We start from the raw sequence: 144179 nt of genomic DNA, 5'->3' as shown, positions 1-144179 counted from the left end.
CGTGAAAAGTGAAAGTCGTTTGTACACATTATTTTTTAAATAAAAAAGTGAACTAACATCTACATACCGGACGCATTAAAAATCCAGACAACACACAGTGCTAATACGAGGAGTCCTCGATATTCCATATAAAATGTAACCATGAATGAAGACTAAACGTTATATGAAATTTTATTTAAGACTTTGTCCTTGTATATCACTCAGTTACAAAGGGTCGAGTGTTGTGATCAGCGACGCAACTAGATGAGTCAGAAACTACTGCGAAGTTGGTGACAGAACAATAAGGTTAAACTGCATGCTAGCTACCACAGAAGGAAGAAAAGTATCTATAGTACTTGAAACATTATTTATCTTTATTCGCTACATGGAAATAATGTCGCATCAATTCACATCAAACTTCTCAGAAAGATCAACCAAACAAAGAAGTCTCGGAGTCTTCTTCAGTGGTCATATATTGGATGATTTTAAACAAGTTGGTTGCAACCGAATCATAGTTGACACAAGTAGAAGCGTGAAAAATATAAGCGTCCTTGAGCTGTTGGCTGTTGGCTGTCGGAGGACTTCATATTAATATGAAATCCGCTAATGATTTTATTTTACGGATTTAAAATGTTTTCAGTGAATTAAGCCTTATTTATGTATAAATGTTAATACATAATTATGAATGTTTTCAATCGAACCTTACGAGGACAATGTATTATTTACTGATGGCCTTATTTGTTTTATCAAACGGTACTAATTTATTATTAAAATGATAATTTAACAAAGTAATCTAACTAAATAAGCTTAGTCGAAAGAATTGACGCATTTAGTCATTTACAATCCGATAAGTATTAGACTGTTTTAAAAGAACAGAAATGTTTAATCTTGGAGTAGTGCAGCCTTTATTCTCAAGAAATAAAGAAAACCCAAGCGTCATTGTGTTCATAAACGGTCGATATCAAATGCACTGTTTCAATAAACGATTTTAAATACAAACAATAGTTTTTTCAATAGAAAATGGCGTAAATGACAACACGTTGTTACGATAATATCTTTACTTCGATTGCTTTAGAACTGGCACAATTAAGTACATTAGTTCTGTTTTACAGTTACGTCAAAATCTGAATTTGTTGACGTTTTATTGAGAAACAATCGAGTGCAAAACAGCGGATTTCCAATTTTATTCTCACCTAAGTGTCTTGAAAGAAATTTTACATCAAACACATTGTATATACGCGTACAGCTTTTGGACTCCAAATGTTGGAAATATTTCCATTATTGAAACGGCTAAGGTGATCGCGAAAACCTTGAAATGAAACCAAATTAGAGGATCGCAAAATAATCAATTTAGGTGACACAATAACAAAGTGTTATATAAAGTTATTACACAAACTACCCTACAATTTCCATTACAGAACATCCATTAAGGACCATGTTCATGTGTATGTAACAAAAACATAAACAAAGCAGACAGGTAAAAGAAATAACTGGCATAGTAGAACAATTCTAGAGAATGTACAGTAGCATGAAACCTGCCTTCAATGAGCTCTTTCAGTTATAAAGTATGAATACACCTACGCTATAGAAGAAGTCCCTCGTCATCTTCAGGAGGTGATGAATATGCTCATCCTTCAACTCACTGATCTGAAATGGGCCTTACATATGAGTCCACTTAGTTCCATACCAGCCTGGCATATTACACATGCCTGTTCAGATTCTACGCTCTCCGATATTAGTTAGTTACGTCATCCAAGCTTTTGTGTTCTCTCTAGTGGACGCGGAGGCACAGGCTGGTCTTGAGCTACTCTATCAGCATATGGCCATTTTCCCAAACGTGGATATATGATTCTTTAAGGTGAGTGCTTAAGTATGACCAAATGTTCCTGTGACAAAATACAAGTGCTTGATTATCTTGATGACGTATGTATCTCTAAGCAGTTCAAATAAAACCCTAAATATAAAGGATGATTGATAAACTTGACATTTATGGTAATGCTCTTAAACTAAAATATAGCAATTATAGGATCGACATTGTGGCATTCTTGAAGGTAGGGATGTAAATAAAAATTCTGATTATTAGATTTGTGTAGGTCATTGTCTGCAGGGGTTGAGTCAACTTTAGGTTTGTGGTTTCTCACATGAAACCGGTATAAATAATCGCAAAAACGCTCCGAATATATGGAATAAATGTGCATTCACGGTTAATAAGTGGGGCTCTAATAACACAATATTGAATCCCATTCTGCTGTCCAACAATTCTTTCAAATTAAGACATGTGTCTATAAGTCACGGATGCCTCTAAATTTCAATCTTATTTCAAAACCAACCAAAAACTCATTTTTGGTCAAAAACAGTAACAGTTTCACTTAAGACAGGCTGTTTAATGGCCAAAGTTGACATGTGAACTATAAAAATGACCTTGACCTTTGAGGTAGGGAGACAAGTGTAGCCAGTCTCTATAGTGTCTTTTGATTGTTTGCAGTTGAGCCAAATCGATCAATATATTATTGCAAAGTTGTAAATGACGGACACAGAAATTGTAGAACTGTTTCATAGCCAATTTTGATTTATAATGATTAAGTGCCAGGTTGGATTTAATTGCTTATTAAACTTGGCCTTCATTTTATTGTTATTAACTTTTTTATAAAGTTTGGTGACAATTAGATGAAAACTGTTAAAGTCAGAGAGCTTATACTAAAAAGTGCCAAGGACTGACAGACAGTGAGTAAACTGCCTACACTCAGTATATATTCCACTCCCACTAAAATTGTTTCACCCTAGGCATAATTCAATGTAATTCTTCCACAGGATATATTTCTCAGTGCAAAATAAATGTCGTTTTCTTTGATAATAACAAACAAGCATATTTAGCCTATATTGGATTATGTTCAGGGGACAGGTGCTTAAAAAGGATCAAATATGGTATGTACAAACGTTCGCACTAATTAAGCTTTGTATGTGAACTTTGGAACGTTTAAAGCGAGCGTTTATTTACCATATTAATTACCTTTGAGGATGGTCTAATACCACTGTCGAACAAGGCCTGAAAACAGAACATAAACAGATTATAAAAGGGTCTTCAACTTTTCAGCCAATCAATAAATTATGAACCATATTCAATTGTTTACTGCAGTTATTAAAACCTAACAACCCATAATTGGACAAGTTTCCACAAGTCAACCAATCAACACTTAAAATCATGGTCAAGTAAACATTTACTACATTTGCAATATTATACAATATGAGATATAGGCAGACTGGTGAATGCAGGATTTCACTTAAGATATTTGTTGGAATAAGGCCCCTGAACTATAATTATTCTTGCTTCATGCCATAACGGAAAGCTTTAATGGGATGTATTCTTGTTAAGTTGATCTGGGAGTGTAACGGGAAGAAAACGTATTGGCACTTAGCAGCCGATCAAAAGTCTCTTCAGCCACGTTCACCAAGAGGATTCATAGAAGTAATACTTAATACATGTAACTGAAAGTCAGACTGCAAAAATCCCCATTTGTGATTTCAAGGTACAGTGTTAATAAAAGATAAATGTTGGTTCTGGAGCATTTTCGTTTCACAAACGCTTTTCGAAACCAGCACTGACAGCAATCATGTATTCATGTTTTGATTTGGTATCAACGACCACGACTCAATACACAGTTGAAATCCTTGTATTAATTATGATGTCAAAGTGGTGATCCTATCAAAACTTAAGTTCAATCATGGCAATCTCAATTAAAATCATAAATCAATATTAATTGGTTTGAAATGCTTACAATAACATAATTGACTGCAATCAATTTTCCATCAGGATAATGATATCAGATTGAATCGGACTGTAACAAATAGTACCAAATAGGAAAATATTGTATTTGTAAATTGTGATTAAGGCCTTAAAATAAATATTACAACCAGATGCTTCATTTAATTTGTAGTCACATGGAAGACAAGTGCAATAATATCTGTATTTAAATTGAACCTATTTTAACTTGAAGGGTAAGCTTGATCTTCAAAATTAGGATCATTTGTCTTTTGTGACAACATCAAAATATACATTTTCCTCTTTATGTTTGATTTATTATTAAACGATGTCATATAAACATATGCATCTTCATGACTGATAATTTATCAAAGCATTTCCGTTAAACACTTGTTCTTGTTCTTCTTCCTTATCACAGCTAAGTTGCACAATTATTAAACTCTCAACCAAACATTCATCAAGACTGATTCATTAGGATCATACTTTTTGATTTGTCTTAGTTAGCGACAGCCAGCTTTAGTCTTCAGATTTATCAGTCAAAATAATTTTTCCAAATGGATGTCATGATAAAATAAATCATAATTTATTATAAATTGGAAATATATTATTTATTTAAATTGCATTTAATTTAAAAATAATAATTAATGCTTCACTATCAAAAATTATTTAAAGCATGCTAAAAAACATCAGTTCACATCAAAGAAAACAATGTTTATTTAACAGTTTAATAATTTTCGGTTCTTGTTGACAGGGGCTTTCATGAACTATTTATTGCAATATTCTGTCAAACCATTATTATTCGTTAAGCATTAATTTTGTATATTGTGTATATTGTCATGGAGCGATTGACGAATCAAAGTTCGCAACAAATAATTATGTACCATTACCAAAAATAGACTGAATTACTGTAAGCATGAATTACATCCTGTGTCTGTTTAGCGATCTTGGTAAATCATGCTACTAATAATTATTACAAAATGGGGAGTAAATTATACTGTGCACTTAACTGACACATGACATTTCATGTAAAATGCTTATGAAGTAAAGCTGTATCGTTAACGTTTATTTTCGTTAAGATAGTATCGTAAGGGTTAGCGCTAATTGTTAATTAATTTATTACCATCTGTTTGAATTGTGTTTTTGGGGATGTTGCAGATTTAAAGATTATAATTTTCTTACACTTATTATTACCCATAATGCTCCCGCCTTCTCTAATTGGCGCTGATAAACAAAAGATTCCTGACAGCTTTGCCTCGTTAACGGTCATTCAGCCCCACCATTCCGATAATCATAACAATATAATAATAATGGACAAGTTAGTGGCGTGTGATTAACAGGGTCCACTTCGTTACTCGCAAGTAACACCTATCCCCACTGCAAATTATAGCGTACACGTATTGAAAACAAATCGGAAAATGACCAACTCAAATTCATTTTATTTTCCAAATCAGCGAATTAAGTCATTTTTGAAAAAACTATGACATTTCATAATGACAAAAATGAAAGATTTCACAGCAATCATTTTCAGCTAAAGGTAACCCAGCTGCTTAAGAACTTTATAGAAGTCAGAACCTCATGTATGGTCAAAATTGAATGTTTTCTGATACCCATAGGAAACAATTTATTAATTACTCAACTCAAATAATAAATGGGTAAAAAGTTCATATACTAAAAAATAAAAAATAACCGCACTTGATTGAAATTCATTAATAAAACAAACCTCTTATTGTGACCTTGACCTGTGAGCTAGGGAGCAGAGCTCTCGCTGGATTCAAATTTCCGTTCGCCATTTTAATTATTTTTTCGTCGCTAAAAAAACTGAGCCATTTTGTAAGCATTTTTAAATCATAGTCTTCAATGCAACACAATGCATTTATTATTTGTTGTAAATTTAAAGCCTGTTGTTACACTAGTCCTTAATTGAATTTCTAGTTGTAATGTGTGGTCTGTCATGATACAATAAACGTCCTCTAATATATGCAAAAACCTGCAATATTATAACAGACCGCATTTAAAAGTGCAATTCTTATATATTGCCATGTTTTTTTATAGCGTCATTTGCCAAACCCTCTTTATACACATGGTCACAATTTCCTATCATCATTAATATGAAACAACTCGCATTTGGCAATTTAAGGGAAAAATAAACTTTTATAAAAACACACACTTAAGTGATGATGTTGTGTTATTGGTGTAAATAACTGAGTTAAATAAATATATTTAACTCGTAACCTTCTATCTATGTAATCTCTGAAATGCTTCATTACTGCTAAATTAATTTCTTTAATAGAGGCTAAAATGTGTGGTCGATTTCAACAGGCTGCATTTCAATTATTATAAGACATCAGCAAATACATATATTTTTCTTATTTTTCATTGATTGTAGATTATGACGATACTTTAAACAATCTTGTTTTTTCACATGCACGGTTGAATTTGCTTATAAAAAGTGTGATTCAACCAGTAATGTTTAGCGTCTGTTTACGTCCTTCTTAATTTAAAGCAATTAAAATTGAATTAAATATGCCATGTATTTTGTTACAACTATTTGTTTTTATTTAAAACAAAAAGATTTCAAATCTAATTTAACAGCACAGATTCCAAATCTGACCTGTAAACGAGACATATATTTATTTGCCAGTGCCAGGAAAATCTTTATTTTAGAGAGATTATCTCTTCTCATTTTCTCATAGTTTATTGTTGGTTTGATTGGCAATTAAACTTTGAAGAAGCATAGTTAAATAGCACTAGGCAATTAACCAAGGCATCATTTATGAACAATTTCAAGAAGTTTTAAGGCCTCTGACCGTCCATATCAACATTATTATTTGCATGACATTTAAATGTGGCTGCTAATGACAGAGACTCCTATATTAAACAGCCTTTCTGAACATTGTTTTTAATCGCCACTTTTTTTTTGCAAATTGAAAGATTTTATCGCCACCTCTCTAAAACTTTCGCTTTTGGAAACAATTGCGAATGGCAACGGGAGCCCTGATGGAGACAGTTAAACACATGATATGACGTTTCCTCATCGTAAATATTTTGTGTATATTATTTTAAATCCCCTGACGTTTCCACAGTAAGAACCTCATCAATCTAGCTACATGTAATACACGTTTTGAGCTATCGCAGGATGCGGATTTTAGTTTCATTGGCAAACAAAACGCTAAATACATGGCAATTTAAAAAATGTAAACAGCTTTTCAACATTTAAATTCTTAAATTTAATTTAAATAATTGTGCTATACCAAACTAGGTCTGCAGCTGCTTGTAAGCTACCAACACACACTATTTCAAAAATAAATCCCTCAAATGAACATTTTATTATAAACAGTGACATTGATCTTGACCCAATCGGTCTAAAATAGAATCCCACCTAGGTATACATGTAAGCAATCTTCACAAAACTTTTGAGCACATTATCTCAACCCATATTCAAGTTATGCAGAAATTGCAATTTCTCTTTTTTAGTGAGTGTGACATCGACCTTCACCGGCCTGGCCACAAATGAACACCCATGCAGGGTCTCCATTATTATAAGTAACCTTATGTGACAAAAAGTTTAATATGTCTGCTGCAAAGTACAGAGGGTGATCCTATCAGCATGTAGAAGCTTCAAATGATATTCAAAAGATACTTCAAAACTGCACTTGGTAACAATCTACAAAACTAACTCTCGTAGAGGACTTTTATTACTTCTAATGATGCGAGTGCTATCTTCATCCTGAAAATTCAGGAAAATTTGGAAAACTGGGCTTTATGCATGTGCACAATGTGTTGTCACAGTCAGGAATTGGCTTATTGGGGACAACACTTTCCACTTCTTTGGAATTTGTCATTCATAGGAAGTCTCATCTAAACTAAAATCCAGTTAAGCCGGAAAGTGGCTTCCATGATTACATGTAGATTGTGTGGACTGTACAGGCTAATCTATGACGCCCATTTACACACATGCATTAAGACAAGTTTTCACAGAATGAGGCTCATATAAATTTGTGTATCCATTCATGGATATTCACTATGTTGACCATTCTTATTATCCAATCAAAACATGTTAAAACACTTCACACCTGTATATCTGAACAAATTAATTTTACACTGCATTTGTCAATTTCCCTAAATACTGGTTTCCTATCTTTTATGCAATGGATGACAAAATAAACCTATGTTTTTTTTGTTATTTGCTGTTCCAAACAGAACATTTGTTAAAAAGTAAACACCCTTTAAGAGGTATGTTTATATTCTTTTCATGTTAAAAAATGCAACGAAATTGCCATTTCCATTTACATAATTTATTTTCGAGACTATTTACTTGCCATACAATTAAATTCATTAAGTAATGAACGACAGGAAATAGGAAGCCAACCCACAAATCCATGATAACCATAAATCATTCCATCAGGGTTAAATTTTAATGGTACATGTAGTCCACTTGTCCATGATTAACACAATATAAGTGGTGAAAAAAGTGGCTAGTTGGACGGGACAAGTGAATTAACAAGCAAAATTCCAGTAATTTGGCTTGTGTTTATAAACAAAACTTGATGTAGAAATTAAAATGATCAAGCATAACGCATTAAGATACAAACTATATTGCACTGTAAACAAGGCAGAAAAATCGCATAAATCAATGCACAACACTTTTCTTTTAGTTCCCTTAGATTCTATTTCACAACATCATTCTTGATTGTGGTTTATTTCAGTCATATTGTGTCAAGGAAAACTTTCAATCAAGTTTCATCAAAGATTGAGCCATTAATGTGGCGTATACAGTGGTTACAATGTTTCCTAAGATTTGACCTGATGACCTTCTTTTGGAACACACTTTCCTAATATTCAAGCTCATTCTAGATATTATACAAATAAACATTCAGCATTTCATCAAGATTAGTACAGTAATACATGTTGCAACTAGAAAAGCAAACAAGTATTTGATCATATGATCTTGAATTTTTAAGTCATCCTATTTTACTTTAGCAATGACTGAAATAATGCCGATATTTTGACAATTTTGTGATTTGCACATGTATTATTCTCTAATGAGATTAACCGGGAGATGATACTTACTAGCTCAATCTTCAAAATCTGAAAGATAAAATAAAACAGAAATTAACTCATTACACACATTACACATGAGATGACAGAAAGAATAAGCATTGACGTACATACATGTAAACATTATTTTAGAATCGAAAAACGAAACAGATGTCTATGATAATTGTTAGTCCATAAAAATAAGCCATGCTCTGGTAAAAACAGGGTTAAATGAATGTGTGTAACGTGTTGGTCTTCACAAGCCTATCAGGGATGACAAATTCCGGCTGTACTGGATTTTTGTTAAGGAGAGACTTCTTTCATTGAAAAATTCAATGAAAGCGGAAAGTGGCATCTATTAGTTGGTGCACACTTTAAGCACCTGCAATAAACCATGTTTTCCCTGAGCAAAGGCTCAAATACAATTTTCGACTTTTCAAAGGATTCTTTTTGATAAGCTGTGTTTTTGTTGGATTAGATGTGTTGCTGTCTTTTTCTATTCTATTCAGAGTATTTGCACAAAAACGTCTGATAATCTACGCAATAATGTATCTTAAATTGAGTACTTTATTATTCATAAAGGGTTAGGAATAGATTACATACACTGGTATTGATCATCGTACCGTTCTTGGTGACCTTTTTCAGATTGTGTGTGGTAAAGGACAGCCAGATTGATGGAAGAAGTTAAGAATAGAGAGACGTGAAAAATAGAAAACCTCTACTCCAGTGTTTATCCCAGACCTACATCCAAACATGGCTTTCATTTTGTCAAGATAAAGTTTCATCAATAATGGGTCATAAATGTGGCATCTAGAATGGTAACAAGTTCATTTATGACTTGACTGTGGTAAAAATTAACATTTCGGCCAAGTTTCATCACGCTTGAGTTATAAATGAGGCTTCTGGAGAGGTAACAAGGCTTTTCAAAGCTTTGATGTTAAGACCTAGTTCCTGGATGCACAGGACCCATATTTAAGCTTGTTCTGGATAATGTAAATATTAACATTCTGACCATGTTTTATCAGGATTTACTCATTTATGTGGCTTCTGAAGTGTTACATGGGTTTTCAAAAGATTTTACCTCATGATTTTGTTGACGCTCCGTATTCAAATCAATCGTTTATGTTGTCAAAATAAACATTCTGACCAAGTTTCATCAAGATTGAGTCATAAGTGTGGCCTCTAAAGTGGTAACACAATTTTTCTACGATTTGGTAAATAAAACAAGTGTTTTATTACTCCTAAATTGGATCTAGAGTACACTTTTAATACATTTGTATCAATAAGCTATTAGTAGAAACACATTATAATTTGTATTCATCGTTAACTCGCAAGTATAAAGCATACAATATGTAAACGAGTTGATAAAAATAATGCCACAGAAAAGCTTAAAGGAACTTACTGACGACCTTCGTTGCTTAGACTGGTTCGTCATTCAATCATCATGTCAATAAACCAAACTGAAACAAGAGATGTTTTAAAAAATTAAAACATTTAGATTTAAATTGTTTCAGAAACAGGAAAAACGCTGTTCAGAACGATTCAGCTCCTTTTGGTCTCTGGACTTAGGTGGGCAACATAGAGCCTCTAGTCTTAAATATTTAATTGGATTTACTTAAAACATGATCTTGGTATGTATTATTTAAGAATACAGTGCAGGATTCGCGGGGCTACAACTTTTAATTAAATGCTAGAAATGCACATTTGCAGGTGTTTTTTTGACAAGTTATATACTAAGGACTCGAAATTAGTACTCCCACACTTCCAAAATGCAAGCTACATTAAATTTTGCAAGAACTGTTTGTTGCTCGTCAAAAATTGCTAGTAAAAATTACATCAAAATAGTGCATACAGATTAAAAAGCGTAATTTACATATACTACAATCTTCCTGTATATTCTGTTGGTAATAGAAAACGGTACCATTCCCAATATAATTTTCAGGCCATTTTGCCAAATTTATTATTAAAAGTTATTAGAAAAAAACGTATGATTCTCAAAATGATAGTGCCTAGCCAATATAAACGGACTCCCAGAGCCTTTTATAATTTTTGCTATGACGGCTCTCGGAGTCCATAAGTAGCCTTTCATAAATGGAGACAAACTTTTTTCTTTAATTTGTTTTTATATATTTGTGTTAATAAAATTGAGCTATACAGTTCAGATTTTCATATCAAGCCATTAATTGCATCATGAAGGCGTTTACTAATGCTAAATACTAAAAATGCAACAAACTGTGAATACGTACCGTTTAAATATCTTTAAAACTGTTTATATGTTGGATAATATTATAAATGACATATTTTTAAAATACACATACATGTAGCATAAACACATAGCAAATATAATAATTGTATATTCTCTATATTCCAGTTACCCATAAATCATTTCGGCATTGGTGATTTCCTGTTAAATGTAAACATCGATTCTTCTTGTGCAATAACGAACATTATCAACTTCGGTGGATAAGCATGTATAAAAATGTTTTGAATCAGATTCTGTAGTATGTTTCACCTAAATCATTTGATGTTATGTATATTTAAATGCAAGTAATTGTCTTTAATTGGGTCCTCAGCCGATTTTGATGTTTAACTAGTGCCGTAGTTACTAGATACGCGTAGTGGGTGGGGTTATATAACAAACTTGCATGCTACATTTCATTAGTATTTTAAAATTTCGACACAACAATTGATCCATAAATGTGTTGTTTCAGATTCCATTGTATTTTGGTATCCGTCAAATATGCCCAATTGAATTGGCAGATTAGCATAATGATGATGGTCCTGTTAACTCTGTGTGCATGAAAAAGATACATGTCCAAGGCCAGTGTATACTAAAACTACATTAAGCATTTAATCTGAACACATTATTGTAAAAATCTCGAACATATGATTCAGTACGTACTGACTAAATATCAAATTAACCCAATGTTAAATGATGGAATACTGAATTAATTGTGTAGATCTATTGTTAAAACAAATTATGTTTAACTGAACATATATTTGAAATAAAACACACTGTAGACGTTTTATCCAATCAATTGTCTTTTTTTAACAAACATGCTATGTTCAAATATATTATTTCTTTCTATTCACTTATTGTCTTTTTAAAAATATCATTATTGATTTTTTTGCTTCGTTATTTGTCCAATTTTGTTATATAAATTAATGACACAGAAAGTAAAAGCACTTACTTTAAATGGGTTTTACTTCTGTTGCTTTTCAGACTTGACAAGGATTAGTCGAAGGATTTGTAACAGTATTAAACTGTGTAAAAATTACATGAACACCATAAAACCACACGGAATGTGTTATGCTTAAAGTTAATTATCAAAACCAGAGACAGACAGGGACCCAGCTTCATTCTGTGGTGTCTATGGAAAGCTATAATAGCTTCCCCTGGCTAAACAATTTTCTTTAGACAAATTCGCCTATAGCGGAAAAATTCTTCTATGTTTGGCTATATTTAGGTTTTTATGAAGAAAAAGTTGTAGCCATATAGAATTTTATTTAGCCAAATAGATTAATTTGTAGCCGTTGGCTACTTTGGCGGCGAATTGAAGAGTAAGCCCTGCCTATTTCAACTAACTATGTAACAAACCATTAAATATTTTACTTTCCATATTCAAAACAAAGTGCATGTATTGATGTTAGTGTATATTAATAGTTTTTGTATCTATGTTATTACTGATATTGACTTGGTTCTGATTCATATGAAATCTGAGTATAAATGTTTAAAAAAAACCAGTTGTTTCATAACAAATAACAATATAAAGCCAATGATGCTTGTGTGTGGTCAAATAAGTTTATTTAGTTCCCAATATCAGCCCCATATGAATATCTTATGTATATAACAATAAGCAATTCATCAATAATAACATTACTTTATAATAAGCATGCACATCCTACAATAGTAATTCAGCATCAAATTAATAAAGAAGTACAGCAGTATTTACAAAGTAATTTTAATCCGTCACTTTATAAATTTGCAAATCTTGCTTTATAAACATATGAAAGCTCAAATTAGCACTTAAAAATGATCATCGTCAAAATGTCTTGACTTGTAATAATACTTTATGACCTCAATTTCAAATGAAATCTGACTAACTGAAAATACATGTACTATGCTTAATGAAAATACTCATTTGCTCCGGTCAAAGAGTTAAAAGAACATTACTCCATGAAACTTTTGAACATTAATTTTACTTTATATGACAACTGTTCATTGATCAAAATATCACTAAGTCTCTAGAAAGTTCCTCCAAAAATAATTTTACATCCCTGAAAAGAACAAAATACATAATTAAATCTACATTAAAACATTAAAAAAAATATGAGTAAATACACATTTCACAACACATTAATACTGACAACCAATCAAATCATTGTTATATTAAGAATTCAATTCAATTCAATGTTTTATTAAATTTATGTATATTATTAACAACCATACAATTATTAAATGGTAAATTAAGCAAATTAACTCATTTTGAGTTTGCATGACTTGAATTATATGTCTATTTTTAATTGTTTGCTTGTTGCACAAATAATTTGCATAATCATATATATTCAAATTCAATTTGTTACAAAAGTTATAATTATGATATACATAAGTGTATGTAAACATACAAATAGAGAATATGAGTAAGTACTGCAAACAAAATATGCTGAGCAGCCTCATAAACTAAGCTTTGGAAGGAACGGCACACTCTTAATAGACCCTTTCAGTTATTGCCGGTTTTTAATTATCTCCCTTGTGTGACGTCATGCGAGGATTATCGAGTGTATCGATTGTAAATGAAAACAGAGATCTTGTTTGAAAATGTTTTTTTTTCAACGATGTAAATGGACTAAACATATAAACGAAAAGGTTTGTTTTTACCTAATTGTTAATAATGTATTATATCTAATGCAATTTTGATATTCGGTTTATACTGCTGATAAACAAAGACGTATAATACCTTATGTAGGTCTTTGTGATAAGCAGCGGTATTGTTCATCAGAGAACGTGATCGGAAGACTAAATACTGAAAATCCCACAAAACAAAACAACTAAATAAGCCGAATTCTTTCTTATAGTAAGACATTTATAAATGAGGTTTCCAAAATAATGAAACATATATTTATTTGATCACAATTATAAGTGGTGTCGATATTGTTGTTGTTCATCAGCGAATGTGAATGTCCGATAATGTCTTCATTTTTTTAAATGTTAAAATATTTTATTGAAGCAACTGTTCAGTATTTTGGCTTTAAAAGTTGGCTAAAATGACTGCTTAAAAATATACCAAGGGGGGGAATGACATGGGGGTATCATAAATTGTGTTTAATTACCAGACACTAGGCTGCAACATGTGGCTTATGCAAGGACCCAAGTATAGGTCCCTAGGTTTATGACACCTTGTTTTCCTTGTGTCAACATTGGTGTGAACAAATAAAACGGCCACCGGAAAAACTTTGCGAAACCGAAATTTCGCAAACTTAAGTACCCTTTTTCTTGAAGATTTGCTTCTTTGTGATAAAGTATAAGATAAAAGTCTTACTTTGGATTAATAATTGGTTATTTTTGCTTAAAAATGCGTTTTCTTCACTATAAACTTAATTTGCAAAGTTGGGGTTCCCATTAGATTTTTGCATTTTCCCATGGGTTTTTCATTCTCCCATGGGAATTTTTGTTTTTTTCCATGGGATTTTTCTCCAGCTTTTTATGGGAGAAAAAATTCCATGGGATTTTCAAAAATAAATAAAACACGTTCGTTTATGCTTAGCGATCGATTTTAAGCTTTGTAAAAGCATTTGTGCTTATTTTCGTTCAATTTTCTTTGATAGAAAAAAATCCATTTTTTGAATGGGAGAAAAAATTATAATGGGATTTTTTTCTGATTTTTATAGATTTATTCATGTAACGTTTAGAAACACTACATTTTAACAAATGATGAACTATTCTCGTGATTTTAATGCGTTAAATCGTGTTTGAAAAAATATCCCATGGGATATTTTTTCCCATGGAATTTTTCCAGTGGGATTTTTTGACCCATGGGATTATTTTTTCCAATGGAATTTTTTATTAATTCGGTTATAAGTTTCTAAAAGCTATAATAATAAATAATAATAATAATAATAATAATAATAATAATAATAATAATAATAATTACAACGATAATAAGCGAGCTCAATATGATTAATTTGTACTTTTTGACATTTTTATTCTAGCCGATCGAGTCTGGTTGGAGACTATGACATGAATTTACCAGTACAAATGAATCGCACTTGTGTAGAGAACGCTACCGTACTATACAAGTAATCTTGATAACATATCATTTCTCGACAGAAAATGAAAACAGTATGGATACTGATGTCAGAAATGTCCTCTGCTATGATTAATATTGACAAAGTAAAACTGCTTGACACTAATTCCGTGTCGAATACGTTTTTGATTATAGCAATCAAATTCATATAAACATTGATAGGATAATATGCGAAAATGGGTCTAATGTCACAAACGGCCAGCGTAGCTCCAGTCTGTAATGCGTATTCGCTATGTCCGGTATGAAGTCACGCCAAGTTTCGTGGTCGAATTATAGCATAATAATCCACACGTAATTCACAGTTGCAGTATTTCATTGTCTAGTGAATGCAATTTTTCCTCTCAATATTTAAATCACATATGCTGTCGATTTGATTTCAGCAGAATAAGCCAGCGAACACTCAGATAAAACCTGAAAACAGTGCAAATAATCCACCAAACTAGAATATGATTCATTTAAAATCATGCGAAAAATCTAACGCGAGGAAATCTATGTAGAGCTGCTCTCAGAGAATGTTTAAACAAAATTGTGTACACTCTTAAAGAAATCTAACTGAGTAAGATAATTATAAAATCATGACATTTTATGCATATGCTTTTGACACCCATTTTGCACTGTACGACCATAAATCGTCTTCTATAAAAGCGACTGCTTATAAAGACGGCACTGAAGATGGAACGTGGTGGGTCAACCCAGAGACAAACTCACTGTGGAAGAATTTCTGAACTTGTGTACAGAAACAGGTGATTTTTAGATATATATTTATGCATTGTAGTATTATATTTTTTTATAAAATAATCCAAGTATAAACAAGCATTACTATTTGAAATTACCGTCGTGAAGGATATAACGACATACATGTTTTGTAATCACAACGCAATTCATAATTTGGATTAAATTACATGCTATATCGACGGAGCAGTAATCCCGTTTGATTTTCGACTTTATCGAAATGTGTCCGTTATTAACTTAACGTGTAGCCATTTAAATACCTTCGTCTTACCGTTTACGTCTGAAACGGCCACCGGAAAAACTTAACAAAACCAAAATTTAGGAAAAATTAATTACCCTTTTTAAAGTTTTGCTTTTTTTGTGACAAAGTATGCGATAATAACCGTAACATAATGACCGCTTGGTCGGGTAAAGTATTTATAAATGGGGATCTAAACAGTAGAGTAGGCAACAGACGTGATTATATTGTATACGACTGTATGAATACTTTTTATGATGATATAGATTATTGCCCTGATCAAGTTTCTATTAGCGCCTCGGTTGATAATGTACATAATAGTCATGGTTGTAAATTGCTTGATTTGTGTAAATTAACATGCACACGTATTGTTAATGGTAGAATAGGTGACAGTAGTAAACATACAGTTTATGGCTATAACGGGACATCTATGATTGATTACTTCTCAGCTAGTGAACGAAATTTCTCTTACTCATAGTTATGAGTAAATTTATTATTCTCTATTCTCACAATACTATTAAATTCTCGGCATCTTTATCAACCATATTTCATCATCCTTTCAACATTATTATCATTATCATACAAATAATAACCCAAAGACAAATAGGAGTAAGTGCTTGTATTTGACAGGATTTTCGACATATAAATGCAAAAAAACAATTCTTCTGACGCCCGTTTGTGTTCCATGAGCAACGGAAATCGACCTCAATGGCACCCACTGTGAATGAACAAAAACTGTCACGTGACCACAAAAGTCAACGTCAGTAGTCATTTTATGACAACAAACAGCCGCGCAAGGTAGGTTTTTTTCCAATATCTTTGCTGATCATCCTCTGACTTTCATACGACCTTGTGCGGGCAATATGGCATGCATATAGCTTTCGATCGGTATATCACGCGTTTTGTGTGTTGCTCTGGTTTTCGAGAACACTTCGGCGCAAATTTCCATTTAAGAAGCAAACGTCAGTAGTAAAATTACAAAGAGTCAGTGTTCTCGAAAATTAACGATCACAGAACTGTCTATGCTTTACCGGACGAACATATATTACATATGTCTATGCATAAACAAACAAAAATATTTACCAGATATTAAATTAACGTTCAAAGAGTGAAAACAAATATGGCAAACGTCAGTAGTATGTTTAGGAATGGCAAACGTAAGTAGCAAAATTATGCAAACGGCAGTAGCCGAATAAATGCAAGCGTTTAATTTAATGAAAAACATGTGAAACAATATAATTTATGCTAATTAAGATTTAAATTAGATATAACAAGTTAAGATTGATGTCATAAATTAATGCACGACATATATAAATTCTGCCACAACAAACATGAACTAATGTTTAATTGATATTATGTGCATCTAACAGTTTATAGGTGTCTATCGCAACCGTTGTTTATTTTTGGTGTTTTGACTTGATATTCACGTATATTCGTTAATGCAGCATCAACATGTTGAAAAAAATATCCCGGAGAGAGAAATATAATGCTTTTGAATATCAACCGTACTTTCGTTTTGACAACTGACGACAGGAATGATTCGATTTACAATGTGAATCTAAATTGAGTTTTATGCAGATTCGTTCATACGACACAAAGACACTTATTCTGTTTCACGGATCATTTCGTAATGTTCAAACAAGTACAATTGTATAAGTCACAAATCAATAAGATTGCATATTATTTTATTAAAGTGATATTATGAATTGAGCTGAAAAAATTAGCAGGTCAAAAGAGTTAGTTAAAATGTGGTTAATGACCAATTATCTGCAACGCATCTTGCTACCAGTTGTTTATCAAAAATATATATTATATTCGATATTTTACGTGACTGGTGAGTCCTCTTAGTCGAAATGATCCGTAAAACAAAATAGTGTCTTTGTGTCGTATGAACGAATCTGCAAAAAACTCAATTTAGATTCACATTGTAAATCGAATCATTCCTGTCGTCAGTTGTCAAAACGAAAGTACGGTTGATATTCAAAAGCATTATATTTCTCTTTCCGGGATATTTTTTCAATATGTTAATGCTGCATTAACGAATATACGTGTATATGAAGTGAAAACACCAAAAATAAACAACGGTTGCGATAGACACCTATAAACTGTTAGATGCACATAATATCAATTAAACATTACTTCATTTTTGTTGTTGCAGAATTTATATATATGTCGTGCATTAATTTATGACATCAATCTTAACTTGTTATATCTAATTTAAATCTAAATTAGCATAAATTATATTGTTACACATGTTTTTCATTAAATTAAACGCTTGCATTTATTCGGCTACTGCCGTGTGCATATTTTTGCTACTGACGTTTGCCATTCCTAAACGTACTACTGACGTTTGCCATATTTGTTTTCACTCTTTAAACGTTTATTTAATATCTGGTAAATATTTTTGTTTGTTTATGCATAGACATATGTAATATATGTTCGTCCGGTAAAGCATAGACAGTTCTTCGATCGTTAATTTCCGAGAACACTGACTCTTTGTAATTTTACTACTGACGTTTGCTTCTTAAATGGAAATTTGCGCCGAAGTGTTCTCGAAAACCAGAGCAACACACAAAACGCGTGATATACCGATCGAAAGCTATTTGCATGCCATATTGCCCGCACTAGGTCGTATGAAAGTCAGAGGATGATCAGCTAGATATCGGAAAAAAACCTACCTTGTGCGGCTGTTTTTTGTCATAAAATGACTACTGACGTTGACTTTTGTGGTCACGTGACAGTTTTTGTTCATTCACAGTGGGCACCGCTCAGTTGATGAGTCTCGAGACGACTGTAAACGGTGTAACATCCTTGTTCAGATGTGTAAAGAACTGAAACGATACTATTTAAATGATGTAGGGCATATCATTATGAATACTTAACATGCACATGTGTGGCATGTGAAAAGTGCAAATTTATTCATGACAATTCGACGGCAAGTATATACCTAAAATCAAGAGTTACGGTTTGAATAAACTGATCCCCGCCAATGCTCAAAGTGCAGACAGGACGCCCCCAACGCCCATCAATCACGTTAAGTTGCTTAAATATTATAAATTTACAAATGTGAAACATTAATTTGTTCAAAGAAGCTGCTAATATCTGCAAGATTCATCCACCACCCCCAATCAAGAGAAGTGTACATGACTTAACGTACACCCCATACAATAATCGGTAGTTATAAACGATTCAGGTAAAACCGCGAGCGGGATACGCAACCCTACTGCTCATTTTTCTTTTCTGTCTTTTTTTTTTAAATGGCAGGGGGACGTATGAGGACCCATGGCTCAAGACCGGTGTCTAGGTGCCTTCATCACCTCCCAAAACCTCTAATTTAAGAGAAATCTACAAATAAGCAGCTATTATAATACTGTAAAAAATAAGTATTCTTTAGCAAAACATGTAAATAAAATATTAACAATCTCATTGTGCAAATAAACAGAACAAACAAACATTAAAAGCATCCCGTACACACCCCGGACATCAACAAGAAACAATCAAATAACTAAAACCATAAAATCCATAAAATAATACTTAAAAAGAATGTTGATAAATCATATGTTTTCCGAGTAATATATATATGCATAACATCTGTACTAAACCGACGTCTTCATCTTACCAGTCACACAAAAACGATAAAATTAAGTAATCGTTACAATAAGAATACATTTTAAAATGAAACGTTCATTACGTAAGAAAACAAAAAATGATAACACTGACATTTAAACATACCAAGATTTCAATAACTATGCAGGAAGTACTATCTCCAGGAAGTGAGAGTCTCAAATATGAAACACATAACTTAAAAATTCACATTAAAAACACAAACGATGAAACAAACTAATCAAGACAACTTAGCTGCTTCAGACTTAAAAGTAATGACACCCATCGACTTTATCGGTAAAGGAATCTGTTCGTGTTTAGATACCATCTCACATGGACTAAAAAACGAATTGAAAATAAACTTAATATCGACTTTATTATTGAAAAATTATAAACGTAAAATTAACGTAACCAATAATTTAGACATACATATGTTCATTTAGGGCGGGCGGGCGGTGTTATCACCCCTTCGTTTTCCTTTTCCATTACTTGTGCCTGTCAAATACACCCTCGAATGGCGACTCAATAGATTTGCAAATCATATATACCCCAAAACGAAAAACGCGTGCGCTTTCGCGCTAAAACTTGCACACAAACCCCGTGCATTATTCGCGCTAAATCATTACCATAATCTCTCTTCTAAATAACATGTATAAAAACATGCTATACCGTATTTATCTAACGGTCCTGCCCCGCGGTTCACAATTAAAATGAATCCGATGTATATGCGAGTTGTGCTCGAGCTGGACTCATTTTTTAACATACAATATTGCTCTCTTTTAAATTAAAAAAGACAAAAATCTACTTTTCTACTTAATATAATTCTTTGAGATCCACACCATATGTATAATATCGTATTACATAAAAACTGTCATCTTCTCGGTCGATGTCAAAACTTTTCTACACAACCCCAGTAATTTATATATTATTACATGTAAAGTGTCGTCGCTTGTTGTTTAATACTGAATGTTTCGGTGGCTTTAACAGATGGTTTAAAAATTGTATCAATAAATTTAATCGAAGTCAAAACCATAATAACTGTGACTTTTTATATCTACCATGAGAGGCTTCATCAGCATCATCATTGTGGTCATGGTCGACGTCGGCGTCGTCGAAGCCGTCGTCATAATCATTAATATCATCGTCGTCGACCTCGTTCGTCCTCGTCCTGCTCCTCCGCCTCCACCTCCTCCTTCTCATCCTTCTCCACCTCATCGTAATTATCATCATCATCATCACATACATACATCATCATCATTAGAAACAGCAGCATCATCAACATCATCGTTATTTTCATCAACATCATCGTTTTAATCGTTTTAATCGTTATCATCGTTATCATCGTTATTATCATCATCATCATTCTCGTCCTCGTCCTCGCCCTCGTCCTGCTCCTCCGCCTCCACCACATCCTCCTCGTCCTCCTCCACCTCCTCATCATCATCATCAGCAGCAGCATCGTCATCATCATCGGCAATAACAGCAGCATTATCGTCACTATCATCAACAACATCGTTATCGTCGTCATCGTCGTGATCATCATCATCAGCGTCATCATCATCATCGTCATTGTCATCGTAGTCGTCATCGTCATCATCGTCATCATCGTCGTCATCGTCATCATCGTCGTCATCGTCATCATCGTTATCATCACGAACAATTTCAACAATCGTAAAACCTATCGCTAAGCTTATTTTTGCAGTGAATTCGGATGATTCTCTTTTTAATTATGACTTATATCAAATCTTATTGATTAATAGAGTTTGCTGCTTAATGTATTAATAGCTAAATAATAATGAATTGATAACATTGAAAATAAATAGATTCAATTTTATTTATCTGTCTAAGATGCAGTATTTGACCAATTCAATTTGTCGCTAAAAGTATTAATTACACATTCAATCCAAAAAAGCGTAACGAGTTGCTATGGAAACTGTATCGATTTTATAATCGCATTCCGATAAGAATGGTGTCTGTATTAGGGCTTGTTTAATTTCTACGCTTTATTGCAATTCATAAAAATATTGATAAGGGTACCGGTATATGTACTCTAGACAAACTCTGTTATCCAAACAATCCTTGTGATCATAAACAAATAAACAATGAAATATAAGTAAAATTAAATGATAAAAATGGTATTTTCCTTTGTTGCTGTTGCTAGTTATCAACAGAGCATTAAAACATTTACATATAAATTTAAATTATATTCAATTCATAGCACGCTTAAAGTTTTGAAGTTTATCTGAACCTATAAGCAAAAACAAATTTATGTTTGTTCTAGATCTTTAGAAAGCAGCAAAAATACAAAGCTGTAGCAGTTTTCTGATTGCGCTTGAATAGATGTGCTTGTTGTTGTTGCATTAATAGCATCATTAGTTTGTATTTCCACATTAGGCATTCCAGTCTCACAAAATATTGGCATACCATACATTATGTTTTTAAACAGATGACGTATAAGTGGCATTGCAATATTTCAATAACGAGTAATCAACACAATGGACTTTATGTATTTTAATTGTTTATCCATATTATCATGACTGTATAGTTTAGGGAAAAATAAGCTGTGTCATTTTGGTTTAAACAACACTGCTTTTACTATATACCGTAATTATTCAAGTTTCCGGTCACTTAAAGATATTGTTTTTCGTGTTCGAAAATGTAAATACGAAAAATATTTAGAGACAAGTGTGTTATGTTCGTTTGTCAATTATTTAATTGAAGTAGAAATAATACATCAATGTACAATAATTTTATTGTGTTGTACTCTTATTTCTGTGCTTTAAAAATACAACTTAACATCTTTGCAATCACCTGAAATAATATATAAAAAGTAAAAACAATAAACATTTGGCTTTCTTAATACACGGATTAACAGTTTCGCAATGCGCATGCGCAAAACCAACTTGCCTTGAAGAGTTACTCCGCCTGAATTGCGAGTAAAAATATTGTCGGATATCGTTATGGCTTTAACATGTTGCGTTCAAAACTGCTCTAAAGGAGCATACTGGTTAAATAAATGGAAGAAACAACTGTGTGACGTCTGTGGATGTTTGCACAAAGAGAGAGACTGTAAATGCGATCCGCCATTCAGGTAATAAACGATTAAGAGCTGATGTGTCGTTTTCAGAAAATGTGGGTGGGGTAAGATTTCTACGATTTTTTCAGGCATATTATAGAATAGGCAGTCATTAAATTAAGTGCATTAATCTCACATGTTTTACAATATAGCAAAAGCAAGTTCATTTAACAGCAGAAGTATGACTATCTCGCCATTTTACAGGGTGATACTCGTACGTTTACAGTTGATAAATGATGACTTGACCAAAGGTAGTTGTACTATACATACAGACTGTGTTATGAGGAATGCACTCATTTGAATCCATGCAGATCCTGAATGTATTGAAACGCATAAAAATAGGTCTGTTGCTGGCAGGCCAACTATTAAAATTGTCTGTGCCTATTAGTTAAATTTATATTAAATTTAATTTCAGACTATTCACTTTCCCAACAAAGAAAAAGAATCCAGAGCAAAGGGAAAAATGGAAACAGCTGGTAGGAAGACGTCAGGGCAGTGGACAACTCTGGTCACCAGGCAAAGACAGTCGAGTTTGTTCGGATCATTTCACAGATGGAGAACCAACCAAAAACAATCCATTGCCCACTGTCAGCATGGGATATGACGAAGCAGAGAAACGAGCGAAGAGAATGATACAGTTTGAGGCGACTAGCACAAAACATACGAAAAGGCGTAGAAAAATGTGTTCAAAAGACAATGATCATGTGTCTTGGGAAAATCTTGATGCAACACCTATTTATGATGACCCAGAGGTTGAATTACTTTCCCACACTTACAAACTTCCATGGTCTGTTAATTTTCTGGCTGTGTTTGTAGCTCTGTGTTTACAAATTAGTGAACAGAACAAGCAGATTGCTAAGTTGAAAGCTGAGGTGTGCATACAGAGACAAAAAATAGACAGGCTGAAGAACACTGTGTACAGTGAGGAAATACTTAAGACCGATGATGATGTTCAGTTTTACACTGGTTTAGCAAACAAGTCTCTGTTTAACAAATTACATGGGTTTATTTCACCATTTGTTACAAGAAGGTGGACTGGTGTTATGTCTATGGCCAAAAATGTCAGAAAATTCAAATCCACATTGTCAGCCCATCAAAAGGTGAGTTCTTGATGGTATTAATGAAATTACGACTTGGGCTGCTAAACAAGGACCTAGCAAAGAGATTTGATATTTCTGAAACTCTATGTTCAAGGATATTTTTCGCTTGGCTTCGGTGTGCAAGTTCTATATTGAAGTCAATGATCTTCATGCCTGATGAAGAGGAACTGATCGGCTCAAAACCCCAACGCTTCCGGAAATATCCTGACCTACATTCAATCATTGACTATACAGAGTTGTTTATTGAGACACCAAAAGATTTGTTTCTGCAATCTAATTCATGGTCTGATTATAAACATCACAATACAGTGAAATTGTTAGTTGCTTGTGCACCAAACAGTACAATTATATTTGTCTCAAAGGCATACATGGGGAGAATTTCAGACAAAGCCATCACATTAGACAGTGGATTTTTGAACTTGGTGCCAATGAACAAAATGATAATGGCAGATAAAGGTTTTAACATTAGCAATGAGTGTGCCGATAGAAGTATATCACTACATGTTCTCCCTGGAAGAAGGGGAAAGTCACAAATGTCCAGTGCATGTGTTGCAAAAACTAAGCATATTGCGAATCATCGAATTCTCATTGAACAAGTTATCAGAAGAATGAAGACTTTTAAAATCCTAGCCAATGAAATTCCAATTTCTTTACTGTCACATGTTGATGATATTGTGACAGTATGTGTGGCCTTGTGCAACCTCAAAGAACCCATCTATAAAAGTTAAAATGTTAAGAGACAGAAAATGAGATATTGTATGTGTAAATTACAATAGTGAAGTTGTAAATGTATAGTTGTGCAACAATTGTCTACTTTTAATTTTGATGAACTACTATGTCAGTATCTTATAGCATTGTCTTTATAAAAGCGTAAAAGACTGAACATACAGCGTTGTTTTTTTGCTTACATCTTTATTCGTAGCTCAACACACCTTGCGAAAATTGATAATGAAATAATCTTCAGCACTTAGGCGTATAAAAAAAGTTGTTTGTTTCCTGTAACCCGACCCTACCTAGTTTTTCCTTCCCACCCTAAACCCCTGTTAAAAAAATTAAAAGGCTACAATCTTGTATCAAGAAAAAATTATGCCAACCTATCCTACTTATTTTTTTTAATCAAACAATTTATTTTAACGCATTATCTACATGTGTGAGGATGTGAAAACCGAATCAACTCAGTTCAATGACACTTGAAATAACTTTATTTTTAAAAAAACAATAAACATCAAGCACAAATACTGATAAAAATCGAACAAGTTATGACAGTTTGAATTACTGTGCTATTCAGTAAATGTACTTACAAGCACTGTAGTTACTATGAATATCAATAAAAACAAGTAACAGCTCAAACGAATAGACATTCTACAATATACATGTATGAGTCGTGTTCTGAGAAAACTGGGCATACTGCATGTGCGTAAAGTGTCGTCCCAGATTAGCCTGTGCAGTTCGCACAGGATAATCAGGGACGACAATTTCCTCCTAAACTTGATTTTCGGTAAAGATGGACTCCCTTGAAACTAAATAAACCATGAAAGCAGAAAGTGTCGTCCCTGATTAGAATAGCCTGTGCGTACTGCACAGGCTAATCTGGGACAACACTTAACGCACATGCAGTATGCCCAGTTTTCTCAGAACGCGGCTCATATTATCAGCATATTTGACTAGACATTCTATTATCGGCATCTTTGACTAGAAAATCTGTTATCAACATCTTTAAGTCAAAAACAACTATCAGCATCTTCGACTAGACAATATAAGATCATAATCTTTAATTAGACAAATCTAAATGTATTTTTAGAATCTTTGACTAGACATCAATATTCTATTATCTGCATCTTTGACTTAATGTAATCAATTCATCATCTTTGACTAAAAAACTGCTATCAGCATCTTGGACTAGACAATCTACATGTATGATCAGTATCTTTAAGCTTCTTACAAAAATTATCAATATCTTTGACGAGACATAAATATTATATGATCACCATCTTTAAATTGAAATGTGTTATTAGTATATAACTGGACAATCTATTAACAGCATCTTTTACTACACAATTATTATCAATATCTATAACTGAACAGGTATTAAAACAGTCTCTTTCATACACTTATCATCTTCAATCTAGCTCTGGGGTTGTATTCCAGAAGCATCTCAAGTTAAATTTTATTCTTATCCTTAAATAGGGAAAATTTCTTAAGTCTTTCATTTCATATTGCAATAGTTTGGCATCAAGATTTACATGAAAATAACATCATTTTTTATATTAAAAAAACATGTGTTTCCTTATTTAGTAAAGAAATACACAACATTGTAATTTTGACTTGACGTTATTTAAGATATGACTTAGATGTTTATGGAATACCACTCCAGAACGCGTTACATTTCACTTGTCATCAATAACTAGTACTGGCCATCATTATTTTGAGCATTTTCCACATGACCACAAATCAACAGTTTCAAGATGGGTGTCAGTAACCTGTGCACAAATATAGTGCACCCAAACTCCACAAACATCACAAATGACTGACTTGTCTGCTTCAGATATCATTTCAAACGCTGTTGGAAGGAACCATTGCTTATTACAGGTTTACAAGCTAATTTACCCAATTACGCAAATGTAATGGCCGATTGCCCTTAGGCATGATTATGCCAAGTTTTATTACTTTAATCCGGTTGGAAAAATGCATGATCGAAGGGTCACCAGATAAGCAAAAACAGGGCCAATAATCTGATAAAATAGCGCTGTTTAACTGACTGTACGAAAATCCGTATGTCCGAAAATTTAGAATCATGAAAAATAAATATTTTGGCTTAAAAAGGAAATGTAAGAAAATTTAGAATGTAAGAGAAAATACGGTGGTTTTGATGGTGCTTAAACACATAAACAACATACATGAACGTGAAAACTTGTACATAACATTACAGAATCATGCAATAATTATCAGTTTTAAAATGCCCTATGATTCAAGTGGGGTACGGACATTAGCCCTCTAGGACATTAGCCCCTAGGACATTAGCCCCTTCAAATAAGTGCACGCTAGCACATTAGCCCCCATATGTTTTCACGAATCAATAGTTTTACGATTGAAGATCTTAACGTATATAGCGACCATACACCAATTACTTTTTCGATACATGCCAATTTTGATTATCCGGAAGGGATAAGTGAAAATTATGTGAAAATACAATGGGATGTTTCTAAACGGGATAAATTTAGAAGTGCAATTATTAGTCGACTAACCGAACTTAATAACTTGACATGTAGTCATAATAGTAATCTACAAAACAGGGAGTCTATAAATACCCTGCTTAACTCTTTTACATCAATTATGCGTGAAGTAGCCGATCCGTTGTTTTTAAACCATTCCTCGCATAAGAATGTTTCTTATAATGATGCAGCACATGTTAAGCATGCTGACTGGTTCGATAATGAATGTGTTCAAGCTAAAAATATATATTTACAAGCGCTGCGAAATTTTAATTTCTGCAAAACAACAGAGAGTAGGCATTTACTTTGCGCACAAAAAGCAAATTATAAATCTTTAATAAATAAAAAGAAACGGTTGTTTGAAAATAATAAGCTTTGCGAGTTAGAGAAATTAAAGCACGCTAAACCTCGAGAGTTTTGGAAGCATTTTAAAAACAATAAGAGTAGAAAGAGTAACAACATTTCTAATGATGATTTCTTTAAATATTTCTCTACACTAAGTAATGATATTTCGCAATGCTCAAATGACGAGGCTGAGCAATTTTGCCGCACAAATGATTTTAATAACTGTGATGTCCCGTTTCCGGAACTTGATAAACCAATCACCACTGACGAAATTGTAAATGCCGTTATGTTTTTGAAATCGCGCAAAGCATGTGGATATGATAATCTGCTTAACGAGTATTTCATGGAAAGCGTTGATATCATAGGATCACATTTGTGTGATATATTTAATGCTATTTTAAACTCTGGGTATTTTCCCGATAAGTGGACCGAGGGGGTAATTGTACCTATACATAAAACGGGGGATACGGAAAATGCTAGTAACTACCGAGGTGTAACACTTGTAAGCTGTTTGGCTAAATTATTTACAACTGTAATAAACAAGCGCGTTGAATCTTTTTGTAACGAAAATAATAGTATTTCGGACGCTCAGTTCGGATTTCGGAAGGGAAGATCAACTGTTGATGCCGTTTTTATACTCTTGTCGGCCATTCAAAAATATCTTAACCAAAATAAACGTCTTTATGTTATTTTTGTCGATATGTTTAAATGCTTTGACTCAATTTACCGGAATGCCGTTTGGTTAAAAATGTACAAATCCGGAATTCAAGGTAAATTGTTAAGAATCATACGAGATATGTATCAGAAAGTAAAATCTTGTGTAAAATCATGTAGCACCTTTTCCGATTTTTTTGAATATGCAGTTGGCCTGAGGCAAGGTGAGGTACTCTCGCCGATTTTGTTTTCATTCTTTGTTAATGACCTTGAACTTTATTTACAAAAAAAACCTAATTCTGGTTTATTTATAGACGATATTGTGTTAATGCTTTTACTTTTTGCAGATGATATGGCAATTTTTGCGAAATCGCCTGAGGAATTACAAACCAATATAAATCTTTTGCACTCATATTGTAAAACATGGGGACTTATTGTAAACACAGACAAAACAAATATTATGGTTTTCAGAAAGAGGGGCAGACTGTTAGCAAATGAAAAATGGAGCTTCGATGGGAAAGAATTGATGGTTGTAGACGATTTTAATTATCTTGGTACTGTTTTCAACTACACTGGGAATTTTAAGCTGAATCAAGAATATCTAGCAGGTAAAGCTATTAAGGCATTGAATATACTACTGCAACATTGTAAAAAGTACGAACTGAAGCCAAGGATATTGTGCCAACTCTTCGATTCATTTGTTGGTTCTATTCTTAACTATTCAGCAGAGGTATGGGGATTTAAACAATCAAAAGAACTAGAGAGAATTCACCTTAAATTTTGCAAACGTATTTTAAAACTTAAAACTAATACATCTAATGCGGGCGTATATGGGGAATTAGGTCGGTACCCTCTGTTTATTTCTAGGTATCTAAAAATTATTAAATACTGGAGTAAAATTATACATACGGATAATATTATTATTAAAAAGGTTTATGAGCAAGCCAAGGAAGATTGTAACAATGGTTTTACAAATTGGGTTTCTAATGTAAAGTTATTGCTGAATAATTATGGTTTCTCTTATATCTTCGAAGATGCTGACAATGTCGATTTTAAATCTTTTATCATCATTTTCAAACAACGTGTCATAGACAATTTCATTCAGGAATGGTCCCAGAACATGCAGACAAACCATGTTCTTACTAATTATGTCCTCTTTAAAAACATTTTCAACTACGAATCATACCTAGATTTACTACCAAGCAGCCTTAGAATGTTCTTTTGTAGACTAAGACTGTCGGTCCACCCCCTAAGAATACAAACAGGTAGATAGGGTAGAAATAGAATTGATAGGGATCAGCGTTACTGTTTATTTTGTAATTCACAAGATATTGAAGATGAATATCATTTCATGCTTATATGTCCATTCTTAGATGAGATTCGCAAAAAATATGTACCAAAGTACTATTACCAACGCCCATCGATGTTTAAATTTTTGGAAATGTTGGGCATTGATAACAAGACCAAATTAATTAAAATTTCTATTTTTATTAAATACGCACTGAATAAAAGAAACACATTGTTAAATGTAAGTTCATCCTCTTAAATAATGAAACTTAAAAATTCTGAACTAACACAATTTATTTGATTAAAATATTCAAATGTTATATTTTTATAGTAAAGACCAGGTATACCGTATGTACTTTGCTACACACCGTATGTGCTGAAATAATATATTATAGGAAGTAATGTACTTTATTGTATACCGTATGTACTAAAACTATGTATTATATGAGTAACGTGACATGAATCTAAATCATGATTTGTTTTTTGTTATACTGACGATGTACATTGTGCAAGTCAAAATAAAACATATGTTCTGTTCTGTTCTGTTATAAAACGTTCATAACTTTTTTCAAGTAAACCGAACATCTTATTTACTGCATGTGTTAGATTTAAGCAGGATAATTGCTTTCAATTAAACATTTCACGTGTTCCTCTTAATTGGGTCGTAACCGCGATAAACACCTTTTGTTTAGCGGTGATAGTTAAAAAATTTGTTGTTATGAAACACGACTAAGATGATACACGACTAAGTCAATTATATTGAACAGTCAATTTATTTGAATTTTTATTGTTTTAGTATTGAGTCTGATATCAATGTAAAGCTGTTGATGATTAACAAAAACATTCTTTACGAACATATACTTTGATTAGAAATACTAGTAGCCACATCCAAAGACATTATTAAAGAAGTCAGGTCTTGAGCTTGTGTTGTCAAATTATAGACCGGTCAGTAATCTTTCATTTATCTCAAAGCTTATAGAGAAAGCAGCCTTGAAAAGACTTAATCAGCAGAGTAATGAATTCGGACTACTTCCAAAATATCAGTCTGCGTATCGCCCCGATCACTCATGTGAATCTGCTTTGTTGCGGGTCGTAAATGACATTTTAGCAGGAATGGAACGACAGGAAGTGACGGCCCTCATAGCCATCGACCTGAGTGCCGCGTTCGATACTGTGGACCATGATGTACTTCTGGAGGTCCTGCGTTGCCAGTACGGTGTTTCAGGTACAGCCCTTGACTGGGTGGGCTCGTACCTAAGACCGCGTGGCTGTAGAGTGAGCATCAACGGTACGCTGTCGTCATGCCGTGCTCTAGATTGTAGTGTTCCTCAGGGAAGTTGTTTAGGCCCATGGATGTACCTCGCTTACGCCGGCACATTGTTCGATGTTATCCCCCCGTCCATAGCTTTATATGGATTCGCAGACGATCACATCGCTAGCAAGTGTTTTCGCCCTTCTAGCTCCAACGAAGCCGATACAATCCGAGAAGTCGAACACTCGGCAATAGTAATAAATGACTGGATGAACAAAAACAAATTAAAAATGAATACGTCTAAAACCGAGTTTATAATGTTTGGAAGCAGAAAACAGTTAAACAAATGTGCAACACAAACCATAGATATTGCTGGTGACACGGTACACAAAGTTCCTTGTATAAGATACTTAGGTGCTTTCTTAGATGAAACACTCAATTTTAATGAACATGTTACACGCAAATGTAAAACTGCAATGATAAACTTTCTTCGCATTAAACGCATTCGTCAATATCTCACCAAGCAAGCTACTGAAATCTTAGTTCTTTCACTTGTCATTTCGCATCTGGATTACTGCAACGCTATCCTATATGGTATTGCAGATCGTGAACTCACAAAGTTACAACGTATTCAACATATGTGTGCAAAGATGGTTCTACAACGGAGGAAATTCGACAGTTCCAAACAGGCGTTATTTGACTTGCACTGGCTACCGATTAAATACAGAATTAACTTCAAAATTTTGTGTTATATGTATAACTGCCATACTTCAAGAGCACCGGAGTACTTAAAAGAACTCCTGACACCGTATACATCCAGTCGCACAGGCATGAGGTCCGCTGACAGACTGGATGGGTGTTATGTAGTCCCGTTCAACAAACGAAAGACATTTTGTGACAGAAGTTTCTCTACAATTGGTCCAAAGTTGTGGAACGTTTTACCACCGTACATTCGTAAATCTGACAATATTAACGCCTTTAAGAAGAATCTTAAAACATACTTTTTTAGTGATTTTAACTTAATGTTTCTGTAACCTTCGCATTACTTACTTCGAGTATGCATGCATGATTATGTTCACTACCACATAAATATACTTTTATTCTTCGCGTGTTTTAGTAAAATATTTATGTTAATTTATATAGTATTAATTTATAATAGTTTACTTTTTTACACTTTTATTTATTCGACGAATGATTTATATATCTTAATCATAATTACGTTGTTTATATGTTCATTTTTTTTTTTTAAATGCTTGATTATTGCAATTTTTTATTTGTAAACTGATTGTGATTTTATGCTCTGTACGTGTTTATTATGTTTTTCAGTGTATTGTAAAACGCCACTGAATATGCACTTGTGTATAGATATAGGCGTTTAATTAAATAAAACACATTTAACATTTAACATTTATTTATTATCTCAAGTGTGATTTTCAAAAGATTTTATATGAATGTAAACACATGGTAAAACTAATCTATTAAAATGCAATAATTAACTTGATTCGTTCTCATGTGTTAATTTCAATAATTATTAAACATAAGTATTTGTGAAAACTTTTTGTTATACAATATTAAAATGAAGACAAATACTGAAAATACAATCATTAGCTTAACGGTCAAATTGGTTTTGATTAAGATTGTAATAGTGTTTATTTAATTATTATAAATCTTATGAGGATAATGTTGATAGTATGACACAGTATATCTGAAGAAGATATAAACATATACACATATGTTGTTGTTGTTGTTGTTGTTTCAATATCTTTATAAGTAGCATACATTCAATGACGAATAGCTATTAATTTGTCATATAAACACCATAATTATTATTGTATTGCGGAAATTAAACAAATCGATTCCCTAGTAACTGATATAGCTTATAAATATTTTGAGCGACAATTTGAAACTAAATCTAGTATCATTTAAGTGGGATTATTTGAATCGTATACTTTTTTATTAATCCCAATTAATGTGTGCGCAACGATTCTCTTATTTAAATCGCTGAGTACGAAGCACCAAGCTATATATTAATTAATTGACATTTATCTTTAATGTATGTCATGACATAAAATGAAATCAATCTAAATGAAAGTTTGAGTGGTTGGTATGTTATCAGTTTTGTAAATGTTGCTTTAGTATTAGTATACACAATACGAACGCTCTGGCATATTGTGATGGTGGGTGTACGGAAGAAACCCCCTTCGGAAGAAACCCCCTTCCCGAAAAACGGCTTGGCGGAACAAACCCCCTTTCATATTTTGCATTCGCGGAATAAACCCCCTCGCTAGTTTTGCATATGCGGAATTAACCCCCTTCCATAGCGGAATTAACCCCCTTCCATAGCGGAACAAACCCCCTTCCATAAAGAGAGAATATGCACGTTTTTGTAAAATATTTTGTAAATACTCTAGCTATTCTTACGACACAGGAACAGTAACTCCGATCCTAATAAAAAAACGAATGCTTCGGTTATTGTAGGAAAATATGTTCGTAATATCGTCGTCACGATCGGCGCGGGGCGCTATTTTGTCGTTGCTGCATTTTATTAAATTCGTCTTCAATGTAAAAAAATTCTTGCCTATTTTGGGTTATTGTAACATATTTTTATCTATATAGTACAATTTAACACATATAAAACTCTTATAATCTCAGTTTAACGAATGCAAGTTAAATTCACACGACCATCTAAACATAGTCAAGTTGTTAACAAACTGCCGGTACACTTCTTTAATCAGCACAAAGCAGTTTGGAAATAAATTTAATTAGACAAACTTGTGAACTAACGACCGGTACACTCCTTTAATCAGTTGTTCACACCTTATTTTAAAGTGATATTATGCGCGTTTTTCACTGTCGAATTGAGATTCACAGCTTGAATATTGTATGTGTGTCATTAACAACTTGTGAACAAAAGGCCGGTACACTTCTTTCATCCGATTTCGCACATTCATTCGAAGTTATTTTATGCGCTTTTTTCACTGTTGAATTGAGTTGAAGCTGAAAAGAAAAGAATTAATATGTCAATATACTGTCCCGTAATGTCCCGAAATTATCCGTATAACAAAATTGTGTCTGTGTGTCGTATGAATGAATCTGCACTTAAAGCGGGTATATACGATTTTGTCAAATATTTATGAATTTATATAAACTGTGTAAAAAAAACCTTATTATATATATATTTCAATGTAAATTAAAATAAAAGTTAAGAAGAACATGTGTAGAAAAATGCGAAATAAGCCAGATATTTAATTCTGAAATTGAAAACGGCTGTACAGCCGAATTCGCCAGCATGTATACCATACATGTACGATGTGCATCTAAACTTACGAGGGGTGTTTCAGAAGTTCGTGGATTTTCTTTATAACTTTCATTTGGTAACATAAATGGACAAACAAATAGCATGTTAAGTATATTTCGTCCTTTCCAAATCTACTCTCCAAATATCATGGAAATACATAAAACAATAAATATATATCAGAGATTTAAACATGTGCACAATGCGCACACCGACGCACGTGTAACGTTTCTGTTCAACGTCAATGACGTTATGAAGTTACCGGTAACAACTGTCAAATCTTTTCCACATAATCACCTCCAACGCGAATGCACTTTATGTGTCGGGAAATCCACTTGTAAAAAGTGTCTCTATACCAGTCAGCGTCAAAAGACGACACGATTCGCTTTGCTGCAACTGTAAGTTTCTGTTTACTTGCAAAGCGAATACCGCGCAACTGTGATTTAACTTCCGGGAAGACGCGGAGGTCCATAAGGGCCAAATCCGGGCTGTAAGGAGGACTTAGGCGCTGTAAAGTGAAAATTGCCGTAAATTCTGTTTATCAACGACATTTAAACCAAATTTAAATTCGCGTAACGCTCATACTTATAATAAAATACACGCGTGCGCCGCATGTCGTTACTGAGGTCTCTATGGCAACGCGTTTCAAACGCGCTTTATGGAATTCATGCATTTTTTGCTTATATATAAAGTCCGTGATAATTGGTTTGTATAATATGTAAATTTCATTGACTTTTACCAGCAAACTAATAAGTTATAGCGAAAATCCACAAACTTCTGGAACACCCCTCGTAGTTTAACGGTTTATAATACAAAGACGAATGCTTCGGTTATTGTAGGAAAATATGTACGTCACTATCGGCTCGGGGCGCTAATTTGTTTTTGCTGCATTTTATGAAATTCGGCTTTAATGTATAATTTTTCTTGCCTATTTTGTGTTATTGTAACATATTTTATCAATATATTACAATTAAACACATATAAAAAATCGTATATACCCGCTTTAAAGTAAATTAAGATTCACGTCGTACATCGAGTCATTTCGTCAATTGTCAGAACGAAAGTACCGTTTACATTCCAATGCATTATTTTCTCTTTCCTGGATATTATTTTGATATGTTGATGCTGAATTTACAAGTATTAGTATATATGAAGTGAAAACACCAAAAAATAAACAACGGTTGTGATGGTGATATGATTATATATAACAAAAATGATATATGATGATGTTGTTGTCCATGTTAATAATGAGGCTATAATCAGTTTTGGAATTAAGCTAGTTAATTTCAAATAAGATACACACACATCACAATCCCCAAATTATCAGTAAGATATAGTATCGTTTGCCTCTCAGTGCATAATTAATTAAAGGCCTAGTTTATCTGTTAATCCTCGCCCCATGTGGTGTCCCAGTCGGTACACTGATAGTAATACACGATATATTGGTACACAATAGAATCTCTTATAAAAACATGTCTCTCAGATGACTGAAAAATGGCAGTGTAGGATGAAAAATAATGAATTATTGTATTTCAGTAGAATATAGACATGTATTGTTTGTATTATTTATACAACAAATACTTCTACAACAAAGACTAAGATAACAAATGTTACAATTAATTTGTCTTCTTTGCATTCTTCTTATACGACACACACTACTTAAGGGGTGTTGCTGCAGTTTTGCTGATTTTTTTCCACCAAATAGATTTTGCTCAAAATTTATATTCAAGTACTATATACAAATACTAATGAAAAATGAAATAAAAATATAGGGTCACCGGCCTTGTTTTGATTTTATTCACCATTTTATAACATGTACTTTTTCATTTAAACTAGAAAATTTCTAATTGCCTCAAACCAGTTAATAACCTATGAAATAGACAACATATAAATATTATATAAGCTGAGATACATAACATACCATTTAATTAAACAACACAATGCCAAAAAAATGGAAAACACAAGTTAAATTTAAAAAATAATAAAAAATAATTTTTATGTCACCCCAAACCCCAAAAAACAAAAAAAAATACTTTTTTTAACACCAAAATGTAATTTTAAAAAATTCTGTCAATTATAATTATGAAAAACTGCTCAAATATGTTCATCTACGTGTTGTCATAATAAAACACAAATAAAAAAGGGGGTCACCGCGATTTTAACAGAGATTTTTTGTTTTAACTATCCCTACCGTCTACGTCAAATTTTATAAAAATACACCAATTAGGCAAAACCCAAGTACCGGTACATAGATTGTAAGAAATATGCATAAACATTAGAAATTGTTTACGATCTTAACTTGGATCACAACAGCTTACCAAAAGACATTCATAAAAAAACAATATTTAATCACAAACATAATACCATACAGTATCAAACTCGACCTTAATCGTTAATAACTTACATGTACTTGTTCACAGATTTCGGATTGTTTAGGAGTTTGTGATAAAATGCTTTAAATTGATAAAGTTAAACGGCATGACTAAAAAGCTCCAGTATAAAACAGAAATAAAATTAAATAAATAAAAAAAAGTAAAAAAAAGTTAACCCCACCTGGGATCGAACCACTGACAATTGAATTATGAACCAACTCGGTCATTTCTGATGATACTGATAACAAAAATATTGAGTTGTGATAATAGCATCATCGGTGTTGCTATAAATATATTCTCGGTTAAATAAACTGCTTTAATAACGTCGGGAGCAAATTGACATTGGGGCGGCGGACGGGGTTGGTATGGGAAGGGGGTATCCCCCTCCCGTTGGTGGGGGTCCGGGGGCCTCACTCGTTTTTTTTTTTCAAATTTTAGCATCAAACGGCGCAATCTGGAGCGTGTTTATGCCTGATACCTGACCTTATACACGTCTATTGCAGGCATATTCTGAATGACAAAAGTTGTGACAGACAGAGCAGTGTTCTCTATATGTCGCAGTTTGTACTTTGTGGCAGGCGACACAACAATAGGGATCGTGTGGGATGAAAGAACGTTCTTCGGGATTTTTTTCCAGAAATTCCGTTTTGGAAATATGCAATTCGTTGGTTGGTTCGGAGTAGACATATTGAAATGACACAAAGAGTGGTAAAAACATTAAATAAGTTTTTTAGTTGTATCGATTTACTTTGAGTTATTACAATTAATTCAAGTATCTTCATGTATCTTTAATTTTGTGAAAATTAAGGACTATTGGATATCGGCACATTTGTTTCATGTCATTCTTTCCTTTAAATTAATAAAAAGAAGCAAAGGCTTAGATCAAAACCGACAGTTAAAGCTTCAAAGGTTTACTTACTCAAGAATAAAGGGATTATCGTTATAAAAGGGACCGATCAATTATCAACATAATTGACACGTACATTACCTCGGGCGGGTGATGGCAATCAAAAATACACGTATCATTACCGCGAAAGCGTGATGACCTTGCTTCGTGGTAAAGTATTTTTAAATATACGGGTATTGAAATGAAAAAAGGTCTTTGCCGAAATTTCATTTTTGCCGAAAATATTGGGGCGGCAGCCGCCGCCCCTGCCGCCCCAGCTCCGACGCCTCTGGCTACTGCTACTGCTACTGCTACCGCTACCGCTACTGCTACTGTTGCTGCTGCTGCTGCTACTGTTACTGCTTTTGCCACTGCTATTGCCACTGCTATTGCCACTGCTACTGCTTTATATTTTCTTTATATTTTCTTCTTGTTAATCGTTTAAAGGGGCCTCTTCACAGATTTTGGCATTTTTTTAACTTATTCATTAAATGCTTTATATTGATAAATGTAAACATTGGATCGTAAAAACTCCAGTAAAAAAAAGAATAAAATTAAAAAAGGAAAAGAACATTGCCCAGAGCAGGTTTCGAACTAGTGACCCCTGGAGTCCTGCCAGAGTCCTGAAGTAAAAACGCTTTAGCCTACTGAGCTATTCCGCCGAGTACATATACTTTATGTATTTTATACCTTATATAAGCAATCTTCGTAGTTGCACAAAATTTAACGACAAAAACAGAACTGTCCAAATTATTCAATCGTTTCGCGTTGCAACGCTTTATAATTTTTAGGTTTTAAAATCGTCAAAAGATGCATATAATGGCTATATTAGAGCATGGTAATTGTTCAGTATTACTGTTTCCTCACAAATATCATAACGAAAACGAAAATTTGCGAATCTGAAACAACTTTGTTCAATTTTGTCAATTTACCAAAGCGTGAAAAGATCCCTTTAAGTTTAGTTTTAGTTAAGTAGATATATCAATTAACATTTATTGATAGACATTTGTTTGGATAGCAATCCTATATTGTCATAATTGAACCCGTTTATTCATTGATAAGATCGGGATCTCCACAGGGGTTTAATCTCGATTGTTAGGTGGGGAAAAGGGTCCGAATGAGGCAGTTATCGTCGGCTCAGATGTCACAAGTTTTAGACAAATATGCATACGTTATAAACATAATTTAAGTATTACAAAGATAATAACTTATCTTTATTTTGATTAACTACGTTAAAGGTATAAAACTATAATTATATATTTGTTGTGTGCCGCGTACATACAAAATTGATTTTTATATTATTGGCGTCGCTCTGGAGAGCGGCGACTAGTATGTAATGCATTTTTTTTCGCTTATGGGTGGAGCAGTTATTGTACGGATCAATGTATATAGTTTTGTTTTAAGAATATCTTGAATAGTGGTGATTTTTTGTGTGAATTAGTGTAAATAAGTACTGCATTTGTGCCTATTATTTTTATTACAACATTTATTGCCAAAAATGCAAAGTTAATTCTTTTAATTAATAGCTAAACACAGGGACTGGGCACTAATAAAAGATCACAGGGACTGGGCAAATACGCGAACCGGTGAAACTTTAAATAAATAGTCAACATTTTTGTCTGAAACTTTCAACAGTCGCGGAGCATGTTTTTATATATTATTTATATATAAAAATATAAAAAACAATATATATATATATATATATATATATTGTTTTTATATTCTTTTAAATAGAATTGAAAAATACTGCGTTTTAATGCGACCTAAAAACAACGTTGCACATTTTTGTTAAAATTAATGGATGCCGCGTGGTGACAACGTTTACTAAAATTTCTTACATCTCTTAAATATCTTATAAAAAAATACACGTGTTTTTATATTAACAAATAAATGCAAACAACACATTTATTTTGCATGTATTTTTGTTGTTGTTTATGGTTGACTATCATAATAGTATTATTATATATATATACTTCATTGAGTGCCTTTTACACTGAAATTCCCGACGCCCTTTGATGCTTTGCATCAATACCTATCTTGTTATAATTGAATTTAATCATAACGGTCCGAAGTCATAAACATTTATTATGCATGGTTTCTAAAGCACAGTGTATACTACCGATGTTTATTGTTGTTTACTAGGGTTATTTATTTTTTTTTTGGGGGGGGGGGGGGGGGAAGGGGGGATTTTATAGAAGAGTTCAACTAGTCCTTCAAATAAAAATGGTATAGGAAATATAAAAGAGTAAAAAACAGCTTTCCGTCATACTGTTCTATTATAGTGTTTAAACGCATATTATTATGTATATATAGCTGCTTAAGCACAGTGTATACTACCGATGTTTATTGTTGTTTGATGATGATGATGATGTTAAGTTGGTGTTGTTGTTGTTGATGATGATGATGATGATGATGATGATGATGATGATGATGATGATGATGATGATGATGATAATGATGATGATGATGATGATGATGGTGATGGTGATGATGATGATGATGATGATGATGATGATGATGATGATGATGATGATGATGATGATGATGATGATGATGATGATGATAATGATGATAATGATATGATGATGATGATGATGATGATGATGATCAAAATATTACTTAAACATAAACGTCAAGTAATTTACATCTGAGCCATACGAAAAACAGGAAAAATAAACATAATAAAATTAGATATATTATTTCACACTTTGAAATTACTATTTTTTCAAGGGATTTAATATACACGGTAGCGGCCAAGTGTATTTATCTACGTCCCGACCGCTGCCGATGTCAATCGCTGAAATCCCGAATATGAATTAATTATTTTATTAAGGGAAAAACTTTAACTTTTTTATTATATTGTAACAACGTAGCGTTTTTTATCCAAAAAGATCATTATAATAATTACAGGGACGTCAATGGGCAAAATTATTCCGGAAATAGGATTTGAGCCGTCAAGGATCGATTTTTTAATTTTTAGATCAATGTAAGTCCGATGAGATTTTAAGGGAGTTGGAGGCGTAGGGACAAATTCGTTCGAGTGCGCGATCATTTGAGAACAAATAATATTGAATCTTCCTCGGCATTCCGGAAATTTGCGATCGGTACCGATTTTTCCTGGTCTTTTTTCATTGATTCTGATAAGTGAGCGGCCGGCATGGACATGAATATTAACTGACGAAACCTCTTCGCTACTTTCCGAAAATCTTACAATTCTTCGAAATGTTGCAAATATCCGCCATCTTGACAATTTAAATGATCGATTAGCAAATTAAATTGCTGCACTAGCGTTTTGTGAACCAAATCATATATTGATTGCTCATTTGCTAGATTAGTGGTGACTGGTTTTAATTTTCTTAAATCAAACGATATGCATATTTCATTTCATGTGCAAAAGACGTTATCTCAATTTGTTTTCGGACGTTCATTTTCCGCCAGGAATTGCAACTAGAAAGACTACAATAAATCAATAAGCCACGGCTCGGGCAGGGATTTACCTTTAATCCCGTTAAGTTCCGCTCTTAAAACGATATGGGATGATTACATTCACATTTGACTAACATTGCGTTCGATTTTTGATATTTATTTTGATTTTTAGAAAAGTGTCGCCGCACTCTATTCTTTAAAAGAAATGCTGATATTAGGTAAACACGCATTGTCTTCAGTGTAATGCCAATTGCACAGTGCATCGCATTTAGCTGTTATTCCAAGTAAATAATAGTCAGTCAAGAAAATTGCGCTATAGCTATGACGTGCGCAAGTCTGCGATATCGCATGCGCACGTCATAGCTATCGCGTGCACACGTGATAGCTATCCCGTTCGCACTGTATAGCTATCGCTACGGGTCCGTTAGCGTACCTTCGGCGACACTTTCACCTGAAACGACGGCACCGAGACGGGCGCTCGAACTTGGCGGATGCGTGGCCCACCGGGCCACACGAGTCCGTCAAGTTTCGTCGCTCTCGGACACATACTCGGGAAGATAAGTGCGACTTCAGGCTCCCATTATAGGGTAACAGGGCCAATACGGGTCCGTAAGCGTACCTTCGGCGACACTTTCACCGGAAACGACTGCACCGAGACGGGCGCTCGAACTTGGCGGATACGTAGCCCACCGGGCTACACACGTTTGCGAAGTTTCGTCGCTCTCGGACACATAATCGGGAAGATATGTGCAACTTCAGGTTCCCATTATAGGGTAACGGGGACAATACAGGTCCATTAGCGTACCTTCGGCGACACTTTCACCGAAAACGACGGCACCGAGACGGGCGCTCGAACTTGGCGGATGCGTGGCCCACAGGGCCACACAAGTCTGCCAAGTTTCGTCACTCTCGTACACATACTGGGGGAGATATGCGACTTCAGGCTCCCATTATAGGGTAACGGGGCCAATAGGGACCCGTTAGCGTACCTTCGGCGACGCTTTCACCGAAAACGACTGCACCGAAACGGGCGCTCGAACTTGGCGGATGCTTGGCACACCGGGTCGCACAAGTCTGCCAAGTTTCGTCGCTCTCGGACACATACTCGGGGAGATAAGTGCAACTTCAGGCTCCCATTATAGGGTAACGGGGCCAATACGGGTCCGTTAGCGTGCCTTCGGCGAAACTTTCACCGGAAACGACGGCACCGAGACAGGCGCTCGAACTTTGCGGATGCGTGGCCCACAGGGCCACACATGTCTGCTAAGTTTTGTCGTATTTTAAATAATGTTACATAGCAAATAAATGACAATATACATTGTATGTGCTCGTGAATTTAATAATAGTTATAGAACGTTGCTTAAAATGTTAACTTAAGAACGAGTATTACGTTTCATCATGCCATATCTATTAAAAATTATACTATTTTGGGGTCACCAAAATGTATTTCCGGCATGTGCGTAAAATAATCGGCCAGCTCATTAATTTTCTATGTAGCATAGTTTAATTGTGAATTTAAGGGACACTACAACAACAAAAATTTACCAGTAGACATTCTTCAGTGGAATATAGTAAACACACAGTGCTGACACGTGTTGTAACTAAAATAGACATAGGGATGTGAGCATTGGGAGTGACCTATTCATACTGTGCTAAGGCAGTATTACGGAATACCGTTAGGGTCATCGTGGTTACACATTTAAATCCAGAGGGCGATAATGCGAGAACGCGATAGTACGATGGCGACAATGTGACAATACGATGATGACAGTGCGAAAATACGAAGTCGACAATGCGATAGTACGATGGCGACAATGCGAGAACGCGATAGTAAGATGACGACAATGAGACAGTGCGATGAAGACAGTGCGACAATACGATGGCGACAGTGAGATAGTACGAAGGCGACAATGCGATAGTGCGATAATACGATGATGACAGTGCGAAAAGACGATGTCGACAGTGCGACAATACGATGGCGACAGTGCGATAGTACGATGGCGACAATGCGAGAATGTGAGAACGCGATAGTACGATGGCGACAATGCGAAAATACGATGAAGACAGTGCGACAATGCGATGGCGACAATGCAATAAAACGATAGCGACAATGCGATGATGCGATGGCGTCAGCACGATATGACTATCGCATTGTCGCCATCGTACTATCACACTGTCGCCATCGTATTGTCGCAATGTCGGATTGTCGTCATCGTTCTATCGCGTTCTCGCATTCTCGTTATCGTACTAACACATTGTCGCCATTGCATTGTCGCACTGTCGTCATCGTACTATCATCGCGTTCTCGCATTCTCGCCCTCTGGATTTAAATGTGTAACCACGATGGCCCAAACGTTATTCCGTACAGTATAGTGCGCAAAATCTGGTTTGGAATCACAATTTATATGCCTCAAACAGATGTTGAAAATCCGACTTTGTTATATAAATAGCAGTCTAAATATACATGTTTTTCCAAGCTTTAAATAAACATATTAAAATTAATTTCATGTTCGTATCGATTGAAGTTCTTGTTAATAGTAGAAGCAAACAACACAATACAACTCTAATCGGGCTTACTAATTTGAGGCAAGAAAAAAAATCGCGCTATCATATATAACATATAACATATAACACGCATCCGCCAAGTTCGAGCGCCCGTCTCGGTGCCGTCGTTTCCGGTGAGTGTCGCACAGTCCTGTCAGGAGCTACCAAGTTCGGATATGAGACCACGAAACATGGCTTGACCTTATAGCAGCCAGCCTTTCACCTGACCAGACTGCGCGGTTGGGCAAGCTAGCATGGACCAACTCTGGCCGCATATAACATAAGACCCATTTCCGCATGACGCGGGTCATCTGACCTTTATAATGTGTATATAGCTATGAATGGTATTTGCACAAATATTTTGCATGGACTTATTGTTAATGTGTTGCACGTTTTCAATAGTATCAATGTCAGAGGGCATATATAAGATCAATATTACTACGGTCAGTACGGTGTTCATTTTCTGTCGCGAAATGAAATGCAATCAAGATTGTTACTCGGCGTTGTGAACAGTATGACACCGTTGTCTGTCTGCGATGCATTTATACTGGTTCTTTGCTGGTATACTCACCAATTTGACTCGACCATCTGCTCGAACAAGAAATGAGTACCAGTAGCATAAACCTGAAATTGTAACTTATTTTAAAAATAGTGTTTATATTATTCATATGACTATTAATATCCATATTGATAATTTGATATAATAATTATTATTTTTATGTTTATTATCGTTGTTTTTCTCATTTAGAAACTTTTATCCGGCTTAAACAATTGTGAAAAATCCCATTGAAAAATCCCATGGGAGAAAAAATCCCATTGGAAAAAAAATCACATGGGAAAAAAAATCCCATGGAATTTTTATTTTTTCAAACACGATTAAACACATTGAAATAGCGTAGATTGTTCATCATTTGATAAAATATAATATAATAATGTTTCTGGAAGATTCATGAATAAATCTCTCAAAATAAGAAAAAATCCCATGGTATTTTTTTCCCATTTTAAAAATGGGATTTTTTAAACACTAAATATGTATAGATATAATTCGCTAATAACTAGTATACAGTCCCTAAATAACGTTAAAATACTTGGAAACGCAAAGAAAACATGTTTTTTTTAAATGTCCAAAATCCCATGGGAAAATAAAAAATCCCACGGATAATGAAAAAATCCCATGGGCTCCCCAACTTTGCTAATAAATTTCATAATGAAGAAAACGCATTTTTTTAGTGAAAATAACCAATTAATAATCAAAAGTAAGACTTTTATCTTATACTTAATCACAAAGAAGCAAATATTCAAGAAAAAAGGTACTAAAGTTTGCGAAATTTCGGTTTCGCAAAGTTTTTCCGGTGGCCGTTTTAAACCAAACAATTACATTAATCAAAAGAATTTATTTTATGTGTAACAAGGTAAGTTTTTTTCAGACAAATAAAGGTTCAAATCAGGTACACTATGTTGCGTACATAAACCGATCTATTTGTTGTTTGTTTTCATCATTATTTGTTTTCGTTCGCTAAATTTTATTTATTGTGAAATAAGTTAAATTTATTAGATTTTTTTTACCAAAAAAATGGTTGCGAAGAATTGCCAAGTATAAAGATTTTTGTTGTTACCACATACCAAGCTCTTACATTGTGTTCTAATCCCGAGTTCGTTTTTAGTAAAAACAAATAATAACAACAATATAATCGTTTCAAAAATGCATTTCCTTGCATGCAAATGTTTTATTCAGACATAATTAGTAAAATTGTATTTGATATTTTGCATGAGTATCATTTCAATTGTACGAAAAATAATCTATGGTGTCATGCTTTGAAGTCAACTTTAGACAATCTTGGTTTGGGTTATACGCTTTATTTATCTGATTTCACGTGCGACATTTCTCACATGGTAAACCAAAGATTAAAAGACCAATTTGTTCAAGAATGGAGCGATACTTTAGCTTCTCAGTCCAAAATGGAAATGTACTTGAAATTTAAAAAAAGCTTCGAATATGAAAAATACCTTGATTGTATATCAAATGAAAAGTTAAGAATCCAAATGAGTCAATTTCGTCTAAGTTCCCATTATCTAGAAATAGAAGTTGGCAGATATAGTGGGCTGTCCCGAGAAGAACGCAAGTGTAAACTCTGTAACCAAAATGTTTGTGAATCCGAATATCACTTTTTATTATGTTGTCCATTATATAATGATTTGCGTATAAAATATAATGTCAGGACACCATGGCCTTCCATAAGTAAATACATATTAATGATGTCTTCCAAAAATGTTCTTAAGTTAAAAAGCATTGCGAAATATTTAGTTGAAGCGTTCAAACTTAGATGTGATACTTTAAATCATCTAGCTGTTGTATAATTGCATGTTAAAAGACATAACTGTATTTAATAGTCAAACATATATGTTTTTGATTGACATATTTGCTCATGTTTAAATTGTATTATTGCATGATTCCCTGTCTTGGCCATATTTCTATTGTATATATGTTCTTGGCCAAAGGCAGAATGCCGGATTGCCAATAAACTTTGAAACTTTGAAATTAAAAACGAAGATTTTGTCAACCTTCCCTCTATGCGCTTATATGAATTCCACCTCTTTTTGCCAACCAGCGGGCGGAGTCTAAACTTTGCGGGTGGGGTGAATTGACACTTCAATTCCCATTTCCAATGATAAAGGTCATGTTCCCAAGTGGTAAAAAAGCGCTCAAATCATATGCCAATGATCAATACCATTAAAATATAAACGTTCGGCGCTTTTTTTCAATTTTTGACATTTTAATAAAATATTTACGTTAAAAGTTTAGTGGTAAAAGTACTGGATTTGTCTTGCGACACACGAGGTTATTGAACGGAATGTTTAATGAATTTTCACGCTTCAACGTACTAAAATGAAATATGCGAAAAGCGATAGCTTTAATAGGCGTCGATATAATAAAACAATGAAATATTTGTGCAATTTAAGCATATACAGTGCAAGAGACGTTGATATTAACAGCGACACTGTACAATTTTCTCTCTAGCGGATGTTGTATCATCTTTATTACGTCACATCCGACTAAGGGACACAACTCTTACACTACTCAATGCGAATAACTGAAAGGGTCTATTACATCATGTAAAATTATGTCAAGCACAAAAAAAAAACGTTTTCCAGGCTATACATCTCTTCGGAGTATATGACCGTTGTGATGCACAAGAGAAGGCCGGTCTGATATGCTGAATCTTCTCAGAAGAAATAGTAGCTGTCACTCTATTAATGGTCCATATGGCATCAAACATCTTGACATAGAAAATTACATTATAGAAATAAAAACTTTTTTACAGTGTAGTCATATGATTTGTTATATTTGGTATCATTATCTTGCTACACAAGTGTTCTTAAGTCCATGGAAATAACATGATTAGCTAGACAGTGACAATAAACATTGTATATCCAGTAGCATTACATTACATTGTTGTTTACCATACAACATAACCCAGCATGTAAAATGAAATACATTCCTCAAAAATCATTCAATATTTATTGATATATCTTTTTTACAGGCGTGTTGCTATATTAGTTACATTCTCCAAACAAGTCTATTTTTCAAACAAGCTACATCAATACACTTTACCCCACCCACCATAACAGTTTAATGTGTATTTAAAAACTTGTTCATACGGTTGACAACACATACACATCAATATATATATATATATATATATATATATATATATATATATATATATATATATATATATATATATATATATATATATATATATATATATATATATATATATATTGAAAACAAAATGCAAACACATCCAACAATTATTTTCAATATTTTTAAATGATAATTATTGATAGCCTTACCTAGAAAGATGAATTGAAAAATCATTTTTACATCGACAGTAACAGAATTACGTTACAACCGGAAGTCATCGGTTTTCACGGCATTCTGGTCTATTGGAAAGTCGAGAATGGTGCGAAGTCTGTTGTCGAGTAGAACGTAGACTTCTTGGTACGAAAGCTCTTAAATTAATAATAACTCTTCATTTAATTTTAATTTATCAATAAATTGGCTCTCTCTATATGAAAAGACCCTTCAGACAAACATATATCGCAAAGGAATTACAATTTATATACAGACGCGCCACCGCATCGATTGGATTATTTACGTTTCTTTTAGTATGGGCTTTGTTGTTTTTGTTATAAAAATTGCGCTTTCTTGAAGTTACATTATTCTAAGACCTCTCTAAAAAAAGTCAGCATATTTTACTCTAAAGCATGTTTCACAGTTTCGACAGTTGTTCTGGTTTTATCATTTGGAAATATTGATAGAGTACTCATAAGGTGGCACAAATAAAACATTTAACATATACATGGGACTCAATTTATAAATAAAACGTAATCTGCAAAACGTTCGCAAATATAGCAAAAAAGGTATACGGGCCACGAAGCATACGGCACAGATTTGCAGACCATACGGCCCAGGTTGGCGGAATATACGGCCCAGATTTGCGGACCATGCGGACCATGCGGACCACATGTTTTACGTCATGTTTATTATTTTAATACACGACATAATACAATTATAAGTATGCTGTGCATACTTAGTATGCTGTCCATACTATGATACTAGTACTATGCATCTGTTAAAAACGGGTAATGAAACGTCTGTGTTCATGATTATTTCAATAAAGTTATTCGTATTCTCAGATTTGAAACTTATTTTAATTGTGTCATCAATTATTTATTTTAGCAGTTGGCATCACGCAAACATGCACGGTTTAAACCCACAATGCTTTGAACAGACAGTTTCAAGGCGGTCACCCCATGCTTAAACATGTGTCGCATCTATCGCTTGTGTTTTGTGTCATACTTTTTGGCGATCGGTTCCTTGTCATTAATAAGTTTCACTTTGTGTTTATTCAAATTGATTTTATAGTGTAATAAATAATTAAAGCCTTCGATAAAGACTGCCATGCTCACACAATCAACAAACCCGTGCAGTTTTAGTGCGAACATAAATAACCTGCTAGTTAATGTCGAGAGTCGTGTATGTCTTTTGAGAAACAACGACATTGTCTATTTCATAGTCTAACATAATGTAATGTGTACTAATTTATCCTTTAACAACCTCATTGAGGCTCTTTCCTGAATTTACAAGACGATGATCTGCATGTTGAACTATTTGATGATATTTTTATACAACTTTTCAATAAACACGAGATATATTTGATATTCGTTTTTGTTTCATTTCATCGTGTCTGTTTTAATAATAGGGACATACGCTTTTTTATTCATATCGGAATTAAGTATGCAACAAAATCATTAGAAAAGTAAAGTTTTGTATGACAGTTATATAAGAAATAAACAACATAAATCCTTTTTACAACACCGTAACTTCTAAAATAATAATAGGAATCAACTAAAAAAAACGACTTAAGCTATATATTCTTAAACCAGTTTTTCGCCCTGAAATCGGAGATTAGAATTAGGGTAAATTAGTTAAATATATTTAATATTTGTGTTAATGTTGGTTTAATTAAGCGGAAACACTTGTTAAATTCTGTTATATGTTAACGGGGAGTATCGACGGTATTTCGCATTAACATGTATACAAACTTTAAAACAATGCATATTCACTTTTTCAAGTATATACGTACATGTATATAGTTTAAATGCAATATTGATTAAATCGGTAAAAATGAACTAAGAAATTGATTATACATAAACAAGACAGTAAAATATACGGCGTTAAATGCCTTACAGGAATTAAATACATCTTCAGATTGTTTTCCCAACGACCAGACTATTTGTCGCGTACAAATCCTATGCGCCAAAGTTAAAAGCCAAGGTCTCATTTCACTGGCAAAGTTCATGTGTATTCGTTTTCCGTTCTTTAACTTGTAAGTGTCAGCGAGTGTTTTCATAAGTCTATTAATTATTATCCATTATGACGTGTCGCATATAACTGCTTCAATTTAGAGGTACAGGTAATGCATTTCTTTTCCTTTCCTATACATTAATTTTGAACGCCGATGTTGATTTCAATATAACGTCTCAGAATAATTCCCCACGAAGAGATAGTGAGTAATCTGCAATGATTATGCATCTATGTGAACTGTCAAAATCATGATTTTTGTTGTCAAGTCTCTTGTTCAGTATTGAATGTATCCCCCACACGACAAGCCTATACTTCGACAGCATATATGTCATATTCGGAGGCATACATGATTTCCTGTGAATGTCAAGTCGGCTCCCACATTTTTTCCAGAGATAACAAAATATTAAAGGCCTATGGTAATACGGGAATATGTTTGATCTCAATAAATTACAAGACTTTCCTTAAACGGAAAAAGGCTGACAAAATGTTTAAGTATAAAACCATGAAAACTTGTAATGTTTTGTCTTAATATTTCAGTTAACTTCACCTAAAGTGACGATAGGTCCATAGGCAGTGAAACTTTTGGGGCCCAATCCCAAAGCCCCTAGTCGGCCTAGTACCTAGTAGAAGGCCAGTTCCCTGTCGATTTCACTCGTATAAATTAGCCTACCAGTGCCAAGGCTAGCAAGACATAATAAATGCTAGTCACTTGGTAAGACAAATAAATATTCGTGCTAGGATGTCAAGCCCTCAATCGAAACATAACATTGATATACAATAACTGGCTGTGTCAAGTCATTATATAAGGCTTAGTAAGTAAGTTTTTTTTCTTTCGTCACGGTCTCATTGGGCCCTTAAAAGTCGTGTGCCCATAGGCAGTTGCTACTCTGCCTAATGGTTAATCCGGGGCTGGGGACGACTATATCTGTTATTATTAAGCAAAAACGCCAATATTACTGGACTAGTTATGATATAGCAAAGATTCATCATTTTAAAATGAACATTCGTTAAATCTTTTATTTAACTTTTTTTTTACTTTTCTACCGTAATGAGCATTTATTCATATCGTTCACAACAAACGTCTTTATATTTCATTTTTAGAATTTAAAAATAAGCATTATTATGTGACAAAATTGTATTTTGAGAAAGCAAAGAATACATTATACATCACACATTGAACAAATTCATATATTTGAATTGTTAGGCAAAAAACGCCAATCTTACTGGACAAGTTATAATAACACAAAGATCCATTATACTAAAATAAGCAGTCGTTAAATCTTATTCTTTTTTCTTTTAGAACTTTTCTACCACAGTGAGCCTCAATTCTAATCGTTCACAACAAACGTCTTTATATTTCATTTTATAGAATATAAAAATAAACATCATTATGTGAGAAAATTTTATTTGTAGAAAGCAAAGAATAAAATATACATCACATATTGAACAAGTTCATATATTTGGAGAAAATTTTATTTGTAGAAAGCAAAGAATAAAATATACATCACATATTGAACAAGTTCATATATTTGAAATTCAAATGCATATTAAAGGGATTCGAAAGTAGACCGCATTCGTTATAATATGTTATTATGGTTAAAATATATACAATGTAACTTCAGCTGCACCTGCAGGAAATTTTTTTTATCATAGCATGTGGGCCATTATTTATTCGAATAACGGAATTACTGCATAAGAAAGGTCAATTCAAAGCATTGTGTTTTCAAACCGATTTTAAGGAGCTCGAAAACACATAGTAAGCCCAGAGTTATTTGCAAAACATTAACATGAAAATAACAATTACATTCATACAATCACAATTCAAACTTCATATCAGTAACAGTTAATACATTACAAGTCAATTATCATTAGACCAATCAAAGGGTAGATGCAAACCAGATAAACAGAAATATAACTTGCTGAAGCAAATAAAAACTGAATATAAAATCATAAATAAAAACTCTTATCCATTTATACAAAATCAAGTTGAATACTGTCATATTATTCTACAATTTCGAATTTCCACCGCTGTTTGAACCATGTTAACTCGCTGCCTTCTCAACTTGGTCACACAGGCGTAGATATCGACAGTCTGTCTTGTCTGACCCTCGTCTATAAGTATGTCCATGGCGATGAATGTGCCCGTCCGACCAACACCGGCGCTGAAAAATGGACCAAAACGAACATACTAGAGACGAATTCCAATTTCATTAAAACATACCTGATTTAAAAATAAACACTTGATAGTGCTGTGTCTGTAAAAAAAATAACACATTTAATAAATTAATATCTAATACTAATTTCAAACAAGTTGATTACACTGGTTTGTCCTCAAACATATTATTGTTCTAACATATTTGACGTGATCATTCTATGCTTGCCAAATTAAGACCAATCAAGAACGATTGCATATTAAAACAGCATTTGCTCTTTTAATACATGCTGTTTTATTTCAATTTACTGAAATCTTAATGGAGTTATGCTACGTACAATGAAATGATCTGGAGGGAAATAATTGTGTCCATTTTTTAACAAGACTTCGGTTTATTCTCCGCACCCGAAGCAGGGCGGACTGCTTTCACTATATGCTCCAGAACTTCATTTAAGGTCATTCAAAAAATAAGTCCAGAACCGGTGACACCCCTATCAATTAAAGATTGTGAATTTTGTCCGTTATATGAACGTAGGTATCGTTTCCTATTTGAATCCAGTGTCCATTTATCACATGTGTGACAAATTTTTTTTTAATTTAAACATTCAGCAGACGTTTTACATCAGTTGAAATAAAAATGCACATAAACAGGACATCTGGAGAATTTGAATGTCATGGATAATCCCGTCTTCACTTTAAAAGTTTAATGATCGTATAATGTACAAGTCATTCAAACGTTTGCGAATGGATGAACAGTCACATGGATGAACAGTCACACGGATAAACAGGTTGTCAGGCGAGACAATAGCAGTGGCCTGACCTTTGCCATCCGGTAGAAAGTGAAAGGTCATACAAAATTCACTAATAGGTTGCCATTCTAAAGAATACTAAGTTTAATCAAACTATCTTAAATGTTTCAAGTTATCACATATACATCTTTTTCGGGCTTATGTACTTATGGACTGGAATACCGAAGAAAGGACGAACGGAAAACTATCAATTGTCCATTTTTGTTAAACACCAGTTTGCGACTGATAAAAGGTTGTACAAATCTACAAAATAGAGAATTGCATTACCATAATGTTCCATTACATTCTATGAATGTGACTGACTGCTGATACGACACAGCTTTTATGAAGTTAGTTATACATGTATATGTTCATTGTAAGGTTTAAAATATATGATACTTACAACAGCTGAACTAAATTATAAAAGGTAATTGAAAAAGGAAAATATAATTGAAGAAACATGGTAAGGGTGCTCGACACAAGGCATTGTCGAATCTCTATACTCGCAACACAATATTTCCAGAATAATACGGTTTTTTATTGTAAGCACATGGTACCCTTTAAAGCATTTTTCGTATGTTCTTACTCGGTAGTATAGCATCGATTCTGTTTTTCTTCGCGTTTTCAGGCATGATAGCAACGGAATAAGGATCTCCTTCGTCACCTGTGTTGTTGACCCCAGAAAGCTCCAGTGTGTGATAGGATGCCTCTGTCTAGAAGGGACACGACGCGATCAATGAGACAATTGTAACCGTCCTTATGCGATATACATTTGAAGTTTGACAATATGATCGTAGTCAGTATGATGGTCAATTGTTTTTGACGAGATATATAAATTAGTTTAAGACTAATATTGGACACTTACTTATACAATTATCTGCAAGGTCATTAAATTAAAAACTGAAAATGTAACTTTTACATAATCTTATAAACTAAACTGGTTAACATTGAAAATATATTGTTTCAAATGGCAATACATTATAGACCAGGACTGAGTAATGTATGTCAAAATATATGTTATGTAGTCAGATGTCATGGATAATCAAATGATATCTTGTTTACAAATTAAGTATAATACAACACGCGAACCTCATATTGTAAAAACAGTCCGGTTTTGTTCAGCTTTTGGTCGACTTGGAAAAGGGCGTTTTGGTAATTGGCAAACTCATTGTTGGACACGAACTGACTGCGAAGAGTCAGGTATTCCACCATCAGTCTGTGTAAGTATTTATATTGGCCCTGAAAATTAATACGATAAATACCCCGATTACCGAGAACACATCTGCAATTAAATTGACAATGCAAAAAAATCAAAACGTCTTCAATGGTAATAATTCGTTAACGCAAATCCCATGAAAATCAGACACAAATTTTGGCATAAAATTATTGCAAGTGTGCATACCACATGTAAAGAGAACATATAATGTGGAAAGGAAACGAATGTCAACTGCTTTCCACTGTATCTCCATTGTTTGAATCGTAGGTCATTAGTTCAATATCTACTTAAATTTTTATTATTCACACAATTTTGCTTATCTGTTTTAATCCAATATTTATTACATGTATTATATTTTGTTCTACATGTCTTTGTAGAGGGAATTTTCAATCATATATTTCATTTCTTAAAGTGAAATAGGAATACATTCGAACCAAATATTCGTCTGAAACAAATGCATATTGTTTACGCCATTACACACCACGTCGATGAAGGTCCATTCGAATATCATTGTTATTGTATATTATTTAAAGTATGTACTGATTATTGTATTCAATTTTTTTACTGTCAGTCATGTATAAAAACTTCAGAAATATCACGCATTTTAAGTTTTTATCGTTCATGTAAAAATACTCTGACTGTAAACCATATCTAAAAAGAAAATAATACGAATTTGTGAAAACGTCACAAATTCGAAATCCTTCTAGATCTGGAAAGATTTTTTTAGTGAATGCAAAATGTAACGTTAACAACATGGGGAGTTAGCATTGTGAGGAATTTGTAACTTAAAGCCTTTTTCGTTGCGGTAAAAATTAGTAGTGCATTTGCATAAAAAATAATTCCGCTTTTTGGGCAGTCATATTATTCTACAATTTCGAATTCCCACCGCTGTTTGAACCATGTTAACTCGCTGCCTTCTCAACTTGGTCACACAGGCGTAGATATCGACAGTCTGTCTTGTCTGACCCTCGTCTATAAGTATGTCCATGGCGATGAATGTGCCCGTCCGACCAACACCGGCGCTGAAAAATGGACCAAAACGAACATACTAGAGACGAATTCCAATTTCATTAAAACATACCTGATTTAAAAATAAACACTTGATAGTGCTGTGTCTGTAAAAAAAATAACACTTACTTAAATTTCGTTGCTTTTATAACAAATTACGACGTTGCTGACAATATTTAGACTTTCAGATAAAAAATCAAAACGTTCAATTATGAATGCACCTGTTTTTCGTTAATACGTACCAGGTAAAATATGTTGAGAACTTAGTTTGTGAGCTACCCTACCTGCAATGAACGACCCATGGTTGCTACTTGTCGGGATCGTGGGCCCTGACCCTACGCCAGAAGTGCAAGAGGCTCGAAGTGCTAGCGGGCACATCTTTGTCGGGCCATGCCGTGTAATGAAAGTTGGTTACCACACGCGAGACACTTGGTTTGTCCTGAGGAAAGATGATGTATACGAATATGACGTCATAAGATCTATAACGAATAAGTATCCTGTAAATGGGTCATGTTTACTGAGGACTGCCTTTATGAAAGCTGGTATAAATGTTTGTGATACGTCGTGAGGACATCGTATCACTCTGGTTTTGCGATAGTTATGTAACGCATATTTATTAAAGGGTATTAAAGGGAAATAGCAAATAAATGTAAGGGTCTGTATTACATGCGCATGCGATAACTCTAATGTGCGATCGTCATGCAATGACGTGAACACGCAATGGCTATGACATACACACGCGATAGATATGAGATGCGCACGCGATAGGTATTAGGTGCGGTCGCTATAGCTTTTGTGAGCGAACGTAATAGAGACCTTTGTTGCCTTTATGACGCCTTATAAATAGGCATTCACTCGATAAGTAAATGAAGTAAAAGGTGAACTGTTCGATCACTGTACATGTAGTTATATTCTTTATGTGCACATTAAATTACTGATTCTATGCGTTAACTCGGGAATTAACAATACAATTTGGCAATAAACGTTATATTATACGTGAATTCATGCCAGTGTCAAACATTTTATTTGCAATAATACACACGAAAATGTTAATGTACTAAATTTGTAAATATAAATATTTGCCTATAAATTCAGTAAATTTAGAAAGAAATAAAAACATTCGTATTCGAAAATGTAAAACGAATAATATATAGAGATGGAAAGAACGAGAAACATCACTGTTCATGTGTACCTTGTGTGACAATTTAAGCTTCCGAACTGTATAGTCTGTGAACTCCTCCATAAAGATAAAAGTTGTTGTGATTGCTTGGAAATCTTTCTGGGAACCAACTTCAAGTGGCCAGTACCGCAAACATTTCATCTATGTATGTTTGGTATGAAAATCAATACATAAATAATGACAAGTGTAATATAGAATATGCATGTTGTTTGCGTACATTCATATCACAGAAAGTGTAACCATAGTGCAGTTTTTAGTGAAAGTAATAAGACCGTTATCATAATAAGACTATTTTCACAAAAATTGACGAAACAACAGCAAAACAAATGGTTCTTTAAAAGTATATTATACATATATAACGCAATTAAAATCGCGCCAAATGTTTATGTAATAGCATTAACTGTATTATATTTCGTCATATGTTATTAATATATTAGCATTAAGCCGTTACGCAGACTAATATAACTTACTTTTCCCATTTCTACGAGGTTCGTTACCATGACTACGGTAGATATGTCATATTGCCAAATCATGCGCCAGAAGTCATCCATCATGGTCTCCGTTGGGCCTTTAAGTATATTTTGTATCACTCGTACAACACCCTTATATTGAGAGAACTTGTAAGACGCATAGTTATTAAGCGATAAAAGTCTGTTATTATGAGTTAAACAGGCATATCGATAAGATCGTACAGTTGCTATTACAATACTCACCTTGTGATGCAATGTAAGCTCGCTTCTTGTTGAAACCCTATAAAAATCATAAATAAGGAGCGAGGGATTCAATAACAACAACAACAAAAATAATAATATTACTACTAATAATAATAATCTAATCAAGGTTCTTATTGTTTACTAGATTATTTGAGAAAAAGTGATCATTTATATGGATGCGATGAGATTTCTAGTGCTGTACATGCATTATACACAAGGATTCAAACCGCACCTCGATGAAGCAAGCATTGATGTAATCACTGCCTTCGTTCCCATCTACAGTGTTAAGCACAACACGAGAGTGGTCATCTGAAATATTGGCATATCAGAACTTTATCGCGACAAACATGAGGAATAGACAAATACAAGTTAGTCTCGTCAAATGTTTTTAATAACTAGTCAACTACATGTATGCGTACTTATCTGAACCATGACAATATGGTCATTGCAATTTCCATGATGACGTTTAGGCAAATTTGATATTTACTTGCTAGATCCCATTTGAGGTTTTATGTGTTATAAAACGTAGTGGTCACTAACAGCACATAAGATGTTGACTATACATTGTTTATTGTATAAAACTGAATATATGAATTACTTTAATTCAAATCCAACCTCTTGAGTTGATCCCATCAGTGGAAATGTATTGTTCGTTTTAATGTATTTATTGATATGGCAATAAAAATGAGTTGACTTATTGTGCTTCTTATACTTCGATGGTACAATACGTTTAATAAAGCATGGGTGCACGTTCTACACTATTTACTTCCAATTCGAAAACAGTCAGCATCGGGCAACGATAGCTGTTCGTTTACTGAATTGTGAATCGTAAGTAACACTATAAACACTTAACATAACGGATATAGATTAACCCACATAAAACACGAAATACATCACATACAGGCATACGTATCTTTGTATCGGTTCTTCCCCGCATTCATTGTCGCCGTTGCAGCAGTATTTGGGTGTTGCAAACCATAGGGGATTATCTGGATTATCAATAGATTATAAAACAAATAACCGTCAAAAAAATTACGCACTCAATAATTCAACGCCACTAGAGAATCAAGAAGTTCTGACAGTGGTGACAGTTTAAAGAAAGGTGTCTAGTTTAATAATTTTACCATACTCAACTTAATTTATTCAATAATAAGGCCTCCGGCCCATAATATATAGGCAACAATAGAAAGAAAATCATTTACATCCCTCGATCAACATTTCGCTTAGAAATTATTTGGTAAACATATACAAAGTACAAAGTAAACAAAGTATAAACATTGCGAATAGTTCTTTATACACCCTGATGGATCTAGATGGCCCACAATATATAGTTAACAATAGAAAGTGTGATAAATGTAGCATGTTTATAAATGAAATGAAAACAACAAAATGTATATTTGTTGGTAAGTGGCATAACCACGCCTACAAAGAATGTTATTTGTAAGGAAAACATAATTAAGAAAACATTTATAGCATGTCGATTTTATATTAGCGTCAATAAACGTGACGTCATTAAGCTTATAGATTATTGTTCTTATTTGCAAAATATTTATGAATGAATGAATGAAAACGACGTCATACCATAATATATAGGCAATAATAGAAAATCATTTACATCCCTCTATCAACATTTTGCTTACAAATGATTTGATGAACATAAGTACAAACATTACGAATAGTTCTTTCACAACTGGAGCTCATAAATGAATAAAAGTCGTTCTGTTCTAATCCTCTGTCATACCAGTTAAAAAGAAAGCGTTGACGAATATCATTATATCTTATACAATAGAAAAATGCATGGAATTCACAATCAAGAAATGAATTATTACTATCGTTAAGGCAATATATACAAATTCTTTGTTCTCGATGAATATTCATGTGTCTACCTACTTCTATTCTAAGTTTATGATTCGAACATCTAAATTTTGAAAATGACTTCTTATAAATAAAAAGCATATCCATAACTAAATACTTTTCAACATTAAGAAGAGATTTAAAGTGTTTATAATGATAGCATCTACTGGAATCATTAATATCACTATGCCACTTCTGGGTATAGCAGTCTATAAGTCTTTGTTTAAACATACCAATAAATACATCAATGTTTCCAATTTCCTGAGAGATTCAGGCATACCCAAAACCATGCTCATATAACAATGTTTTAACATTTGTAGCCCAATTACATCTTCCACAGTCATCATGTGATTTAAGCATAATATAGCATTGGCGTGGGTATCTGGTATTTGACATTATAAGCAACTTACACCAATATTTTATGCAATTTGTTATATAAAATACACAAAGTGGTAACCTACCACATTCTCCCAGAGCAACCGCGTTATAAGTTGTTCTATTAACACAAAGGTATCAAGGTATCATAGCATAATACCGGTTTAACAAGAGTATCAAATAATTTAAAATACTCATTAATAGGGAAATATCCAAAAGATTTTTGATATTGATTAATTGACCATATTGACTTTTTGGCCTGAATAGATAATTTATTATGTGTGGAGGACCAGGACACAGTAGGAGTAAAATAATAATACGTATTTGTAAAAAGGTACAACATTAATTGGTGATCCACGATAGCTCCATGACTCGTAATTTCTAAGGCCGCCGCCATAACGAAAGACTATAATCTCAGTTATATCTAAGTTCAGTTCCATTCCTGTATTTTGACAAAAAGCATCAATTATATGAATTTGTTGCTGTAATTTAGCAGCTGTTTCTGCACAGTTAGCAACATCATCTGCAAACATAAGGCAATAAATATCATTTATATCATTGGTTATGAATATTCCTGTACCACATGAGCGCTGTAAAGTCTCTGCGAGTTCGTTTATAAAAAGTGCAAATATAGTTGGGCTACTTATGTCCCTTTGTTTTGTGCCAATATTACAGGGGAAGTAATCAGTAGTTTTATAGTAACATGTTTTATGATTAACATCGGCGTTCCTATTATTAGAATTACTATTGAACTTAACGCATGAAAAAAGGTCTGTATACATAGCCTTGAGAATGCGTAAGAACTTTCCATGAAGACCTTTGTTATGTAATACCTCAAACAACATGGTTGATTCTGTCGAATGCTTTTTTGAAATCGACATATAAACAATAGAATCTACCGCCTTGCTTAGATAAATACTTTTGTGCCATAGCCTGTAGACAAACTATGTTGTCTGCTGTCGAATAGCCTTGCCTGAAGCCGGCTTGCGATTCATGTAATTTATTATGATTTTCTGCCCAGTTATATAGGCGCGTATTTATCAAACGAGAAAATATTTTGTAAAATGTATTAGTGACAGAGATACCCCTGTAATTATTTGGATCATTCACTGATCCACTTTTGTGTATAGTGGTTATCACACTCTGGCCCCGACTTTTAGGGAAGACACCAGTTTCATATTTATGATTAAAGAGCGCTTCCAATACATGAATGCATTCTCTGAGTGCAAACTTAGTAAACTCTGAAGGTATACCGTCCGGTACAGGGCTTTTATCATTTGATAATTTCTAAATAGCTGATTCAATTTCAGCACGAGAAAATGGCTGATCAAGTTCATTTACCCTGTCATTATTGTCATACAAATGAACATCGGGCGTTAAAGGTAGTGCTGATTAATCGTTAAGCAAAGTTTTAAAGTAAGTATACCATTCGTTTGGCGAAATCTTACACACTGCGCGTTTCAACGGACGCGTTCGTTTAAGAAGTGACCACATGGCTTTAGGATTATCACTTACATTTATAAGTTTGCGTCTCTGATCGCGTTGAAAGAGTAGCTGTCTGCTACGACAATACGATTTGAATATATTTCTATCTCCTTGATAATTTCTCAGGTCATGTAATAAATTGGACCTTTTAAATTTACGCAATGCGGCGTATTTATTATGTTTATATGTATTACAGTGTCCACCCCACCAAGGAGGTTGAGATGGGTTACGTTTTACGGGCTTTAAACGCATACACGATCCTGCCTCTTTAAAAATTGACGTGAGCATTAGTACCGCAGTGTCAATATTGGATACTATTTCTGTCATTAACTGATTTTGTTTGTTGTGAAGCAGATGTCCGAGTTTTGTAATAAACGTGGATTTATGGTTATCATTCCAACGAAACCTTTCATGTTCGCGTTATAACATTATTTCTAATCGGGTTCCCATTTGAATCCCTATATGGAAGTGACACTGTACAAGCTATGGGCATATGATCAGATTCGTCATAATCGATTACTTCAAAATTAGTTATATACTCATAGAGGTCAGAGCTAGCTATCATATAATCGACCACGCTGACACCGTTATTAGCGTAACAAGTATACTCCCCTAAAGTGTCACCTGGGAACCTCCCATTTAAAATATGTATATCAAATAAGCAACATAAGTCAATAAGTGATTTACCAAACTTATTGCAAAAGCTATCTTTGTAAATGATTAAATCTAATCATACTTTCATGGAATGTTCGTGGACTAAACCGCTTAGTAGATTGTTTACATACAAAGCATTTTCTTAAATAATTCGATAATGTATGTTTAAACGAGACATGGTCAAAATGTATTGGTGAATTTGATAATTTTTTAGAGGGTTATATACATTATGATTATACTCGTCCATATAATGATAATAATATTAGAAATAGTGGAGGCATTAGTATATTTATTAACTCTGCTTCTAAATGTGTACATCATAGTGAACGTATACTCCATGAGTTTACAGATTGTATTGTTTTGTTATTTAAGTCTTCACAACTGTCTAATTTAGAAGATATTATTCTCTATTTCACATATGTCTCGCCTGAAGGCTCTTCTATATATGATAACTTAGAGGAAAAAAATGGAATTAAAAAGTACAGAACGATTTAGAAAATATTAAATTAAATTGTCCTAATGCATGTATATTTTTAGCTGGTGATACAAATGCCAGGACAAAAAGTCTACAAGATTTTCTTATAGATGATAATCTTACATATATTTTTGGTGATACAGATTATAATGGTAGTATATTTAGTTTACCACAAAACTACAAAGATTTACAAAAACCCTGGGCCTGCACCCGGTCAGTCTTGACCACTGTCCTAGTTGTCCGACAACATTCGGTCAACATCGGGTTCATTCGTATCGCTGAGTGATTGCTGCGATTGGTTGTCCATGATTGGTTGATGCTCGTTCTGGTCAGCTGAGTTGGTTGGTTGTCTGCTACCATATGATTGTCGTCTGCCAATGTACACAATGGATTTTGTATTGTCACTGTATTTAAGATACCATCATTAATAATGAGTTTATCGTGGCGAACGCTCGAGTAGTTTCCCTGTTGACGCCTATAAGCATACGCTCGCCGAGGATTTTTCGGTGTCTCCGTACTCGATCTGTGTAGTCATATTGAACATATACACCACTGTTCCCTTGAAGATTCTCCTTAGCTTTATGCATTATGGTACTAATGTCCCCAGAGTTACTAAAAGTCAGTAGGATTGTCGGCTTCGTCGGATTAGAAGATTTAACTCGTCTCGCATCATCAATCTTTATTGTGCTAGCTTGGTCGAATTTGAGATCTTTTTCTAGGAACTGCCTAGCTTTTTGTTAGCAAAGCGAGACTCGTGTACATGTCCTTGCATTCTAAGTTTTTTCCGTTTGATGTTGCCATCTATACGATTAATATTTATCTGGAGATCAGCGATCTGTTGTTTAAGTTGCACATTTTCTCGTCTAAGAGATTCATTATCAGCCTTTAATTCTCGTACTGTGTCCGAGATATTGTCAATTTTAAAGTTAACTTGTTTTAAGTCTGATAATATTTTATCATTGTTTATTTTCATATCTGATTTCATAGTCATAAGTAGGCAGTATATGTCATCACTTTCTGACCTGTTTCCCTGGTAGTTAGTGCTTGGTGGGGGGGCTGCTAAGCACATTCGCATACGACGAAATTGTACGCTGTCTAGTCTGCACACCCTCTACGTATCTTCCGGTTGACGCTTCTGCTGACCGGGTTGCCGACGCCGCCGACGACGGCATCTGTGACACTGGAGAGGCAACATTCGATACCTGTGCCTGTGTCTGTCGACTATTACCCCGACTTTCACGACCCTCACCCCGAGTGTTCTTAGACTGACCGGGTGCAGGCCCAAGGTTTTCCTCAACATCACCACAAACCATTGATTTAATATTACGCTCATGCAAACTTATGCCACACATATCATATCCATTCATGAAATACCAGCATGAAACCAAGTTTTACATGGATATGAATACTTTTTATGTACCTTAAATTCCACGATAAAATAATTCTCCTCCGCACTTTTTGACATCACATATCCCTGCAGTTGGGTCAAAGCGATGGTGGTTCCAGTGTATTCTACGGGTGGCAGGTCCTGCATGTTCGAGTATACCGCTTCTTCAAGGACAGGTACACAAGGCGTCTCCGACGATAATGACAAACTATTTTGCTCTTGAAATTATGAAATAGTGTGAGACATATATGAAAGTAACATTTACGTGTAATTATATGACCATAGTAATTGAAAAAATTATTCCAAAGCGGAACAATAATACTTATTAATATATAATGCCAAAAAAAATAAACAAAGCCATGCATAATTCATTAAATCACACGAGCGCACACTGTTATAAAATGTTAGTGAAATCAAAATGTTTGGCTTAATATTATTTTTTCTAAAAAACATCTGGTTGAATATAAATCATTCATGTTGATAAACGTTTTACAATGGTGTCATAGTAAGAAAAACAATAACAACAACACTACATTATTAACATAGCACGTTTCGGTCAAAATATTAAATATAAAACATTTATTGTTTCTATACGCATCACTGTACATCACATTTCATTCTATTTTGAAGAGATCATTATTTGTCTTCATGTTCCACTAATTTAATGACGTATACAAAGCATAGGTTTGCGTATCATAACAATTGGAAGACGTTCGCTCCGCCTTCTCAATCACGTGATATAGCGGTCATAAAACAAAGACAAGCAAACAACAAAGTGGCGCCAATGATTATATATTGCGCGACAATATGGACGATTTAAACAAACATGTTATCACTGGAATAATTGTTTTGCATTATTAGTTGATTTAAAGTAACACTTCTACAATGGTATGTATCAATCTTATTTACGAAAATATTAACAAAACATTGTTTGCACATGAATCTGACATGAACAATCGTTGTATAACTGTGATTTCGAAAAGTTAAAAACGATAATCGACGCCTAGCGGGTACCGGACCCCCCTCATTATTTCTTATAAAGGTAACATTAATACCATGAAACATTGCTGATAATACATTTGAATCACTATAGTTAAACGTGCAAAACAACAAATCAGTTTTATCATTTTCTTAAATAGATTAAAGTTATATAACGGGGATTTCGGTAATACTACATGTACATATCGATGCTTCCAATAGAAAACGTTCGCGCGCGTACCGATATCCCCGGTGGTATTAGTTATGAATAACCCTTCACCGATAGCATTTATCAATGTTTTTTCTATGAAAATATTAAAGGGACCTTTTCACGCTTTGATAAATTGACAAAATTAAAATATGTTTCAGATTTGCAAATTTTCGTTGTAGTTATGTTTTTTTGCTATGAAACGCTAAAGGATTTGTATACTTGGACCGTTACACATTTCATACAAGTATTCAATTAAACACACTTTATCCATATAATAACTTTTCGTTAACGTTGATTTGGTTGAATAAAATCTATGTGTGACTTTCGATAACTATGTCGCAGTCTATGTGTGAGATTTTCAGTAGCTATATCATAGTGTAACTCCTACCAGTTTCTGGATGCTTAGCGGTATCATGCTGGGATTTGCCATCGATGCTTATATTCGGTGGACGAACGTTGGTTACAGCATCGCACCTACAGTTAAACACAAAAATTAAAAACGATATGTTCGTGTTAAAAACTCGAACTCCACTGGTCTCAACACATATAAGTAACTGCAAGGTACATGCATGTGCATAAGTAATTTGACTAAGAGCGTGAAACATATTTTTGCCGTACAAATAATTATAACGTGTGACAAAATCGAAAATATTTGGGGTAAAATGATTCTAAAGCAGTTTACAATTTATTGTAAATATTAATTCAAACACACATATATATATATTCTTTGTCATGCATCATTAATATTATTAATAAACCACTGAACTCACCGTTCTTGGTCTCGTTTGGCTTTGTTTTTTCGTGTCAATAAAACCACAATCATAATTAGCGCTATCAGAAGAATTAGCACCCCAGTCGAAACTCCGGACACTAGCTCCACTGGAAAATCACTCAAGTCTGAAATAATTTAATATGTTCATAATATCTGTTGGTGGTCACTTACGAACAATCACTGGGCACTTAGTTGAAAAGTATTCACATACATTGAATGCGTTGTAGATATATCGATTTGCGATCAGGTGGTCCCGTCATAGACGTATGCAAGATTTTCCCAGAGAACATCAAATGCTTATTCGACTAAAATAACGGAATTTCAAAAAGCAAAAGGGTATAAATCTTTAATATATAGGTATGTTACTTATATATAATAATATACATATTCGTATAATAATATTAATAAGAACACACATGATTGGATCGATTGTTTGAGCAGCCAAACACACGCGCATTTCAAACAAATGACACTGCACAAATAATTAATGATTTAAGTAATTCACATATACGACGAAACTATATCCTTGTTCACTTCAAATAATTACTTGCAAAGGACTGTAAGATTGGTTTAAATCCTTGTAAAGTACCAAAATACACACCAGTCGCGCACTTTGGTCCACTATATCCAGCTTTACAAGAACAATGTCCAGTCACGTGATCGCAAATGCCATTACAGTTGTCGCTGCAGTTATCAGCACAGTTTTGACCGTAAGTTTCAGGTTCACAATCTTCAAAATATAGTTACAAAGCTCATAATGCACAATATAAGTCAAATCGAAATTGTGTTATGTTCGTAATACATAATGCAGGTATGTATGTATTAATAAAAAATAGCACAAACATGCGACAAGTCTTGTGTGTACACCTATGTGCTTATTGGCGTATAGTTTGAGGATATTTTTAAGAACCCTATGTATGAATACTGCTGAATATGTATGCATACCAACAGAGCACATTTCGGGCTTATATCCAGATTTACAAGAACAGTGTCCGGTGGCGTGATGACATATCTCATTACAGTTGCTGCTGCAGTTGTTTGATCAGTTTTCTCCGAAAGACCCTGGCTCACAAACTGCAAACAATTTAAGTATAATACATGTAGCGATAACAACTAAAAATAATTGCAACATCCGAGCATTGTGTTCGTGACACACGAGGCCACAAAGTATCTATAAATTCAAAATAAAGCCCGTGTACCCTAATGTATTGTTTCTTTTAATGAAATAACATGTAAAGCGTTGTGAGTTTTGGAAATTAACTAAAAGTATGTTGAAAGAACAAAGGTATGAATGCTGATTTATACGTTATCAGTTGTGTCCGAAAGTTAGAAGTTCACATACTGCAAACGATATTATAATTATGACAACATCAGCATTGCGTTATTTTAGTAAAATATGAGAACGCAAAGTATCAGTTCACTATTAATGCAACATAACGATAAGTCTGTTTTTTTCCACATATACAGTGTTTATTGAAATAAAAATATAACCGATAGTGTTTCCGTATGTCGGAACATTTCTAAATTTGAGTTTAAGAAGCAAATGTACTGCTTCATATGCTCATTGGTATTGGATCTAAATACAAGCCAGTAGAGCAATATGGTGCACTATATCCTGGTTCACAAAAACCGTTTCCAATTATGTGATAACAGCAGTCATTACAGATGCTGCTGTAGTTTTTGAACTGTTAAGTAAGAAAAATATTCAGATTCACAAACTGTTATCAATATTAATATTACAGATAACAATTTTAACATCCTTTATCACCACAACTTCGTCTTTTGAAACATAAAGTCACAAAGTATATATAACTTGTCAAAATATTTAGATTAACAAACTTATATCGAAATTTATATAACAGATAACAATTTTAACATATTTTATCACCGCAACATCGGCTTTTGTTCGTGATGCATTAAGACACAACGTTTATATAACTTGTCTTAATTTATGTTTCATTTCCCAATGCATCGATACTGCTTTATATTGTCAGGTAACTGAATGATATCGGCTCTAAATTGACACCAGAAAAGCACTTTGGATTAAAATAACAAGATTTACAAAAAAAGTGTCCGGTCGCCTAATTACAGATGAAATTATCATTGCTGCTGTAGTTTTCAGAACCGTTTTTTAAGTTCCCGATTTATAAACTCAAACAAATATTTATATAATCGATAGTTAACCAAATTTATCACAGCTTCTTTGTGTTGTGTTTCCATAATATGGGGATACGAAGTATCTATACATTAACTATAAACCACATAATTTATTGCAATATGTCTGTGTGTGCGCTTATACACCGTTGATTGTAATGAAATAAATTTTAAAGTGTACTTGATTCTCGGAACTTGCCAAAAACCATGTTCAAGGACCAAACGAATTAATAATGCTTTATACGTGTTAAAGATTCACTGATATCGGATCTAAAACATACCATCCAAGCAATATGGCGACCGATATCCTGGTTTGCATGTACAGTATCCACTCACGTGTTCACATAGGCCTTGACAATTGGTACTGCAGTTTTGAGAACAGTTTTGTCCAAACTTTCCGATTTCACAAGCTGTAATCAATATTAATATTACATATAGCAAACACAATTATAATCGACACTGTGTAATGTGTTCGTAACATATTATGGCACAAAGTATACATAAATTCAATATAATTAAAATATGGCGATTGGTTTATGAAATAAATATAACAGTGTTGTTTGATATCGAAACTTTTCTCAATTCATGTTTAACGAACTAAGGTATAGAAGCTGTAAATGTTATTAGATTACTGAATGGTATCGGATCTAATTACACACCAGTAAAGCAATTTGATGTAATATATTCTAGTTTTTAAGCACAGTGTCTAGTCTCGTGATTACAGCTGCAATAACAGTTGCGGCTGCAGTTTAAGAACAGTTTTGTACGAACGTACATTCTTTCCAAGCTTCACAAAATTATTAAATTATGATGACAAAGCAAATTTATTACACGAACGTTTTGTTGTGTACAAAGGGCATGGCAATTGCTTTATTGGGTTTGGTAAAATGATATCGGATCTAAAACATACCATAAGAGCAGTTTGGCGACCGATATCCTGATTTACATGCACAGTGTCCAGTCACGTGGTCACATAGGCCTTGACAATTGTTACTGCAGTTTTGAGAACAGTTTTGTCCGAACGTTCCAGCTCCACAAACTATGATACATAATTATATTACACATAAAAAAATATAATTTATCACCGAAAATCTGTAATGTGTTTGTAACATATTGTTTTCACAATGAAAATATAAATTCTATATTATTGCAACATAGCAATCAGTTAATAAAAATAACTGTAATAATAGAACATAGTTGTTAAATGTCTTAGATTGTCTCAATTTATATTGATGAAAATGGAAAGTGATTGTTATCGGATCTTACTTCATACCAGCAGAGCAATTAGGAGCCCTATACCCAGATTTACAAGCACAGTATCCAGTCTCGTGATTACAGTTGCCATTACAGTTGTGGCTGCACTTTGTAGAACAGTTTAATCCAAAAGTCCCTGCTTTACAAGCTGCAAATAAAAAGTTAAATTACTGATAACAAACAAAATCCATTAAAACACCTTTTGTGGTCCTAAAATATGAAGGCGGGAAATATATATATATATATATATATATATATATATATATATATATATATATATATATATATATATATATATATTTACTATACAATAAACCAGGGATTTTATATCTATAAGTCTGTGTATGCACTTATATTACTGTTAATTGTAATGGAATAAAATGTATACCGTTGTGTTGGTTCTCGGAATTTGCCTTAACACATGTACACGGACCAAACCAATAATTTTGTAAATGCACTTACATACTGTTTATTGTAATGAAATAAACTGTATAACGTTGTTGGTTCTCGGAATTTGCCTTAAAGCATGTACAAGGACCAAAGGTATAAATACTGCTTTATAATGTTTTGGAACTAAATGGTATCGGATCGAAAACATACCATGAGAGCAATTTGGCGACAGATATCCTGGTTTACATGCACAGTGTCCATTCACGTGGTTACACGGGCCTTGACAATGCTTACTGCAGTTTTGAGAACAGTTTTGTCCGAATGTTCCAGCTTCGCAATCTGTAATCAATAATTATATTGCACATTAAAATACAATTTATCTCCGAAAATGTGTAATGTTTTTGTAACATATTTTTTTACAATGTAAATTTAAATTATATATTATTGCAATATATCATTCAGTGAATATAAAATAACTTGAATAATAGAACATAGTTGTTAAATGTCTTAGATTGTCTCAATTTATATTGATGAACTGATTGGTATTGGATCTAACTTCATACCAGCAGAGCAATTAGGCGCCCTATACCCAGCTTTACAAGCACAGTATCCAGTCTCGTGATTACAATTGCCATTACAGTTATGGCTGCACTTTGTAGAACAGTTCGATCCGAAAGTCCCTGCTTTACAAGCTGAAAACAAAAGTTAAATTACTGATAACAAACAAAATCCATCAAAACATCTTTTGTGCTCCTAAAATATGAAGGCGCGAAATAAATATATATCGACTATAAACCAATGATTTTATATCTATACGTCTGTGTATGCACTTATAATACTGTTGATTGTAATGAAATAAAATTTATAACGTTGTTGGTTTTCGGAATTTTCCTTAACACATGTACACGGACCAAACCAATAATTTTGTAAATGCACTTACATACTGTTTATTGTAATGAAAGAAACTGTATAACGTTGTTGGTTATCGGAATTTGGCTTAAAGCATGTACAATGACCAAAGGTATAAATTCTGCATTATAATGTTTTGGAACTAAATGGTATCGGATCTAAAACATACCATGAGAACAATTTGGCGACATGAATCCAGGTTTACAAACACAGTGTCCATTCACGTGGTTACATGGGCCTTGACAATTCTTACTGCAGTTTTGAGAACAATTTTGTCCGAATGTTCCAGCTTCACAATCTGTAATCAATAATTATATTGCAAATAAAAATACAATTTATCTCCGAAAATGTGTAATGTTTTTGTAACATTTTTTTTCACACTGTAAATATAAATTCTATATTATTGCACTGTATCATTCAGTGAATAAAAAAATAACTGAAATAATAGAACATAGTTGTTAAATGTTAAATGTCTTAGATTGTCTAAATTCATTTTGATGAACATGTATACTGATTGGTATCGGATCTTAATTCATACCAGCAGAGCAATTAGGCGCCCTATACCCAGCTTTACAAGCACAGTATCCAGTCTCGTGATTACAAATGCCATTACAGTTGTGGCTGCACTTTGTAGAACAGTTTAATCCGAAAGTCCCTGCTTTACAAGCTGCAAACAATATTGCACGTATATATTGTTTATTGTAATGCAATAAAATGTATAACGTTGTTGGTTCTCGGAATTTGCCTTAAAGCATGTACAAAGACCAAAGGTATGAGTACTGCTTTACAAGTATTTGGAACTAAATGGTATCGGATCTAAAACATACCATCAGAGCAATTTGGCGACAGATATCCTGGTTTACATGCACAGTGTCCATTCACGTGGTTACATGGGCCTTGACAATGCTTACTGCAGTTTTGGGAACAGTTTTGTCCGAATGTTCCAGCTTCACAATCTGTAATCAATAATCATATTGCACATAAAAATACAATTTATATCCGAAAATGTGTAATGTTTTTGTAACATATTTTTTCACAATGTAAATATAAATTCTATATTATTGCAATGTATCATTGGGTGGGTGAATATATAATAACTGAAATAATAGAACATAGATGTTAAATGTCTTAGATTGTCTCAATTCATATTGATGAACATGGATACTGATTGGTATTGGATCTAAATTCATACCAGCAGAGCAATTAGGCGCCCTATACCCAGCTTTACAAGCACAGTATCCAGACTCGTGATTACAATTGCCATTACAGTTGTGGCTGCAGTTTGTAGAACAGTTTAATCCGAAAGTCCCTGCCTTACAAGCTTCAAAGAAGTTAAATTACTGATAACAAACAAAATCCATCAAAACACATTTTGTTGTCCTAAAATATGAGGACGCGAAATATGTATTAATCAATTATACATCGCAGTGTTTATATCAATAAGTCTGTGTATGAATTTATATACTGTTTTTTGTTATGAAATACAATCTATAACGTTGTTGGATCTCGAAATTTTCCTTCACGCATATACAAGGACCAAAGGCATGCATTTTACTTAATACGTGTTTGAGACTGAATGGCATCGGTCGCTAGAAGAGGCTCTCGCGGACCAACAAGAGTTGCAGCCATGTTCCGGACGTACTCGTTGGTCTTGCGCTCCGTGTATGTGATGCGGACACAGAACACAGGATACGGGCAAAGTATTTATCCATAATAAGTATTTAAAGCTATTTATTTATACGTGCACGTGCATACTTTTTTTGTAAGAAAATAGAACGAAAAGCCGTATGGGATAAACACTTGCCTAAAAGCATGTTCAATAACCATAGGTATGAATGTAGCTTTAAACTTTTCTGAAACTGTATTGCATCGGATCTTAATAAATAAAAGCATTGCAATTTAGTGATCTACAAGTACATCCTACGCACAGAACATATTTTTTAATCATTCTATTTTTTGTTGGTGTTCTGTTACAAAGGATGTGGATAACAACAAGAACTCCGAATAAAGATTCTGGAGTTGTATTGTGTTCTATATTAAAAGCCATAAAAGTATTTAACCTATTTTAGGTGTGCTGTGTAGATACAATAGAATGTATCAAAGTCACATATCTTCAATTTTCTCATATTTCATTCTCTTTTTAATAACAATCCGATTCTTAAGACAGTAGGACACTTGAGTATTATTCATTTCACGTTTTGGCAGTTTTTGTTTTCTTTTTCTCTCTCCATAGGTACATTTGTCTATAAGTGTGATAAACCGGTAAGACCTAAAAACATTTTATTAACCTCAATGTTTTGAATAACCCATTCCTAGGCGATGATCACAGTTGTAATCATTTAATGCATTTAGTACGATTGCAATACATCCTTTGATCAAAGCAACGTAAAACAACACACAGTAGCATACTGTAATTTTCTCAATCGTGTATGCCCGTTAAGCTATTGAAATGAAACGAATAATTAAGTTCGATTGCTCAGTTGAATAAATCGTATTAAAAAGCGAAAGTTATTCGCCTATTCTTACTGGTTTTATTTGAATAGTTATGTTGTCCTTCCGTTTTATAATAAAAGTATTCAAATCCATTCCGATGTTTCCACATGCCTTTAAAGACAAGTGTTTATCAAATAGTGTACATCCATATCAGAAAAACAAATTGTCGGAATGAAGCATGTAATTACCTTTAACATTAGAATGTCACGACTCTGGAAAAATACTTGCCCGTTAACGAAATGCGAGGGCCATATTCGTTAACCCGATTTACAAGAAATGAAAACACGTTGGTGTCTACTAATGGAACTGTTTCGGTATCATTCACTTCATAAACGTTTTGATATGACAACGATATGAATACATGACGTTTATTAGGTTGGAGTTCAGGGATACACCCCGGATCCTCAAAAACTGAAGCCTCAGACATAGAAGGACATGCTTAACTTCGAAATACACAAACGTGTTAGCAAGACGAGGCTGTCCGGTTTGCGCAGACATTAGGCAACCCGGGTTCAATGCCCGCTCCCGGCTCATTTGAGCTTGGTTGGTCAGCACCATTCTGGACAGATGTGGTTGCATTCACAGCACAAGACCACGCCAAAATTAAATTTATTTCAGTAAAACACAGAAACGTGAAATTGCAGACAAACATATTTAAAAAAACATCGCAACTTTCGTGAGTTTAGAAAGCTATTTGGAATTGCGTGTTGCCTCGTACACAATATTTTCGAAAAGCAGCATATCGTGATGTTTGACAGGTTAACTATTAATCGTCTCGGAACTGCTTGGGCCGATTTCATTGACAATAGGTATAAGTCTGTATATGCATAAAAGGACGATGCACGTCAAATGCTCTCGCAATCCCTTTGATAATAACGGAGCTATGGCCCTTTGTACTTGTTAATAAGCACACTTTTATGTCTGGAGCCACATCTTGGAACTGCCTGGGAAGATGTCATTGAAACATAGTAAGGAATATATATGTGTAAATGATGATTTTAACGTCAAATTGCGACGCAAACCCTTTGCTACTAACAGAGTTATGGCTCTCTTGACTTGAAAATATACAATAACGTATGAGCCACAGCTATGAAACTGACGTAAGTTCTTATCTATCATATGAAGCTTATTCTTATGCAAGGCCCACAAACTTAGAGACAAGATCAGGGTCACGTATTGATGTCAAATATTGAAAAAATGATGATTTATTCAAAATTAGGCATGTACAATAAGCAAGTTTTACTATGCATGAAGGGTTCTGTAAAGACTTGCTACAAGTGTTCTCCTTACCTAACTGTGTGTCACATATAAGACTAAGGTCTCTATGGTCAAGTTCAAGCTCATACATGGACTTCAAATGTTTTTTGGGGATTAAATATGCCTTTTTTGTAATGATCCTACCATATATGAAGGAACAATACCCTTATGTAATTAGTCATTGTTATCTGTCATGCATATGTGGCTAAAGTCAAGGTCTAATAAATTTCGTTGCATACAGCTGTTTAATACCAGTGTAATCACCTGCTTGCTTTAAAGCGGGTATGCACAATTTTTATATGTGTTAAATTGTAATATATTGATAAAAAGTATGTTACAATAATACAAAATAGGCAAGACTAATTATACATGGACGACGAACTTCATAAAATGCAGCAAAGACAAATTAGCGCCCCGATCCGATTGTGTCGATATTTCGTACATATTTTCCTACAATAACCGAAGCATTCGTCTTTTAATTAGGATCGGAGTTAGTGTTAATGTGTCGTTTGAATAGATTTCGTTGCAGGAAATTAAAATAAACTTTAAAACTAAATTTAGATTCTCATCGTACATGCATGATATACATGCTTGCGAATTCGACTGTACAGACATTTTCGATTTTAGAATTAAATATCTGGCTTATTTCGCATTTTTCGACACATGTTCCTCTTAACTTTTATTTTAATTTTTATTGAAATATATGTATAATAAGTTTTTACACATTTTATATAAATTCATAAATATTTGACAAAATCGTGCATATACCCACTTTAAGGTAGATAAAAGTAAAACTTGATGGCGAGTATGTACGCCGATAGCTGTATAAATATCGTGTTTTATATTAAATTCACCTTAAGAAATAGATAATGCAGCTTTTATCAAGAGATCGAACTACAACTGACAGTTTACTTTCTTTACAGAAAGTTGTATTCTGATAACCAGGTTCACATCCTTCAAGACAACGTCCAGTCTGAACATCGCATGGTAAGCCATTAGCACAATGACCGCATGTGTGGTTGCATCCATTTCCCCAATGGTTTGCATTGCAAACTATAAAACATTGAATTTTCCAAGAACATGTTTACATTAGATTAAACAATTGTTGAACCCAACATCAAAAGGCCCACTCAACCATTCAAGGATGATGGAAATACCAACAATTTATACGTATCAGAATGTAAATTTTTGCTCTAGAAAACTTGTGATTTGAACTGAGGTTAACCCATTTATGCCTAGCGTCTAGAAAAAAAGCATTGGCAAACAGCGTAGAACCTGATGAGACGCCGTATGATGGGGCGTCTCATCAGGTCTTCGCTGTTTGCTTAAAGGAATTTCTGTAAGAAATATTCTAAATATAGAAATAAATATACTATACAACACTAAGTTTGGAAATAAATTGACCCAATTTAGAAGGATGGGAGAGTCCACTAGGCATAAATGGGTTAAACATCAACGAATCAAAGTTTTATAGATTCTACCTTGATCACATCGATCTGTCCATCGGCTGTCGTTCAGACAACCTTGAGGGCAACGTCCAGTCTGAACATCGCATGGTAAGCCATTAGCACAATGACCGCATGTGTGACTGCATCCATTTCCCCAATGGTTTACATTGCAAACTATAGAACATTAAATTTTCCAATAACATGTTTACATTAGATTGTTTCAACATGAAAACGCCCACTCAACCATTCAAGGATGATGCAAATACCAACAATTTATACGTATCAGAATGTAAATTTTTGCTCTAAAAAACTTGTGATTTCGACTGAGGTTAAGCATCAACGAAATCAATGTTTTATAGATTCTACCTTGATCACATCGATATGTCCATCGGCTGTCGTTCAGACAATCATGAGGGCAACGTCCAGCAATTTTGTCAAATAGTGTGTACGGTGGTCGACAGTAGCATTCTTCGGAACAGTCGTATCCACAGCTGCTTTCTGGACAGTCTAAATTGTAAAAAAAGTTAAAACAATATAATTTTATGTAATAAAATATTAACAGTTGAAATGTATCTTCAACAATACGTTTGGTATACATGAATAGTCAGAATACCGGTCTCAGAAGACCTAAAAGATTTTGTGTGTGTATTTTCAAACGTTTACATGTTATCAAAGTACTGATCTAATATTTGAATGAATTGTGCTCATGTGTTACGACAATCTAAAGGATCTTGTTTGCTATAAAGATGGTCCTTTTTCCGAAACCATTGTTTACAGTCATACAAATATTAATAAGATTGGGATTGAACAAACAAAACTGAAAATAAATTATGCTTCAGAGAAGGTGTGCAGGGGGAAGAATGGACAGGAATTTCTGACGGTAAAATTCACATCACTTGATCGCATTCTGTAATTTAGTAAGAACGAATTTGCTTCATCGATAAAACTTTTGCGTCAGCTAAGATATAAAAAAAGACTTGGCAAAACAAAATAATTACCCCCAAAAGCCCTCACTTCACACACGGCTATTTTGGATGGATTATGTCCACGTCGGGTGATGTACAAACTGGTTGTTACAAAAGTGATGTTCAACGTATCCTGTTCCGATCCCTTTGAATTAATAGATGAATCTTGGTAGACGTTTCGCAAAAGGTCTTGGTCGATCTCTTTCACATCGATGTGATATCCATTTAGGTTATCTAAAGATTTTTTTAAAAAGTTGAAAAATTAGCCAAGCAATTATGAAACTATAGTTAAATTAAATTGAGTTTATAAAAATGCTGGTGTCAACGTTCCCTAAACATCGGCAAAATATTTAGTTTAAAAAAAGTTTAAAAGCTAAGCTTACAGACAATTATGCAAATAAGTTATTTTAAGTCCACATATCGAAAAATAAAATCTCAACCAAATGCACGCAAGTCTATAAATAAATCAAAGCATATATATATTATAGCTCTAACCTATTAAATGAGTATGAACCTATTAAACCCATTTAATTAGATACTTACAACCAAAACTTGTTTTGATTGTTATATTTGATAACACATACTGGTAAATTTGTTTCGGAAAAAAATGGTTTCGAACAGAAATGAGCAACACTGTTTTGACAAAAGTCGACGACTTTTTTACACCGTAAATAAGAAGACAAAATTATCAGTTAACGAACAAATAGATAAGTCATCCGGATTACAATAACCGCATGTCCAAAGTGTTTACTAAAAGGTGTATGAGCAAATTAGGGGAATTTTTTTTTAAAACGCTCTCTAAAAGTTAACAGCGAAATACTGGATAGGCTATTGTTTTCATTTAAATAGAACCCCAAAAATAAACAATAAATAAATACTTACTTTCACGTTTGAATGGAACAATATGTATCTGAGTTATTTGAACTTTGGCTCCAAAGTCGATCATCAACCACGAAGAATTGTCCTTCCTACTAACGAAACATTCGTCGCGCTTCACTTGGACAATGTCGTCTGTTATGTGAACTAGGTCGCCTTCCGATATGGACGAAGCGTTTGTACTTTTACTGAATGCCATGTTCCTACCTGTAACGTAGATTTATAGTTTATTATCATACGTCGGGCATAATCAACATGTGTATACATTAATACATATAACATTCGAACGGTGTACTGGTCATTTATCGTTGTTTCGTAACTTCGGTTCAAATCAAGACAGGGGGCGTGTATGAAACAACGAAGAGAAGACGAAACGATATAAACGTCGCATTCCTATTTATTTTTCAATTTTAAATATAGGGTTATACACGATTTTGTTTCCTTAGTATCCATGTATCTTTTTTGCTTTTGAGTTCTTTGTGTTGGCCTTTAAAATACGATGTCTGACAAATATCTATTTAACCATCATACACACATATTGCATAATATAATTGACCTGTATATAAACAGCAACCAAGACTTAATACGTTTTTTAAGGTTTGAACTAATGACCTTAAAACGATATTTTTATGGAAAAGGTTTGTTTGTATTAGAAGTATTTTGCACTAAAATGTAATACCTTATTCGCACGATTGTAATGCAATAATGATTATTTGTAATACAATAACTATTTGATGTAATTCAAACAAGATTTGTTTTAATACAATAACGATTTGTTGCTCAGCGAATACCATGCATTGTTAACCAAATACCATTGTAATATAATAACGTTTTTGTTTTTGCAATTCAAAATTGATTTGTTTAATGCGTTTAATGATTTGTGTCAATACAATAACGATTTGTTGTGATACAATAACACTTTGTTGTAATCAAGTAACGATTTTTTGTAAAGCAAGTACGATTTGTTGTAATACAATAACGATTTTACGTTATTCAGATTGATATTATAATATTATAATATTATGTTACAAACACATACCTGCAAATTAATGTGTAATCAAAATATATTATGTATGCATATTATTTTTATTAATTACTTAACTAATCAAAGCGTTCATTACTGTAGTCCAGCCTTAACGTTATAATCATATATACGATCACGACAATTTACAATACCCAAAATAAGATATGTATAAAATGACATAATTATAAATATTGAAAAGAACGTCAAACTATACATAAGTGTGATTTAATATACCTTGACTGATATTTACGTCGCACAAAACAAGCTGTGATCGGCTTCTAAGTAGTTCAATGCGAATGGTGTTACCCACCACGGGTTCTCTACAGAACACACCAATGACGGCTAGGGTACCGCTGGTTGGCATTTTTAATTTTTCGTCGTCTACTCCAATCTCGTTGCATAGTCGTTCAGTTGCCAAAAGTTGTTTGTTGCTGTGATGTTCTTTGGATAAATTGGCCACACTAACGCGATAGTGGGACATAAATTCTGTATATAAAATTATTATTGACGTTATAAGATCATCAATATTAGTAGCAAAGTCTATATGAATACAATAAACATTAAATACGCATGCGCAATATTGAAAAATGTAAACTAGCCATGACAAGATTTTCATTGAAGTGTACGGTATGTGATATTGATTCCTGCTGGAACCATGTTTCAAAATAAATATGATTTAGTAAAAAACATTCAATTTGGCCTTACAAAATCTTAACTAGCCTATTCGTTCATGTATCTTAAAAAACGCAGCTTAACCTGTATAATTCAAATGCACGTAAAACTCGATGTAAGTGAATATGACATCGTAAGGAAACCAATGACTCCACCAGGGATGACCGGTCTGAGAGGCCGCTTCCTTTGTGAAGCTACACGTGCTGAGGTCAGGGTCTACGGCAAGGTTGGCGTATTGGTGATCCAAGAACTCAAGGTTGTCGGAATGTCGTGCTACCTCGGGGTCATCGTGGGCTATATCAACTGCAAGAACATGCAAGAACATATTAACAAGAAATTGATGAAATTACTTAGATTTTGATTATATCTAATCTTTTGTGCAAAACAAACACGCAAACAAGCGGACTGTTGAGCAGGCGTGTGGTATCGAAAGACGGGCTAATTCTTCATGGGAATTGTTTGCCGATTTTCGAAGTTTAAAAATCGTTATCTGCAGCAAAAAAAAAACTGAATAAAATGTTTTGAACCCGCGTTTGTATATAAAGTAAAATGACACTGTGCTATTTATCTGCTTATAACTCAAGTCCGTAAAGTAGAAAATCATGATGCGTTAATATTTGATAGCCCAGCTGAAGTTTAACCTTTCAATAGACGGCACACGCCAACAGCCGTTTTTCTGCACATGCGCTTTAAAGGGGCCTTTTCACAGATTTTGGCATTTTTTTAACTTATTCATTAAATGCTTTATATTGAAAATGTAAACATTGGATCATAAAAGCTCCAGTAAAAAATCAAGAAAAAAAATAAAAAAAGGAAAAGAACATTGCCCGGAGCAGGTTTCGAACCAGTGACCCCTGGAGTCCTGCAAGAGTCCTGAAGTAAAAACGCTTTAGCCTACTGAGCTATTCCGCCGAGTACACATTCTTAACGTATTTTATACCTTATTTAAGCAATCTTCGTAGTTTCACAAAATTTAACGACAAAAACATTACTCTCCAAATTATTCAATCGTTTCGCGTTGCAACGCTTTATAATTTTTAGGTTTTAAAATCGTCAAAAGATGCATATAATGGCTATATTAGAGCATGGTTAATGTTCAGTATTACTGTTTCCTCACAAATATCATAACTAAAACGAAAACTTACGAATCTGAAACAACTTTTTCGGCGTAAGCTGCATAAGCCAGCTTTTCACCCTGACTTGACCTTTGTAAGTGTCCAATAAAATTCAAATAAAATTTCCCGCGGCTAGGTACGAATGAATACACTTCATTTATTCCATTAGCTGATTTGAGTATACCACCAGAACATTGGAAACATATCCGCGTCTTTGTACCACTGTTTTACTGTATGAAACAATTTTATCTCTAATGAAAAGGCTTAATAGATAGAACAGTTTTACACTCAATTCTCGACATCAATACAGTTTGTGCGTACACCTTTTATTTTCAGAGTATTACCAGCGCAAAAGCGTTTATACTTAAAAGGCTATGTTCTCATATTTAGTACTTACTTCCATATTCCTGTCAACATGTTAACATGTAAAGGTATAAAGAGCAGTGGAAGCGAGGCCTCACTTTAAAGAATTGCATTTCAACCCGCGAGGTTTCGGGTCAAGTCGCGGACATTCAGAGTTTATATACAGGTCATCACCGGAGTTCGCGGTCAGTAAAATAATCGTTATATAATTAAGACGCTATCCGTGAACTAGGTTACCTGGAATTTTCTTTAGACCAGAAATATGTTAAAAGAAGATATTCAGCAATATAATTATGGTATGTCAATAATAGATTCTTAATGTGTTTTCAACAATACAATGATAAATATTATTTTTAATAAATTAAACAATAATTATTCCACCATATTGCCTAATGTACTAAAGTGATATTATGAGCATGTAACAGTTTATTGGTGTCTATCGCAACCGTTGATTATTTTTGATGTTTCTACTTCATATACACTTATAGTAATTAATGCAGCATCAACATACTAAAACAATATACCAGAAAGAGAAAAATAATGCATTTGAATATTAACCGTACTTTCGTTTGACAACTGATCATGCGTTTACGAGTTGAACCTAAATTTAGTTTTAGTGCAGATTTGTTCATACGACACAAAGACACAATATTGTTTTACGGATCATTTCGGCTTACAGGACTGGGTGGGTCACGTAAGAATATCGAATATAAAATATATTTTTATAAACAACTGGTAGCAAGGTGAGTTGCAGATAATTGATCAGTAACCACATTTTAACTAACTATTTTGACCTGTTAATTCTTTTCAGCTCAATTCAACAGTGCAAAATGCCCATAATATCACTTTAAGCATGAGCACGATGATTCTCGATACTGTTAATAATCGAATCAAATAGCAATGCCCGACAGACCACTAAAACAGGTTTGTTCTCGTGTGGCCGGTTGACTCATATGTTTAAATTTCACTTCCATTCTTCTTTTGGTTTTCTGTTTTGTATCTATAGGTTATAATGTAAAATAAGCCGCGAAAACTCCCCGTAACATCCTGTACTGCGTGTGATGCAGCTAAGAACTGCACAGAAAAAGACATTCGCTATCCTTGATCTCATTCATTAAACTATTTACGCCGTATATCTTTTTTTAAAGATATTTCTTGTTTCTATTTTTGTCAATTTACCAAAGCGTGAAAAGATCCCTTTAAGCGGTTCGCTGAAAATTTAGAGCACTTATCTATCCGTTTGTATGAGTGTAAATACTAAGCATATGAAAATGCTATAATTACATAAATGCGAGTCATTTATTTTCATGATATTGTAACTTTAAGTATGTACCTATGTTTTTTCTATATGTATATTATGTTTTGTGTCAATAAAATGAATTATAGTAAGGGTATATCTCATGCTATGATATAAATACACGTATTTAATGTTCGATGAAAAGCGGTACATACGCTTTGTATACGTTTACCTGTTTCGATTAATCATCAATAAACAAACTATTTCTGAATAGTTGACAAAGTCATGTGTGTTAATCGGTAATTTGTTAAACTCAATGTTTTCTTTCCTAATGAAATATTACATAAATGTTCAGACAAGTTTCAATTTTCCAATATGAAAACATGTTTTTTTACAGTTTTTAGAACGTATCAGTAATAATAATAGGGCGCAATACATATGTATCCCCGTTCGAAAATGTACTTACCGTACTGACATCCTGGTCCGAACATTCCGGGTGCGCACCCGTTTGCGCATGCTCCCGCCTCGTCACATGACTCGTTGTTTCTACAATGGCATCTCAGCGAGCAGTTTTTTCCGAACCTGTGGATGCCAACTTTATCTACGTCGCACGGCCTACCTGTGACGAGTGTGACGCAAAGATTTTTAAAAAGTAAAACTCCATCTGCATTAGCAACAGTTAAAGCTTAGTACAATCAAGATGTTTTACATTACATCAAGTTACTTTGGCCATTTTCCTTGACTGTTCTCAGGTTGGACTTCATATAAACTATGTATTGTTTTGAACAAGAAATCCAAAATTCTTTTGTGACAGATTGCTCCGCGTGGACAATTGACAGCAATAAGAAACATGAACAATCTGATGGGCACATGCATGCTGTAGCTATATAGATATTTAAAAGTAAACCAAATTACGATTCACGAGCCGAAACAAACTTCAAATTTTTGTTTAGGTTTTAATTACAAAATCTTACATGTTCATCATTCTGATTATGAATCTGAGGTTTATGATTGCCTTTTTAGCTTTGCTGAAATTGCTGATAACAAATAAAATATCAAGCCATGAATAATAAGTGAAAACAATGTACAAAATGTGTCAAGTATGTTATTTTATTACCTAGCTGTCTGAACTCACATTGAAGAAAATGAATTAAAAGCATTAGAAAGACTCTGGGCTCGTAGATTTGTATGGTGGTTAACAAGCCATATAGTAAGTTTCCATGCCTTGCTGGTATTAACTGCTAGACGGTTTAAAATCTGAACGAAATTGAAAACAAAAGGCAACTTAATCCACCAAAATTTGTATATTTCTTTGTTTCTTTTGACCTTGTTCTGTTTGTAAAACCAAATACAAAAAATCGAACATATATTTTCAGGTGTGTACCTTTGAGTGTCCGTATTTAGATGAGACAAATATCCATTTAGCATTATATATCTTAATAATACAACAATGAAAAGCGTACCATACCCATCCAAGTTGATGGGAAATTTCATTCCACATAGAATCAGACTACGCATTTTCCAATTAATTCTATAATTGTAAGTGTTATTTCATCGATTATGTAGTTAACTTTACCTTTCGGACTTTATATAAATGCAACTTAATGAAAAAATACTTAAAAAGCATTAAAATCGATAAGTGTTTTAAAATGGTATCGTTAACTCACAACACAGAGGTGCTCTACATGGACTCCATTTAGAAAACTAAACAAAAACGACAAAACAATCATGAAATATGAAAGCCGTTTGTTTATATTTTAAATGAAATCAAAGACAATTTACATCTACATACCGGAGACGTACACAATACAGGCAATAATACACAGTGTCAATATGCGGAGCTTTTGATATTCCATATGTAAAATATAACAATGAATACCGATTTATCTCCCAATTCAATAATATTCACTATTTAGTTATTGCGCGTCATTAAAGAACAAACGGGCGACTGTTGTTATGCACAACATTTTGCTAGCGACGCCTCTAGATGTGTCAATTAGCCTATCAGAAGCCACAGGGAAGTTGTTTGCAAAACTATAAGGTTCAAGTACATGCCAGAAGGAAGAAAAGTATTAAGGTTACTTGAAACATTATTAATATACATTTGCTTATTGCAAATAATGTCGCAAGAATCCACCATGTCGAGAGCGTGTTTTTAGAAACTGATATTAAGATCGAAGATAGATCAACCAACCACAGAAGTCTCGAAGCTTCCTCAGTGGTCCTACATTCGATTATGTTCAATATTTAGTTGAATCAAGCCGAACTTTAGCGGCCATGACACACACACAATGAATAATATAGTTGTCCTTGTGCTGATGGCAGTCAGAGAAAATTCAGTCCTGATCTCAGTGTTTGGATTTGAAATATTTTTAGTGGACTTGGCCTTAGTGTCAACCAAATGCGTCTTTATGTAAAAATGATACTTGCATTTTAGATGAATGACTTAAATCTGGTTATACATGTTTGTACCAGGACAAAAGCATTATTGTATGGCTTCCATTTTTGTTTTTTCAAGTGCTACTAATTCATCATCGAAATGAGCATCTAACAAAGTCCTTTAATTTATTGATCTTAGTCGAAAGGATGGACAAGCGACACGGCCTTTAATCACGGGCGCCACCTCTTTTTTGAGATGCATTAATAAATGTACAAATGCTACTTCCGAGGCGGCGCTCAGGCCCGGATGTTTTGAAATTTCACGGATAATTTTACAGGTTAATTAGGTTGTATGTGTTTCTTTTTCAATATTTTGCGCACTATTTTTAAAAATCGACCGATGTAGTGCGATTCAGCGAAGAAAAAGTCATGCAAAAATGTACATAACAATACAATCACAACTCATTCGGAAACGCGAGTCCTTTATAACGTGTGGCATGGTAGAATCCGTAAAAGCAAATCGATGTCTTTTGCATGTGTGACGAGAACATTCCCAGCCAATTAAATCGCTCATTATATAAAACGATTGCTTTGAACATGTACATGCAAACGCATGCACAGCAAGAGGGCCTGAAAGGCCCAAAGTCGCTCACCTGAGATTCAAAGGAACTGACCTGTTCTTTGCAGCGCAAGATGTCATTAGAACAAAATGTTCTTACCAACTTTCATGACTAGTGAACACCCTGGCAGCCATGTTTTTGAACAGACCAGAACCATTTTCATACACATCCAAGATATCATTTAAACAAATATTCTGACAAAGTTTCATGAAGCCATATAAGGAAAAATGCCCAGCCCCCTGGTGACCATGTTTTTCAATCAACTAGAACCATTTTACAACTTGTCCAAGATATCATTGGGACAAATCTTCTGACAAGTTTCATGATGATTGGACAATAAATATTGGCTTCTGGAGTGTTATCAAGGTTTTACTATAGCTATATACGGAAAAATGCCACGCCCCTTGGCGGCCATGTTTTTCCACCAACCGGAACCATTTTCAAACGCATCCAAGATATCATTTGTAAAAATCTTGTGACCAAGTTTCATGATGATCGGACAATAAATGTGGCCTCTAGAGTGTTAATAAGGTTTTACTAAAGCCATATATAGCCATATAAGGAAAAATGCCCCGCCCCCTGGTGGCCATGTTTTTCAAGCAACTGAAACCATTTTAGAACTTGTCCATGATATTATTGGGATGAATCTTCTGACTATGATGGTCGGACAATAAATGTGGCCTCTAAAGTGTTAACAAGATTTTACTATAGCCATATATAGCAATATAAGGGAAAATGCCCCGCCCCCTGGCAGCCATGTTTTTTAAGCAAACGTAACCATTTTCGAACTCATCCAAGATATTGTTGAGACCAATCTTCTGACCAAATTTAATGAAGATTGGACAATAAATGTGGCCTCTTGACTGTTAACAAGGCAACAGTTGACGCCGCTCAACGCACGACGGACAAAAGGCGATCACAAAAGCTCACCATGAGCACATTGTGCTCAGGTGAGCTAAAAACAACTAATAGATAAATTTGCATTTTTCAAAAAGAGATAAAGCCAATGCCAAGGAGGTGACGCTAAGAATAGGAGGTGGCGCAAATGCACATTTACAGCTATTTTAAAGTGACATTTTGTGTAGTGCTTTCTATTATGTTTACAGGTTTCACATTCATTGTTTGTTAGTTGACCATGTGACTACTTCAGCACATTTGAGTCTCGTGCGTTTTTAATTAGAAAAAGTAGTTTTCTAAAGTCTTGATGGATTTTAACGTTCGTCGTTGTATGATAAGAACATTAAACATGTATTGTACTATCGCACACTATGTTTTATTCATGTTGGTGACTTCTTAATTGACTTGATAAATTATATATATATATATAACTTATCTTATTTAATATAGCCTTCGTAAGTACGCTGTAAAATAATGTAAATATAACAAATAGCATTATCTATCAAATGTACGTCATGTAATGATATCATTGCGATACGATTGTTAATTGATACATCGTGCATTAGCGTCACCTCTTATCATTAGCGCCATCCCTATTGCATTGGTTCCATATCTTTGGAAAAATGCAAAATTATCTATTAAGTCGGGAAGGAGCCAATATTTTTGTGCATGGAGCATCTTATACATGTTGTACGCAATCGTTTGATGTTGGTTGCGATTTAATTGGGTGGAAATTTGCTCGTCACACAGGAAAAACTCATCGAAATGCTGTTTAAAAGGTTCTCGCGTTTTTAAATGGTTTGATAATGTATGCTTCTGTTCATTTTTGGATGAATTAATCTTCGCTGAATCGCACTACATGGCCCGATCGTAAACATAATAAGATATATGCTGAAAAAAACATGTACAACTTAATCACCCTGTAAAATTTTCCATGAAATTTCAAAACATCAGGGCCTGAGCGCAACCTTGGAAGTTTCATTGGCTCATTTATTAATGCATCTCAAAAAAAGAGGTAGCGCCCGTGATTAACGGCCGTGATCGAGTCCTCAATGTTCCGTTAAGCATTAAACTGTGATGAATGCACATACAATATTTATTCTCTAAAATTATTAAATATTGAGTCTTCATTTACAGGATGCGAGTACACAAGCGGGTCATGATGTTCATAAAAGGTAGATACAAATTGCACTTTCACAATAAACAAATTTAATATTTGTTAATACATTATGTTGGTGTGAAGTCCGAAATGATAGAAAGGAGAACATCATCACAGCATCAGGTTGTACCATATACGCTTCCATAGAAAACCCTAAATAACTATTACGACATACCATGTTATTTCAAAGTAAGTCGATATTAACTAATCCGGCGTGACCATATTATTAGGATGTACCATATTCTATGACGTATATGTACGGAAGCGTATATGGTACACCCCAATAATCACGGTGCCTATACCACGTGACTTTTTAAGATATGTGTTGGGAGAATAAAGCGCGACCCAGTTAACATTTTTAATGATGTCTTTTTAGATAGTTCACCATTTTTAATGGGATAAAGTGGAGAGCCCGCTCATTCGTGAGAGTTTTCTATAGGTATCATGATCTTTTAAAACAAATAAGTATTTTTTCAGTAAAGTGCAACCGCGCGTTTGTAATATAAAGTCCCACGCTGATCCGACATTTTTCTAACCGTTCAAACGCGCGGTTGCAATTTACTGAAAAAATCCTAAAAATGCTAACTGGGTCGCGTTTTATTCTCCCAACACAGATCCGAATAAGTCACGTGGTATAGGCACCGTGATAATATGGTCATGCCGGATTAGTTTATATCGACTTACTGTGAACTAACATGGTATGTCGTCATAGTTTTGTAGGTTTTTCCCTCTTGTATTTAACTCGCCATAACGACATTAATTTAAGTCTCGACGTAAATGTTGTCGGCTTTCCCCGAACAAATATTTGGTCGACATGATCTAAGTCGACAAATCAACATATTTTTTGGCGTCATGCTCTTGAGAAAATGACTTGCCATCATAGTTTGAGTCGACACGATGAGTTATTTTTTACGCCATGACACCTTTTTCATATCATGCCGTCATTGAATATGGTACAACCCAATAATATGGTCATGCCGGATTAGTTAATATCGACTAACTGTGAAATAACATGGCATGTCGTCATAATTTTGTAGGTTTTCCCCTCTTAATTTTACTCGCCATAACGACATTAAATAAAGTCTGGACATAAATGTTTCCCGAAAAAATATTTGGTCGACATGATCCAAGTTTACAAATCAACATAATTTTTGGCGTCATGCTCTTGTGAAATTTACTCGTTATCGTAGTTTTAGTCGACACGTTGATTTATTTTTTACGCCATTACACCTTTTTCATATCATGTCGTCATAGAATTTTGACATCATCACAGTATCAGGGTGTACCATATACGCTTCCATATTTATGTATGGAAGCGTATATGGTACACCCTGATGATGTCAGCATTCTTCGACGGCATGATGTGAAAAAGGTGTCATGGCGTAAAAAAGGTGTCGACTAAAACTATGATGGCAAGTAATTTCCAATAAACTATGGAAGCGTATATGTTACACCCTGATGCTGTTATGATGTCAACATTATATGACGCATGATATGAAAAAGGTGTCATGGCGTAAAAAATAACTTGTGAAAATGACGCCAAAAATAATGTTGATTTGTCAACTTAGATCATGTCGACCAAATATGTTTACGGGAAATGCAGGAAACATTTACGTCGAGACTTTAACTTAATGTCGTTATGGCGAGTAAAATTAAGTGGGAAAAAGCTACATAACTATGTCGACATACCATATTAGTTCACAGTAAGTCGATATAAATTAATCCGGCATTACCATATTATTGGGGTGTACCATATACTCTTCCGTAGTACATTTGTTTTTGTTTTTACAGAAAAGTAAAAATCTACATTTGTGGCGTTTTGATAAAAACAAGATTACAAAAGCAGATTTCCAATTCCATTCTCACTGTGATGCATTACGTACATGTTTGTATTTTTATCACATTGTTTATACACGCACAGCTATTAGAATCAAAAGGATGAAGATAATCGACCAAAAACAAACATAAGTACAATGTAGATCATCGACATATAATAGTTTTTGCTGGCTGTCTTGATCGCTGGACGTCTAACATAAAAGCAACTTCATTAGAAATCATCAATATTAATGGATTTTCGAACGCCAGGTCTTTTCATACGAAATCGTATAACAATCTTTAGCACAGCTCCATCCATTTTTTTGTATGTTAGATTGAAATGAAGTATGTTAAAAGATACGGAATCTGTAAAATAATAACCTAGTTTTGCAAATAAACGCATACTTTTCTGAATATATACTGTACCTTAAAACTAACTATTGATAAACGATTTGAAGCCCTCTTAAACTTAACATATGTTAAACGAGATACAAAAGGCTTGTTTTATTTTTTTGTGACAATATATTCCATGTGAATTTCCCGCGACGATATCCGAAAATTTACGAGCGAATGCAAGATTGGCTTCGGGCAGCGTCGGAAGACGTAGTTCTCATGACAACATCTAGCCTTAAAATTTTGGCTATTGCTGTAAGAAACACATATTTTTAATGGGTTACCTTTATTTTACGAAATATTTTGCGAAAATATTCGTCGATTGTGAGCATTTTTGTGACTAATAAATACAGACCGCAAAGACTGACCGTTTTTTCCCTCGGGCGTATTTTACTATAATTTTTTTTGGATGTATGCATACCTTGTAGAATGAGAAACAGTTCCAAAATCAGTTTTTAAACGAGAGATCGCAACACATTTCTTAGCAGGTACAGATTCAGCATCGTTAAAGCTCCATGTAAAGCGATACTTAAGTTACATAAATTCTGGTGCAGGTAATACATTTTTCCAAACACTAGCAGATGACCGTTCCAATAGCTTTTGGAAAGTTTGGGAAATTGACATATGTTGCCGTTTCAAATAAACACTCGCAAACAATTAACTTAGATGGCATAACAGGGTTTCATTTGCTTTTGGCAGTAGCAGTTTACAAGCATTTCAGTTGAATGCAAACATTCAATATTTAATTATACATTGTATCTTAGTTAAACAAGTTGTCAACTTCTAGCGCAGCATATATAACAAATCAATTACTTTTTACAACAATGAGGTAGACCAAAGCATATATTTACATGAACATAAAATCAATATCTGAATCATAAATATTCACATACATGTCCTATCAAGAAGTATTGACATGATATCTTAATATCATGAACATAAAAATCCACGTAAAAGTCATCAATTGCATAACATTTTTAGGGCTAAATGACAATTTAAACCCATAATTTTGTACAAATATACAGCTAAAATAACACCAGTACAGCGCAATGTGAACACATTTTCAAGACGAAGATTTTTAACTGCTAATGTGAATTAAATAATCATATATACACAAATGAAGCGCTGCTTGTATCAATCATAGCCCTCAGCCCATTCAAAGAATTTGCACTGTTTGTTCTTGGGCAGCTTGCAAGTGAAGAACCTTCGGCCATTGTTGGGCCCAATCTTCATCACAGTCCTTATGGTACACGGCTGCCAATGACCTGCACATATGGGGAACTGCTCATCTGCCCACTGCAAACAACACTGATTCAATATATTGGTAACAAAACAGTGCCATTTGAATCATCCAATCAATGTTTCTGGTACATGTCTATTTATTTCATGCATTATTTTGGTTCATAGAAAAAATATCAGGGCTTTAAACGTGGTAATTCACTGTTCATAACAGAGATAACCAACAGTGTACTTATTCTGAAATGACGTTGTTATTTTGATGTCACGACACTATTATTCACAAGTTGAAAGATTCAATATGTAAACAAACAAGAGTGGAAAAGCACAAAATAAAAAGACAATTGATTGATTTCAGTAGAAAATCGAGTTTAATTCACTTGTGATCATAAAGAAAAATTATTTTCATTCGAGACTGCGCAACTTGTGAATTAAATCGGTAATCTACAGAAAACTACAAATATTCTTTGTCTAAAACACCTCCATGCCATGCCAGGGGATGAACTGCTTGATACATAAATAAATTATTTTATGCAGCCAGGCTGAACAATAGTTTGATTGAGTTTAATTTTAACAATGAAGCACAGTGTTTATCGACAAGTTGCTGTTAATGTACGACCACTGGTGAAAAATATGTGCTTGGCAAATACAAAAAGCAGTATTTTCTCTGACAATTAATGCAAAAACACTTGAGAGACGCAATTAAGGCCTAGTATGGCAATCATTAACAATTAACACTCAAGTGTCTGTTGTCTTAATTATTATTACAATGATTATGAAGAGTGGATGAAGATGGATGAAAACATTAATGATTTTCAATAAATATTGATTTGAATATTTGTGTCTATTTTTATTTGTTCAATTTTGGTTTTAACAGAGATAATTGAAAGCATAGCACAATGCACATATATAGGATCTGGTACGAGTTGTCATATCATACCATATTTTATTAAACGATTTCAGGAATTTGTTAGTAAGCGAGCCTTTGGCGAGCTTACAAACGAATTTCCTGGACGAGTTTAATAAAATATGGTATGAGATGACAACTAGTGTCAGATCATTTTTATCACATGCTTTTAAATGAGCAAATTAAATACCGGGCAAATATTTACGCAAACATAATAATAAATCCCGAATGTTGTTTACATTTCTTGACGTCATTTGACGTTGCAACGTCATTTCAGCAAAATAACAAAATGCGATTGGTCAATAATCGAAAACTAAACCAATGAAAATGCTTAAAAATGTTGTATTACACATGTGTAATATAAAACAAGGGCTGTTTGTAAAACATGCATGCCCCCATATGGGCTGTCAGTTGTAGTGGCAGCCATTGTGTGAATACCTTTTTTGTCACTGTAACCTTGACCTTTGACCTAGTGACCTGAAAGTCAATAGGGATCATCTGCCAATCATGATCAATGTACCTATTAAGTTTCATGATCCTAGGCCTAATTATTCTTGAGTTATCAGCAGGAAACCATTTTACTGTTTCGAGTCACTGTGACCTTGACATTTGACCTAGTGACCTGAAAATTAATAGGGGTTCATGATATGAAGTTTCATGATCCTAGGTGTAAGAATTCTTGAGTTATCATCCGGAAACCATTTTACTGTTTCAAGTCACTGTGACCTTGACCTTTGACCTAGTGACCTGAAAATCAATAGGGGCCATCTGCAAGTCATGATCAATGTACCTATGGAGTTTCATGATCCTAGGCCTAAGCATTTTTGAGTTATCATCTGGAAACCATTTGACTATTTCGAGTCACTGTGACCTTGACCTTTGACCTAGTGACCTGAAAATCAATAGGGATCATCTGCCAGTCATGATCAATGTACCTACGAAGTTTCCTGATCCTAGGCCTAAGCGTTCTTGAGTTATCATCCGGACACCATCTGGTGGACGGACCGACGGACGGACGGACCGACCGACATGTGCAAAACAATATACCCCCTCTTCTTCGAAGGGGGGCATAAAAATATGTAATGGTAATATTACATGGAAAACAGGGTATGGCATGTGATAAAATGATATACATGTATACTGATTTTAAAATTGTAGCAGCCATCTTAGGTGGTTAAATTTGTAGACATCATATCAGACCAAAATAATTCACGACTTCATTAACAACTTAAAATGCTAACAAACCTTAAAGTAATTGCATGTGCGCACATTGCAGGTGAAGAACCATCTCCCTTTGTTCTGACCTTCCTTCCTTACTTCCTTCATGCTACACTTTTTCTGGTGTGTTGGACATGTTGGTATTTTACAATCTGATTCTACCTTCTGAGGATTGCTAGTCTGTTCAGCAGCTGCTGAGTTGCCATTTACTGCACCTTTGCTTTTGCTGCTTGGATGAAGAGATGCCAGCACATGTGCTTGATTCTGATGTGATGCCTGCGGTTGATTTAGATTGTGTGGATAATTTACACGTGCTCCACAAACATCACTTTCCAACTTTGGCACTTTAGTTTTTACCTCTGAGCTATGAGTATCTGAAGACTTTCTTTTGTTGTCTTTATGAACACTTTGGACATTACTGGAAAGCAAAGCACAAGAAGAAACATTTCTACTTTGCCCACTTGCAGATGATGGTGAACAGGATGACTTCCTAGATGTTTTAGCATTCAGACAAGCACTGCACGACATACTGGTTGGCATATTGATTAATGTGCAATATGTGCATGTCCATTGAGCATTATCAGACGTGATGACATCACTTCCTGTTTTCACCCAACCCAGCAAACTGTTCTTTGATGGAGGCTTTCTAGAGAGAACAGAAGAAGATCATTGATTGACAAGCTTGAATACAATTTTCTTGACATAAGTTATGTGCACTGGGCTTATAAGCACAGCTTCAAATTTATACAAACAAGATGTTTGTAAAACATTACTCATTACCCCAGCTTACAAACACATGCATGGCTTTAATGATGTCCATCCCCTACAGTAATTTATCCGCCAGCAACAAAAATCAATATAATCGTTCATAAACTGGGCCATACCGAAGTCCAAAAAGCTTTTTTATTGCTTAATTTGACGTCTGACCCTTAATGTGACATTGAGCCTTTAAGGTAGTGATTTAGGTGTTACAGGCAACACACTGTCCTCTCCTGGTGGTAATTTGTGGTCAGTAATTTTAAACTTGCATGATTAATGTTTCAGTCCAGCAAAGGTTAAAGGGACACAGGTGTAAAACCCCACACTATGTATAAACTTGTTTTCCACTTGTGCATAGTTATTGTAAAATTCATAAATATGCGGCAACGTCAAGGCAACAGGAGTTGTTAAGCTGTTTAATGGTCATATTTAACCTCTAATTGTGACCTTGACCTTTTAGGTAGGGCGACCAACATAACACAAGACACGTTATACTATGATGCTTTACACTTATGCTAGTTTATATTAAAATCCATCAATATACTTCACAGTTAAGACTGGAGCAGGAATTGTGTATATGACATCCAGATTCAAAGACAGACAGCAGTGTAGAAATATTATGCTGCCTTCTTAAAAGGGTTGAATGAAAACAATAACTCCATGTGATACTAGGTAATAGGATCTTAACCTCTGGGTTCATTGTTAAAGGACATTCAAACATTATAAACATATAAAAGAAACTTATGAAAACTTGGATTTTCTGTTTGAGGAATATGTGCATCTACTTAACCACTCAACAATAAGGAAGGTTTGTATTGAAAACACTTAAACATTCTATTTAAGACTCCTTTGACAACATAGGTTGTAATTTTTTTCTTTTAAATTCAAACCATGTCTTTATGCATAAGTATTTATTCATAAACGCAACAACACCAAATTCATAAATACTTTTAACAGGGACAAGTTTTCAATATGAAAGATAGTTGATAACAGGACTCCGGACACTTTAAAAATCATACCTACATTTATATTAACAAAATTGCCAAACATGGAATACCTCTGCTTGCTCAGGTCGTTAGTCTGGCACGGTTCACAGTAGTAAGTAACCCGGTCACTGTCATCACCAAGGCGACAAATAATAACCCTTCCCTCACACTGAGCACACTTACGCTTTCCATAGATCTTGTAATAGGGGGCTAAGGGCTTTCCATCTCTTCTACACTGGAACAAATATCAAGAATAGATAAGTTATTCTTCTTTGAAAACCCACTAACACCTTAAATCTGGGATTTTGAACTTTTCTGTATTGTTACTCTACAAATGTGTAGTGACCCATATACAATATTTATCATAACACATTTGTTGAATATAAATGACATTCTCTCAGCTGAGAGCAAAAACAATAATGAGACAGTCTTTGTGGGTGGACAGGTAACCATTACAAAGTGTTATATAAAGTTATATACCCAACAACCCTACAAATCCACTATAGAAACTCCATAAAGGACTCATGCGTATTCAACCAACATATACCAATCAGACAGGTTAGGAAATAAAACTGTCATTGCATAAAAATTCTAGAAAATGTACAGAAGCATGAAACATGCCTTCAATGAGCTCTTTCCTTTATAAAGTATGAATACACCTACCCTATAGAAGATTTCTGTAAAGTCCCTGGTCATCTTCAGGAGGTGATGAATATGCTCATCTTTCAACTCACTGATCTGAAGCAAGAAATAAGCCACATCATGGGTCTTATGACATTTGTCTAGCATAGCTCCCTACCAGCCTGCACAGTCTGCTAAGGACCTAAGCTGTTGGAAACTTAACACAAGGTTTCCCAGTTTCATTAGAAGAAAGAGAAGCTTGTCTTCTGACCAGTCAGCGCGCAGATGTGAAGGCTGGTCTTGAGCTAAGTTTGCCCTTTATGGCATAAAGCTCATTTTCATATGAAACTGGTCAAAGTAATTTTTGGGTAAGTGTGAGCTCAAATCTGACAAGATGATGTAACCAATCACACACGCTTGAATATCCCTTAGTGAGCAGACTATAATATTGTTTATACAAGAGCACCTCATAACGGGTGCCTACGCTCAGCTGCGGGTGCAGTTTTGAACAAGAGCAACGCATAACGGGTGCCACGCTCGGCTGCGAAAGCTTGTCAGAATTAAAAAAAAAAATTCTTTAGAGGTCACAGTGACCTTGACCTTTGACCTAGTGACCCAAAATGGGTGTGGCATGTAGAACTCATCAAGGTGCATCTACATATGAAGTTTCAAAGTTGTAGGTGGAAGCACTTTGATTTTAGAGGCAATGTTAAGGTTTTTGTAAAAGTTTTATATTAGAGGTCACAGTGACCTTGACCTTTGACCTAGTGACCCAAAAATGGGTGTGGCATGTAGAACTCATCAAGGTGCAACTACATATGAAGTTTCAAAGTTGTAGGTGGAAGCACTTTGATTTTAGGGCCTATGTTAAAGTTTGATATTAGAGGTCAAAGTGACCTTGACCTTTGACCTAGTGACCCAAAAATGGGTGTGGCGTGTAGAACACATCAAGGTGCATCTACATATGAAGTTTCAAAGTTGTAGGTGGAAGCACTTTGATTTTAGAGCCAATGTTAAGGTTTTAGCACGATGCCTACGGCGGACGGCGGACGAGCTGGCTATGACAATAGCTCGGGTTTTCTCCGAAAACAGCCTCGCTAATTAATGAAAGATTGTCAGAATATTTTTTTAATTTTTTAGAGGTTACAGTGACCCTGACCTTTGACCTAGTGACCCAAAAATGGGTTTGGCAAGAAATCATCAAGGTGCATCTACATATAAGTTTCAAAGTTGTATGTGAAAGCACTTTGATTTTAGAGACAAACATCAAGGTTTGAGCACGATGCGGACGGCAGACACCGGACCGCGGACAGGGGACAACGAGCTGTCTATGACAATACCTCGGGTTTTCTCGGAAAACAGCCGAGCTAAAAACTATTTTTCTGTGTTAATTTATTTGTATCCCTTCTTGATACAAAACTGAATATACATGTAATATTGTTATTTGGCTTATAATGTATGTCCAATCAATTCTAAATGAAACCCAAATTAAAAGCCCGATTATTTATTGCCAATTATAATACATGTAATACTTTTTGTCTCAAATCTCCATTTATGTCAATAAAAATAACATGATGAATGACAAAGTAACAGTTAGGACAAGATGTTTTACTGCCAAATTCGATCTTCAAACTCTATGTGTGACCTTGACCTTTGAGGAATAGGGCCACAAATGTTACACAGACATGTTATTGTATAATAATTTTCTCCACATGTTCCAAATCGATCAATATATCAAAGATATAAAAGATTCGGTAACTAAATATTGAACAGTTTCTTTACATGCTTATGGGCAATGTCTCTGGAGCAAATCAAGTATGTACACTACATTTGTGACAAACCTACACTATATGTATGTAAGTATTCCACTACCACTAAACTCTTTTGAACCTTCACATAACTCTATGTAATTCTCACAAAGGATATAGTTCTCAGTGTAAAATAAATGTTCTTATCTTTGATTATAACAGAGATGCAAATTTAGCATACATTGGATTATGTTCAATGGACAGGGGCGTAAAATAAACTTAAATAGTAAAATGTATGTTCACAAACGATCACACTATTTATAACCTTTAAACTACTTATTATTTACCTTGGAGGATGGTCTTATTCCACTGTCGAACAAGGCCTGAAAAGAAAAAACGACAATTATAAAAGGGTTTTCAGTCAAGCAATTTTATTATGAAACAATCTGCAATTGTTAAATGCAACGTTAAACTATAAACCACTTGTCAATTAATAAACAAAGAATAATTATCATGTATTATGTAATTAAAGAAATAGGTAGGTTGTTGAGTACAAGATTCAACTTATGAGGTTTTTCGAATAAGGCCCCTAAATTATTTTTATTCTTGTTGCCGACAGTTGCATGTCATAAGGAAAAACTACAATTAGATTTATTCCAGTTCGGTTGAGCAGGAAGTGTCAAGTGAAAAACAATTATTGGCTCTTATGTTCAAGCACACTCAACACATCAAAAGTCCCTTCAGCCACTTTCACCAAGAGGATTCATATAAGCAGTACTTAATACATGCAACTGACAGTCACACTGCAAAAATCTCCATTTGTGAGCTAAAGGTACAGTGTTCATACAAGATAACTATTGATTCTGGAGCATTTACTTTTCACAAAACTGTTGAAAGCCAGCACTAACAGCAATCATGTATTCATGTTTTGATTTGGTATCAACGATCACGACTCAATACACAGTTGAAATCCTGGTATTAATTACATGTATGATGTTAAAGTGGTGATCTTATCAAAACTTAAGTTCAATCGTGGAAATCTCAATTAAAATCATAAATCAGTATTTATTGATTTGAAATAGCTTACAATTATATGTACATAATTGACTGCAATCAATTTTCCATCAGGATCATATCAGATCGTATTGCAATGTAACAAAGCGCAACAAATAGTATCTTATTGTATTTCTAAATTAAGAGTAAGGCCTTAAAACAAATATTGCAACCAGATGTTGGTTTTGAAGTAAGCAACTTTCATTTAATTTTTAACATTCAACTTTTAGTCACACTGGAGACAGGTACAATAATGTCTGCATTTGAATTGAACATATTTTAATTTGAAAGGTAAACTTGACCTAGGATCATTTGTCTTTTTGAACAACATCAAAATACACATTATCCTCTCTATTGTTGATTTATCATCAAATGATGTCATATAAACATGTGCATCTTCATAACAGATAATTTATCTAAGCATTTCCGTTTAACCCTTGTTTATGTTCTCCTTCCTTATCATAGCTAAGTTGCACAATTTTGAAACAGTAAAACTTACTCTCAACCACACATTTCCAAATTAACCCTTTGCATGCTGGGAAATTTGTCGTCTTCTAAAATGTCGTCTGCTGAATTTCTTAAATTAGCATTTTCTTCGATTTTTTTCCAAATAATACTATCAGAATAGCAAACAGTTTGGATCCAGATGAGACGCCACGTTTTGTGGCGTCTCATCTGGATCCAAACTGTTTGCAAAGGCCTTCACAACTCGGTTCCCGCACTGTAAGGGTTAAGACTGATACATTAAGGTGCGACTTCTTGAATGTTCTTCCTTTGGGGCAACCACCTTTAGTCTTAAGATTAATCAGTCAAAATAATTATTCGATATTCATGATTTAACTAGAGCTTTGTCACAGACGTGACGTATACCCCACATGCCGCATTGACACAGACTATTTTTGCATGCTGTCTTCACAAAACAAGAGAATGTAATTTATGGCAATTTTTAAGAATTATTATGCCATTATTATTTACAGCCATTTTGACCATTTGAACTCTTGAATTCTTTCCTATGACACTCCGTCCAATGACTGTGAACAAAATTAATGTACAGAGTCATTTTAAAATCTCACAATGAATGACATAGTTATGATCCAGACAAGATCATTTATTGCCATTTTTGACCTTTCAACAAAAAATGTGACCTTGACCTTGGAGATATCAACGTAATACTTTCGCGTGACTCACTGTCCAATGATGGTGAACAAAAGAGCCAAATGATTAAAAAATCTTACAAAAAACGACATAGTAATGTCCTGGACAAGCTCATTTATGGCCATTTTTAACCTTTGAACTAAAAGTGTGACCTTGACTTTGGATATATCACGTTATTCTTTCGCGCGACACACTGTCCAATAATGGTGAACAAATGTGCCAAATGATTTTAAAATCTCACAATGAACGACATAGTTATGGCCCGGAAAAGCTCATTTATGGCCATTTTTGACCTTTGAACTCAAAGTGTGACCTTAACCTTGGAGATATCGACATTATTCTTTCGCGTGACACACTGTCCAATGATGGCGAACAAATGTGCCAAATGATTTTAAATCTCACAATGAACGACATTGTTATGGCCCGGACAAGCTCATTTATGGGCAGTTTTGACATTTGAACTCTAAGTGTGGCCTTGACCTTGGAGATATTGACGCAATTCTTTCACGCACCACACCGTCCAATTATGGTGAACAAATAAGCCAAATGATTTCATAATCTTACAATAAATGACTTAGTTATGGCCCTGACATGCTAATTTATGATGGTTGAACTCAAAGTGTGACCTTGACCTTGGAGATATCGACGTAATTCTTTCGCGCGACACACCGTCCACTGATGTTGAAAAAGATTTGCCAAAAGATTTTAAAATCTCACAATAAATGATAAAGTTATGGCCCGGACAAGTATTTGACCTTTGAACCCAAAGTGTGACCTTGACCTTGGAGATATCAACATACTTTTTTCACACGACACACCTTCCCATGATGGTGAACAAATATACCAAGTCATTTAAAAATCTAACGGTAAATGACAAAGTTATTGTCCGGACAAACTTTCTGTTTAAAACACACTACGTGACCCCGTGACCTAGTTTTTGACCTGGCATGACCCATATTCAAACTTGACCTAGACATCATCTAGATACAACTTGTGACCAAGTTTGGTGAAGATCGCATGAAATTTCGGACAGACCAACGGATCGACAGACAGACCGACAAAGTGACTCCTATATAGCCCCCATTACCAGTAATGGGGGTATAATGACTAAAAAATATCATAATGTATTATATATTTGAAATATATTATTAATTTAAAATTCATTGAATTTGAAAATTAAAATTAAGGCGTCACTCTATCAAAAATAATTAATAGCATGCTAAATTGCATCAGTTCCCTTCAAAGAAAAAAATGTGTTTATTTCACAGTTTAAATTTGTTATGTTTTAGTTGACACAGGCTTTAATGAACTTTTTATTAAAATATACTGTGAAATCATTATTATATGCTATGCTCTAATGTTCGTTTCTTTTGTCATTACACCGATAGACGAAGAATTTACGTTCACAACAAATAATTACATACAATTAAAAAAACAATTGCCTGAAATACGGTATGCATGAAAGACATCCTCAACAGTGTCTGTTAAGCTATCTAGATAAATCCACTTACTAGAATTCACAATTGGGAGTATATTATACTGTGTACTTAAGACATGAAAGGTCCTGTAAAACGCTTATGAAGTAAAGCTGTATGGATAGGGTTTACTTTGTTTTGGTAAAATCACAATGATTAGCGATACTTGTTAATCTTATGTAAATTGTGTTTTTCAGGGATGTTGCAGATTAAACATAATCATTTTTTCTGCTTTGCCATGATTGTATTTGAATAAGACTAATTGGAAATTTAATTTGTCACTTCAAACACTTGTAACAGTCATTCAGCCCCACTTATCCGCTCATCATAACAATGAATAAGTTAACTGGCATGCAATAAGAAGGGCCAGGGACTATAACCTCATAACAATGTACAAGTTAGTGGCATGTGATAAACAGAGCCCTCTTCCTGCAAGTGACTAAAAAGAAAACTGCCTATCCCTACCACGAATTATCGCAGACAAGTATTACAAACAAATCAGAAAATGACCAACGCAAATACCTTTCATTTTCAAAATCAAAAAACTTAAATTTTAAAAATCAAGTTGAGGAAAAATAATCATTTTTGAAAAACTACTAATTTCCATGCAGACAAAATTAAGTGATTTCACAGCAATCATTTTCAGTTACAAGCTGCTAAAGAAATTTTGAGAAGTCAGAACCAAATGTATGGTCAAATTGCAATGTTTTTTGATCACTATAGCAACCAATTTATTATTTACTCAACTCAAATAAAAGGGGTGTAAATTTTCATATATACTCATCCATTGGTTTTTACAATTAAATCTGAACAGTGCCCTATGAAACGGCTGTCCCATAATGCACTGTTCATTTTACACTTCAGGAAATATATAGTGTATGTTTGTGTTTATTAAATTCTCAAACACATTTCTCGTCATAATTTTCTTTAATTAATGTAGTAATTATATAGGATAATCGGATATATATGCACAAAAGAAAAGCAGTATGTATAGAGTTATTGATACTGTAGGGTTTATAAGCATGTATTGGCAAATGACAACACAGCAATGCAATAATTTATGAATGCTCAGAACTTAAAATGCGAATCCATTTATAACGTTTTCTTGTGACTTGGACCCTGTCATCCGCGTTATATTGGAGATACAGTGTACTTATAAATACAAAAATATCAGTGAAACTGATGGATGCTTGCCGATGATGCGCTTTGTCAATCTATGTGTTAATTGTGTGGAAACAAATTATTAATCAAGGGGCCATGACTCGTTGAAAACTCACCGGAGTGGAACAATATGTCATATTTAGGTCATCGTCGGATACCCACGGCTGCTGATTATGCTCCGCTCATACAGGAATGGAGAGTAACGTAATGAATAGACCGGGGGTGTCCGACGATGTATTTAGGTATGCCCACCATGAAGGATACTGCATGGTTTCATAAACTTCGGATAACAAGTTTCTGTGATCTATCACAGAAACATCAAATTCTTTACATTGTCGTATAACTTATCGAAGGGCAATAACCACCTAAATCAAAGTACAGACAGTACTGGTGTGACGATGCTTTTGAAGAGGATGGATATCCCTTGTCAAAAAAATAACCCACTTTCATACCAAAACACACTTAAACCAACATAAAACTGTGTTTTTTCTGAGTTTTTCTCAGCAGAAGTTGGTTTTTGCTATTAAAAGCGAGTTTTATGTGCGCTAAACTGTGCTTAGCTGAGTTTAAAGTTGGTTATTTTAAGAAGATGTGTGTTTAAGCGAGTTTTTTTCTGTAAGGAGTCAGTTTTTTGTGTGTCAAAAGTGAGCCTTTTTATTTATGAGTTGGTTTATGTGTGTTTAAGTGTGTCTTTTTGTTTTATAAGCGTGTCTTTTACAACAGAAGTTGATCCTTTTTTAACAGAAGTGAGTTTAAGCGAGTTTAAATTGGTCTTTTTGTAAATAATTTGAGAGCTGAAACCAGGCTAAAAGACTCGCTTTAACACACTTTTCAATAAGTTGGTCTTTTGTTTATAAATAATACTCATCAATAAAACAATAATTCTACAAATAGGTCTTTGTTTCATGTTTATAGCCATATACAATACAAGTCAATTGTAAAGGGGCTTTTTTACAGCTTGTTTTCCATTTTCCCTATTGTAAATGTGTGTGCTCCCCATAATTTTTTAGTGAATATTGGATGAAAATGGCTCTTTCAGAACATCACAGGTTCACAGATAGACAACAAGTATCACTGACAAAAACTATAAAAATGATAAAACTTAGTTTTATACCTGAAAATGAAAGAGTTTGTGCTCGCTTTGATTTTTTTCTTTATATTTGTTTTTATTATAAACAATATCTTATGATTGTTTTATGTCTTAAAATTATTTTAATTTTTTTAATTTTAAAACAATCTTATATGATTGTTTATATTTGTTTAAAACAGTATTTACTTGTTAAATCTGCACATTTAAATAATTATGGTATTGGAAACATTATTTTGGAAATAATCTATTAATTTGTGTACATAAGTTATGCAAGATTTTGATATTTTCATATGATACCATTATATCCATTTTCTTAGTTTGCAATAAAATAATAAGATGCCAAACATGACCTGTGTTACATAAACAGTCAACAAAATAACAAGATAATACCTAAAAACACCCCTTTTCACACCACTAACAATAAACAGATAACAATCTGTCAGGCATTCAGAGCTAAACAGGGTACTGATTATCAGGGGCAGATAAGGCTACTGATAGGGTTTGCCCAGACATAAGGCTGGAATGAGGGGTGTCCAGTCATTACACCCCCTGGACGTTACACCCCTGGTCATTACACCCTCTAAGCCTGGATATTACACCCACCAAGATATTGCTTAGATTATGAAGCAAATCTGCCCTTAGGCTATTTCATATCACTCAAACAAAAGGAGGTAACTTGCTATTAATTTAAAGCAAGTATTAATAAAGTAAAAATATCCTATATCTGTTGGTTTCAGTGAGTTTGTTAGATATTGAAATAGAAGTAACATATTGTCACTGTATGATATATGAAATTTTACTGCAGACTTCAAAGTTCATTAATTACAATATCATTAAACTTTAAAGTCAGAATTGATAATGAGGGATCATTAAAGAAATACTTTTTTATACTGAAACACAATTAACAGGAATCTGTCACTTACTGTAGCAATCAAAGCATGTTTTCACAGTTTATGGGAGGGCCCTAATTGGCACTAGTCTGTGTATCTTTTATGGCCTCTAATAAACAGTTAGAGGGTCTTCATATCATATCATATTTTGAGAAAAATAATATTTTTGTTAATAAAATGTAAATCATAAGACGGTCCAGGCCCGTACCCAGGCCATGGGCCCAGGGGCCCGGGCCCCCCCAGCTGGCTGTCGAACTATGATTTTTTAATAATTGGCCCATTGCAATTTTTTCTCTCTTGCGAGGGCCCACAGTACACTTTCCCTCAAAACAATAGAGCAGCTATGTTTTGTTGTCCCTGATAAACAAGGGGATTAACGCTCGCCAATCGAGATAAGCCTCTAGGCAATGTTTTCTTATCGCCTTGTACACACATCCCCGATCAGTCCCCCATTGTGATCATGAATGCTTCATCTATCGATGGTTGATGTAACATGTATTTTGATAAGTGCAGCGAATGGAAGCAACTGCTACAGGAGGTCGTAGACTATGGTCTGATAATTGCCGACTCAAGTTTTTTTCCTTCTTTGAGAAGGCCCTAGACGTATTTTTCCTTCTAAAAGTTAAAAAAGAAATAAACCTTTTATGAGGAATTTTTAGGTCCCAATATATACTTTTTGCATGGAGAATAGGGCCCTGAATTTGAACCGGAACAAAAACACTAACAAAGGTATTAAAACTGAGTATTTATAATTTTTGAAAGGAAATCACTGAAAAAGACTACGATGAGATAGTTAACATGTTTGTTCAAAAGAAAAACAGATTCATAAATTTGCCGAGCAACAGATAAGAATTTGGCAGGATTTAGTATTTAAAATTATTGAGTACCGAGAATTGAGTAATATCAACCTATTAATGGTTCATTGGTAAAAAAATGAAAATTGAAACAACAAATCGATCTCATTATATAAGTTAACCTGATCCAGTGTAGAAAAATATTGTATAATTAAATTATCTCTTTCCTTAAATTTGTTTGAAAACAGTAAAATATGTTAAATTGATTATTTAAGACTTTCATTATTTCCCCAAAAAATTAGGCATTTCGCGCAATTTTTTTCTCAAAAATGGCAAGGTCTTTCCCAAAAAATCAGATTAAAAAACCCCGTGACGTTATTGATTTGTGAAAAAAAATGGTGGAAGCAATACGATAGTTGATGTGGATAATCGTCAGTGTAAACCTGTAAGTTTCGGAAATCTAAAGTTTTTAATATTGTTGTGAATTCACACCAATGTTTAAAGCTTAAGACTTCCGAAATGTGCTGATTTACTTGTTATATTCCATTAATTCATATCACAAAATACGTTTTTTTATAAGCATTAAAATTCACCTTGCAAAGTGCCAAATTAAAAAAAGTATATATATAGGGAGGGGGGACCCCTCCCAAACCCTCCCCGGTTGGGCCCCCCCAGTAAAAAAATCCAGGGTACGGCCCTGAGACCATTAAATTGAATTTCATTTATGGAAAAATAAGAAAGTATTATTAGCATTCCAAACTTTCCACATGATGTAATTGGTTAATATGTAACAAATAGTTTCTAATTATTAATAATTAATGGATATGTATTTATAGAGACTTATGATTATATAAGTTATATAAACAGATAAAACACAGATACCAAGTTATACCCAGTATTGTCCATAAGACAATTGAATTTCATTTATGTAAAAATAAGAAAGTATTATTAGGATTCCAAACTTTCCACATGATGTAGTTGGTTAATATGTAACAAATAGTTTCTAATTATTAATAATTAATGGATATGTTTTTATAGAGACTAATAATTATATAAGTTATTAATTGTGTAGGTTAAAGTTTATAAATGAGTATTTACAAAAATAAATTCGTCAAGAATGGCGCAGCTAATAAGCTTAAACCAAGTTGGTGTTTAAATTATTTATCAGTTACAAGACCATTTGATAACAACGGAAAATGCCCTAAGGTCCAAAATCGCATGATGTCATGGAGCTCTAATTATATAGATCTACAATGTTTATAATAGGAAGAAGAAAATCTAAACCACAATTATCACATGAAACAGCAAAATCAGAACTATTGACACGCTTTTTTTTACAATTTGAATCAATACACCAAAACATTTGTTTTGGGGGCATTTTGACAGAGTAACAATGTATAACTATCGTATGATATTCTCTAAAATTGTTCTGGTATATATGGGGACAATGAGTAAAAACAATTTGCATTGAGTATTTGTCTTATTGACTTTGTTACCTTTGATGTTTTGGTATTCTTTTGCCACGACATAAAGATGCAATATTCTTTAGAATTCATAAAATCAAACAACAACATCTTCAAATGAATTTTAATAATAATGGTGTGAACAAACTCCTTTAATTGTAGGTGTTATTATTACACTTTGATAATTAACATATTATTTGAAAAGATCAAAGAACAATGTTTTTCACACCAAAAAATTGTTATTTCCTAATTATCACTGCACATCAATAAGACAGACATACAGACAAACAAACAATAAAAAACACTTGGACAGACCCCCATTGGACACACCTTAAAGCAGAAACATCATTAATCAAGTGAAGTGTGCCCCATGGTACATGTAGGTGTGATCACACCTTAGTAACCTAATCAATTATGTTTACATCTTGGTGGGTGTAATGCCCAGGCTTAGAGGGTGTAATGACTAGGGGTGTAACGTCCAGGGGGTGTAACGACTGGAAATCGAATGAGGTATAAGACTTTTGATTGGTTCAATTTTTTGCACAGGAAATTATTTGAAAACAACAACTTTTGAAAAACAAGCTGGTTTCAGCAATTGAATTGAGCTAAATTAAATCAACATTAAGACTTATAATTGTTCTGTAAAATGTATTGAAATACTGTCAGCATGAAGTATTGTGTGATGAAAACAATATGTATTTTACTACAATTTGGAAATCAACAATAAGTTTGTTGGAAAAGAAGTACAACTGTTTTTGTTTGGAATACTGAAGAACAGTTTTAACAGGTTTGGTTTGTCATTTCTTCATCCTTTTTTTTATTTAGTTTACTGAATTAATTATGATCATTATTATATTTATGTATTGTCACTGGGAAATGTAAATTGATAAGTTAATGAATTACAACTTAAAGGAAAAACAACAAAATTTGAAGCAACAATAGATGAACATACATATGACAAAGTGTAAATGTTGTGTACAGTGAATTATTGTGGTTGTGTTTTATGATTATTGTCATCTTTATTGTTATTTATAGATATTTCTGGTTATTACTGAACAGATTTCTTTCCCTCATATTTTAATTTTGAAGGTTAAACTCTTGCCCCAAGAGCAAAAGGGGTAATCATACTACCTGATGTATGGACTTTTACACCAGGCTTTTACCCTGCACGAGCTGGCCAACTTGAGGGGAACTGAAGTAGGAACCTCGCCCTGTCCTTGAACAAAAAAGCTGTTTTTGTTGAGAGGTTAAACTATACAGGTTATTGCATTTTAAAACCGTCACAATTCTGACCAATGTGACAAATATTTTTAGAGTTTGAAATGTGATGAAAGTAAATTACAAGCTTTGAAAAATTACCAATTGTAAATATTTTGTCAAATCTCCTTTTCCTTTTTTGGTTCCAGAGTATCATTTAAGCTGAAATCCAGCATGAAACCAGGGAGGTGATGGCCATCGCACAGGCCATGTGCTGACTATTCACTTTCCACCAGCTTGTGACTTGCTCCATGAAGGGAGCAACAACTACAACTGGGTCACCAAGACCAAGCCTCCCCGCTGCTGAGAGAAATGCAATCATTGGTACTTTTTCTTCATCATAAAAATTTGAAGTACCAGTTATCCATATAGAAATTCAATACACATTCTACAAATATTTTTCAGATCACTTACTGTTTACAGTCGCATAAATGATCATTATATTACATCATTTGTGAAAAGGGGGAGTTTTTATAATCCAATTGACATTTAACAATAGTTTTTTTTTTATACATGAAGACAGGGATTGAAAAACTTTGTCCGTGTCTCTAGTCACTGTCTCCAGGACAATCAGTAAAAAACTCATTTGTGTTGACTTCCTTAATATGCAAATATTTAACCTCTTTTTCTGGCTAGAGTATTTTCTATTTAAGAACAGATTTTGTTGTCAGGGACGTCAAAGTTCAGGATTATTCCTGAATTCAGGATTTAGGCCCTCAAAAACTGCTTTTGATGTTGATATAAATAATAGGATTTTTGTTCTGGTATTTACAGATTTTTTTCACAAAATGTCATTTTAAACATAAATTATTTAATTTGACATATTGTATAGACAGTTAACATAATTAAATGAATTATTAACCCTCTTTTGGCACTGGCCCTCCACATGCTAGGCTTATTTTCAGGATTTTAGATTTTGGCCAATTGACACCCCTGTGTTGTTTTTTTGCATGTTTTTAAAATGAATAGTCTATTATATTTTTTCAGATGTCATAGCCAAAACCTTTGACAAGCCTCTGGTTGATGTTGAAGAAAAGATGAGAGGTTGTTTAAGGCATCTGCGTCTGATGCACAAGTAGACTGAAGTCTTTGTAAATAAAATGTGCTGTTAAAATGATTATTTAACCATTGTTTTCACTTTGTTATATAGATTTGCACCTGTTTCAACAACATGAACTTATTTTTATGCTCCCGGTAGGGTCTCATATAGCAGTTGAACTGTCCGTCTGTCTGTCTATCTGTCCGAAAACTTTAGCATTGGTCATAACTTTTGCAATATTGAAGAAAGCAACTTGATATTTAGCATGCATGTGTATCGCATTGAGCTGCACATTTTGAGTGGTGCAATTTCAAGGTCATCCTTCAAGGTCAGAGGTCAAAATCCAATGGAAGTAATAAGCAAAGAGAGATAATTTCTATACCTGCCAAATGATAAATAATTTTTTTATTTCAAAGCGGCGCAGTAGGGGGCATTGTGTTTCTGACAAACACATCTCTTGTTTGTATTTATTCCATACAATCTTACTTTTTTCAGTTCTTTCTTTGTGTTCAATCTTATGTTATAACACTATTATATTTTATTATAACAATGCCATGTCTGTCAAAATAGTTTTATCATGCTGTGTATATGGATATATATGTAAAGTTTTATGTTTTATCATTTAAAAAAGTAATTAGAATTTAATTTTTGTTCTTATCATAAAAAAGTTTTTCAGTTTTCAAGTGGGTGAAAAGTCGGTTTTTACTGAGCATTTAACAGGTTTTAAAGCTAGTTTTAACTGCGTTTAATCTTTGAAAAGCACAGATTTAGCTCACTTAATGCTCAAATAAAACCCCACTTAACTCGCTTAAGAACAGGAAAAACCGACTTGATGTGTAAAAGCGGGGGTAAAAGCCAACATAAAGAAGGAAAACACGCTAACTTTTAACCAACTTAAGTTGGTAAAACTCGGTTTTAAAGCGTGTTTTAACTGCGTTTAATCTGAGTTAAGCACACATTTAGCTCACTTAACACTCAAACAAAAACCAACTTTTAACTCGCTTAAGAACAGAAAAAACCGACTTGATATGAAAAAGCGGGTTTAAAAGCCAACATAAAGAAGGAAAACACACTCACTTTAACCAACTTAAGTTGGTATAAGAAGGTTTTAAAGTTAGTTTAAACTGCGCTTAATCTGTGAAAAGCACACATTTAGCTCACTTAACGCTCAAACAAAAACCCACTTTTAACTCGCTTAAGAACAGGAAAAACCGACTTGATGTGTAGAAGCGGGTTTAAAAGCCAACACAGAGAAGGAAAACACACTCACTTTTAACCCACTTAAGTTGGTTTAAGTTAGTTTTAGTTGGTTTAAGTTGGTATAAGAAGGTATAAGCGTGTTGGTTTATGTGAGTGAAATCCAGGTTTTACCTACAAAAAACCAAGTCGGTAAGCAAAAAGTGTGTTTAAAAGACACGCTTTAACCCGGTGCCAATACCGCAGGGTTTAACACGGTTTTAACACGGATTAAAACCGGGTTTTGCCCACTTTTTTGACAAGGGATAAAAGCATCAATTTAAGTTTTAATATCTACATCACCACAATTGTGTATGTGGGTACAAAAATTTGGGTACACAAATTTTGGGTACGAAATAGTAATGCCAAAATATGGGTATGAACAAAAATGTGGGAACGAACAAAAAATTGGTTAAAAAAAAAATTGGGTACGAAAAAAAATTGGGTACGAAAAATTTTGGTACGAAAAGAATTTGGGGGTACAGGGAAGAAGTACCTGTGGGGAGCTTGACCCATTTAGCGAAACTAGGAGACATGTTACATTCTCGATCAAATCTAAAAATAATTACATTTGGGCTTTTCCCAACGTAACAGCGTTTGAAGTGCCACCTGGCAGTTTTGTGTCTGGTTCCTGTCCCTTGCCTCTCAATAAATTTGAAAGAGGGCGTGAACCAAGCTGCCTTTACCTTTATCAATGATTATAAGCGAGCTATGCCGATTGTGAAAATTAAGCTAACTCAATCAGACTGGCTAGGTCTTTTACATAGGTCGCAGTTGTGAAGAATTTGTTCATGGTATGATAACTTAGACGAGATGCTGCGCTGAAGTAGCATAGTCAAATGATCTATTATTAGCCTTAATGACCTTGACCCCAGTGACCTTAAACCTCATCAAATGGTAGAGGTCCATGAAAGGTACCTACATGCCAAATATGTAAGAGATCAGTAAAATATTGAAGGCTTTATGAGAAACTGTTACAAAAGTGTGACAGAAGTAAGACAAAACAAGAGCACCGCCTTGCGGGTGCAGACCGCTCATCTATTTTCTTTTTAAAGGTGAAGGGACTCTCATTTTCAATCACAAAGGAGGGAGGGGTGGAGTGAAGAGGGATGTATAGTGTGGTTGCGTGGACATTTATAACATTATCTTCCAAAAATGCAAAAACAAACAAAAATCGGGGGGGGGGGATTCTTGAGTGCCATGGTTGGACGGTATTTCGAACATAAAATAATAAAAATTAATATTTGTGTTTTTAAACCGTTTCAAAAAAAAAAATTGGGGGTGGGTGGGGTGGGGGGGTGTAGTATAGTGTGAGGGTGTGGTGGTCATTTGTGAGATGATCTTAAAAAAAAAAATTAGGGGGGGATTCGGGGGGGGGTATAGTATAGTGTGAGGGTGTGGTGGTCATTTGTGAGATGATCTTAAAAAAAAACAACAACATTTTGGGGGGAGTTCGGGGGGTGGGGTGGGGGTATAGTATAGTGTGAGGGTGTGGTGGTCATTTGTGAGATGATCTTAAAAAAACAAAAAACAAAAAAAATATAGGGGGAGGGAATTCAGGGGGGGGACTAAACATGAACTGTTCCAAGATAGTGCGCTCAACTGTTCTTCCAATTAGATAGTATCATCTACATTTTCAGTAAGTCATCTGATATAATGACTACAAACTGACATTGAATATCTTAAGTAGTAATAAAGTGTACGTTTAACTTAAAGAAATAAGACCATGTCGAGAAACTACATTTTCTAATTGTTATCAATAATTTAGTTAGATTAAATCTATTTTGCACGCATGGTCTGCATTTACGCTACCTACAAACAGAATTACAGCACAATACATGATGTACCTCCATCCACACTCAAGTTATCTTTCTCTGTTTTAAGTTACAGTGACCTTGACCACACAGGACAAAAATTCAATCTGTTTGCCGCACCAACTCGATCAATATTGACTATGTATGTGTTTAAGAATTTCATGAATACAAATGTTCTCCATTTTCCATGAGCAAACATACAGGAGCACCTTGCATGTGACTTCATAGATAGAAATGTGGGGTATGCTTCTGTTTTACCTCCAAACAGAATATGGGTATTCTCATTGAATCTGTGAATATTATTTAACCAAACGTCAAATAAATTCAAATTTAGATTAATGCAACATGTACAAACTGTTTTCTATAATTCAAGCAAAAACGAAAGTTAATGTATGTGGAAAATACATTTGTCTGCATTCAATTTCTTTGATATGTAAAATGTTTTTTACAGATTTTACATGTGTATTTATAGCATAGGTGGTATTATACAGTAACTTTAGGCTTGATTGAGCTATAAAATACATACGCAGCTGGCTTTAACTTTATTAAAATTCATCTACTGACAGCAATAAGTGACCCCTATCATAAAAATCCCCTTGCATGAATGACTGATAAAATTCCGTTATTTGTTGATAAATTGCTGTTAAGGTGTTAACAGCAACACTAGTACTGACTCTTTTGTTGATAGTAGAGCCATTAGCAGGCCATGAAAAGGATTAGCGATAGAAAGTTTTAGCCAAACAGAACTTGCAATGTGAGTTACAAAATAAACTTTTAGAAAAAAACACATGATTTTTCACCCAAAAAGCACCCAACCACCAAACCACAAAAAGATTTGTGATTTTTATTTATTCTGCCCAACTATGCTATGTGGGCATATCTGCATGATGTTGGCTGTGTCGACTATTGCTTTGTTTTATGGAAAAGGTGTAATTTCAAGTGTAAAGAGGATAACCAACCAGATTTGGAAGTAAGACAACTTTTGGAGACGTAAAACATATAAATACAGTAAAGATATGAACACCATAGCCAGGCAAGTAGCAGTGCTGAAATTATCTTGGAATAATTCAGTTAACCCACTGAAATATTTTTTTTACTTGAACAAGAGGACCTGAAAGGCCCAATTTTGCTTACTAAAGATACAAAGGATCTGACCTGTTCTGTGCAGCCCAAGATATCATTAGAACAAATGTTCTGACCACGTTTCATGAAGAGTTAACTATAAATGTAACTTTTAGAGTGCTTACAAGGTTTTACTATGGCCATATCAGGATAAACTCCCTGCCCTCTGGCGGCCATGTTTTTCAACAGAAGGGAACCATTTTCGAACTCATCCAAGATATCATAAGAAAAAATGTTCTGACAAAGTTTTATGAAGATTGGAAAATAAATGTGTCTTTAAGAGTGTTAACAAGAATTTACTATAGCCATACAAAAAATGTCCCGCCCCCTGGCGGCCATGTTTTTCAACCATCCTGAACCATTTCAAACTCATCCAATATATCATTAGAACAAATGTTCTGACCAAGCTTCATGAACATTGGACTATAAATATGACTTACTTTTAGAGTGTTAACAAGTTTTTACTATAGCCATAAATAAACAAAATTCTCCCGTCCCCCAGGGGTCATGCTTTTCAATCAACCAGAACCATTTTTAAACTTGTCCAAGATATTGTTGGGACAAAACTTCTTACCCAGTTTCATGAAGATTAGACAATAAATGTGGCCTCTTGATTGTTAAATACGTTTTACTATAGCCATATACATGTATAGCCATATACATGTATAGCCATATAAGGAAAAATGCCCCACCCCCTGGCAGCCATGTTTTTCAACCAACCTGAACCATTTTCAAACTTGTCCAAGATATCATTGTGAAAAATCTTCAGAAGTTTCATGAAGATCAGACAATACATGTGGCATCTAGATGTTAACAAGGTTTTGCTATAGCCATATAAAGCCATATGAGGAAAAATGCACCGCCCCTGGCAGCCATACTTTTCAAGCACCCGGACCCATTTTCGAACTCGTCAAAGATATAATTGGCACAAATCTTCTGACCAAATTTCATGATGATTGGACAATATATATGGCCTCTAGAGTGTTAACAAGGTAAATGTTGACGCCCCACAACGGAGAAAAGACAATCACAAAAGCTCACCATGCACATTGTGCTCAGGTAAGCTAAAAAGAGCTTTAAACAAGCTCCTACCTCATTCTTAATGATGTTTCCCACACCTGGGAGTATGAATTGGTCCAGTAACACGTCACAAACGAGTCTGTCCTGCTGCTCTCTGAACAGAGAGAACGCCCTCTTGAAGTTGAATACTGGAGAGCAAATATCCAAGTTGTTCAATTCTTCATACTTCATCCGGCAGGGCACAGAAGGTCTGAATGGCAGGGTTTTAGATGTAATGAATCAAGAATGTGGGACAAACTGCAATGGTTGCTATAAAGTGTTGTATTCAGGCTACACTATTAAGAAAAAATATGGAAGACATGTAAAACCAGGGTTCACACGAGATATGTGTCTGATTGACAATGAAGCCACAGACGTCACAAGCTGAATGATGTCCAAATGTTGAGAATTTTCATTTAAGTAACATTAACCTTTGAGCGAGGGATCCTCTCCTATCCAGCAACTTGTTCAGTCAATTACATTCAGCACAAGCTGTGTAAAGTCCACTCTGAGCAATGCCTGTATGTGTGACATCGGCCTTGGAGCTAGGGACACAAGTCTTAAACCCTGCACACTGTTGGCAGATAGTGAACATGTTTGGCAAGTTACTGCAGAACTGCTCAAGTATCTTCATATGTATTTTGCCTAAGTTTACATAAATAGAATCCACTGCAATCTAAAACCTTTTTTAACAAAACGATAACCCACTGCAATCTAAATAAGATTACCCATAATGTTTTGCAGGATGCGTGAGTGTGGAGAAGACCTGCTTGTGGACATGTCAGAGGTTCTATTTAATGAGCTGGCATTCTTCAGGCTAATGCAAGACCTTGATAATCCTCTCATCAAGGAGAAAATGAAGAATGCAGAAGCTATGAATTCTGAGGTAATAATTCATAACTGAGTCTCATCTATGGCCAGCATGTTGTTACATATTTGCTTAAGGATTTTTCAGCACTTATTATGCCCTCAAAAGAGGGCATATAGTGATCTGACTGTCCGTCTGTCTGTTCGTCCGTCCGTCCGTCGGACTGTCTGTCTGTCTGTCTGTCTGTCACACTGCGTTTAGGTTTTGAAAAATGCTCATAACTTCTATGTCGCTTCAGATAGCAACTTGATATTTGGCATGCATGTTTATCTCATGGAGCTGCACATTTTGAGTGGTGAAAGGTCAAGGTCATCCTTCAAGGTCAAAGGTTAAAAGAAAACAAACCAAGGGAAGTAATAAGCTTTAAAGGGAGATAATTATCTGTACCTGCCAAATGATAAAATAAATAAAAAAAGCGGCAGAGTAGGGGGCATTGTGTTATTGACAAACGCTTCTCTTGTTATTCTTGTTACAAACACTTGTCTTAGTTATCCATATAATTTTGCCCATTCCATGCTTATAAATATGAACTCGATTTTGGGGCAAGGAACATAAGGTAGATTTGCATGTGACATGCCATCTTCTCATCTGTAATTTACATGTACTGGTAGGTTTATTATAATCACACTTAACAATTGTAGTTTTATTCTTAATTTCATCCAAAATATAACTGCTGCATGTTAAATTGAGTTTTTAGCATGACTTTGGTATATATTTGAAAGTATTGTAGTCAAAGGCTTAACTAAGATTTATATTATACAAATACATGTATATCTACATGTACAGATGAGGTGCTTCTTTACATGAAAACACGATGTGATAATTTCAGATACAAGTATTATACTTTAGACACAAACATCAAACTGTACAAGAAAATAATATAAACCATCTGGTTATATCTTCAACTCTGTTATATTGTCTGTAAAACGCTCAAGACAAAGTGTTAAGAACAGATCAACAAGTATTTAGCTTCGTTTATCACTTAAAGGGACTCAACTCTGACACAATTTTATGTCAAGTGAATGCATAATGATCATGCGATTACTGATCTTGGATTAAACTTAATTCTACTTCCAAAGGTAGAATATTATAAAACTGCATGTAGCTAAACATGTTCATTTGAGGGTAAAATTGTCAATACTTGTACAGATTACAGAGCTTGGTTTCATTAACTGAAACATTTTGCACTGCCCAATAAATAAGTAAATCAAATCAATATTTTTGCAAACAAGAAAGGCAGGACAGAAATGCCCAAAAAATAATTATTGCACATAACAAGGTAACAAAATAAATATGAAATTCAATCTTAGATAATGTATTTAACTGCAATGAATGGACTTTTAACCATTTAAAGTTTCCATCTGGTACTTTACGGAACAGATCCATTGACCTTTGGTTCATATACTGTATTTTATGAGAATACTAGAATGCAGTAATCCAGCTAGGCCTAAATTGAACGGCGCCCGCCCTGCCCTCAATATCCGAACCTCCGCCCTGCCCTTCCTAGCCCCCCTCCCCTGTCCCCTGTCCTTTAAAAGAAAATTAAAAATATTACATAATTATTATCATTTATAAATCTTTTTTTACATTGTATTTAATTTATTCCTCATTGTGGACATTATATTTGAATGGTTTAAAGGGGCCTTTTCACAGATTTTGGCACTTTTTAACTTATTCATTAAATGCTTTATATTGATAAATGTAAACATTGGATCGTAAAAGCTCCAGTAAAAAATCAAGAATAAAATTTAAAAAAGGAAAAGAACATTGCCCGGAGCAGGTTTCGAACCAGTGACCCCTGGAGTCCTGCCAGAGTCCTAAAGTAAAAACGCTTTAACCTACTGAGCTATTCCGCCGAGTACACATTTTTGACGTATTTTATACCTTATATAAGCAATCTTCGTAGTTGCACAAAATTTAACGGCAAAAACAGAACTCTCCAAATTATTCAATCGTTTCGCGTTGCAACGCTTTATAATTTTTAGGTTTTAAAATCGTCAAAAGATGCATATAATGGCTATATTAGAGCATGGTAAATGTTCAGTATTACTGTTTCCTCACAAATATCATAACTAATACGAAAATGTGCGAATCTGAAACAACTTTTTTCAATTTTGTCAATTTACCAAAGCGTGAAAAGATCCCTTTAATAATAATAGGAATTATATATGCTAACAATCATTAATAACATATAAATTAACATGCAACAGGAAGCATTCCAGAAAATCCCACGCGCTCGAAAGTGACCTTTTGACAAAAAAGACCCCTCTGCTCTTTTCAAATCCTAGCTGGAGCATTGCAGTATAGGTATGTTATTGAATCCATCCAACTAATAAGTACTAAAATTTATGTGATGTTGACTTGCGATAAAGAAATATTTTATCTGGTCACCACTTTATTAGCAGACTTTTTTGCGGGGCTTTTAAAGGCTTAGAACCTACGTGCCTGCATTTCCAAAGATTATGGTTTTAGCTCTGACAAAATATGTAAATTAACAAAGGACCCATACAGTTAAAGGCCTGATTAAGTGAGTGCCTTTGATATTTATAATACCCAGTGTATATGCTACACAGTACTCTGTCGAAAAGATAACATAAGAAATCATATATACATTTAGTCCAGTTAGTCTTACATTTGGGGTAGAACTAATTGCAACAGAATTTGTCTTTGCATAGAGTGAAAGACATCATTAAAATGTATTTCCACAAAAAAGTCCCACAAATTTTGTGAAGCATTAACTCGGATATTTTTGTTTAAAAATCAGTTGAAAGAAATACTTTTTATATGGACACATTAGACTTCCGTACAAACAGTTTTACCCAAAACGCTCAGAATTATGACGTCACTGGAATGTAAACGTCATAGTTCGAAAATGGCCGCGCCTTTGAAAACGGGTTGTTTTATCTAAGAACAATTGTCATTTTTCTTTTATGTCATTAAATTAGTCGTCGGAAACACCTAGAAGGTATGTAAATTATTACATATTAACAAGTTTTTGATAAATGAGAAGTAAAAGTACTTTGAGAAATGTACAGTTGAAATATGTCAAAATCGTGACCTTCATACAAGATAGATGTTCATTTATCTGTGTTTTTAATGGTAAAATGATGTTACACGATTTAAAAATGATTAAACAAATGTTGCAGTTCAGTAAGCACTGTAATTCTGAAATTATTTGCTTTAAAAGAGATTTGTTTCGCTAACAAAGCAACCACTCGTAAAGTTTTTCTTTTCTACGGAAGGCCATTCGGGTCTTATTTAAGCATAATTATATATGTTGAATTTAACATAAATGACCCTTATAACCAATTTAATCGCTTCTTTTTTGCAGATGGACTGTGTATCATAGATTGGCTGATTATTTTCTAGTCCATACTGTTCCAATATGTGAAGAAGGAAACATTTAATCCATTTTACACAAAGGTATTCCAATACATTTAAATTGTTGTTGTTTTGTTTTTAAGATTCTTATTTTATGTTCAACATGTTAGGACATTAAAGATTCAGCTTAATATACTAATGCTATAAGTTTGGCTATAAACACTTAAACAAATATTTTATAAACAAGATTTCTTTGAGAAATACAATGCCCCCAGTAAGCCAAATATGAAGTTGCTATGTAGTTTATCAGGGTTGCCACCTACCTGATGAAAATAAGTAGTAGTAGTAGTAGTAGTAGTAGTAGTAGTAGTAGTAGTAGAAGTAGAAGTAGTAGTAGTAGTAGTAGTAGTAGTAGTAGTAGTAGTAGTAGTAGCAGTAGCAGTAGCAGTAGCAGCAGCAGTAGCAGCATTACAATACCAATACTTAAGAATGATCAAATGGGAAAAGGTTACCTAGCACTGGCAGTAAATATGGGGCTCATTTACAGGTCAGATTTGGAATCTCTGCTGTAAAATGAGATTTTGAATGAATTAAAGGGAGGCAAATCTGTAATAAAAAGAACATGCATAAACCGTAGTTGTTTCCCTTGTTTGAACCATGCTTAATCCTTATAATGCCTATTTCCAGTAACTGTGGCCTTCACCTGTGACCTTGACCTTTGACCTCAAAATCAATAGGGGTCATCTGCGAGTCATGATCAATGTACCTATGAAGTTTCATGATCCTAGCCCCAAGCGTTCTTGAGTTATCATCCGGAAACCACCTGGTGGACGGACCGACTGACCTACCGACCGACCGACATGAGCAAAGCAATATACCCCCTCTTCTTCGAAGGGGGGGGGGGGTCATAAAAAACAATTATAGTAAAGTTATTATTTTGTTACAGGTGGTCAAACTTTTGTGCGGGGGCTAACATATCGGTGTCAAGGATCTTGCAACAACAATGACAGGTACATTTGCAGAAATATAAGATATTATTTTAAACAATAGTTATATAAAACACGAAACATATAAACATAAAATTAATAAACAAATTTAATAATGTACTCATTCGCTGCTAACTTAATAATTGGAATTGAAGTACGAAATGAAAATATTTCATTTAAATGTTTCAGTGTTATGGATACACTCTTGCTGTTAAAACCACCGCCTCTTTGAATCTACAAAGGTTCTTCTGGGGTAAACTTCTTAACTCAAACCTCAGAACTATGTTATTAAATAAATTTTTTTTCGATCATAAGTACCTTTTTTCTTCGTTTCACTGCTAATAAAAAAAGATCTTACAATAAAAAAGAAGAATTTTTTATGATGGCGTTTAACATTATGTTATTCAAATTAAAATATCTTTCTGTATAAAAAATATAAGATTGCTATTTCCATGTTCCCGTTATTAAACATGCTCCCAGATGCCGATATCATCCTTGCCCGATAACAATTTGTTATCATAAGATAGTAACCATGAATTCTCTATGTATTATGACAGTGGTAATTTGGTTCCTTTTAACATCAACAATTATATTATCATCAGCAATTCTGTTTAAGCCTTTGGATGCTAAACTGTAGTTCATGTAGTGGAGGACAATAGTTTCATACACAATGACATTAAAATGCCCAATTAAATTAGAATAAATAGAATACTTCTTTTTAATCTTGCAGACCATGGATATATGCAGTATTTGTCATGAATGCATTGACGAATGTACCCCAACAGCCCGTCTTGGTCAAAAGGGATGTCAAACGCTATTTGACATAAGCATTCAAAAAAGGACTTCAGTTGAATGCTGCAACGGGTGACATCGTTCATGTTCAGTGTAGAAAAAAAGTTCACACGGCCTGTCAAGGAGTAGGATATATCTGTCACTAACAATGTGTCACGTGTGTTACCCTCTAATGCTCAGTTTGATTTCTAACAAAATTGTTTATTTTGTGCAAATCAAGCAAAATTTTCTTTACAAACAAACAAGAGATCATGTGATACACATATCCTGTTAGAAGTTTACACTTTCAGGAATCTATTGTAGATGTTTGCAATACAAGGAAAGATGAGGCTCGTCTTTCCCACGTCATTGACCTTCCTGCAGCAGAAGCCATATACCACCAGTCGTGTAGTGTGAACTTCAGGACTGGAAAAGGTATTCCAAAATGTTACAGTAACGATGACAGTGAATCTACATGTGGTGCCAAATGACAGAGAACTCCTAGAAGACCAGAAAACACAGGCAAGGTTGGTGCTTAAGAACATGTGATTAAGATGATAGAATCGGGCAAAAATATGTTGATTGTTGATCTTGTAAACAAAATGTCAGACATTTGTGGGGAAGAAAATGCATATTCTGCAAAATATATGAAATGGAAAATTACTGAACATTTTGGCGAGAGTGTTGTTATAAGAAATTCAGATGGGAAAAGCGATATTGTGACATTGAGACAAACCATCGCAAACATAATTCATGAAATCTACAATGAAGACGTTTCAAATATGTCAGAAGAAGAAAAGAAAAATAATTGAGTCTGCTGCTAAAATAATCAAATATGACATAAATAACATCAAAGAGACAAAAGACTGTTACCCATCTTGTCAAGAGATTGCTTCATTACAGAAGAACTTGGATTATGTGCCACAAACTTTACATGTACAATCTCTATTGAAAATACATGTAGTAATTGGTCCAGGTGAAAACAACCAAAGAAAACTGTTAGCCATAGGTCAAAGTGGATGCAGGGGAGTATCGTGTTCAAATTCCGTAAAACCTACAGAACTGGACTACGATGAAAATGAGACTTGTATGGAATGAAATGTTTGCTAGATTGCCGACATGTAAGTGTACATAGATACAAAGTTTCTCTAATCTTTACTGCTCTGATAGGTACAAACGTCTAACAATTTGTATATTGATTATGCTAAGCAAACAATGATTTGCTACCAAAATGCAACTGATTTCATTTCAGTTAGACTTAATTGATTTATGTTGCTTGTTTTTCATCATATGCATGTGGTAGAGACAATTGATTGATGTTTGGTCATTTATATGTTTGAATATTGTTTGTATACATCTATAAAAGAACTATGTATTACATGATGTGGTTTGAACCTTTGATTTGTCGCTATCAAAATATACTAATATATGTCTATCACTAGAAAGGTTTGTATAAGCCTGACAAAACTATGTCAGAGCAAATTTTTAGTTTGCATAGATAATACATTTGAAATAAACACCGCTTGTTATTGACTATGTAACTAGTTGTGCAGGTGCTATTATTCATAACCTTATTGATAAACGGTTGTTTAAAGCCAACTAGATATATAACATCACAATATTTATTTGTGCCAATAATATAATATACATGTGTATAATTATTCATATATTATTGGGTAACTTTTTTTATTTATATCCTTTTGTTGCAAACATTTATTCAGTGGTCTTGAGTATGTCAATAGTGCACTGTTTAAAAAAAAGAAAATGTATTAGTGGGTGGGGTAATTTGACCCCGAAAATAACAATTTCAAATAAAAAATACGAATATGGCCAGTACAGATTAATCACATTTAATTGTACATTGTTTAGTATAATAAATGTTGCTGTTGTGATGCAAAATAAAAAGTTAATTCATTGTCAATCGTTGTTGTGGACTAATTTTACTAAACCAGTAAGATCACATGAATTTTGCAATAACTTTATCACCCTCTTGTCTAGCACGAAAAAATCTTGTTAATAGAAGCGGGTTCACTTGAGGACTTTTTAACACTGTTACTATATACGTATATGTTGTTGAAAATGCAAAAAGAAATTCTGTTCTAATTAGTTGTAGGTTCGACCCTTTTTTCAGCTAAACTGACTGGACTAATGAGAATTGTGAAAAATATTTCTGCTAGTTAGATGTTCATTAACACATGTACAGTCAAAACTGCCCTAACGGTCACTTGAGAATAACAGTAAATTGCAGACAACAGTCATTCTGGATTCCCCCGACAAAAATCACTCTATATTACACTTGAGAATAACAGTCAATTGTCCATAACGGCCAACGGTCAGTATATTTCACTCCGAAAGTTATGTCTGAACTGAACCCAATGGTCACACATCAGTCGTTTCGAGTCGAAAAAATTAAGGAAAAAACGAAACAGGTGCGCATAATAATAATAATGTGTATACGAAGCAATTATCGGCTGCATTCATAAAGACTGAGAATGAGAGCATGACAAAGTCAATAGATCTTTATTGCTGATATAATGTAAAAACAACACTAAGATGGCGGGTGTTCTTATAAAAAGGCAATAAAAGGATTAGTGATCGTCTGTTCAGGAAAAATATATATTGAATTGCAACTTTTATAACAAACTAAATATTCTTAATAAGATTTTGGCGTCTTTTTCTTTTGAATAAGAACGATACAGATGTACCGTACTTTCGGTTCATGACAGCAAATCAGCTTTTATATTTGTTCATGAAGTGACGTCAATGACACATGCCAATCTTTACTAAAAATTACATCCCAATGATAGTAATACGAGCTCTCGGAGTTAGTGAATGAACGACATGCATCAGTAGACATCAATTCTATTGTTGATAAAGTGATAGATTTTTTTTCAAAATAGTTATGAAATTAAATCAATTTATAAGACATTATTCTGTTTTATTTAATAGAAATTATTGCCTTTGTTTTACACTGTGTGCGAACGACTGGGTGGGATCACGTGGCAATACTACCAACTGACCAACCATCTAAACAAGAGCTGTCAGAGGACAGCGTGCTCGACTATTCAAGTGCTCGACAGTATAACGTAATCCATCATGGAGAGGGGGGGTATAATGTGGGTGTGTGGTCATTTAATAGATGATCTTTCAAAAAAAGGAAAAAGAAAAAAAAAATATTTTTTGGGGGGGGGGATTCTGGGGAGGGCATGGGGGATGGTTGTGGTGGAGTACATTGTGGTATGTCAGGTAAGCGTTGTTTTGTCAAAGTATGAATCAAATGTGATCATAAATAAAGAAGTTATGGCAATTTAAGCAAAATGTTCAATTATCTAAGTATAAAAGGGGCCATAATTCTGTCAAAATGCTTGATACAGTTGTCTGCTCTTGTTTATAGATTGAGATAATGTTGGTAAAGAAGTATGCAAAATATGAAAGCAATATGTCAAAGGACATAAAAAATATTTGAGGTGGTACGCAAACTTTAACATAGATTTATCAATAATATGCATATTCTAAGTATAAAAGGGGCAATAATTCTGTCAAAATGCTTGATACAGTTGTCTGCTCTTGTTTATAGATTGGGGTCATGTTGGTAAAGAAGTATGCAAAATATAAAAGCAATATGTCATAGGACATAGGAAATATTTGGGGTAGTACGCAAACTTTAACATTTGCACGCTTATGCTAACGGGAGCGGGAACGCTAACGCCGGGTGGGTAGGATAGCTCCACTATGTATATTTCATATATAATACCGGGGTAGTCAAGCTAAAAATGGTGATCTGAGAATTATAGCGGTCACTCTTGGACAACGGTCACATTTGCCATTTCCCTTGTCTGACTGCTGTTCTCAGTTTTGACTGTATACTTTAACTTTTGTTAACAACCACAGAAACGTTGAAATTCAAACCTGATTTCTGCTGCGGAGTTTCTAAATGTGAGAAGATCCCCAGACATCTGCAGTTCAAGGGTTGGGGTCTCTGCCTTGCCACCTGACTCACTGTCCACCCGTTGGTTGTTGATGAACGACTGACCAGACATAAGGAAGTGGATCCTTGCAACAGTTATTAATATGAACTGTAGTTAATCATTATGCAAATGCATATTTGGAAAGTTACATACTGACTACTGTTTCAAAGACTAAAACTGTTAACTGTTGTTGAGCCTTAACTGAGTACATGTATACATGTAGTATCCCTTCAATTCAGTAATGTTTTAATTTAAGCGATTAGAACATAAACCTGTTTATTGGATTTAAAGATCCCTAACATTCTAAGAACACATTCTTTCTTTCAGTGTTCTTGTATTGATGTCCGAGAAAGACCCCCTTATATTAAATAAAATCCAAAACCAACCTGTTCCAATTCAGTGAGTGTGCACACAAAAATGGAGATTCAATTTTTCATGACCTTCATAAACTGTGATTTTATAACCCTTTAATATAGTAAACTTAACATAAAAACAGTACTTATTCCTACCGGAGACAAATATCCCCAAATTACATGAAGAGTTCCTTTCCCAGTGTCTGTACATCATCGAGAGATCGTCCAATCAGCTGATGGAACGGGGACTCTCCACTGCTGCCTCTCTTCCTGAACTATATATTATAAATGTTTTTTCAAGAAGGTATTATGGGACTTACTTTAAAACAACACGGGATATAATTTTCAAAGATTCTAATGAATTAAGAGAATAGTATGTTAGTGTCATTGTGCACTTGAATTTGTCTGACTAGCTAAAGAAAGGTTTATATGGCAACATCATAGAAGCAGTATCACAGGAGGACAACTACAAACAGAACAAAATAGACATTTCAATTTGTGTTGTGGATACCTTTCTAAGTGAGATAAACAAAAGATTTAGGGAACTACAATGAAAAGCTGCCATTGGTTTGAAAGGTATTACAGACGAATCGTACCATCACAGCTAGTGGCCTCAACTGATTTAAAGAGAACTTGCTTTCTCCTCAGAGTCAACTGTCAGAGCTGCTAAAGGCTTAGTTGAGAGGTTTCAGTGATGGCAGGGCTCCCTAAAGAAATGTAATGTACAGTTGTATCCAAATATAAGAACTCTTGGGAATATTGTGTGCATTCCATGTTACGTCATATGAATGTGAGAGAATTATCAGTGCTTTAGGATTGGTAAAAACAAAGCTGAGGTCAAGTATGAACCAAGCTCAAATCTTATTGTGCCTACACTCCATTCACCAAGATATTGACATTGTCAGTGTTCTGCCGTCGATGCGCCCTTGCATCATTGGCGCAAAAATAAAATAATTGTCCCCACCCGTTTTCTGTATATGGGTCCGCGGGCACACAGGAATTAGGAATTAAAACTAATCGATTCAATTTGTAAGTCAGTAAAGTAATCGAGTGAATGTGTAACTAGAACGAATTATTTTATTGGACGTGACGTCATTGTGTAGCCAATGCTTAATTTACTTTAATAACACTTTATTGCAATTGTAAGTTGAGATTTTAAGAACCAATCAGCTGAAATCAAGGAAATTTTCACACCTATCAAACTGGCGCAAAGTGACCGGCCGAAGAAAACAAAATCCATTTTAGTTTTTTTCCCCCGGCAAGTAAAATTAGAAAATATGACAATAATAACAACACCTCAACAGAGTATTCCCAGGTCCCAACATCGTTTAGCAATGACAAAAAAGTCTGCCCCTAAATGTACATTCCAAGCAAATTGTCTTTGAAAATTGTCTTGGTCACTGTTTGACAACAACAAAATGACATGCAGTTTGTGCATAAAGCACAAAAAAGAACAAGATTGTTTGTCAGAAACACAATGCCCCCTAATGCGCCGTTGTTGTTTTTTACCTTTGACCTTGAAGGATGACCTTGACCTTTCACCACTCAAAATGTGCAGCTCCATGAGATACACATGACGCCAAATATCAAGTTGCTATCTTCAATATTTCAAAAGTTATTTCAAAACTTTAATGTAAGGTTAAAGTTTTGGTGACAGAATGACACAATGACAGACAGACAGGCCAAAAACAATATACCCCCAATCATTCAATCCGGGGGCATAAAAACACCTTTACTATCGGTAATTCTAATTATCGAACAAGTACTTTGACACGCAATGCTGAGTCCAATGACCATAAATCTGTTCAAAGTTTTGTAAATATGTTAACAATTGTTTGACAGTTAAAAAGTTTTTTAAATGTTCCAGTTTGAATTAGAATGTTACATTCTGTGGACTGGCTGTAATAAGAAATCAAGCAAATTTAAGTAAAGAGTGCAAGTAAAAGGTAATTAGTTTCTGAAAATTTAATTCTGCTACAAATATATGTCTGTGTCCCCAGATTTTTCCTTTTTGTCCCCACTTTTTTAACTCTAAAGGGTCCCTGTCCCCAACAGTAAAGATTCACGGCAGAACACTGCATAGTTTATCAAGCAGGTTGTGAGAGACTTTGCTAGGAAGAATACTAGCCCTTGCTGACCTCATGTTGGAGTTTTAGGCGATTGTGATAGTAAGTTATTCAGTGTTGATGATAGTGGAAGTAAAACTGTGTAGATGATAACATTTTATTGTGAATTTAATTTGAAACTTAAGGGGAGGTTTCAACTCAAAGAGTGGTGGGAATTTCAAACCAATATTAAAAGCTTCAGATTTCAGACAGGTGCTGATTTTCTTGTTATGTTACATAATATTATATAATGTTATATTGTATATAACAAAATAAGGTTTAAATGAGCATTCAAAGTACAAAATTCAAGCAAAAAATAAGGGAGGGTTTACCCTTCCCAGTTTGACCCCCCAGCGAAAAAATCCTGCTACCGCCCAGGTACATGTACACCTGGATCGTAGGGCCATAATTTTTGCGTTTAAGCTATCTTGGCCCGTCTTATGAAGGTCTTTGTGTAGGTTTCTCACAATTGATATATAACTAATTAATTTCATTGTGCGCATAACATGATGGTACACATTTTTTAAAGTTCCAATTTTCCTTGTTCAGTCGGGTTTTGAAAAGGTTCACATTATTTGAAGAAAATTCTTCACTCAGACTGTTCCAAAATGAAATAGTTCTAATTGAGAATGAATTTAATTTGATGTTCTTCTTGCACTTTGGCGTTTGGAGTTTCAAGGAATGACCACGCAAATCATTTTGTGAAAGGGAGAACAGTTTGTCCCATTTCAGACTGTCAATATTGTGATTGGATTTTAACAATTGGATCATATCAGCTCTATCACTTCTATACTCCAAGGTGACAAGACCAAGTTCCTTCAATCTCTTAGTTTAAGGAAGGTGAAACAAGTTTGGCACAATTTTGGAAGCTCTTCGTTGAATATCTTCAATTTTCTTAATATGTTTTTTCAAATGTGGAGATCATACACTAGATCCATATTCAAATGTGGGTCGAACAAGCAATTTGTATAAATGATAAAACATGTCCTTGTCAAGATATTCAAATGTTTGGTGAATCAATCCTAGAATTCTTTGTGCTTTACATGTGATATTAGAAATATGTTGATCTTAATTGAGCTTATTATCAAAAGTTATTCCCAAATCTTTCTCATTTGTCACAGATTCAACATAAACAAAATTTCCATCCTTCTCTCTCATAGAGTATCTGAACACTTCGTCTTCATTACTTCCTATGTGCATGACCTTACATTTATCGGCATTAAAGGACAATTTCCACTTTTCACTCCAGTCACAAAGTTTGTTAAGATCAGCCTGAAGCTTTTCAAACTCTTCAATGTTGGAACTTGTGAATATAATTTAGTATCATCAGCAAAGATTTTCACGATTCCAGAGACAACATCAGGCAAGTCATTGATAAAGCAGAGAAATAGAATTGGACGTAGTACACTTCCTTGGGGTACTCCACTTACTACATCAGCCCATGAAGAAACAGATGAACCAACCAGTAGGCACTGTATCCTGTTAAGTAAAAAGTCTTCAACCAGTTGAAAAGTTGACCGACCTACCATTCCCAATTTTTTCAGCTTAAACAGCAGCAAATCATGAGATACATGTACACGGTCAAACGCCTTGGCAAAATCAAGATAAATAATATCCATTGGTACTCAGAGTCTTGCATATTTGCCCATTCATCAAAAATTTCTAGAAGCTGAATAACACAAGAACGTCCTGACATGAAACCATATTGAGCAACTGCAAAAAGTCTGTTGGAAACCATATGAACTGTTAATCTTTCTCTAATCACTTTTTCCCAAAGCTTGCATACAACTGATGGTAAACTAACAGGTCTATAGTTTGATGGGTCTTTTTTGTTTCCTTTTTGAAAATAGGCGACACAATGGCCTTCCTCCAATCATCTCGAATAACTCTTTCATTCAATGATTTGTTGAAAAGCAATGTTAATGGTTTAACCAACTCATTTGTAGCTTCACTAAGCACTTTAGGATGAATACAGTCCTGGTGACTTTTCTGGGTTTATTAACTTTATCACTTTTAAAACCTCAATTTCACTAAAACTTATTTGATTTAAAATTTCAATGTCATCCATGACCTCTATGTGTTCTCCTGTTTATCTCTGCTTTCACAAATACACTGCTGAAAAAAGTGTCGAGTAAAATGGCCTTTTCTTCATTAGTTTCTGCCTCTGAATCATCAGGCTTGATCAATGCACTGATGGTGTCTTTAGTTTTCCTTTTGGAGTTCACATACCTCCACTGGAGGATCCAGAAGGACTTATAATTGTTTTTAACTTCTGAAGCTATTTTCTTCTCGTAAGATTTTTTTTACTATATTTTATTGTCTTTAATGTAAATGGTGATCTGGAGTATTTGTACATTTTCCAATACTTGTTTTTCTTATGTATTGCTAATCTAGCGTTTTTATCCAACCACAATGGTGACTGTGCACAACGAATATTTTCAATGTTACGATTTGACTTAAATAGAATATGTTTGGATGTTACCTCTGCAATAGTAGTTTTAAAACATGCATGCCCCTCCCCCCCCCATATGGGCTGTCAATTGTAGTGGCAGCCATTGTGTGAATACGTTTTTGGCACTGTGACCTTGACCTTTGACCTAGTGACCTGAAAGTCAATAGGGGTCATCTGCGAGTCATGATCAATGTACCTATGAAGTTTCATGATCCTAGGCATAAGCGTTCTTGAGTTATCATCTGGAAACCATATTTCTAAGTTGAGTCACCGTGACCTTGACCTTTGACCTAGTGATCTGAAAATCAATAGGGGTCATCTGCGAGTCATGATCAATGTACCTATGAAGTTTCATAATCCTAGGCATAAGCATTCTTGAGTGATCATCCGGGTACCATCTGATGGACGGACATACGGACGGACCGACATGTGCAAAACAATATACCCCCTCTTCTTTGAAGGGGGGGCATAAAAATGTCCATGCACTGTTTGTATCTCTGTTAGTAAATGATAAGTCCCAGTCCACAGAAGACAGATAAGCCCTAATACTTTCATAGTCGCCCTTGATATATTGACGCCTTTCTTGTTGTTCTGATAGATCATCCGTAAATAAGCACAGTTTGCAGCACACAACAGAATGATCACTTTAACCAATGGGCGATGTCACAACAACTGAGTTATCCAGTACTGTATATTCATCGGTAGTGAATAAAAGATCCAGACAGCTGGGATTATGACCCTCTCTAAAACGCGTACATTCCTTTACATGCTGATGCAGAAAACAATCCAATACTGAGTCAAAAATTTGATGACCATCTGAGTAAATGGCATAGTTGTCCAATAAATGTCTTTAAAATAAAAATCTCCCATAATAACATTATGTGAATATTTTAATTTACAGACTTTGTTGATTAATTCAAACAGTCTTAAGTTGTTGGCACAATTAGAGTTGGGACTCCTGTAAATCATTCCAATTAAAATATTGTCTTTTGCTTTTAGTTTCAAATCACACCAAACATGTTAAGCAAATTGAATTGAATCCAATGCAGCAACACTTGAAGCTTTCAGTATTTTTTTTTACTAATAACAGAACAACCCTGCTTCCATCTGTAATTGGACAAAATACATCATAGCCAGAAAATTTAATGTCATTTACACTCAGCTTCTCATGTGCAAATTTGGGAAAAACTTCACATATACAAAAAACATCTGGATTTTCATTCGCTAAGAATGCTTCCAACTCTGCAACCTTATTTGACAAACTGTCAATGTTTATAAAGCCAATTATTAATGAATTCACAAATGAACTTTTCGTACTTACATTTACATTTGTTTTGTCTGTACTAATGCTCTAATCAGATGTCTCAGTTACAAATGACACAATACCATCTGTTCTTTCAGTTAAAAAAGATAAATCAGAAGGTAATGAAGAACAATTAACGTTAGAACTATTAAACTGTTTAACATTAACTGTGTTGAACAATAAATCCTCTAGTTGGCATTCTCGTCCCCTGCTGCCTCTGTGCGGGTAACTTTTGGTAGCTCAACTATTTTATCTCTTTTTATTCCCCAATTCCTATTAGGGTCATCCTTCCTCTTAATTGTCAACTCTTTCCTTAATACACATGTACACGATTAATTCTCTTTGTCTAACAGTAACGTCCCTTCCAATCCCTACTTTGCTGAATCCTTCATGTTTTTCATACGAAATGCTAGTTCTGGCTACCATAACCTTTAAACGTCGCTTTTTATGATTTTTGACTGGCGGGACTTTATACAGGTCTGTCAATACTATGTATCGTGTAATTTCCTGTTATCGAACAGCACCTATTAGCGGACGTTTTGTTGTGGTTCTGTATGCACATGTGCAAAAGTGCGCATGACGTCACATTGATAAACAAATGGTCGCACATGAAGTCCATGACCTACTTGCCTACTTAGCTTGAAACAAATGCGCCAAAAACAGGTTAAAGGAATGCATTTATTTTTATTTACACCGTTTGATGTGTTTTTTGCTATTACTTTTTGAATGCATTTATCAAAGCGTGCATTTATACACCAAAAAGCATATTTCCGTTTGCAATTTTGATTGCAGCAGACGCAGATTTTTTTCGCCGAGTCTGGGTCACGTGATAGTCATGTGACTTTGTATATACTGGAATGGTATTTATGAAGTGTCGGGTAATAGGTCATGTTTACATCGGCCGCCATTTAGTTTTGTCTGCTAGAGGTGACAATAATCAGGGAATCATTGTTATGAATTCTTGAAGGTAGTTTGCTGGAAAACTTTACAGATAATTCATTCAATGATTGAACAGTTAGTCATTTGTTTTAACAAAATGTTTTTGTCATTTTAAGTGTTTCAATTTTAAGGTAATTTAAGGTAATTTCTTAGGTGTTCGATAAATGGTTCGTCCACCATAAACTGTACGCTTAAGTTTCTTTAGCTAACGAAATGCATTTCTGAGGATTATACCTCTTATATCCCTACTTTTGATTGTAACGGTCTGACCTTCACTGATTTGTTGTTAAATTTTACTAGTCTTGCAGAGCTCCAGATAAGGTTTTGTGAAATTCTTACATTACTACCAGATTTTCAAAAAGAATTCGTAACTCTGAAATTTTATTCTTAATGTTACTACTCAGTTTTGGAAAATAATTCTTTACTTTTTTTAATGACCTAAAAATAAATAATAATGGTTATTTTCATGCAAAAAATAAAAAATAAACATACTAGTAACTTTATTCATTCGAGTTCAACAGTGTCTATTCATTATTATACAATTTTGTTTTCAAATACCTTTATATGCCCAAACTGTGCTTAGATTGCATGCCTTCGATAAATGTTTACATATTTCACAATTAAAGCGGGTCTCCCATTCAATCTTTTCAACGATTAGCCACGGGAATTGTCCCTTCCACTCGTTCAATGTTTTTTTTGTTTGTTGTGTCGTGTTTTTTTGTTAGCTTTTCCGACTGTGTCGACAACTGACCATACAACATCGTATAAGATCTTTTCTATAATGTGTTTCTTAACACTCAACTTCGGCTCACTTTGCTTACAATATGTTAAAAGCGTGTTTTTGCACGCTTTGCAGTTTTTTAGGACGCTCTCTGGGCGCCACCATTGTTTTTTGACAGATAGACTGTACACGCCGCTTTTATTGGAAAAAAATGCGCTTTGTTAAACAAACCCGATAACCATTCTATATAAGCACCGAAAAGATCTTTAATATGCGAAAAGAACTCAATAAAAATCGATACGAACCCATGTAAAAATAATATTCGTAATTTGATTTTGTAATTCTTAATGGTACAAGATTTTAAAATAAATACGTAACGGACTTGAAAATAATTCGTAATTACGAAAATACGACCCTTATCTGGAGCTCTGTCTTGTAATAGATGATGCTTCAACATGCCCAATTGCACCTAGTAACCCTAAAACTTCTTCAAGAATTGATTTTAACGTATCTTTATAGACGAGTTAACGCGTGACGTCACACGCACCTGCAAAGTTTAGACTCCGCCCACTGGTTGGCAAAAAGAGGTGGAATTCATATAGGCGCATATAGAGAAGGTTGACATAATCATCGTTTTTATTGATAATCATGAACTGTATCAAATATAATTTTACTATTTATGTCTGAATAAAACATAAGCATGCGTGGAAATTCATTTTAGGAACGATTATGTTGTTGTTATTATTTGTTTTTACTATAAACGAGCTCTGGAGTGGAACACTATCTACGAGCTCGGTATGTGGTTACCACAAAAATCTCTACTAAACGCATCTTCACGTCCATTTTAGATACAAAATTTCAGAAATGAAAATTCTTTTAGAATAAATTAAATTTAATGAAAGAACACAAATAAGGATGAAAACAAACAACAAATAGATCGCTTTTTGTTCGCAACATATAGTAACTGATTTTAACCTTAATATATCTGTACAAACTTGTTACACAACAAATAAATTCATAAATCTAATTGTTCTATTTAATTGTGCACACCAATTTTGACACTTTTGTTTCAGCATTTCTAACCTGGTGTTTAATTGCACCGTTGTTCGTCACAAGCATATTATCTCGTTATGATCGGAGACTGCCCAGACAATTTCACAGAAAACATGCCGGTGTCATAAACATAGGGACATATACTTTAATTGGGTCCCTGCATAGACCACATGTGGCAGACTTTATGATACCTCCATGTCATCTCTTGGCATATTGAGCAGTCATAATGAGCAAGCCAAATATTAAAGCCAAAATACGTAACATATTTGCTTTAATAAATAATTTAACATATTTAAAAAAAGAAGATATTTGTCCGAAACGGATTAACAGGAACATGTGTATTTATATGTTAGCCAGTTTAATCATAATAATACAGTGCTTTATAACTTTAAATTTAAAATATTGTGCAATATTACTGCTACACAATTGATGTATTTAACGCGGCTACCGGCAAATGTAAACTCGGCAATTTAGTGTAAAGATTGTACGTTCTTGCAGTGCACGTAACACCATCATGAAACCAAGCAATCACAATGGATAAACACTATTTGCGTAAAATAAATTAAATAAATATATATATTTATCATAAAATGCTAGATTGTTACATGTATCACTCCTTATTACTTGTTAAGAGATTTCAATATGCATGCAAAGACAGTTCAATTTGCACAAGATGCAGGTTTTATTTCCATTTGTATATTAAAATTCATTAATATTGTAATTCAATGGAAACGAAACGAAAATTCATTCTATGGAAAAGAAAATTACCACAACATTTAACGATTGTAATGTATTCCGTTTTTTATGGCTTTGTTTTATAATTGATTAAATGCGTCTTTTATAATACACTTTCGATCGCTGATGAACAATAACAATATCCACACCGTTTATAGTTATAATCAAATTAATATATGTTTTATAAGTTTTGAAATATCATTTTTAAAGTCTTACTATAAAAAAGAATACGGCTTATTTATTGTTTTGTTGTGTGGTATTGTCAATATTTAGTCTTCCGACCACGTTTACTTTTATGCTAATAACTCATTTGTATTTTTATGAAGAGGAAATTATATATATATGAAAATACATTTATTGGTACTAAATATGATATATTTGCACTGTTGTTTAAGAGTTGTAAAGTTTATTTCGGATTTTTTATCGTTTAATTGACTTAACAAAAGCCCTTTATAAATGCTTTACGTGACTGTAACCAGTGTTTTTGCCAACCAGTCAGTGCGCATGCGCGGAAAATCCCGAATGTAAACAATAACAATTAACTCGTCTATTAGCGTTGTACCTTTTCAACAGAATTTCCACTGACATCTTTAACTGTCTGCTTCAGAAGTTTCGCTTTTATTTTGATCCCTTTTAATTTACACCCCGGACCTTCAACCATTTCCAATAACCAACAACTGTATTATGAAATCAAACAAAACTGAAATTTGTAATCAGAGTTTCCCGCAATTATTATTCCACAAATAATATTTATTGTTATTACAGCTATGGGACATCACTATTCTGCGGCCACTGCGGCCATATCTGCGGCGCTAAATGCGGCCGTTCTGCGGGCAAAATAGAGTGCGGTATCATTGATTTATTGATTGATAAGATGATAAGATCTACCCACAGGAACAATAAACACTGTTCCTGCTACCACTTTCAATGCTTCCACATACTGTTTTTGTTTTATAGTTAATTTTTTATTTATTTTATATTTGCTGTATCAACTAACTATGTACATACGGTTTTGTTATTTTCCATACGGTAATACGGATAAGTGAGGAGTGTAGAATTTTGCAAAAGTAAAGTATTATATTTGTACATAATTTATAAAAAGAAATATAACGAAATGATACACGTGATGATTTATAATTTTGTTAAGTGCGCGCGCCATTGAACGATGAGTTAAGCGAGAGATGCGAATTAAATTACACGTAATTAAAAAACTGATACTATTCTGTCAGCTTGATTTATAAATCATGTTCCATCGCGCCAATGTATTCATTGTTTCATGAAATTGTGTATAAAAGCAAAACGATTGAAATTATGCCAGAAACTCAACTTTTCACATTAAATGACCTTTATGATAACGCCAGCAGACCCGAATGAATACATTTTATTTATTCCAATCAGGTAAATAACAATGATAATAATAAAACAGGGGAAGTCTACACTGTGTATTAGCAACCTGCTATGGTGATCCCTATCGTATCAGCTCAATACACAGGCACGTGGCTACTGTACTGGAAAAATGGATTTACTGCCAACATAACTAATTTAATTCATTTCCAAATTGTTGTGTACATTTAAAATTAACAACGAGAATGGATCCACATCACCGTTGCACATTTTTATTAAGCTCACAGTTGTTTAAATAGAGATAGCATAAATAAAGACGGTGCTAATAAAGTGTTGATGTTGATATTAAGAAATAGGATCCATTTTCGCATGACACTGGCTATATAGCATGTAGTCTTATATAAATAAGACACATTTAAGGCATGGGTAAAATATATATAAGACACATTTGAATATTTCATTTCTTAAAAAAAAAATAAGCACGTAGTCACATATAAATAAGAAACATTAAATACACAGAAAAAAGACACACGTGCATCTTTCATTTCTTAAAAAAAATGTGAATCTGAAGAAATACATTTATTACTGACACGTTATTCTACAAGTCGACAGGCAACATAAGTTCAAAGAGGGTACCACAATTAAATAAGATCCATCTTCGATTGATACTGGTTGTATAGCAAGTAGTCCGTTGGCCGCTAATTTGTGAAAACAAATGAGTCGCAAATTCTTCAGAAATGCAAGCTTTCAATAATTGTGAAAAAACGATGCGTGAAATTTCCCAATTGTGAAATTTATTTTTTCATGATGAAATGTAGTAAATGCAAGTTTATAAAATTTATTTAATCCTACAATACTTGGAATTTCCATAACATTTGTATTTAATGATTTATTAATATTTGTAAGTACCGGTAAATATTTCGTTTCATTCAAATCTAATCATAATTTGTGTATTTTCCTAACCGATCAAAATTGATTATTCAACCCATAAAATCGAAAAGAACCTTTCCATGAATCTAAAAGCGATGTTATTGATATTTATATGATTGGCCGGCTCATGTATAAGACCCGCCTTTTTCCTGACGTAATCAAGAAATGTAGCCAATTGCGATTTATTGCACTTAAATTATGACTCACCTTCATCGCACATGAAAAAAGAGGCGTTTGCATTTTATGCAAACTAGTACAGCGCAATGATCAGCAAAAATCGTTGAGTTAATATTTCATATGATGCGTAAGAGCGTAAAATAAATCAATGTAGCTCATAGGGCCTACATGTCGAAAACACACTTGAAATCAGAACACATGTACAATAATGATTCATATTATGTATGTTTTCAATAATGTCGATTTAGTTTTTTCAACTTCTTTTATCCGGAAATTTAAATATCACCTACCATTAAAATGAAATAATGGCCCTTGGATTATTGTTTCAATGTACATGTATAAGATTAATTTTTGTGAACGCATCTCCTCTTGAAATTTCAATGGATTTTCATTCAAACTCATGGTCATTCTTCATGGCGACATGCAGTTGTGCGTTAATGCGGGAAGTTATATATTTCCTATTATTTACGAAGTTATGGCCCTTGGAATATGTGCCTCTTTTAACCCCAATTGTACAGGGAGCTGTCGGACTCTACCTAATTCCCCCATATAGAGGCTATATACTTATGTGTTAAGTTAATTCATGATAACAATTCACTGTCTCAGTAAAACGGCTTTTCTAACACGGCACGTGACTTGTTTTCTACATGCAACGAAGGAAAACTACCGTTGGTTATTCTGCAACAAACCGCGGGCGAAGACAAATGTTTTGAAAACAGTTCTGGAAATTCCATGAATATGGTCATTAAAATGCACGTCCGCGTACTGCAGATCACTTCAACCAAAATAGTAGTAAACTGTCGTGCTTCGTTCATATAATGTATTTGTGTTATGGTTATTTCCCTTTTATTTGAATCAATAAGCAAAATATGTGTGGTTTAATTACAGCGCATCGGAACTCCAAACCGTTGGTTATTACCGCAATAACCAACGCTTACACGTCGATTATTTCTTAATTACCGTCAAATACAGAATGTATATTAAAAATAAAGTTTTCATTAAGGAATGTATTTATGTTTCCTAATTAATAAAGAACACAATAATTTATATGTTCAATAAGATGGAGAACGTAATTTTGATCGGGGCAATTTAAGTGATAATGTTATTGTATTATATCATAAAATATCCATGTCGATGTTCGGCAAATATGATAATCTTCTAAACAAATATAGAATATCAGAACAATACTACGGAATTCCCATTACATGTAATTTTTTAAAGATCGATTGTGTATATTTGTTAATACTTACATTGAATTATAAATGAGTTTAATCCGTATCAACTCGCTTTTCAACTATGTTTCTGTTTCTTGATTTCTTTTCATTCGCATTGTTAAGTCGTAAAAATAAACACCATAATAAACACCATAGAAACGTCATTATTACCATCATGTTTCTTGATATTATTTAGTATGAGTATATCACGCTGTACTTTTTGGTTTGTTCTTTAAGTTAATGTAATTCAGCGGTTTGTGTATAATATAAGAAAGTTGCATTATTAGAAATTATACTTACGCTTGTCCGTATTTAAGCATTTTCCAACCTACCCATCTCTTATCTAGCTATTTCCAATTAGAAAATTTGTTGTCATTAATAATAATTATAAAAAAAATGTTAATCAATTATTATTTTGTGTAATTTAAAGTGATATTATGGGCATTTTGCACTGTTGAATTGAGCTGAAAAGAATTAACAGGTCAAAAGAGTTGGTTAAAATGTGGTTCCTGATCAATTATCTGCAACTCATCTTGCTACCAGTTGTTTATTAAAATATATTTTATATTCGATATTCTTACGTGACCCACCCAGTCTTGTAAGCAGAAATGATCCGTAAAACAAAAGTGTGTCTTTGTGTCGTATGAACGAATCTGCACCAAAACTAAATTTAGGTTCAAATCGTACATGCATGATCAGTTGTCAAACGAAAGTACGGTTGATATTCAAATGCATTAAATTTCTCTTTCCGGTAAATTGTTTTAGTATGTTGATGCGTCATTATTAAATATAAGTGTATATGAAGTGAAAACACCAAAAATAAACAACGGTTGCGATAGCCACCTATAAACTGTTAGATGTCCATAATATCACTTTAAACAATAATAATTATTTAAAAAAATAAAACAAAATGTCAATCAATTATTATTTTGTGTAATTTAAACAAGTTGTACATTTTTTGTAAGTGTGTTCTTGTACTGTTTTTATATTAATAGAATAGCTTGAAAAAATATATTTCTTAAGATTTAAGTATTTTAAGTAGATCTATTACAATAATAAACTTTCATGAGTAATATCATGTCAATTAACATTCCAATTCTTATTTATAAAATACTCTAACATTCATTCCATTCTTGAGTGATCATCCGGGTACCATCTGATGGACGGACATACGGACGGACCGACATGTGCAAAACAATATACCCCCTCTTCTTTGAAGGGGGGGCATAAAAATGTCCATGCACTGTTTGTATCTCTGTTAGTAAATGATAAGTCCCAGTCCACAGAAGACAGATAAGCCCTAATACTTTCATAGTCGCCCTTGATATATTGACGCCTTTCTTGTTGTTCTGATAGATCATCCGTAAATAAGCACAGTTTGCAGCACACAACAGAATGATCACTTTAACCAATGGGCGATGTCACAACAACTGAGTTATCCAGTACTGTATATTCATCGGTAGTGAATAAAAGATCCAGACAGCTGGGATTATGACCCTCTCTAAAACGCGTACATTCCTTTACATGCTGATGCAGAAAACAATCCAATACTGAGTCAAAAATTTGATGACCATCTGAGTAAATGGCATAGTTGTCCAATAAATGTCTTTAAAATAAAAATCTCCCATAATAACATTATGTGAATATTTTAATTTACAGACTTTGTTGATTAATTCAAACAGTCTTAAGTTGTTGGCACAATTAGAGTTGGGACTCCTGTAAATCATTCCAATTAAAATATTGTCTTTTGCTTTTAGTTTCAAATCACACCAAACATGTTAAGCAAATTGAATTGAATCCAATGCAGCAACACTTGAAGCTTTCAGTATTTTTTTTTACTAATAACAGAACAACCCTGCTTCCATCTGTAATTGGACAAAATACATCATAGCCAGAAAATTTAATGTCATTTACACTCAGCTTCTCATGTGCAAATTTGGGAAAAACTTCACATATACAAAAAACATCTGGATTTTCATTCGCTAAGAATGCTTCCAACTCTGCAACCTTATTTGACAAACTGTCAATGTTTATAAAGCCAATTATTAATGAATTCACAAATGAACTTTTCGTACTTACATTTACATTTGTTTTGTCTGTACTAATGCTCTAATCAGATGTCTCAGTTACAAATGACACAATACCATCTGTTCTTTCAGTTAAAAAAGATAAATCAGAAGGTAATGAAGAACAATTAACGTTAGAACTATTAAACTGTTTAACATTAACTGTGTTGAACAATAAATCCTCTAGTTGGCATTCTCGTCCCCTGCTGCCTCTGTGCGGGTAACTTTTGGTAGCTCAACTATTTTATCTCTTTTTATTCCCCAATTCCTATTAGGGTCATCCTTCCTCTTAATTGTCAACTCTTTCCTTAATACACATGTACACGATTAATTCTCTTTGTCTAACAGTAACGTCCCTTCCAATCCCTACTTTGCTGAATCCTTCATGTTTTTCATACGAAATGCTAGTTCTGGCTACCATAACCTTTAAACGTCGCTTTTTATGATTTTTGACTGGCGGGACTTTATACAGGTCTGTCAATACTATGTATCGTGTAATTTCCTGTTATCGAACAGCACCTATTAGCGGACGTTTTGTTGTGGTTCTGTATGCACATGTGCAAAAGTGCGCATGACGTCACATTGATAAACAAATGGTCGCACATGAAGTCCATGACCTACTTGCCTACTTAGCTTGAAACAAATGCGCCAAAAACAGGTTAAAGGAATGCATTTATTTTTATTTACACCGTTTGATGTGTTTTTTGCTATTACTTTTTGAATGCATTTATCAAAGCGTGCATTTATACACCAAAAAGCATATTTCCGTTTGCAATTTTGATTGCAGCAGACGCAGATTTTTTTCGCCGAGTCTGGGTCACGTGATAGTCATGTGACTTTGTATATACTGGAATGGTATTTATGAAGTGTCGGGTAATAGGTCATGTTTACATCGGCCGCCATTTAGTTTTGTCTGCTAGAGGTGACAATAATCAGGGAATCATTGTTATGAATTCTTGAAGGTAGTTTGCTGGAAAACTTTACAGATAATTCATTCAATGATTGAACAGTTAGTCATTTGTTTTAACAAAATGTTTTTGTCATTTTAAGTGTTTCAATTTTAAGGTAATTTAAGGTAATTTCTTAGGTGTTCGATAAATGGTTCGTCCACCATAAACTGTACGCTTAAGTTTCTTTAGCTAACGAAATGCATTTCTGAGGATTATACCTCTTATATCCCTACTTTTGATTGTAACGGTCTGACCTTCACTGATTTGTTGTTAAATTTTACTAGTCTTGCAGAGCTCCAGATAAGGTTTTGTGAAATTCTTACATTACTACCAGATTTTCAAAAAGAATTCGTAACTCTGAAATTTTATTCTTAATGTTACTACTCAGTTTTGGAAAATAATTCTTTACTTTTTTTAATGACCTAAAAATAAATAATAATGGTTATTTTCATGCAAAAAATAAAAAATAAACATACTAGTAACTTTATTCATTCGAGTTCAACAGTGTCTATTCATTATTATACAATTTTGTTTTCAAATACCTTTATATGCCCAAACTGTGCTTAGATTGCATGCCTTCGATAAATGTTTACATATTTCACAATTAAAGCGGGTCTCCCATTCAATCTTTTCAACGATTAGCCACGGGAATTGTCCCTTCCACTCGTTCAATGTTTTTTTTGTTTGTTGTGTCGTGTTTTTTTGTTAGCTTTTCCGACTGTGTCGACAACTGACCATACAACATCGTATAAGATCTTTTCTATAATGTGTTTCTTAACACTCAACTTCGGCTCACTTTGCTTACAATATGTTAAAAGCGTGTTTTTGCACGCTTTGCAGTTTTTTAGGACGCTCTCTGGGCGCCACCATTGTTTTTTGACAGATAGACTGTACACGCCGCTTTTATTGGAAAAAAATGCGCTTTGTTAAACAAACCCGATAACCATTCTATATAAGCACCGAAAAGATCTTTAATATGCGAAAAGAACTCAATAAAAATCGATACGAACCCATGTAAAAATAATATTCGTAATTTGATTTTGTAATTCTTAATGGTACAAGATTTTAAAATAAATACGTAACGGACTTGAAAATAATTCGTAATTACGAAAATACGACCCTTATCTGGAGCTCTGTCTTGTAATAGATGATGCTTCAACATGCCCAATTGCACCTAGTAACCCTAAAACTTCTTCAAGAATTGATTTTAACGTATCTTTATAGACGAGTTAACGCGTGACGTCACACGCACCTGCAAAGTTTAGACTCCGCCCACTGGTTGGCAAAAAGAGGTGGAATTCATATAGGCGCATATAGAGAAGGTTGACATAATCATCGTTTTTATTGATAATCATGAACTGTATCAAATATAATTTTACTATTTATGTCTGAATAAAACATAAGCATGCGTGGAAATTCATTTTAGGAACGATTATGTTGTTGTTATTATTTGTTTTTACTATAAACGAGCTCTGGAGTGGAACACTATCTACGAGCTCGGTATGTGGTTACCACAAAAATCTCTACTAAACGCATCTTCACGTCCATTTTAGATACAAAATTTCAGAAATGAAAATTCTTTTAGAATAAATTAAATTTAATGAAAGAACACAAATAAGGATGAAAACAAACAACAAATAGATCGCTTTTTGTTCGCAACATATAGTAACTGATTTTAACCTTAATATATCTGTACAAACTTGTTACACAACAAATAAATTCATAAATCTAATTGTTCTATTTAATTGTGCACACCAATTTTGACACTTTTGTTTCAGCATTTCTAACCTGGTGTTTAATTGCACCGTTGTTCGTCACAAGCATATTATCTCGTTATGATCGGAGACTGCCCAGACAATTTCACAGAAAACATGCCGGTGTCATAAACATAGGGACATATACTTTAATTGGGTCCCTGCATAGACCACATGTGGCAGACTTTATGATACCTCCATGTCATCTCTTGGCATATTGAGCAGTCATAATGAGCAAGCCAAATATTAAAGCCAAAATACGTAACATATTTGCTTTAATAAATAATTTAACATATTTAAAAAAAGAAGATATTTGTCCGAAACGGATTAACAGGAACATGTGTATTTATATGTTAGCCAGTTTAATCATAATAATACAGTGCTTTATAACTTTAAATTTAAAATATTGTGCAATATTACTGCTACACAATTGATGTATTTAACGCGGCTACCGGCAAATGTAAACTCGGCAATTTAGTGTAAAGATTGTACGTTCTTGCAGTGCACGTAACACCATCATGAAACCAAGCAATCACAATGGATAAACACTATTTGCGTAAAATAAATTAAATAAATATATATATTTATCATAAAATGCTAGATTGTTACATGTATCACTCCTTATTACTTGTTAAGAGATTTCAATATGCATGCAAAGACAGTTCAATTTGCACAAGATGCAGGTTTTATTTCCATTTGTATATTAAAATTCATTAATATTGTAATTCAATGGAAACGAAACGAAAATTCATTCTATGGAAAAGAAAATTACCACAACATTTAACGATTGTAATGTATTCCGTTTTTTATGGCTTTGTTTTATAATTGATTAAATGCGTCTTTTATAATACACTTTCGATCGCTGATGAACAATAACAATATCCACACCGTTTATAGTTATAATCAAATTAATATATGTTTTATAAGTTTTGAAATATCATTTTTAAAGTCTTACTATAAAAAAGAATACGGCTTATTTATTGTTTTGTTGTGTGGTATTGTCAATATTTAGTCTTCCGACCACGTTTACTTTTATGCTAATAACTCATTTGTATTTTTATGAAGAGGAAATTATATATATATGAAAATACATTTATTGGTACTAATATGATATATTTGCACTGTTGTTTAAGAGTTGTAAAGTTTATTTCGGATTTTTTATCGTTTAATTGACTTAACAAAAGCCCTTTATAAATGCTTTACGTGACTGTAACCAGTGTTTTTGCCAACCAGTCAGTGCGCATGCGCGGAAAATCCCGAATGTAAACAATAACAATTAACTCGTCTATTAGCGTTGTACCTTTTCAACAGAATTTCCACTGACATCTTTAACTGTCTGCTTCAGAAGTTTCGCTTTTATTTTGATCCCTTTTAATTTACACCCCGGACCTTCAACCATTTCCAATAACCAACAACTGTATTATGAAATCAAACAAAACTGAAATTTGTAATCAGAGTTTCCCGCAATTATTATTCCACAAATAATATTTATTGTTATTACAGCTATGGGACATCACTATTCTGCGGCCACTGCGGCCATATCTGCGGCGCTAAATGCGGCCGTTCTGCGGGCAAAATAGAGTGCGGTATCATTGATTTATTGATTGATAAGATGATAAGATCTACCCACAGGAACAATAAACACTGTTCCTGCTACCACTTTCAATGCTTCCACATACTGTTTTTGTTTTATAGTTAATTTTTTATTTATTTTATATTTGCTGTATCAACTAACTATGTACATACGGTTTTGTTATTTTCCATACGGTAATACGGATAAGTGAGGAGTGTAGAATTTTGCAAAAGTAAAGTATTATATTTGTACATAATTTATAAAAAGAAATATAACGAAATGATACACGTGATGATTTATAATTTTGTTAAGTGCGCGCGCCATTGAACGATGAGTTAAGCGAGAGATGCGAATTAAATTACACGTAATTAAAAAACTGATACTATTCTGTCAGCTTGATTTATAAATCATGTTCCATCGCGCCAATGTATTCATTGTTTCATGAAATTGTGTATAAAAGCAAAACGATTGAAATTATGCCAGAAACTCAACTTTTCACATTAAATGACCTTTATGATAACGCCAGCAGACCCGAATGAATACATTTTATTTATTCCAATCAGGTAAATAACAATGATAATAATAAAACAGGGGAAGTCTACACTGTGTATTAGCAACCTGCTGTGGTGATCCCTATCGTATCAGCTCAATACACAGGCACGTGGCTACTGTACTGGAAAAATGGATTTACTGCCAACATAACTAATTTAATTCATTTCCAAATTGTTGTGTACATTTAAAATTAACAACGAGAATGGATCCACATCACCGTTGCACATTTTTATTAAGCTCACAGTTGTTTAAATAGAGATAGCATAAATAAAGACGGTGCTAATAAAGTGTTGATGTTGATATTAAGAAATAGGATCCATTTTCGCATGACACTGGCTATATAGCATGTAGTCTTATATAAATAAGACACATTTAAGGCATGGGTAAAATATATATAAGACACATTTGAATATTTCATTTCTTAAAAAAAAAATAAGCACGTAGTCACATATAAATAAGAAACATTAAATACACAGAAAAAAGACACACGTGCATCTTTCATTTCTTAAAAAAAATGTGAATCTGAAGAAATACATTTATTACTGACACGTTATTCTACAAGTCGACAGGCAACATAAGTTCAAAGAGGGTACCACAATTAAATAAGATCCATCTTCGATTGATACTGGTTGTATAGCAAGTAGTCCGTTGGCCGCTAATTTGTGAAAACAAATGAGTCGCAAATTCTTCAGAAATGCAAGCTTTCAATAATTGTGAAAAAACGATGCGTGAAATTTCCCAATTGTGAAATTTATTTTTTCATGATGAAATGTAGTAAATGCAAGTTTATAAAATTTATTTAATCCTACAATACTTGGAATTTCCATAACATTTGTATTTAATGATTTATTAATATTTGTAAGTACCGGTAAATATTTCGTTTCATTCAAATCTAATCATAATTTGTGTATTTTCCTAACCGATCAAAATTGATTATTCAACCCATAAAATCGAAAAGAACCTTTCCATGAATCTAAAAGCGATGTTATTGATATTTATATGATTGGCCGGCTCATGTATAAGACCCGCCTTTTTCCTGACGTAATCAAGAAATGTAGCCAATTGCGATTTATTGCACTTAAATTATGACTCACCTTCATCGCACATGAAAAAAGAGGCGTTTGCATTTTATGCAAACTAGTACAGCGCAATGATCAGCAAAAATCGTTGAGTTAATATTTCATATGATGCGTAAGAGCGTAAAATAAATCAATGTAGCTCATAGGGCCTACATGTCGAAAACACACTTGAAATCAGAACACATGTACAATAATGATTCATATTATGTATGTTTTCAATAATGTCGATTTAGTTTTTTCAACTTCTTTTATCCGGAAATTTAAATATCACCTACCATTAAAATGAAATAATGGCCCTTGGATTATTGTTTCAATGTACATGTATAAGATTAATTTTTGTGAACGCATCTCCTCTTGAAATTTCAATGGATTTTCATTCAAACTCATGGTCATTCTTCATGGCGACATGCAGTTGTGCGTTAATGCGGGAAGTTATATATTTCCTATTATTTACGAAGTTATGGCCCTTGGAATATGTGCCTCTTTTAACCCCAATTGTACAGGGAGCTGTCGGACTCTACCTAATTCCCCCATATAGAGGCTATATACTTATGTGTTAAGTTAATTCATGATAACAATTCACTGTCTCAGTAAAACGGCTTTTCTAACACGGCACGTGACTTGTTTTCTACATGCAACGAAGGAAAACTACCGTTGGTTATTCTGCAACAAACCGCGGGCGAAGACAAATGTTTTGAAAACAGTTCTGGAAATTCCATGAATATGGTCATTAAAATGCACGTCCGCGTACTGCAGATCACTTCAACCAAAATAGTAGTAAACTGTCGTGCTTCGTTCATATAATGTATTTGTGTTATGGTTATTTCCCTTTTATTTGAATCAATAAGCAAAATATGTGTGGTTTAATTACAGCGCATCGGAACTCCAAACCGTTGGTTATTACCGCAATAACCAACGCTTACACGTCGATTATTTCTTAATTACCGTCAAATACAGAATGTATATTAAAAATAAAGTTTTCATTAAGGAATGTATTTATGTTTCCTAATTAATAAAGAACACAATAATTTATATGTTCAATAAGATGGAGAACGTAATTTTGATCGGGGCAATTTAAGTGATAATGTTATTGTATTATATCATAAAATATCCATGTCGATGTTCGGCAAATATGATAATCTTCTAAACAAATATAGAATATCAGAACAATACTACGGAATTCCCATTACATGTAATTTTTTAAAGATCGATTGTGTATATTTGTTAATACTTACATTG

The 144179-nt window shown here is 33.9% G+C and overlaps 6 protein-coding genes across 6 annotated transcripts in view; 1 reads left to right on the top strand and 5 right to left on the bottom strand.

Annotated features, from left to right (window-relative positions):
* LOC127872302 (multiple epidermal growth factor-like domains protein 11) overlaps positions 1–200 on the bottom strand; it is a 153834-nt gene extending 153634 nt beyond the window's left edge. Inside the window, exon 1 of the mRNA XM_052415665.1 lies at positions 68–200. Coding sequence (XP_052271625.1) covers positions 68–143 — 76 coding nt within the window. The 5' untranslated portion in view covers positions 144–200. The remainder of the gene's footprint in view (positions 1–67) is intronic.
* Positions 201–22589: 22389 nt separating this feature from the next.
* Positions 22590–31424, top strand: LOC127872201 (uncharacterized). Its single transcript, XM_052415562.1, has 4 exons — positions 22590–22745; positions 23146–23830; positions 30301–30963; positions 31356–31424. The coding sequence occupies exons 1-4, from the start codon at positions 22615–22617 to the stop codon at positions 31422–31424; spliced, it is 1548 nt and encodes a 515-aa protein (XP_052271522.1). The 5' UTR covers positions 22590–22614.
* A 15586-nt stretch (positions 31425–47010) lies between these two features.
* Positions 47011–54441, bottom strand: LOC127872107 (receptor-type tyrosine-protein phosphatase U-like). The gene is made up of 5 exons (XM_052415467.1): positions 54419–54441; positions 54018–54153; positions 53005–53154; positions 52502–52628; positions 47011–47117 (listed from the first exon to the last, which is right to left on the bottom strand). Exons 1-5 carry the CDS (start codon positions 54439–54441, stop codon positions 47011–47013), a joined length of 543 nt encoding a protein of 180 aa, XP_052271427.1.
* On the bottom strand, positions 54019–62528 carry LOC127878973 (receptor-type tyrosine-protein phosphatase C-like). Its single transcript, XM_052425550.1, has 8 exons — positions 62296–62528; positions 56934–57021; positions 56265–56341; positions 56033–56069; positions 55790–55887; positions 55332–55460; positions 54424–54578; positions 54019–54153 (listed from the first exon to the last, which is right to left on the bottom strand). Exons 1-7 carry the CDS (start codon positions 62407–62409, stop codon positions 54447–54449), a joined length of 675 nt encoding a protein of 224 aa, XP_052281510.1. The 5' UTR covers positions 62410–62528; the 3' UTR covers positions 54019–54153; positions 54424–54446.
* A 2296-nt stretch (positions 62529–64824) lies between these two features.
* Positions 64825–82296, bottom strand: LOC127878841 (multiple epidermal growth factor-like domains protein 11). The gene is made up of 19 exons (XM_052425367.1): positions 82173–82296; positions 80847–80999; positions 77750–77968; positions 77228–77479; positions 75976–76176; positions 75127–75327; positions 74495–74635; positions 74162–74302; positions 73593–73733; positions 69758–69886; positions 69469–69597; positions 69100–69228; positions 68585–68713; positions 68232–68360; positions 67651–67779; positions 67288–67416; positions 66659–66787; positions 65169–65297; positions 64825–64953 (listed from the first exon to the last, which is right to left on the bottom strand). Exons 1-18 carry the CDS (start codon positions 82234–82236, stop codon positions 65266–65268), a joined length of 2577 nt encoding a protein of 858 aa, XP_052281327.1. The 5' UTR covers positions 82237–82296; the 3' UTR covers positions 64825–64953; positions 65169–65265.
* A 4981-nt stretch (positions 82297–87277) lies between these two features.
* Positions 87278–132042, bottom strand: LOC127872003 (endonuclease 8-like 3). The gene is given in 9 exon segments (XM_052415383.1): positions 87278–88939; positions 91032–91650; positions 92821–92984; positions 93413–93487; positions 95466–95501; positions 111760–111937; positions 121582–121725; positions 122150–122268; positions 131864–132042. Coding segments are annotated over 9 exon segments (1596 nt in total). The 5' UTR covers positions 131963–132042; the 3' UTR covers positions 87278–88777.
* Positions 132043–144179: the final 12137 nt, after the last annotated feature.

The sequence above is a fragment of the Dreissena polymorpha genome, chromosome 1, assembly GCF_020536995.1.
Source record: "Dreissena polymorpha isolate Duluth1 chromosome 1, UMN_Dpol_1.0, whole genome shotgun sequence".
NCBI lineage: Eukaryota > Metazoa > Mollusca > Bivalvia > Myida > Dreissenidae > Dreissena > Dreissena polymorpha.
This window is presented reverse-complemented; position numbering and strand designations above follow the sequence as displayed.

Excerpts from the sequence above, each read along its gene's own strand:
- LOC127872201 (XM_052415562.1), top strand. The coding sequence starts at position 22,615 with ATGGCTTTAACATGTTGCGTTCAAAACTGCTCTAAAGGAGCATACTGG. Across the intron at positions 23,831-30,300 it reads CATTGTCAGCCCATCAAAAG|CTTATAGAGAAAGCAGCCTT; the intron begins GTGAGTTCTTGA and ends TTTATCTCAAAG. Across the intron at positions 30,964-31,355 it reads TAGATATTGCTGGTGACACG|AGCACCGGAGTACTTAAAAG; the intron begins GTACACAAAGTT and ends CCATACTTCAAG.
- LOC127872107 (XM_052415467.1), bottom strand. The coding sequence starts at position 54,441 with ATGGGTCGTTCATTGCAGGTAGG. Across the intron at positions 54,154-54,418 it reads GGTCGTTCATTGCAGGTAGG|CGCCGGTGTTGGTCGGACGG; the intron begins GTAGCTCACAAA and ends TCCATTTTTCAG. Across the intron at positions 53,155-54,017 it reads TTAACATGGTTCAAACAGCG|GGCCAATATAAATACTTACA; the intron begins GTGGGAATTCGA and ends ATTAATTTTCAG.
- LOC127878973 (XM_052425550.1), bottom strand. The coding sequence starts at position 62,409 with ATGCAGGACCTGCCACCCGTAGAATACACTGGAACCACCATCGCTTTG. Across the intron at positions 57,022-62,295 it reads ATTTTATCGTGGAATTTAAG|ATAATCCCCTATGGTTTGCA; the intron begins GTACATAAAAAG and ends TTGATAATCCAG. Across the intron at positions 54,579-55,331 it reads AGCTTAAATTGTCACACAAG|GACAAACCAAGTGTCTCGCG; the intron begins GTACACATGAAC and ends ATCTTTCCTCAG.
- LOC127878841 (XM_052425367.1), bottom strand. The coding sequence starts at position 82,236 with ATGGAATATCAAAAGCTCCGCATATTGACACTGTGTATTATTGCCTGT. Across the intron at positions 77,480-77,749 it reads CGTGCATTTGAATTATACAG|AATTTATGTCCCACTATCGC; the intron begins GTTAAGCTGCGT and ends TTTTATATACAG. Across the intron at positions 69,598-69,757 it reads GTCGCCAAATTGCTCTGATG|CTTGTAAAGCAGGGACTTTC; the intron begins GTATGTTTTAGA and ends TATTGTTTGCAG.